This window comes from Melospiza georgiana, chromosome 11 (assembly GCF_028018845.1).
Source record: "Melospiza georgiana isolate bMelGeo1 chromosome 11, bMelGeo1.pri, whole genome shotgun sequence".
Classification (NCBI taxonomy): domain Eukaryota; kingdom Metazoa; phylum Chordata; class Aves; order Passeriformes; family Passerellidae; genus Melospiza; species Melospiza georgiana.
Window position 1 is genome coordinate 10,951,899 of NC_080440.1, and position 121,896 is coordinate 11,073,794.

General features: G+C 53.5%; 1 protein-coding gene across 1 annotated transcript; it reads right to left on the reverse strand.

Annotated features, from left to right (window-relative positions):
* Positions 1-10,089: 10,089 nt before the first annotated feature.
* Positions 10,090-121,491, reverse strand: PLXNA1 (plexin A1). Its single transcript, XM_058031725.1, has 32 exons — positions 121,374-121,491; positions 106,428-107,774; positions 100,212-100,394; positions 72,493-72,633; positions 70,426-70,526; positions 69,434-69,557; positions 67,186-67,339; positions 66,416-66,515; positions 57,631-57,745; positions 52,937-53,137; positions 44,836-44,932; positions 44,348-44,538; positions 40,073-40,224; positions 39,665-39,785; positions 39,193-39,329; positions 38,352-38,519; positions 37,386-37,479; positions 36,666-36,905; positions 36,365-36,508; positions 35,464-35,698; positions 33,958-34,100; positions 31,230-31,486; positions 27,410-27,476; positions 22,698-22,844; positions 21,743-21,902; positions 21,082-21,185; positions 20,565-20,661; positions 19,724-19,914; positions 18,868-19,037; positions 16,974-17,186; positions 13,907-14,057; positions 10,090-10,522 (listed from the first exon to the last, which is right to left on the reverse strand). The coding sequence occupies exons 2-32, from the start codon at positions 107,628-107,630 to the stop codon at positions 10,427-10,429; spliced, it is 5,697 nt and encodes a 1,898-aa protein (XP_057887708.1). The 5' UTR covers positions 107,631-107,774; positions 121,374-121,491; the 3' UTR covers positions 10,090-10,426.
* Positions 121,492-121,896: the final 405 nt, after the last annotated feature.

Below are 121,896 nucleotides of genomic sequence, written 5' to 3' on the forward strand. Positions count from 1 at the left end.
AGGGGGAAGTTGGAGATTACTGAGACCATGGAGTTAGATGTCCTTCCAAAACCAGCATGTGTGAGCAATCTGGTCTCCACGTCCCTCCTGAGCAGGACCAGTAGAAAGGAGATTGATTATACAGCAACAAGGAGGGAAAAACCTACTGAGTGAAGGAAGTGCTGTTGCACACTGCCATTGATGAGTGCAAACATACAGTTGTTCCTGAAAAAGGAGTTAGGGGAATACCACACCACAGCTGAGGATGAGGAGAGCACTGATGCATTGGGCAGGTCCAGCATGACATCTTGCATGATACTAAATCACATGAAGTGATTTGGGATGCCAGGCAACATGAAACACAGCCACACCAGCAGCCCTGGCTCTTTGGGAGTTCTTCTGCTCTGCCAAAGATCCTTCTTTTTAACTCCATCCCTGACTGTAACACTGACTCCCAACCAGTGTTGTCTTCCCATACATCCTGATATTAAAAATGACCACAGGTTCCTCCCCACAATGGTGTCCTGTCCTTCTCCCTTCATTCAAGGGACCTCACAAATCCTGGCCACTGTAACAACATAGTACTGGGGTTAACTACAAACACCTCCTCTCTCTAGCAGAAAAAACTTCTTTACCCTGACAGTGCTATTTTCATTGTTTGGTAGGAAAAATGGTAGGAACAGCACTCCAAGTTTTGTTTTCTCAGTTCAGTCCCTGCCCTTTATCCATCCCTTGCAAACTACACCACCTCTGGAAACAGCCTGCAGTGATCACCCAGAGAGGATCTGTAACCCCAAATGAGCAGCAAACTACAGGAAGGGCTGAACTTCTTGGCTCTGCCTCCATCCTACCTCTCCAACACTTATGTGATCCAGGAGCATTAATCCAAGAAATGTATCCATAAATCCTTCTCTCTGTCTCCTCCCTAACACAAACACAAGGGAGCCCACCTCTCTACATCATGTATTTCTAGCTGGCAATTCTGGAGCAGCATGCTCAGACGGCCAAACTGATAACACGTGTTGAGCCAGCCCACAGCACATGCAGTCCTTCCACTGCAGCAAGCCCCATTTTGGCCTGAAGCCCTGTCCCTTGCCAGGACACCAGCTGAGGGCCACCTTTCCACCAGGTGGGACACGTGCCCAACCTTCCCCTTCACAGCATGGGGAGTTTCCCCTGCTAAACCAGCACCCAGAGCTGGGAGCTGGTGCAGGGCGGTAAAATCATACAACCAGCCCTTCAGAAAATTAAAAATAATTATCTAGCCTATTAATTTACCCCTGTATTTCCCATCACAGTTAAACCCCTCTGGCCATCGTCTGGAGCTCGAGAAGACATCAGACCCCTCTTCCTTGCTTATTATTTACTCTCCACTCTCTGCTTTTCTTCTGCCCCAGTGACTCCACTGTTCACACATCCCTGCTCTGCCTTTAACCCCGTTTTCATTTAGGGTCTGATTAACTCTTGATGCTGAAGGTTTTCACCATCAAAAGGCTTTGTTTCCATGGTAACTCCTGGGGGGGGATTATTCAAACCAATGGGTCCAGCTAACACAGGGTCAGCAGGATGGAGGAAGCCCCAGGGATGCTCAAGTCCTGCTCCCCAGTGGTGACAGTGCCTCCTCCCACCACCAATTACTGCAGATGAGAGCAGAAATCCCGCTGCCCCCTTTAACTCTCTCTGTGTTAGCACTGGCTCACGGACATTTTTTTTCTTCCTTTTTTTTTTTTTTTGTGCCATGTGTCACTAATTTTACTCATTTTCTGAATTTGTCTAGAATAGTAAAAGATTTGATTAGAGTGTTCCCGGTTTTAATTGTAATTAGGACAGTCATTGTACGAGCTATAAAAGGAAATTGGGCTACTGCTGAGTGGAAGAGCCCCTGAGAGAATAGGAGCTGGGAAGGGAGAATTTCGTTCATAAAAAAAGGAAAAAAAAACCAGTTTGAGGAAGAAATAAAACTCCAGCTCAGGATAGTGTGACAGCCAAAGTAACCCAGGCATCTGGGACCATAATCAAAGCATATATCCTGGGGATTTCAGTGTTGGTTGTGAGTGATTCCCTCCCCACTGCAACCTTCTGTACAACCTTGGGCCAAGCAGCTCTGCCCTCATGCCTCAGTTTCCCCACAGGGACTCATCTGGGTGGTCTGTGAGCTATTGGCTGATTTTACAGTGTGCATTGTGATCCCCTGTGAAATGGGAGAGGAGACCATTGAAATAACCCACCCAGCTCCCATCCCTCAGCAGCAGACACCTTGCTGGAGGCTCCACAGATGCTGAGGGACAGCACCTGGAGAAAGGGGACAGGAGATGCCCCTGGCTGCCACCCAGGTTCCCAGGATGGACACTGGACATATCTGTTTTTTTCCAGCAGAGGGAGGGAAAGGCCCACTGAAGCCCATTGCAATGGGGTTACTGCACCCAGAAATAGCACATGCAGTGTCTTATCAGTCACCACTGAAAAGCACCCAGAGAAGCACAACTCCCCCCCACCCAGGGTTTGCCAGCCCAGGGTGACCTTCCAGGCCACCTGTGCCAGAAATGGGGTGGTGAGCCACCAAACCATTGAGGAGCACAGAAACAGGCAAGATGCCTGCAGCGATGCTTCTCAGCTGACTTCACTCTATGGAAAAATTGTTCCTGGGAGTCATGGCCAAGATTCCCAGTGGTCATGGTCTCCAGACTGGTCACTGCACCCACTGCCACCCCCTCTAAAAGGGGATCCTCTGGAAAGGGGCAGCTGGCAGTGCCCAGAGCCATGTCACCTGCCCTCTGCCCCATGGCCCTGCAGGGGGGCAGAGTGCTGAGCCTGAGCTGTCAATCTGGTGCAATAAAACTTGAGACAAATCAATTTTCCCCCTTCCCCCTGCTCTAATTCCACCAGGGGAGACAGCCTTTTTCCTGAAGCAATAATTTGCCTCAGTTAAAAAAAACCCCACACAGTGGTGCTCTGCTCACCGCACATTAATGTGTATCAGCCATCGCCTGCCACCTCCTAATGATCCCACCTCCCATCCGTGCCCAAAACTGTGGGCTTTTTACCACTACATTTAAAGCAAAGAACAAACATAAACCAGTTGCCTCCCAGCATGGCTGTGATTTTCATTAGTCCAGGCAGGGAGAGAAAGGGGTTGCTGCTCTGCTCAGCCCCTACTGCCTTCAAAATTTATGGATTTTCTTCTTTTTTTTTCCCTCTTCCTAGCAGCTCAGAAGAAACTTAATCATCACCTCTGAGGGGGAAGAAACCCCCCGTTGTATCCTTCAACTTGCAGGGTCACATGATGCTGCTCTGGTCTTTCCTATGCTATGTCTGAAGGCAGCACATGGCCTGGCATGTTAATGCTCCAGCTGGGTTTTAATTTCTATTCTATTATATTCTGTTCTATTAATGTACATTGTTATCAGTTTTATATATACATTTAGATTATAGACTATGGATTTTATACATATATATATCTCATGTGTGAGAAATAAAGCTTCTCTCCCATGGACAGTGGCTGCTTGAAGACCTGCCCATATTCCCCTGAAGATGTGGCAAATCCCTTTCCTGCAGGATTACAGAGCTCAGGGGGCAATGAGGGACAGCCCAATTAGCCCAGCTAATTGCTCCCTTCATTTGTGGGTCTCTGGGCCATGGGGCAGCAGCAGAAGAACCAGAACTGCCCAGGGTGATAGTGCAGAAGAGGAAGGGGAGGTGCAGGTGGCCACTGCTGGAATTTCAAGATAGTGGGCAAGGGAGCTGTTCCTGCTGACTTTTAGGCTAAACCTGAAGAGGATGAATCCATAGTAATTTGTAATGACTCTGAGTTTCTGAGCCCAGCAGTGGTGACACCAGAAGCAAACACACACTGGGGGACATCAGTGACAGGTCAAAGAGGTGTTGAATCCACAAGCCAAGCACTCATTTCTTCCTGCAGGAAAGCTCATGAAAGGCAGGAGGAGCCTTATTGATGACTGACCCTGGCACCAGCAGCTTGTGGCTGTCCCTGACTGTGCCTAGGGAGAGGAGTGCTGCAGGCTGTGGGTCCCCATGTCCCACATCCACCCCAGCTGAGGTGACACTGAGCAGGCAGTTCTGCAGGAGCAGAGCCACCATCTGCATGTCCTGGCCCTCACTGCATGTGTCAGACAAGCAAAGGATTATACAGAGACCCAAAGGCAGCACAGCATCATCTCCCAGGGCAGGAGGACAAGGAGGTGCCCGGGGAAAGAACAAAATCGTGGTGCTGGCGAGAGGATAGAGCCCGAGATGAGACCTTCAGACCCCACACAGGTGCCCTGGGATGTGCCACTCACCTGGAGCCCTGGTTTGATGAGATGTTGGCAGGGGGGTTTCCAAGAGCCCCAGGTCAGCCAGGGAGGCCACAGGAAGGGCTGCCTCCACCTCCAAAGCCAGCCAGCCCCAGCCACAGGAGGCTGCTGCAGATTTGCTGGATTAGCACCGTCCCAGGCGGCAGCGGTGTATGTTATTGCTGGAAGGTTCACATCTTATCATTTAATCAAATAAAGTGCATTTGTGGATTACACAATCATTTGCAGGCCATGATAATCTTTTTCTGGTTAGCTCTGCTCCGGGACTGAGGAGGCAAACAAAGACATTTGTAGCTGTCGTTGGAGGCCCTGGCTTCCTGCCAGAAGCTCTTACTCCTTGGGAAAACTGGTGCAATTTGTATTGAAGAACATCCTGGTGATGGTGAAATACTAGATATTTATTTATTTATTTACTTATTTATTAGGTCAACCAGGAGGTTTTCAAGTTTTTGTTCCCAATTTTTAAAATAAAAATCCTCCTTGCAAAGGGCTCAGAGTAAGGCACCAAGGTCTCTTCAGGGAGACACCCTCATCTCTATGCCTTGATAAAAGCAATGAAAGCTACTTTATATGGACTGACAATTTATTTAAAATACAATTTCTGAACCCACCACAGTGCTCACCTGTTTGATGCTCAGCTGCCACCTGCTCCCATGCGGCCATGAGGATGGTGTTTGGTGCAGCACAAAACTGGGGAAGATGAGGGTCTTTTTCCTGCTGCCCTCAATTAAATCCTCCCAGAAACCTGATCAAAATTTGGTTAAAATGTGATTTTCTTAAGTATTTTAAAAGCGGGTAAAAGAAAATTTTATTTTTTTAAGACAGGAAAACAAGAACAAAACAATCTTTGTTTTATTGACGCTATAGTGGATGTTTAATACCTGCCGATGATGTTCTTGCTGGAGAGAAGGAAAACTGCAAGAGAAAACATGAAAAACATCCAGTTTATACACACACTAAATGCAGAGAAAATATGTATTCAGCATCCACAGTACATCAGCCCTGCCAGCCCAATCTCTCAGAAGACTGGCCCCAGGGCAGGAAAAGGCTAAGGAAACAATAAAAAACAAAAAAGCAGCCTAATTTGTGTGGCCTTGGTCTGTGTGCTGGGCTCCTGCTGACCCCACACCCCAGGGATTCACACCCTCCTCTCTAGGAATGTCTCCCCACACCTGCCACACCACTGACCTCGCTGAGGAAGGCTCCCCTGTGAGGAGGGTGCTGAGGTGACCAGCTGCTGCCCTGGGCTTCCTCTCCTGGGGCTTCACTTTGGGACCCTGCAGAGAGTACAATGCAGTTTGGAGATACCCAGAGTTAGAGGGTGACACAGCTTTAAAGACAAGGATCAGGAGCTGGAAAAGATGAGGAGCTGGAAAAGAAGACGCCCCTGTAGCGTGCAGAGCCTGCAGAGACACGACTGCAGCATCACCTCACCACTGGGCACTTCCTCCCTGTTGTGTCCCACGGGAGGAAGGGCCAGGAGGTCTGAGGGGTAAAAGTGAAGCTGCCCCAGCCCTGGTTGGTTCCCATGGACCTTTGAGTGGTAGAAGAGTCAAGCAGGTATCTACCTTCCTGCGCTTGCAGCATGGCAGGTTCAGCTCCTCTGTGTCTGATCAGCAGCTCCGAGCAGTTTGAAAGGCGATGAGTAAAATCAAACTGTTTAAAGCAATTTAACATGAGCCACCCAGGAAAGGGGCTGATGGGGAAGCCACCTAAATTCCCCTGTGAGTGTCTGGAACTCCTTTGGTGGGTGTTAACAAGCACACACACCCACACATGCACTGCATTGCTGGCACATCATGATGCTATTTTGCATCACATCCCCCTGCACAGCCACAGATTTACCCTCTGCTCCCAAAGCTGCCTACTCCATGCACCCACATCACCCCCAAAAACACAGGCAAAACACCAGCTTTAGCAAAAATGTTTAATCTCTCCTTGATGCATGTGTTTATTTACAAGTACTAAATCTGAAGAACATTAAAATAGGAAATAGCAGGATATTTACACGATCAAAGGGCGCTTGACCAGCCATGCTGGCCTGTTGCTTCAAGTCTGAAACAATCACAGAAAAGGAATCAGGACTCCAGAGTATGATTCTTTTTTTTTCCCCATTTAATTTTCTAAAACTATCAGAATTCTCTGCCTCTTTCCAGACCCACCTTGGGTTTCCCCCTGCTTCCTTAAAGGACAGCTTGTTGTGCGCTTTGGTCGGGAGCGGGTGAGCCTGCGGGGTCCCCACCTGTCCCCCTGCTCCCTGTCCCCAGGCTGGGCCAGGGACAGCTCTGGGTGTGACATGGGGCTCCTGCTAGGGGGGACACTGCCGGGCTGGGCTGCACATTTTTTAACCCCAAACTGAAGGGAAAGGCAATGAGAGCAGGGAGGGACCCCCTTGCTTGCAGTGGTGGGGGATCAGCCTGCACGGTGCAGCTGCCTCTGGAAACGCAGGCTCACAACAAGGGGTGCTTCTCCATCTCACCCCATTCTGGGGCATGGGCTACACCAGCAGGAAGAGGAGTCTTGTGGATGCTTCCCAGCTTCTCCACACCTATTCCCCTTCCGAGGCAGGGTCTGACAGGGCTGTTCCGACCCCACCAGGCTGGTCAAGGACGGGTGGGCAGCTGCCTGGCACAATTAAGGACGCTGGGCATCATGCGAAAGGCAAAGGTAGCACCAAGAAGCGCCAGAGGCTGCGGGCAGCACTGCAGTGCCCACCCCACTGACCAGCATCCTCCCTGTCAGGGGCAGCAAGGGACCCCCAAGCAATGGGGAAGTGCTGGGGTACCCTTCAGTGGAGCAAACCACAGACACCCCAAAGCTCTCCAGGAGGAAGCCAACGGCAACTCATCCCAAGGATCACACTATGGGCAGTCAGCATCACCAGGGAGTTGGAAGAGCCAGGTCACAGCACAAGGGGAGCCCAGAAAGCAGAGCCACACCATGGCACTGCCAGCCTGCCCAGCATCACCTCCCCAGGAGCCTCTCTGCTGCCCAAATCCATCTCAGACCCACCATGGCCAAAAAACTCATCTGTCCCTCCAGGCTGGCTGAGGGAGCACCTACAGCATTGGTGCTGGGAAAGCTACAGGCTAACAGACCTCAGCAATTTACAGTGCCTCCAGTCCCCTGTGTCAAAAGGGAAACTTCCAGGGAGGTGTTCTTGGAAACACATCTCCATCCCCTCTCAACCACCACAAAACCCATGTGCTTGGCTGCCCCAACAGCAACCAAAGCTCCCCAAGACACTCTTACCAGTGCAACAGGCAGAGCCCTCTCCAGTCCTGGACAGAGACCCCAAGGGCATCACTCCCCTTCCAGCACACCGCAGCGATCACCGACGCATTGCCGCCATCCTCCGCGCCTTTTCCAGCACCTCCACCAGCACCACGCAGCCAGCAATGCCACAGGGAAGAAGTTTTGCACCAAAGGGAGCTGCAGGCACCCCTCCACCCCACCACAGCAGCAGTGGATCCTACAAAGGGACCCCCAGAGGGTTCTGTCCCATCAGAGCACCCAGAGAGATGCTGGCACCAGCAGTGGCCCCAGCACAGGGCACACAGCTGTCCTTTAAGGCTCTCCAAGTACCACATTTGAGATGTGAACCTCTAAAGTCTTTCTTTTTGCTGTTTCTTTTTTTTTTTTTTTTCTTTTGGACGAGAAAGTGGCAAAATAATTTCAAATTAAAAAAAATAGGTAACAGGTCTAAACAAACCTCTAATATTCAATACTCGCAGTTTCTTTGTTTTATGGGTTTTTTCTTCTGTTTCTTAAAAAGATCAACTCAGACTAAAATCTAGCACAGTCATGCAACAGCCCACAGCTCTCAGAAATCCAGCGACAGCTCAGGGTTCGTAGGTTTGGGAAACAATTATAAATTCTTTTTCAGTTTTGCTGTTGTGGTTGGATTCTTTTGTCATCTTTTTTTTTTCTTTTCTTTTTTTTAATCAGCATCTTCTCTCCTTTCCCTCCTTATTAAAACAAAACAAAACCAAACAAAATTACAACATAATGAGAGATGTGCAGGCTTCAAACAGTTGTTCTGCATGGTGAGAAAGGCTTGGAAGTTCCTTCCACACCATTTGGTATCCTTTTTTAAATTTTTTTTTTTTTTTTTGCAGTGGTTGTTTGTTTTGTTTAATCTGGCTGCGTAAATTCATCTCATTTTTATATCGGTTCAATTCTCCTTCAGTTAACTATACAGCACCCCACTGGGGCACGAGAATTAGATTGTAACCACATATATATATATACACACTTTTATTATTTTTTTTTTAATTAAAAACTTCATTATTTCTCCCTCTCCCCCCCTTAACTTGCAATTTAAGGGAATGGACAGAAATCAGCTGGGCTTCTCTCCACTTGGATTTCGACAGCCATCCGCTCCTGGCAGAGTGTGGCCCCATGTGCTGTGGCCTGGGCAGTGACAGGAGCTCTCAGTACAGAAAAGGAAAGGGTTTTGCTCTTTTTTTTTTTGGAAGTTTTTGGTCACCTGCTGCCCTTCAGGGCAGCATTCAGCACCTTTTCATCTCTGGAAAGCACAAACCCACGAGGAACTGACATTTCCAAGGGGGAAGCTGAGGGAGAGACCTCAGGTCCCCAGCAAAGCCCCATCAGGGCAGAGGCAGCGGAGGGGAGACGGGGTGACAGCAAGGAGAGAAAGGGGGAGAAAGAAGGAAAAGACAGAGAAAGAAAGGTCAGTCTTGGGTGGAAGGTCCTGCACACATTTGGGCTCCCCAGGTGGAAGAGCAGGTGACATCCCCATGGCAGCCAGAATCCCAGTCCCTGCATGGGCTGGGAGCCCAGTGGGGTTTGCCAGGGGGATCCCAGGCAGGAGTGCAGGGGAGCTGCCTCCCCTCTCACTGGGGATCTGCTCTCTTCCCCTGCATCAGCACAAAAAGATGATGGGCAAAAATAAATGCAAAGGGGCTTTGTTAAGGCGGCTCCAGTGCCAAAGAATCTGACACAAGAAGCCAGGCTGGCTCTCCATCAACCCTCCTGACAGCCCCCAAGGCCCCACAGCCATCCTCCACCCCGCATCATCCCAGGACAGGCAGGAGCAGGCAGCACTGCCCAGACCAGCCCACGGCCACCGAACCAGGAAAACAAGGACAAGCTCAACAAAACACCAACCATCCCTCAGCAATCACCCAGGAAAAGAAAAACCAGCCTTGGGATCTCCCTTCCTCTCTGATTTTGACCTCCAGAACCACTCAGCAGCATTAAAATAACAGCATCTATCCAGCTAACAAAACTCCCAACTTTTTTTTCTTCAATTTTTTTTTTCGCACTTAACAACATTCAAATAAAACATGGCACAGGACATATTTTAGAAATATCAAAGCTCCCTTTCCTGCCCACCCCTAAAGCCCCAACCCCAAATCTCCCCAGCATCAGTCCTTTAGCTTATCTCTTAAAATTGTTTTTGTTAGTTTGTTGCAAAAAATTCAGAATATTTTTTCCCCTCCCATTTTTTAATTTTTTTTCCCTTTAAATTAAAAATTTTGTTTGTCTCGTGTAAATTGTGCAAATATAGCAGTTAACACTAGTGGCAGAAGGCCAGAGAGAGAGAGAGAAGGGGGCAGAGACAGAAAAAGAGAGAGGAGGAGGAGGAGAGGGGGTGGACAGCTGGGGGGAAGGAAGGGAGAGCAAGTCAAGTACAGTAAAAATAGGAGCCCACCCACCCTCCCTTCACCAAAGTAACAACAACATCCAAACGCCTTCCTAGGAAGCCCCGCGGTCCCGACCCTCCTGTGCGGGCTCAGGGGCTCTGCCCGAGCCAGGAGCGCCCAGCAGGTCCGTGGGGCAGCCCAGCCCCTTCTCCTCTGCCCCCATGGCCTCTCTGCAAGGTCCCTGCTGCCTGCCGTGGGGCTGGGGCTCGCTCTGTGGCTCAGGGAGTTCCATGGACGCTGCTGCTGCTGCTGCTGCTGCCCTCGGGGTTCGTGGTTTGTTCCGCTAAGCGCGAGGTTTCTCTGGGTGGCCGTGGGGAGCTCCCGTGGGCCCGGCCGGTCCCAGCCCCAAAGTCTTGTGCCCACAGCTGCTGCTGGCCGGTCCTTCCTCCCTCCCTCCCTCTGTCCATCCGTCCGTCTGTCCGTCCTGCCGCCCCGCTGCCGGACGCTGGCGCCGCCGCCGCCTTCTCAGCTGCTTAAGGCCATTGTGTCGATCGCCTGCTCCAGCTTACTCCGCAGCCGCTGCCTCCGGGCCTGCTCGTCCTTCTCCAACGCAGCCAAAATCTGGGGAGAGAGGGGAGGAGAGACAGTGAGGAGGTGCCCTCCTATCCAAAGTGGCTCCTTGTGGCCTGCTGGCTCTTTGAGGGCATCAGGACACAGGGATGTGGCCCCATGGGAAGTGTTCTTGTGCCCCAACAGGGCCAAAGGAAGTGCAAGGTGAAAGACGCTACTGTGAGTGGTGCCATCCACAAATCGAGCCCATCAGGACCCCCAAAGGGTCTGCAGGGACACCGGGGACCTGCCTGACACTAACGAGGAGCCAACCTGCACATGGGAAATGAAGAAAACACAGTCAAACAGCGGGTAAACTCCAAATCCAAGCCAATGACACCTTCCCACCACATCTGTGACTCCAACAATCCTGGAACACCTCAGGGAAGCAGGGGTTGTGTTTCAGAGACCACAGTCAAACCATGAACTGGTTCCACATGCACAAAAACACCAAATCCACAAGGCCTCAGCTGCCACCAGTGTTAAAACCTGTCTCATTTCATCCCACTGGGGGACAGTGGGGTGCTGGAAGGGGACATCTGACAGATGCACCAGCAAAGCCTGGGAGCCCCCATTCCTGTTCAAGGGGTGCACCCACAGACACCTGAGAAGGACTTTCCTCCCCTGAAATCCTTTCTCTAAACAAGCTGCTGATAAGGATGACAGACTGCAGGCTGGAGGGACAGTCCCCAGCCGTGGGCTAGATGTCACCATGCCCCCAGGCCTGGGGAAGGACTAGTGTAGAGGATGAGACTCAGCGTAGGGAAAAGGGAGTAACAAAGTGCAAAACAAAGGGGCAATTGCCCTCCCAGCAGCCAGGAATCTCATCTCAGTAACATCACATCAGCAGAGCAGAAAAGCTGATTTGAAAAAACAAACCTGACAGAAATCTCATCTCCTCGGGTGAGCTAGTTGAGAGAGCAAATTTTTTGCAATTATATATCAAGGCATCCGTCAAAGGGGACTTGATTAACCATTTCATTGGCTGCATAATTGGAAACCAACTGTTGTATAATTAATAGACTTACTAGGAGGCAGGCAAAGTCCATCAGGAGCCCTACAGGTAACTTCTTAATGGGGAATCAGCTCCCTTTGATTAAGAGCTGCTGCAGCGCCGGCGAGTTGTTGAGAGGCAGGCAGAGCATGCTGAGGAGCATCCACCACTCTGCCACAACCAGCCTCTGGCCACCAGGAGACTGGATCTCCCCCAGGCTATTTTGGGGCAGAACCAGGCTGGCCTCTGTCTCCTGGGGCAGTAAGAGATGCCTGATGGGGAATCTCTCCCCAAAAGAGAAAGAAAAGCTACATCTGGGCACTGGTGTCAGCTCCCAATGAGGGGGAATATCACCAGCATCAGCTGGACACATCTGATTTACCTCCTCTGGCAGCAACATCTCAGGGAAGCAGCTGGACTGGGAAGAACTCATAGATTCTGCCACAAACCTGCTACTGGGAAACACTCCCCCCCATCCATCTCCACAGATGCTCTCAGCCCTCACTATACACACAGAGTAAAATACCTGTAGTGACACACAGAAATCAAAACCCCACATGCCTGAAAGGTGCCTGGGCTGGAACCAAATGAGATTGGTCAGAGAAGTGAAGGGAAGCCTATTCCCCCTACCTGCCTCCTCTGCCTCTCCCAACCAGACAGAGGTATATCCTGGAATGCTGAGGTGCCAAATGATTCCCAAACTGCCCATGCACTTATTTACTCTTATCTCAGCCTTATGGAAACAATGCAGTCAAAGGAAACCTGTGCTGAGTGTAGAGACACCCAGGTTTGTCACCTGCTGTAAGGAGCCAGGACCACTGATTACCAAGATGCAAGTACCCAAATGAAAATTAATTATGATTTTCATTCACAGCCAATGACAGCACATTATTGCACTGAACAACAGGAAAAATTATTCTCTCCCATTTTGCATCAAAGAGGGTGCAATCGGGCTGCATATAATTGTGCTTAATGATGAAAACAAACAAAGGGAACAGCTGCGATTTATTAATCCCATTACAAATAATAAAAGAAGTTCCTGAGAGCTGTGAACACACTTGTGATGCTCAGAGAGCAGGCAACAGCAAGACACTCAACAGATGTCAGGCTGCTGTTGGCAGGCAAGAAGAGGACCTGTGCCCCTAAAGAGCAGCTCATTGGTGCCATGGGTTCATCTCACATGGTCCCCTCCATGATCTTGCCCAGGACTTGGAGGATTTATTTAAGGATTGTGGGACTTTTAGCCTGGAGGAAGTGAGCAATGGATGATGGCTCAGGGATGATAGCTGGACCACAGCAAATCTGGATTGCTCCACTTTCACTCTCATGGTAGCCACAGAACTGTGTGCAAGCTGTAAAACCCCAAAAGCCCTTCATGGCCAGCCCACTTCCCAGAGCAATAGGGGCCTCTGGAATGTGTCATCCAAAATCATCCTAAGGGCTGGCATAGAGGTCCCACCAGCACAGTCATCAGTTTATGGCCATCAGCTGCATGATGACCACAGCATCTTCACAAGAACCAGGATCTCCTCTTCCCTCCTGTAAAGCACTGAGTTCCATAGGATATTGGCCACCATGATTCCAGAGCTGACCTTAAACCCAGGAGCCAGGTCTGCTGCAACTTGCCCATGGATTCTTTAAATTCCCACCTCAAAGAGGCAGTGGGAGAAGCCTCTTTGGATTGCTGCGTGGTACAACAGGCACCCCATTTCCTCTCCTGGCTCTGAGTGGGAAGATGTTCTGGCACTCTGTCACTTGAATTAGCCACCATTCAGATATAGTCATCAACTCCTTTATTGGGACAATAAAATCTGTACTATCCTGCTATGTGTATAGACCTATATTTTACTGTAGTTACGTATTTTATTGCTTTAATAAGATGTAGGCTGTGGATTTGAGCAGAGTTTTGAGAAATTAATTTGTATAAATTACAACAAAGGAGTTCTTAACCATCCTTACTGACAACCATAAAACAAGCACTGGAGAGACCACCACATCCTCTAAGATCCCTGGGGAGAGGAGCCAAACACCACATGTACAGTTCCACAGCACTGGTACCACCATGGTGCAGGGTTGGTGGCAGTGAATAGGGGAAGCACGCTGAGATAATGCTGGGAACTCTGCAGCCTCATGGAGCTCATGTGCCAAATGTGTAGAAAAATAGGTGTTTCCCACATTACTCACTACAGAAAATATGAGGAATGAGCACTGCCCACTCCAGCTCCTGGCTTCATGCCTCCCAAACCTTTCCTTCTCCAGCAGCCCAAGCACAGACATGGAACATGTTACTATTCCACATTTCACGGTTTGTTTTTCTATAGGAAAAAGCAGGGGACTGCAGAAACAAGGACAAAAGGACTCAAGTGGCAGCTCAGGCCTGCCTGTGCCTCACCACATCTTACCTCATCCTTGTACTTGGTGATGTAGGAGTAGATCTCGTGCAGGGCACTCATGCTGTTGAACTGGCTGAGGTGTAACCGTGACTGCTCCGCCAGGTACGCGCTCATGTCCTGGTCACTGATCGCTGGCATTTTAGCTATATCTGCATAATATCTGCAGGGAGGAAAACAGGGGTGGCTCAGAAACAGGGACAGGCACGAAGGGATGGGTCCCCACCACCATGGTCACAGAGAACTTGCCTGGAAAGGCAAGTGAAGAGCATCTTTCCTCCAAGCAGGGACATACAATCACCCATTTTAACACTGCTCATTAAGAGGTCTCTGAGGATTCCACAGAGCAGTCTGCACAGTTAAAAATGTGCTCCTGATGGAGCAGCACCCAGCTGAGTCCAATTCTGCTCGCCATGTTGGGAAGCCAAGCAATCTTGCTCTAAGGGATTTTCCACCCTCTCCTAAACTACACATTTTTTGTCCTTCCCATCCCATTGGCATGCTACATGCACCAGGACCCTCCACACCTGCAGTAGCACACAAGGTTTTGCTACTACTCTCCTAAGGTCACCATGTGCCTAAAGCCATCAATGCCCCTTTGCATTCAATTAAATACTTGGGTTGTGAACACATGACAAGGTGACATGCTGCCCCTGCAGCAATACACGTGCTGTGGCAGTGGAAAAACAGAATACCCAACAGGATGTTGATCACAACCTTGAGAGGACGAAGCTGCAGCATTCCCTTACAGCAGGAGTTACACCAAGCAGACACACCAGTGGACTGGCTGCTGAGGACTTTTTGGAAGCCAGGGTTGTGTCCATAGGCCTTGTTTTAAAAGCAACCCCACTCCCAGCAAATAAGCTCTTCCAGCATTTCCACCTGGAAATGCAGAGTGCCAGCCTCTCTCAGGTTTGCTCTGCTCCTCATGACTCCCCACTTGGTAAAGTTTCTGGTACAGTGATTAGCACCACTCAGCTGAACGCTGAGATGGAACACTGCTGAAGCACTTGGATAGGAGCAGATGGCAGCAAGACCACTTGAGAAGATGAATATGAGGATCCACTCCATCCCACTGCACTGAACTCAACTAGTGATAAACCACTTGGGTAGTTTTAACAAAGAGGCTCATTCATACCCAGAAAAAGATGCAAGGATGCTGCCAGGAGAGCAGCGGTCTGAGGTGAGGACCTCTGACTAAACCAGGCATCTCCTACACCCCCAGAGAGATCTCACATCCCAGAAGGACATCCCCTAAAGCAGCAGTTTCACACTCTAGGTGTTATCATGACGTATAGGGTGGGAAGAAACCATCATTTTTCAATACAAGTGTGCGTGGCCCACATGGACCAAGACTCCAGTCACACCATCCATTTCCAGAGGACACCTGTGACCCCAGCAGTAGTCCCTTTGGGTTTCCCCAGGTTTCCCTCTTCCTAAGCCTTTCCCTGTGGTATTCCTGCCTCAGATTGGCAGGATGCCCTTCTTTCAGCTGGTGCCTGAGCCACAGCAGCAGACAGACCTGCTGTTGGGACCGGCAGTCCCACTCAGCCACCCCCACACCACTCCCATCCCTCCTCTGCAAAGCTCTGTGACTATAACTGTGCCAAAAGCCAGAAGTGCTGATTATGCCACAAATCCCTGCAGCAGAGGAACAGTAGTAGACACAGTCACCCCCTGCACAGGACATCTCTGCCCCCTGCTCATCTGCCTCTGGGACCATACTGGAGGTAAGCAATGGCAGGAACATCTGTCACCACTGAGATCTCCCACCTCCTCCCCGGGGACGCAGAATGTCTAGACCAATGTTTAACTCAGAAATGGTTTGATACCTTTTTTCTTCCAGGCACATACACAGAGCTGAATATTTTTGTCATAGAGATGGCAAGGTCAGAGAAATTCACCTTATGAAGCTTGTGATGTTCCTGTGGGACCCCACTCCAAAGCCCCATCCAGCCCCGTGCAAAGAACTTCCCCCTATTACAATGCAGCTCATCTCTCAGCTCAGGCATCATATTTCAGGGGCACCTTTCCTTCTGATCCAAGCCCTGCCTTCCTCGAGGGAAGACACTTGTCTTTGTACTTGCCTGTGAAACAGCAAGCATGCTGATGGTGCAACAAAAATATCTGTGTACAAACAGTACCCAATGATGATTTAGGCTACAAAGTTCCACCCTTACAAACAAGAGAATATGACATTTACTGTTGTCTGGACATCCTTCATTTAGTTCATTCTGTATTTGGTCAAGATGCTGAAAAAGGGCTCTCAGTTAAGAAAAAAGCAGAATCTTTAGCCCAGTACATCATCACCAAGGAAAAGTTGCAACAGCAACCTGAAATCTGGCATTTTTTAAGTTTCACGAAGTTCCATTTCACAAGATGGCAACATTTTAACTGTAGCTCTACTTGGAGGGCTTTGGAGGACATCTCCTAGGTTTCTCTCCCAAAAGGATAAAGCTAAACACAGCATTATGCCTGAGTGCATCAATTTGCAATCAGTCTCATTCAAACCCTGAACCCTTAACACTACATTAATTCAGCAGGACAGAGGGACATCTCTCCTCAGCTAACAGGGAAGGTGGAAGCTGTTGGAAGGTGTCAGGGGACCTGCTCCCCTTCCTGCTCCTCAGCACAGAGACTGCAGCCTGAGCACTGGGAAATGATAATTTTCAAGCATTTCAGCAAAAACTGCATGTATTGTTGTGATACAAAAAAGCACTTCTCTAGTCCAAGGCTGAGTTCTCACTGCTCTTCAAAAGCAATCAAGCGAGGTGTTAGTAATTCCCTAGTACAAACCAAGTTTTTACAACAGAAAACATCAGGCAACCTAATAGTGGAGGTTGCTTTTAGCACCCCTTAAGCAAGTCATAAAAGGCTCTTTAAAACAATCATTGCAAATTCATTCCAGGAGACAATCATGAGAAAGCATCATCCCCCAAACAAGAGGACCACCTTGTGTGAGCATTAGGACAGTCCTGCTGCAGCCAGCTACCAAGAGGAGCCCTCCCAAAAACCCACAGCCTCACATTAATGAATAAGTCCCCCAGGAGAAGCAAGGAGCTTTGCCAAGTCTACTCACCTTTCTACCCAGCTCTTGTAGTTGGGGATGTCCTTGGCATACAGTAGTTTGTTGGAGGGAGAGTCCTTTCCTAGCTTGTGCTCAGAAGTTGAGCAGGAGTCCATGAATGTCTGAGCCACCACGGATAGGCAGGCATCAGTAATACTGTTCTTGTGAATGTCGAACACAAACTGGGGGTTCTTAATCACATTCACCCAAAAACGTAGAGGTAGACTGAGGGATGAAGGAAACAGGAGTCAGCACCTGAACCACACCCTGCAGGGCAGCTGGCACTTAGATGCACCTCCAGCTGTGGAGAAAGAGCTTCCCAAGACCCAGAATTGGGCGGGTTGATTTTCCCAGCATTCCAGGGATGCAAACACCCTGGGTAAAAGGCCATTCCCCCTGCCCACCCCAACAAGGCTGCATTTCTCCATGAAGAAATTCCTCAGCACTGCCACCATCCCCAAAGGCACAGCAGGGCAGTGCAGATCTGTGGTTTCTCCAAGGATCCACTCTCCCTGGAGAAACCTTGCTGAGCCCGTGGGTCAAACCAGGCACGGTCCCTTTCTCCTACATTAATAATCCATTTGAAGGCACTGTGTGGCATTTCACACATCTCCCGTGGCAGAGGAGGGAGTTAGCTGGACTCCTCAAGGGACTCATTAGCACATTTAACACCAGAGGAAAATTTAGGTGGCCTCAGATGCTGGAAATAAAGCTCTCAGCTGTAGAGACAGCAGGTCTCCTGGCGAGCCATCGACTGGTTGTTTGCTGCTTACTGACACCACATGCCACCCTCCATGGCTCCCCTTCCCAATCCTGCTGGTCCTCTCCTCTCCTAGGAGCACCTCAGAGCCTCCCCCACCAGAAATCCTCCTCACTCTGTCATACTCCAGCACCTACACTCAGTGAATGCTTTTATCTTAAAGAAAACACACTTTGTTCCCCAGGACTTTCCTAATGAGGGTACTGGGTGCATGTACATATTTCATTTGTGAAGGGAATGGCCTGGAGAAATTAGCTCCACATGTCGAATTAGCGCCCAGAGATAAGCACAGGCATTAGTATGCAAGAGCCTGTGTGCCCAGCCCCTGAAGAGTGGGGCTTTTTTCCTTCCTTGCCTTTCACTCCTTCTTTTAATATAGGAAGCTGAGTTATAAATCAGTTCCAAGCACTTCCACGCTCTCACATCTCCATTTAAAAATGTTTCTTTTCCTGCCCTGCTAATTGCAAACAGTTACTGAACTACACAAAAGCGATTTGGCTGCCATTTAACAAATGCCAGACACGGGGAACATACGTACCCGTCTCCAGTCACAGTAAAATCAGAGATGAAATCAGTGAGGCAGCAGAAATGAAAAATGCCAGAGGGGGCTGAGGAGAGCCAGCACCTGCCTGAGCCCCAGCACAGCACCCAGGAGTGTCACAGGAGTGTCACAGGCTGCCCTGCCCCAGCGTTCAGTGATCAGCAGAGCAGGGGCTGGCTCTGCAGGCAAGGGCAGGGAGGATGTGCACACACAGAGCTCTGCTGGCTTTGTTTGGGCACGGCTGAGTGACAGCCAGAGTGTGGAAACACCTTCAGGACAGCAGAGATGAGAATCGGGGCTGGCATCCCTGGAGGAGCCCGGAGGATGGAGAGGCCAAGGTGAGATGGGAACACAGCCCTGAGCACTGCAGCCATCAGGGGGAGCGTGGTGCTTGGGATCTGGGGAAGGGCTGAGGGAGAACTGCATTCCTGGGATTTTTTCTGCCAAGGAAGGCATGAAAGGGATTTACCCACACCCGAAATACAGAGATATGGGCCTCTCTTGTCCTGGATCATTTCCAGGTTCATATTTCTGCTCCCTGCGGGAGGCCTTGGAAGCTGTGATGTTCTTAGCCCACCACCCAGCCCACTGTCCTTCTCCATTACCAGTTACTCTTCCAGGTGTGCCTGACATCATAATCATTGATCTGATGCTTATCAGCTTGTTCATCCAGGAAATCAAACATGTATTTGATGGCGAGGGGCAGTGCACTCCCACGGTGAGCTGTGCTGAAGATGGTCTCAAACAGGTCATCCACAAACTTCTGCAGGGTGCCCTGGGGAGGAGAAAGAGAAAAGGGCTGCTCAGCAACACCCTGGGCCAGCAGAGAGGTGGGTCTTTAACTAATGGTCAGCCTCTAACCAATTTCACTTCTATTCCTACACCTGAAAGAGCAAGTGTAGGAATAGAAGACAGTACAATCTGTGTAACCCTGCTGGTTCTCAGTGGTTTATACTGGGAAACAGACACTGCAGTGATGAGGTATCTCCTTCACTGTATGATCTGGCATGCTAAAAGTATACAAAAAGAAACACCATACAAAACAAAAGAAGTGTTGTATGTGCTGAGGGAAGTGGAACATGCTGCAGTGCCAAATGCCTGGGTTAATCACCCTTCCCACACCACCAGTTCTGCAGTTTTACCCCAAACACCAGAGGCACCTACCCCAGGGCATGTCTACTTTGCAGACCAGCAGCTGCTCAAGGATACAGGGAATAGTAAAAACACCAAAAGGTGCAAAGAGCAAACAGGAAAATCTACTCAGGGAATATTCACTGTAGTTTCAACACACAAACCCTTCACCTCTAGCTCAGAAAAGAGACCAGGTGAGGACGTCTTCCTGTGCTAGAGCAGGAGGCTAACAGAAGAACAGTGCTTACCACTTTTGGACAACCCAAATCACTACCCATCCCCAGCCACATTTCCAAAGCCAGGCACCAGCTCTAGCTCTCTGGGCCATACCTTGGTGGCCAGCAGACGGGTCAGGTAGATCTCAGAGACCATCTTGCTGCCGCGGTCGCCCTCCCGCTGGTCCATGTGGTCGTGGTTTTTCACCAGGTGCCAGAGTTTGGTGCCGCTCTCCAGGTCGGGGGTGATCATGGGGGTCCGTGAGCGCAGGCTGTCGGGGCTGCTGGCTGTCCTCAGCATGCTCTCTGCAAGCACAGGGGATGCTCCCACCCTGCCACCTCTGCCTCACCAGCAGCCACAGCATCCCCCTTGCCTCCACAGGAGCTTTGGGACTCAGCCTCTGCAGCCAGCATGAACTGGGAGCTCTGCTGTGACCATCCTCACAGCCTGCTGGGCCACAGGCAGGCCTGGCTGATGCACAGGGGCGAGGACAACCATGGAGGGAATTCTGCAGAGCCTGTCCTGCTCCCAGCATGCAAGTGCCAGGATCACAGATGCTTCCTGATCACACTATTCCCTTCCAAACCAAGGCTGAAGTACACCTGCCAGTACATTCGTGGGAGTCTTCAACTCTGCTCTTTAAAGTGCTAAGTGCCTCTGTGCTTATTTTAATTAGATTTCAGGGGAATAAAAGGGAAAGGATCCCTTAGCAGCAGCCATCTAACATTTGCCTTTTTCCCCTGAGCCCAACACACTGCAAAGAAAGATGGCTCTGAGGGCACCTGCTCCCTCTCCAACACTAGAATAGGTAGCATTGTGCAGGAGGGCTGGGAGTTTGGAGGACTTTGTTCACATGAGTTACAGTTATAGTCACTTGCCCTGTGGCTTGGTCCACATGCCCAGCCCAGTGTCACCTCCCCAGCCAGCCCAGAGGAGGATGCCCATGTGCACTCACCATATCTGCTGAGGGATTTGGTGAAGGTGGAGGAGTTGGAGATGTTGTAGGCTGAGTTCTGCTTGGGCACCAGGGCTACCGAGGAGCCATCTGTCACCTGTGAGCAGAAATGGGCTGAGCAGGCTGCCACAGCAGAGAGGCACAGGGGAACAGCCCCAGCACAGGGAGAAACCAGCCCCAGGGGGATGCAGTGACACTGCCACCATCCCAGGGACATCATCTCCAGCAAAGGAGCCTGACATAGCTCTGTGACAGCTGGGGGAAGGGGAAGAACAGGAACACACCAGGAAGCTCAGCATGAAAATGGCAGAGTAAGGTCAGAGTGGGAAGCAGCCTCTATGAGCCATGGAAATACCCCATTTAACAGGACCACCAACATGAGGTGCAGGCAGGAAAGTGACTACAGACCTCCTGGAGAGCTGAGCCCAGGCCCTGACCAAGCTGAGGAGGGAGAAAAGATGCTCAAGCTCAAAGCAGCTGGTGACTGCTCCATGCTCTCCATCATGGACAGCCTTACCTGGTAGTGGGCCAGGGTGTTCAGCCTCTTCCAGTCATTGTCAATCTTTGTGGTGACATCCTCATCCTGCAGTATGATGCGGGCCATCCTGCCCTGCCGCCACTCTGCCCCCACGAGGGAGAAGGATTCAAGGATTCGTGGTTAGTGAATAATAGGAGCATAAAGATAAGGCAGGGTAGAACACAGTCCCAAGGCATCAAATTAAGAGGGCTCCCACGCCTCTCTGAGCCCCAGGGCTGATGGCTATCAATGTGTTGGACAAATCCAAGTACTCAGGGAAAGACAGCATCAGTTTGACCCTGGTGACTGCTACTTTTGCTACTCTCCACTCCCCTGTCCCACCTTTAAGAACAGGACTATTAACACTGCTCTCAAGTATTGCTGGCCTCCTTGGAAGTGTCTCAAGACACCTCAAGCCTGCAATTCAGGCCCCAGAAGACCAAAGGGGGCTGTCCTCCCCACCCCTTCCACTGGCAGGATCCACACCCTCATGTCAGGCTCCTCACACACAGTCAGTGTCACCAGCATGGCAAAGTGAACTGAACAAGCACAAATGTGCTTCTGTAGGATCTGTTGATCCTGTCCTGCACAGATTTATTGGCACTTCTGCCCTTAGTCACATCCCTGTTCCCCACAGGGCAGTGCTTGGGCTCTCTCTTACCCAGGTCCATGTCTCCAGCTTTGGGTCTCTGGGAATAGGGCACGCCCTTGTAGACAGCATCCAGCAGCTTCTCCTTCACCTGCGTGATGGTGTCGCAGTTCAGCACCTTGACAGGGATCTCTGGGGCATTCTCATTCTCAGGGTTCACACAGTTGAGGGTCTACACAGGGTCAGAAAGGGTCGAGTGAGAGGCTGTGACACACTGGCTGCAAAGGCAGGTCCAAGGACACAAGGCTACAGCTGTCTACAGGCCGTGTCTGCTCACCTCCTGAGCTGCTGTGGAGTTGTAGCCTCATGGCACATCCCTGCTCACCTTTCCCCACCTCTCCCTGCCACCCTCAAACCTCCAATTCCCAAAAGGGAAGCACAGCTTCAGTGAAGGAATCCATGCCCAGTGCACCAAAGCCTGTTGAGAACAAGAAATGCCCAGGCACACTCCACTCCCCTCCCAAACCATCCCTGTGGAGACTGAGCTGCAGGTGAAGAACCAGCTGCAGGCTCAGCCAGGGGAAGGGTCTGGCTTGTCATTTAGCTGGACATAGGACATGGCTCAGAAGAAAGAGGAGAAGTATCTCTCCATCTCCTGCAGTAACCTCAAAGCTCTAACTTTGATCCCCACCAAACATGAGCTCCATATAGCACAAGCTCAACACATCTCCCACCCAAACCTGCCATTGCCAGGGGTTTGCTTGGAAAGATATGGAGCAGGATTCAGTTCATGTTTGGCTTCCTTGGGCCCATGGCAAGAGCAAACCTTACCAAGGAAAGGCCCTGCTTCTGACCTTGTCTGAGATGGGCCCCACTCAGACAGGGTGAGAGGCACCCCAGGAATGCTGGAGAGAACAACAGACAAAATTCTGTCTGAAAGTATTTTGTGTGCCTCCAAGATCTTGTTAAATAGGACCTGGCAGTCCTGGCAAGCACCAGAACCACTGAGGCTTCTGCTTGCACTAACCAGCATTTTGTAGTCAATCTGCTGCCGGATGAGCTTGTCCTCACTGAGGGAGTAGCGAGCCTCTCCTGTGATGGCATCAATGGGTCCCTTCTCCATCTGCTGCTTGATGGCACAGTAGAGCATGAAGAGTGGTTCCCCAGCACATTCCTGTGGGACAAGGGGATGGAGGAGAGGAAAGAGAGGAGTTAGAAGGTGCAGGCACCGGTTTTGCCTTTCAAGAACCACCACCATGTCAGAAGTCTCCTGTGGCCCTGCAGCATCAATCCCTACACGTGGCATTACAAAAAGTCTTTATCCCTTGCTCGAGACTGCGAGGAGCGAGGTCCATGGTAAAATTCATCCTGTGAAGGAACTCACTGTCTCCTTCCAAACCCACTGGAAGTTGTTTTTCTATCAACCTCAGATACCCAGGGCTTCCAGACATTTCTGGGTGAATTCTGCTCATTCTGCAAGCCAAAGGTCAGCTAAAAGTGGTCAGTTCAAGTCTACTGAAGAGTAGGTTGAATCTGGGGACCTTGAGTATGGAATATAGCCTGTCTTTTGAGCTGCTCCAGACCGGAGGACTGGAAAAGGCACACTGCAGTGGGACAGCCTGGGGGCTCTTGCCCAGATACCACAATGCAGTTCTGACACCTGCCAGGAGCCCAGTCCCACATGAGAGAAGGTCAAAGGAGGTTTCTCCAAATGACAGCTGGGCACAGCCAGCCAGACCCACTGGAAAGGAAAAGCAAGGGAGCAACCCACAGACAGCCCTACCCTGAGTCTCTAGGTGATGGAGGGGATCAGGCAATGAGGTTTCCTCCATTTGCCACCTACACATGTCCACTGCCAAGGCCCTGTAGTCAGAGCCAGCTTTAGCTACCAGACAGAGCCACAGCAGCATCTATCTCATACATGTGAGGAAGGGAAAGGGAACCTGGACCAGACACTTCCCCCTAAAACATGCTGGATGCTGGATTCAGAAACACTAAGGGACCTGCCAAAGTTGGAATCACCAACCAGCCTGGGGCCAGGATTTGGCATAGCAGGACTGGGAGTGGACACCCGTTCATAACCCGGAGCCCAAACACGTCCCCTGAGCTGCATCCCAATGAGCCCTTGCAGATACAGGCATTAGCCCCAAGGCAGAAAAAAGGGAACAGAGAGGATGGAGAGAAGTCCCAGCAGATTTTACCCCCCTAGCCCTCATCCCTCCCTCCCGGCCGCCTCACAAATAAATTGTACTTTGGTGCAAAGTGCGGCTGCTCTCCCTGTCACCATATGCTGTTAGCATCTCGTTAGCATCTGTGGTAATTAAAGAGACAGCTGCTAACGAGCAGGAACAGGCATACATCATCCCCAGACCTTCCGACAACATGCCTGTCTTTGAAATTATGTTTCATTTGCAAACTTGGCTTCATTAAGTCAGCTTGGAAAAGTGAGAGACCCAAGTGGGTGCTAGGCTGCACATCACCGGCTGCCTGCAAGGCGAGGTTGGCTGCAGAGTGGTGAGAGCCCAGGGGTCCCAGGGCACCCCAAGCCTACCCCTCTGGTTCTGGTGGAAGGACTTAAATTCCCTTTTTTGGTTCCTTGTAAAAACTCCTTGTGAAATTCCCAAGTCTGTGGAAGTGGTATGGATGGAGGATGGCTTGGAGCAGGACTCCTGCTCCCATCTGCCATGGTTGCTACAGTCTCAGCCCACAGATTTCACCTCTCCAATAAGGCACAGCTGCTGCCCCCACATCTGCAGCTCTGCACCCACCTTTAGGAATTCACACCAAGAGAGGTGGGCTCAGTCTTTCCTACACTGGCTTCTCTGTCTGTTCCCAGTGTGGATCCTACCCTTAAAATGCAGCACCTCACTCCCAGCCACACTGTCCCCACTGGCTCTTGAACACCAGGGCCAAGGTGCAGCTGTGGGTCACAGCTCACTGGGACAATCCAGATGAGGATGGTTTAGGGATCATCTTTGACAGAGACCAACAAAATGAACAGGAATCAAAGAAACCAGTGCTGGGCAGTTCACCTGAGATGAAATCCATCAGGTGAAATACAGAAGGAGACCACTGAGATGTGGCCAGGTGGTCGCTCAGGTTGATGAAGGCAGCCTGTTCCCCAAATGTGACCGTGCCCACCCTGCCAGCCCTTATGCAGTTTGCTCACTGCTGGGGACCTGACTGAGGGGAGCTCTGGGAGCTCTCCATGTGAGCTGAGCTGGAGGAGGGCAGCTGCAGACACCCTGTGCATGCCCACGTTGATATGTTGGGAGCAGGCTGAGACAAGCCAGCTAATTCCCAGACTGTCTCACTGACTAGATCTAGCTCATCAGGCACCTAATATTGTGCATTTTTCAGCTCTTGTCTCAATTTATCCATCTCCCTTTCCCTGAGGTGTCTCATTAAGAGTCTGATAAATGCTACCACAGGGTCCTCCCAAAAGCGCCAGCCCTCGCTGGCTCCCCACGCTGCTGGCCCTGGGCATGAGGGGCTGTCCTGTGCCTGTCCCCATCCCTCACCCAGTGTATCTTGCTCTGCTCAGGGCAGGTTTGCTGAGAGCTGACCCAGTAGCTGGGCACATGGCTGCCTGCCTCATTTACACGCACAATTACTGCAGTTTGGGGCACTTTCCCTGCTGGCACACTGTCTGTTGTAATACTCTTCATCTACTCCACAGCCCTCTCCTGCTGTTGCTGCCACCTGCCATCCTCGCTGTCCAGAGACAGGTGAGAACAGCCCCGTGGGTCTCCTCTGGTGGGACCAACCCAGAAGAGGGCATGAGCACATCCTCAAGTCTCTTCCAGTTTATCTCAAGTGACTCAAGGAGTGGAGTTTCAGCCACTTCCCAAGGAGATGAATCCCAGTGTAACAAATTTCACAGCCAGCAAGTCCATCCAGGCACTCTGTGTATGTTTCTCCTGTAATGGTGCCCCTAGATCAGGTGCTGCTGCTGCTACCACCCAGAGACTGGAGGTGTTTTCCCATGTCTAAATCATGGTGTAGCCAAGGATTTTTTTATAAAGAGGCATTGCCCTGGTTCCACCATCCCCACACCTCTCACCTGCTACTCCTTATCCTCAGACCTGCTCCACAACTGGTAATGTGTCCAGAAGCCTCTCTGAAGGGGGTCAAGGACAGATGCAGGACATTGGTGGTGCATGAGCTAATCCAAAGTGGCTTCTGAACATGGCCCAGTCCAGCCAGGGACAGGTCAAGGATGTCAGGTCACACACAAAAACACAAAGTCCCCTAACTCTGCTGTGGGTGTTCATAGGCTGTGCAGTGCACTTTGCTCAGCCAAAGCATAACCCTGTTCACTTCAAGGAGCCTTGGAGGAGTTTATCCACAAGGAGAGCTACTCCTGCCTGTCCCACCAAGTTCACAGAGCCCAAAGAGCCTTCTGCCAGTGCTCTACTCAATCCCACTGGGCACTGCTGATGCCAAAGGGCCCTACTGGACAAAGCCTTGGCACAAAGGGGTAGTGGGAGGTTTGACATCTCCCTATGACCAGCACAGCTCTTCTCCTCTCCCACCCCTGGCAAGCAAGCTCCAGCATGCTAGATAGATTGTTATAGATACAGGCTATTCCTCGACAGAGGCAAACAGCCAAGAGCATGTAAGTGATATTATAAATCACCTCTCGTTGACGATCACTTGAGTTCTGCTGAGACTCCTGCTCGCTCTCATCTCTTGGCTGGAAATAGTTCAAACTCTCTTTATCTTAATGAGGGATGAAATCCCACAAAAACAGCAGTGTGCCACCCAGTCTCACTGCACCAACACCAGGCAGCATCCCAAGAAACAGCCCTGCTGCCTGACAAACCAGCAGCAGGATCGCAGGCATCGTTCACCCATCGGAGTCATCCCAAAGCTGCAGCAGGACTGAGCCTGGGGTCCATGCACTGGAGCTGCTGCTGTGTTATCTGCATGGAAACTGGTGCAGCTGTAGCAGGTGGAAGCACTGGTGCTGACGGAATAAATGTTCTCAATATGGGTAGATGCACCAGTGGTAAAAAAACAGCTTACACTGTGGCGTCCTCTTCTCCTACCCCGATGAAATTGGAAACAGGTGAATAAAAGCTAAAAGGCTCTGCAGCCTCATGCATGTGCAGTTCAGAGCTCTGTCCCTGGCTGTCAACAAGCTCCTCAAGGCATCCATCCCCACCAGGGCACCTTTGTCAGGGGAAGCAGCAGTAGAAGTGGAGATGCCTGCAGGAAACAATTCCCCTACCACAGAACCTCAGTGTTGGAGAGATGAAGGAAAAGCAGCAGCATTACATGAAGAGTGCAACTCATCAAATACAACTCAAAGAGGCAGAAACAGCCCTGATCACAGCCATGCCTGCAGAAGGATCAGCTCTCAGGGCTTTTTCCTCCTGAGTTACACAAGCAAAGGCAAGAAGAAAGGAATGGGGACCACTCCAAAACTCAGCTGAGTTGCTTCAGATTTATCTTTCCTCAGGGCACCATTGTTAAAATCTCAAACCCACTATGCATTAAGCAATCCCAATCTGGATTTCATTTCCCAATCTCAGCTATTTCCCAAAAAGGAGACCAGAATCACATCTTAGAAAACATGAATGGAAACAGAGATCTGGGAAGCAATCTCTGCTCTGGGAGGGAGCAGCAATGCTCAGGACCACGTCAGCCTGGGCTTTGGGTAGCACGCTGCCTGGCCCAGTGAGGCAGGAACCACCTCCCTGTCCACATGGGGCTGCCATCGCTTCCCAAACTCACCTTCAGAAACTTGTACAGCAGAAAAGTGAACCAATTTGTCAGCATCTTCTCTGCCACTGACTCCGTTCTGTAGGGAAGGTAGAGAGCAAAGCCATCAGCACAGAATATTAAAGGTCTCTGATCTCACCCATTGCCTCCTCACCCTCAGACTGTAGCTAAATTATTTTTGGCTTGAAAAGACTTCATCTGGGAAGGAGGCTCAAAGCAAGGGGCACGAGCAGGCAGCACAAGCTCTGCCGGAAAGCCTGCCCATCAGCAGCCCCCAGGAGAGAAAAGCAAATTGGTCTCCAGTGTATTTGGAGAACTGCAACAAGCTCAACCTTGTCCCACTGGGAGTCTCACCAGGGGATGGATGAGAAGCTTTCTGCTTCTCCCTGGTACCTTCTACTGCAGTGAACTTTGTTTCTTCTATGATGTCCCATTGGAAGCAGGCAGCTCTCTCCACAGGAGGATTGTATGAGGCACCAAAGCCAAGTACAATATCCCCAAACGTACCTCAAGCTCCCCAGACAACCTGAAAGAAGGGCTGAGGTTGCAAGGCAAAGACAGATGTAGCTGGAAGCCCCTTTCCCCACCTGGGAGCTGCTGTTGCCTTCTGTCCTGCAGTGCACTCAGCACTGCCATTGTCCTATGAAGGCCACCAGTACTGGTGACACGGGACTCCCCTGCAACCCCTGAGGCAGCCCTTGATCTCTAAAGCATCAAAGTCCAGGAGCCATAGTAGAGCAAGAGGACAATGACCACCACCAATCCAGTGGCACATGGCCTTGGTTAAAGCCACAACCAGATTTAGGTCTGGAAACTGACCCAAATATGGTTTTGATCAAACTTATCCTCACTACTAATTCAGCTGAAAACAAGGGGATTAAAGAAGGAGGGAGTAAGAGCAGTGGTTGGAAACTTAACCTGTTTTCCATGTACTTTTGGAACACAGACACTGTGCCAGGCATGGAATTTAACCCTTCCATGCCTGCATGGTGAGTTTAGGGTTGCTGTGTGTCTCCTTGGAGTGGAGTGGTGATGTAGGAGTTTGCATGTTTGCACTCACTTGCTCCAAAAGAAATTTAAAAATGGAGCTGTGCCTCTCAGCTTTTGGATATACAGCTAAAGGAGGCAGGCAAAGCTGCCTTGAGAAAACCTATATATTACCCCTAGTTTCCTACAGCACAGTTCACATCCAGATGGCAAAGCAGCATAACAGGGAAGGTCCAGGGAGTTGCCTGTGTCTGTTGGGGACCATGTACAAAAGGGAGAGCAGGATCCCTCAGGATGGGTGTGAAATGTGTGAATAGAATGAGGGACCTCGTGGTGCTGGTTCTGCAGCCAGGATGTGCCATACCAGCAGAGAGAGGGACACGGAGGCACAGAGGGAGCTGAGGGTGACACCAGACCCTGTGAACCCTGCAGCCCTACAGGTGCAGCTAACATGCCTGGCTCTTCACCACACCTTAGCTCTCTGCCATAAGATAAAAACTCCCTTAACATGTCCATTATTTTTAACATGGCCTTCACTCCTAAAATCTCCAGCTTATCCACCCATTAATTATCAGATCAGCCACCTGCAAATGCAGATGGCCCTGAAAGCACAGGCAATACTAATAACCTCAGGGACATTGCTGCATTCCTCTTGCCCCAGGGAAACAAATACAAATGGTTGACTCAAGAAACAAAATCCAGAAGGAACCAAAATGTTAGAGCCACCAGAAGGAGTCCCACTGCCCAATTCCATGCACTGCCATGCCCAGCAGATGGGCCAGGAGCAGTTCCCAAAGACCAGATGGCTGGGGCAGAAAATCCACTTTCCCAGAGTTTATTCAAGCTGACTCAGTGTCATATGGTCCCTTCCAAGGTTTTCTCTTGTGCTAATGGGGTTTAGCCCTTTTTGTCCTCCCTGGAATAGCACAGATCTCCTTAAACCATTTGAGAACAGCATTACTTGAGCCTTCAGGGAAGGGAAGGCTTCATGCCCCCACCAGGCAAGAATAATCCACCACATGGAACAAAAAAAAAGGGAGAAGGGACATGGAGAGAAAGCCAAGGGAGAAGTGGACTGCAGCTATTCAGCAGACATCCTCCCTGGCCCTAGAAAGGACCTGACAAGCCCATAATGCTTATCTGAAGTGCCACCACTCAGGCTCTGGAGGATGTTTGTCTTTATCCATGATAGAGCCAGATGCCACAGCAATGGGGGGATTATCCAACAACCAAATAAATAAGTAACAGCTCTCCCCAGTTAGATCAATGCTAATCCAGTTGCCCTGGGCAGTAAGCACACTCTCACACCCAAGGCTAATCAAACAGATAGAGAAGCACAGCTCTCTGCACCATGGCTTCAAGAACAGTCTCTTTGTTAAATATCACTCAGGGAAGCACAAGCAAGGTGCTGGCCAGGGGACTTATCCCTGTCCATACTGCAAAGGCCTTTGAGCCCTGAGGCTGGAGACTGGCAGTCTTTGGGCACTGGTGCAGGCTGGGCTCTGCCCCTGTGCTGCTGCCATGGCTCAGTCACTGCTGCTGCCAGCCTCCTCGTGATGCCTTTTATTTATATTTTATTGATTTACTTCAGGAGCTGGAAATGCATTCTAAATATTTCAGTGAAACCTGGTGTTCTGGAGGAACGATTGGAAGAGAAGGGCCTAAGAATGCAGTCAGGGGACAGGGATGGGGAACCTCCAAGACGTACCCCACTCCCAGACAGCCATCATCAGCACAACACACCCCCTCTGACACATGCTAATGAGCTGCTTTGAGACATTAAGGGCACCCTTGTAATGTAAATGAAGCAGAGAGAGTAAGAAAGCAACGAGATGGGCAACACAGATGTAACTGGGACCAGTCACATCTGGGTCTTCTCCAGGTGTTTCCCCAGGGCCAAGCCTACAAAACCTGACAGGTTTTGTCCAGTCTGGCCATGACACAAACATCAGTTTATCTTTGAAGGATGCCCTGGGTTTCTAGAGCCTTTCTGGTGACATGCCAGCCCTGTGCCTCTCAGCCATCCCTGCATCTCTGCCAAAGGCTGGTGGCACCAGGCTGCTGGGTGTCAGCATGGGGAGGCACCACATGGCGTGCAAAGGGAGAAGATGGCACCAAGGGCCTCGAGCTGAACCAGTGGAGCTTATTAATAGTTTTTGTTCAGGACTTGGTGTATCTTTCAATATTCATCAGCCCGTGATGAAGGAGAGCTCAGAGCTATCGTTAAATATTGATGGGGCAGGCAGACTCACGGCAGGGCTTGGCAGGCTGCCTCCTGCTTGCACTTCCCCCGGCCCAGAGAGACTCCCAGCTCGCAGAGATCTGAGTGACTTTCCCAGGAAAGCCCCCATGTGACTGGCAAGGCAGGTAAGCCCTGAGGAGACAGCAGGGAAGGGAGGACTCCTGCCTGCTGCCAGCCCATGGAGGCAGCCACACAGCCACCAGGCAAGGTAAGAGCTGCCCCACATGCCAAGTGATGTGGGGGACCACCTGGTCACCTTTCCTTCTCCAGGTGACCTACAGCAACCCACCACAGTGCCTGGCACCAGCATGCACCCTACCTGCACCAGCCTGGCAAGCACCTTGCTGTCTCCTTCCCAGACAGCATGAGCCCACACAGGCCAAACTGGAGTGAGAACATCCCCCGGGTGCTCCTGAGCTGGCTGGGGCCAGGTAGTCCCACATCCCTCTCATATTTGCACACAGACAAGCAAGGAAATGCTTGACCACAGACTCAGTGCTCTCACTGCCACAGCCAACACGAAAGCCATCACTGGTGGCATCCCCAAAGGACACCAGCTCATGGCACCGTCCCACAGCTCCAGCCTCTCAGGGCGACACTCACCTCCGCAAAAGCAGCTTGGGGTGGTTCTTGCTCTCCAAGTTCTTCTCAATGAGGTCGGACAGGAGCTGTTTCAGCACCCCTGTGGCATACTCCATCTCGCCCTGCAGCGCTGTCATGATGAGCGAGGCCACGTTGCCGCGGTCCCGCATGGAGAAGCTCCGCTGCGCCTCCAGAGTACGGATGAAGGTCAGCAAGAAGTGCTTCTTGTTCAGGAGCTGACCAAAGAGGGTCAAGGACTTCTCCACATTAGCCTGGACCTGCAAGGATAGAGCAAAGCTGAGAGACAGGAATGATAGGGATGATAGTGATGAGAAGGTGGCTGGACTGAACCACACCCTGAATTGACTCTCAATCCCACAAAATGAAATTATGAAAAAGGGTCAAGAAGCAGATGGACTAGGTCTATCCCTACTACCAAGCTTCCCCTTTGGTGATCAGTCTCAGTTCCTCCACAAGAGTTATCTAGTTTGTAAAATCCCAGCATCAGGTTAACACAGTCTCAGGGCATCAATGTTTATATATGTCTGTATAGACACACCCTACCACACAAAGACTCTCTCCTACTTGTGTGCAGACACGTAAACACATTTCCCTGCCATAAACAAACACTCCTTCTCTCCCAAGCACACACACAGATTATCATTTTCAATTTCAGCTAACAAGCAGCTCAATTCCCACCCAAGTCACTGCAACATGTGCTTTGGGTATTACACAGAAAGCAAATAAAGCCACAACCCCGACTTCCACCGACAGCAAACCCGCCTGGTTTGTGGGGATGGATTTCAGATAGGGAAATAATAGCAGAGATCTGTCTCTGTCCCACTGCAGACACACCCTAAAAAGTCCCTGTACTCATGAGACATTTGAAGTTGTGTTTCTGGCCATATTTGGCCATGTAGGACCCAGCAGGCTTGGATGCTTTCACACCTGCATTGCCATCAGCAGCCCAGCTCTGACCAGCCCTGACCACATTTGTTATCAGAAACAAACATTTTTACAAGACTCCATTTTCCCATTAGAAAAGATGGTTTCCTCTGAATAAAAGCCTTCCTGTGATAAAACATCAGTTTTTTTCTTTAATTCCCCCCCCCCCCATCTTCCTGATTGGGAGAATAAGCATTAAATTTCACTTCATGTCGGTATTTGGAGACAAAACAACTCTTTTCATTTCAAAACACCAACTCAAAATGAAGAACAGAGTTTTGACACATCAAATCATTTCACTTCAATCAAAACTTTGGATTGGTGCTTTTCAGTTCAGTGAAATTCCTCACAATTGTAACTTCCCTCTCCAAAATACTATTTCCCGCTTCCTGCTTCCCACCAAGTCCTTGTCGATTCCCAGTCCCCGTGTTCAACTTGCTGATCATTAGCAGAAATAAATGAACAATACCGAGTTAAATATTTAATCAGGCTTAAATTCTCATAAAGCAGCCAGCCTGCCCCACAAGCCTGCAGAGGAAGGGAGCTGGTACCGGTGCTCGCTGTGGATTAGCATGTGCGTGAGCAAGCTTCCTTCCGTCACTTGCAATAGCTAATGTTACACTCTGAGTAAAGAGACAAATAAAAGCAAACCTGATTAAATTATATGAAGCTTACACAACTCTAGTTGCTTTATTTAATCTCTTTTGGGGATTTTTTTTTCCCCTTTGAAAATTTAACCCCTTGCTTCCCAGGCCAGGCTGAACTGGTGTGCTCTCTCAGGCAGGATGTTTTGGGTTAGGAGCTGGAAATGGACAAAGTCCACCCAGCCTGCCACAGTAAATGCAAAATTCCTCCTCTGATATCCTTTTTGATACCCTTTCCACTTTCCCTCTTTAGGGAAATTCTTTAAGAGCAAGAGCAGAGGTGAGAGGAGAGCCAGGCATCTGCACAGACAGGAAGGGCTGTGCCCCAGGGAGACCTACACGCCTGCTTTGGCTCTGAGCATCCGGAAACCTGAGCTGCAAGGGGAAATCCATGGAAACAGGGTCCCCACCACCCTCCAGAGCTGGGATTAGGGGCTGGGGAAACAGAGCAGGCAGAGGGCCAGGGCCCACACCGTAGCCATGCTGGCGTACAACACCAGCACGTGCACTTGCAGTTGGTAAGAGCTTGTTGTGTTGTAATTAGTGACCATGCATCTTGCACCAGGGCCAATTACTTCTCCTAAATACATTGTGAAGCCCACGTCGACATTAATTACTGTGCTGGGTCAGCAGTGAGGGGAAGCGAAGGTCACCCCCCTCCTTCCTCTTGTAATCAAGAGTGGCCTCAGCAGCCCAGCACACGAGAGGCAATTGCTATGCAATTGCATGCACTAAATTATACAGAGGTGGGGAGGACAGGAGAAGAGAAGGAGCTGGTTTGGGGAGCAGAGGAAGGATGCCAAGGATGGGTTCTGCATGGGGAAATGGAGCCAAGCAAGCAGGCGATGTCAGACAACCCTGCTAAAAACAAGCGACCAGTCAGGCATCAAACAAACCCAATTGAATAAAGCAAGTGCTGTAGAAAATGACAGCAGCAATGATATTAATATAAATATTGATATTAATGTCAGAGAACGCAGTAACCATTTGGCAGCCAGTCCACATCCGCGCCGGCTGCCACGTGGAGAGATGCACCACGCCGGGCCAGCATCCAACCAAAGCATCTCTCCAGCCCGGGGGCACAGGGGCTCGTGCAGGGGACTCTGCAGGGGCACATCCCCAGTGTGAAACACTGCAGAGACAGACAGACAGACCCACACCTCCATCTCCTTCAGCACAGGGTGGTCCTCTATCCCCGGGAAGAGAACCCGCATGGCGTAGGTGCGGTAATCCAGAAAGGGGATGCCAGCCCCATCCAGGTCGTTGGTCAGCTCGTTGATGTCTGTCTGCAGCTCAGCAAAGGCTAGGGAGGGAAAAGCAGAATTAAACAACACATCCTGGAGTCTCAGCACACAGCGTTGGCACTCAGCCCCTCATCACACCCCCAGCACCCCACGGGTGGACCCTCCCCAAGGCATGAATATTCTCAGCATTCCTCTTCCTGGCAGGCTGTGATTGCTGTCCCCATCTCACAGATGGAGAAACTGAGCTGCAGAGTGTGGGGATGACATCTCCGGAATAAATGAAGTGGCAGATTTGGGAACAGAACTGCCAGGTCCCAGGGGGGTCAAATCCCCCCTGCCCAGCACTTGCAGCCTCCCAGGAATGCTGGGGGCAGGGAGGAACAGCAAGGTTTGAACAAAAACAGAGCTTCTTGGGGCAAATGTTAGCCTAAATCACAAGATTGCCCTAATTTCTTTTTGACCTAAATACTACTTGAGAGAAGAGCTTGAACACACCCACCCCAGAACCTCCTGATCCCAGCAGAGGCAGCTGTGACTCCCAGGGGAACATGATCCAGGGGGGTCCTGAACCTTTAATTGCACCTACAGGGAAAAGCTGATGGGAGAAGACTGCTGGAAATGCACCAGGGAAGGGGGTTGGGGTGGGGGGAGAAAACCCTCAGAAAAATCAAATTAACAGCACTTTAAAGGGAGCTGAAAGCCAGGCAGAGGACTGCAGGCTCGTCAGCCTGATGAGAAAAAACAAACCGTCAGCTTGAAAGGCGTGCTATCTTATCTGTAACTAGTGGGACTAGAAAAGAGAAAAGGCAGGGAAGAGATTGTGCCTTTTAATTAAAAGCAGATCCTTTTATCTGCCAGCTGTGGAAGACAAGACACCATCCCCTCCACCAGCTTCCTCCCCTCTCCCTGTCACCAGTGCCATCCACAGGCATGTGGAGGGATGGGGACTTAGGGGAGCAAAGGTTTGTCTTTCTTTCCCCTTTTTATTATCTTGTTTTCAGTGCCTGCTTCATTCACAGTGTCCGGGCTGCTTGTGGCTGTGGCTGGCAGGGTCGGGGCCTCTGGAGCCAGCTCGGGGGGATAATGGGCAATTAGCTTTTATCAGCAGTATCATACAAGGAATTCTGTCCAATTTCACAGCTTCTGTCTGTCACATAATGAGAGATCCACTGCCCACTCACAGGAAGCCTTCGCTACCCTGCTTGCTCTCTTTTCTCCCACTTGGAGAAACAGAGAAGAAATTCTTAACTGGAAAAATCCCCAAATCCCACCTAAAATGAGTTCACTTCCACTGACAAAGCAGCTCTGCCCATTCCCATTCCCTCTCTGAAAGGCAGTAAGGAAAGGGTATGAGCACACTGAGCCTCGGAGCAGCAAGAAACACCCAAAGAGCCCCATGCTGATGGCAAAGGCATCCCTCACCCTCCTTGCACTCCAGGGCCACCCGGGACTCCAGGTTGTCCATCTGCAGCTGGAGCCGTTTCAGGGTGCGGTCGGCATCCCGGGACTTGCGCTTGTAGGCGATGAGGACGATGATGATGATGAGGAGGAGCAGGCCGCCGCCGCCGCCGATGCCGATGATGGCGGGCAGGGTGAGCAGGCTGTCCGAGTAGATCTGCAGCGTCCCCGGCGAGAACTCGAACCCTCCAGCCTTGATCTGCACCACAGAAAGGCAAAAAACGGAGCTGCTGTCAGGGAATGTGTGCCACAGGGAGCCCTCCCTGCTGTGCCCACTGTGCTGGGAACTGGGGCACGACTCCCAGCCCAGGGCAAACGCAGGCATGGCAGGAGCAGTGCAAGACGCTTCAATGGCACGCAGCACACACGCTGCCAGTGCACGTGGAGCAGGCACCGAGTTTGATGTCTCATTCAGACAACATTACAGTAACAGATGGGATGTAAAGCGAGTTTCCCCACGGATGGGGAGCCTGGGGAGGACTGTGCTGGGTCCCTTTTAACATGGCAGAGTCCTGGAGTGTGATACAACCCCACAAACAAAGGAGCCTGCCTTGCAGCATGTGCCAGCACTGAGGGGGAGAGGTGGGAATCCCCCCTGCCTTGCATCCAGCGCCAGCCAGGGCACAGTAACACCCAGCTGAGTGTGGGGGAGGGTGACAAAGTATTTGCCCTTACCAAACATGTGATTAGGAAGAGGGATGCCTAGGGAGCAGGAAGATGACTCCTGTGGAACGCTCTTGCACATACACCTATTATCTGGTCCTCATTCAAGGACGAGCACACAGCAGGGCTGGTGCTGGCATAAAGACTGACATTCTGAGACACACGAGGCACAGGGAGCAAAGGCACCAGTGTCAGCACTTACTGTGACTTTGTGCTGGCCAGTGAGGTTGGGGGACTCGCAGAGGAGCTGCGTCTCAGACACCGTGAGGGTGCAGGGAGTGTCTCCGATCAGCACCGTGTAGTTGAGGCGGGAGTTCCCAGCAGCTGGTGGGAGCAGGTTCCTGCCCTTTGAGGGGACAAGGAATGAGACTGTCAGTTCTCATGCAATGGGGAATGTTTCAAGAAGCCCAACACAAGGCAAAATCTTTTCTCCAGAAGAGACAAAATGCCACCTCCACAGAGGGACATGTCCCTACCTCTGCCCCCAGGTGCAGACTCTTTACCTTGAGGATGAGGGGAGAGCTGGGCTTCAACTCCAGCATCCCTGTGGGGCTGAGTGGCTCAAAGACAGGGTCTGGGTAGTAGACGAAATTGGTGGTGTTGATGATCAGCAGGGCCTGGACGTTATCCATGACAAAGCCGATCTCATCCGGGCGGTCGCCGAGCTCGGGAGGGCTCCGCACAGGGTTGTCAATGGAGGGAGCGTAGCACACCATGGTGGTGTCATTGTAGACAGTGCAGTTCTGCAGGAGGCACAGAACCAGGTCAGACACACTCCCAACAAGGTGGGCAGGATCAGATCCCACAAGGATCTCCTGAAAGCAGTGGCTCTGGACACAGGGTTCAGATTTGGAATCTCTTGCTCTGTTCTATCAACAGGCATCACATCCCACCCCAGGGCAGAGACAGACTCCTGTCTGCAATGGATGTGCAAGGAATGGCAAGCTGCAGATGGGCTCTTTCTGTCAATATCCTATAGGTGTCCCACAAACCTCCCACCAGTTTTGAATGCTGAGATCTCAACCCTCTCCTGAAAGCACCTGGCTGGAGGCTCTGCAGAGAGATTGGTACCTCTCTTTGGGGCAGGAGCCTCTGCACCTCAGCCTCTCCAGACCATCATACCTGAAGGGCAAAGGTGCCTTTGCCCTTTCTGCCCTGCATTTCACACAGACAATATCCCTCCTCTTTGTGCTCTGCCCCCAGCCCCAGCCAGCACCACTTACATTCTCCCTTTCAGAGCTGCAGTACTTGGCCCGGATCCTGGGCTCTTTGATGGTGGCCAGGTTGGTGCCAGTCACAGTCAGCAATGTCCCACCACTAGAGACACGGAGACAGTGGGTTATGAAAGGCAGCTTGGCACTGGATCCCCAGTTCTAGGAAGGAAGCAGCCATCATCTCCAGCCAGATGCCCATCTGCCCCAGCCCAGGTGAGCCACCATGCCCCAGGTATCTCTTATCCCACCCATATGTTGCATGGCTGGCAGAACCTGGCATGCATCAATGTAAAATCATTTCAGCTGACCCAAGGGCCAAATAGAGATATAAAACCTGGTGATTAACACTGACATCCCACCCTGTGTGCAGGTTGAGGGTCTGAAGATGGCTCCCAAGCTAAAGTTAACTAAGCGTTCACAACAGGAAAGCATCCCAAGTACAAGCTCCTCTCTGCCACCCTTTCTCCACCACAGAGGCAGTGGGTGACAGGAGAGGCTGAACTCTGCCAGGCTTTTTCCATGATTTGGTGTTAAAAGCCCAGTGCTCCCAGAAACCTTGGCCATGCCTCTGGGGAGCTTGCTCCTCATCAACAGCCTGGGGAAGGTTTCCCTTGGCACTAGCTCTTAATGGATTCCTTCATCTCCTCTCCAGCCAATTCAAGCCTTTTAGGAAAATATGTAAACATTTCAAAAACTCCCCCGATGGGAAATATTTTAATTTTATTTGCCGCCACCAAATGTCAAGCTGAAATTAGGCAGATCCAAAGCACTCTCTGCTCTTGCCCCCTGCCAGGCTGAGCATTGTAGGCCAGGAGTTAGCAGGGCCCTGGTGCCAAGCCATTGCTCACACTCCTCTTGCCACATCTCTGGAGTGCAGCCTGGCAGTTATCACAGCACTGAGATGTGCCCATCAGGAGCGGGAAATCCGTACGGGAAACAGCCTCCCATTCATCCCACAAGCTCCTTGCAATTCACCTGTTGATGCTCCATTCAGGATCAATCTTCTGGATGGTGGGGTCCTCTGTGTAGTTGTACTTCACCTCTGGGTTGCTCAGCTCTGCTCGGTTGATGCTGATGAGGATGGGGGAGCCACCAGGGGCGTGCCCTGGGGGGGTCCTGCAGCGAATCTCACGGGCGCTTCTCCTGGGGCACAAACACACAACCTGTCAGTGCCAGGGCAGCCAGGGAGCCCCCTGCCCCAGCCCCTCTCCCCTTCTGAAACAGCTGCGGGGTGAAGAGAGAAAGGAGGGAATAAAAACTTCTCCTGGGGCACAAACACACAACCTGTCAGTGCCTGGGCAGGAGAGAGGCCAGGGCAGCCAGGGAGCCCCCTGCCCCAGCCCCTCTCCCCTTCTGAAACAGCTGGGGGGTGAAGAGAGAAAGGAGGGAAAAAAGAAAAAAAAAAAAACAAAAACCCAAGAAATGAAACAAAAGGCAGGCGGGAAAGACGGAGCAGCTCCTGAGCGTTCCCATCGTGCGGCGGCTGCAAACAGCAGCGATTAGGGCTGATAACCAGTAATTACCGCAGGAAAATATTTAAAGAGCCGCTCCATTATCATCCCTAATCTAAAAATTATCCACTTCATGCCTCAGGGCTTTGTGCTTTTAGAGAAAAATCTCTGTTCTTAGGGCTCTTCCTGCAGCCTCTGACACACAGAGGTTTCAAGAGGAGACACCTTTGGCCACCCAGGGGGTTTGGCTCCCATGGTCTCTCCTGCCTTCCTAGCCCAGGCCTCTGGCTGCTGCTCTGTCTGAGGGTCCCACTGCCTTTGAAGCTGCCTGTTGCCCACCCCCCACCACCCTGTGTGCCCCTCACCATGAAAAAGCACAGGGCCGTCCCCCGATGGTCACGGAGACGTTGCTGCCAGCGTTGAGGTGGGTGCCTTCAATGGCAATCCAGGTGCCACCAGAGAGAGGGCCCCGGGCTGGGACAACACGGGAGAAAGTGGGCATCTGTCAAAGGAAAAGGGCATCCCTGGAGTCAGACAGGCTGGAACAGAAATCCTTACCCCCAGGCAGCTTCAACCAGGTGACAGGACCACAGAGGAGAGGACCTGGGAGACACAGCAGTACTAAAGCCTGGCAGTGCCAGCAGGACAGTGGGGAGGCAGAGCAGTGGCAGCCTTGGAGAAATTCAATCATCATGACTCAATGCCTGACTAGAGAACCCTCCCCTCCCCCTCAGGAAAATGATGGTAAATTTTCCAACTCAGCCAGAAAACCACCTAAAACCACCCAGCATCACCTCCCTTTTGAGGTGACAGACCTGTCCCCAGCATTGGGCTTACCACAAAGGTGAAGGTCTTGGGGGATATGGCCCGGTAGCTGGGCGTGCAGTCCCGGATGCACACTTCTACCCGTGCCTCATGCACCTTGCTCTGGCTGGCATCTCCGATTTCACACACAATCCTAAGAGATGAGAGCAAGAAACTCTCAGTGTCCTGGCACCAAGACACTCCCTGTGCAAAGCAAAGGTCTCAGGTGCCAGCAGATCCATGAGAAACCAAGGTGGTGGCCCTCAGAGAAGCTTCCCCAAAGCCTTTGAGCCCTTCCCAGAGCAACCACAACCAGCAGGTATTTCTCTCCCAGTTCAGCTCTATGCCTTGTGCAGCCACAGGCAGCATTTTAACACCATCAGTGCTGTCCCAACCCTCCTGAGGTGACCTGGAGCACGCCCACCCCTCAGCAGCACTTACTGCTCGGCGCTGATGTACTCGCTCTCGATGGGGATGCACGCCACCTTGCCCACTCGCACACCCCAGCGAACATCCTCAAACTTCAGGCCCAGGTTCTCGCCAGTGATGGTCAGACGGGTCCCTCCTTGTCTGGGGCCAGTCTCAGGGAACAGCTAGGAGAGAGCAGGGTCTGTCAGCAGGATGCAGAGCCACAGGGACGCCTCACTGAGGCAGGCTGCAGCCCAGGCAGCTGCAGGATGTGTGTTACAAGCAGCAAGGAGCAGACAGGTGATGAGAAATGCCAGCACATGTGTGAGCTGCCCACAGAGCAGGAAAGACCTCCCCAGTGACAGCTGTATCCACAATATCCCCCCAGGAACAAACCAGGAGACATGAGAGATGTCCAAGCAGAGGGCTGGGATAGGGACACCCTCCTGCAGGCACAGCCATCTCCTGGGTCACAAGGACACAAGAGTTGAAGGAGACAGGGTAGCATCAGCTGAACCAGCAAGGAAGCCCCTGGATGTGCCTGGCTTTTGGCCAGGTCCCAGGTGCCCAGGGATGAGATTCCCATGTCCAAGATGTCCTCAAAGGAGAAAGCATCTCCAACAGGTCCCTGCAGAGGGGAAATGGCAGGCAGGGGGAAATGCTTTTCTCTTCCCCAGCAAACCCTTTGCTGAGGCCAGTTGGGAAGGGAGGGGACCTAAGCACAGCACCATGCCTCATTTCCCAGGATGATGCCCAATAAAGCAGACAGGTGTGGCCTGACAGACAGTGGCAGAATGAGGGATGAACAGAGGTGTGGGCCCTGTTCCAAGGTACATGGGGACTGCCTCTAACCAGGCAATTACAGGCAGCTTTACATCAGTGATTGCTGGCCCCGAGGTCAGCGCCCACCTGCAGCACTGACTGGGATGAATGGCAGAGCTGCATGCCCTGAGTGGGCCTGGAGACACAGCTGGGTCCCAGTGACACAAAGACACAGCAGAGGAGAAGGCAGCTGCAGGCAGCAGCAGAGGGAAAGGGGAATGCAGGCTGGGTCAGTCCAGGAAGAAATCCCAGCCTGACCCAGGGGAAGGGATGGTTCTATTGCAGGTGATGGCTGAGAGCAGCCTCTCCTCCCCTCTGGCACTGCCAGGCACCTTTGCCTGCACTAAGCCCAGCTCCTGGACAGGTTCAAGCCACGACCAAGCACGTGTAAGCTCTTTCCATACTTGGCAAAGCTGGGCAGCTGTAGCCCTGGGGCCTGAGCCAGATGGATCCTCCTCCTCCTTGGGAAGGGCTCATTCCTGAACATCATCTCCACAGCAAGGAAAAGCAGAGGAGCTGAGGGTGGGAAATTTGCAGCAGTGGATATTGTCCACATCATCAACCCTGAGGGACTGCATGGAGCCAGGGGCTGTTTCTGCACAGTCCCACTACAGCCATTGCCTCTGGGGTTAACTTCTGTCCCTGAGCTGGTGACCTTCAGCACACACAAATTCACACAGGAGCACCCAGTGCCCTTCCACACAGGTATCCTGCAGGACATGTCCCAGGCCAGCAGCAGAGCTAGGATTGGTGCTGAACCCTGGTTCATGCCAAGGCAGTCACAGCTCACTATTTTCACAGCAACAAAACCCTCAGGGGCTGTGGGGAACCACTGTTTGCCTAAACCTTGTTCAGCCCCTGCCCAAGTCTGGGATTGGAGCTCGTTCTAGCAGCTGCAGCCAGCAGCAGGTTGGGTCTTCCCCTCCAGAAAGCTCTGGTGGGAAGGCTGGCAGAAAAGGCTGTTTGTTTGGTGTTTCTAAATGAGTGTTAAAAGCTGCTCCTGCGTGTTCCAGCCTCCTCCTCCGCAGCAAAAGTGACAAGGGCCACGTGTTTGGGGAGGAAGGAGCCAAGGAACGAAATGACACTGCTGGCCAGCCAGCACAGGGAGGTCACAGCCAAACAAGGTGTGTGGGAGGGGGGAGCTGCCAAGGAGAGCAATAGCTGCTCAACCCCCCTCTTCCCCCTCCACCTCCAGACCCCTGGCCCCAACAAACAATGCTGCTTCTCTCCTAATTGGTTTCATAGGGTCCTTTTACATCAACAAGCAACCAGCTCCAGCGGGTACAAGCAGTTGGCTTGCTCTCAGCTCTGGTGGCCACAGCACAGCCAGGAGGTGCAGAGGCCAAGGGGAACCCCCTTCCCAAGGGAAAGAATGTCACTCTGAGGGTCACAGTGAGCACTAGGCAAGACACCACAGAAGTTTGGAAGGGGCTTGTCCCCACCACTGAACAATGGGCAAATGATTCAAGGGTGAAGGTCATCTCCCAGCCCAGCCCCACCACCGTGAGGACACCTGCACTCTGCTGAGCTGGCCAGGAAGGAGCCTCCACCTCCTCATGAAACCACTGTAGGAGACTCTTCTCCCCCATTGCCCTGTGCTGCCCTCTCTGCACTAGACTTTTCTCTGGACCACCTGCAAGCATGCCCACAGCCCAGGTGTGGGACTGGGGTAGTGGGAGGCAGCAGGCAGGCTACAGGAGCAGCATCACACCAACAACCACTGCACATCCACACTGCCTGCCACCTCCCAGGGCACTGACACAGAGCAGTGCCAAGGTCAAGCCTACCTGCTAAAAGATGTGTTCCTGCTACACCTGCAATTACTGTAAAATCTCATAATGATTCAGGGGGGGAGAGCTGTTACCATCAGCTCTGGACCAACTGCTGTGACCAATGCTGGGCACCATCAGCTGCTGGGAAGCTGCTGTGAGTGGTGTGTGTGTGTGTAAATGCCTGCAGCCCTGGTCACCTGAACACAAGAGGACCAGGGCACAGCCTACAGCAAGGCCTACAGCAAGACCTGCCCCACAGCATCCTCCACTCCCATCACCCCTAGGGGTCTGGATTTGGGGAGTTCAGCCTGAGCACAGTGGGAAGCTGACAGGGAGCCCTGCAGCTCTACACACAACTTCCATGTAGGGATGCAGGCTCTGAGGCTCAATCCCACTTTTTCAGGAATACATCCCTTCTCCTGCCAGCACTCCACCAGCCCCAGGCAACTCTGCAGGCAGTACTGCTTGCAGGCAGGGATGTGCCCAGCAGGGCTGTTCCCCTCTCTCTCCACATGGCTGCCACCCAGCACACTGCAGGGCCCATCCGTGTGAGAGGCAGGCAGCACTCTCATTTCCAGCCTCCATCAGATAAGGCACTGAAACCCAAACAGATCAGATCCTGTGCTAAGACTCCAGTAATTAACACCTTCGAGGCTCAGCCAGGCCTGGGTTAGCAGAAGGTATCCAGCTGAAATACCCACCAGTCCCTCCTTGTGAACCTGGATCCCAGCCCAACAGGCATGTGAATATTAATATACACAATCCTAAAAGCAAAGGTCATAAAAGCTGTCAGGGAAATGGGATGGTGATGATGAACTACCGGCCCCAGTGCACATGGCAACACAAGAAGCAACCTAGAGCTTCCCTGGATCCCTCAGTCACGTGCAGGAAGGGTTGGAATTTTGGGAACGAGCCAGAAAGCCCAGTGCACAGGGGTGGTGGAGAGAGGATTTTAGCCTTGGAAATGGAACTGGTGAAAAAAACCACTCAATTACTAAACACTGAATTGTGACCGTGTTCACAGAGGTCTTAGGATGAGGGAAGAGACGAGGATCTGACTCCATGTTTCAGAAGGCTTGATTTATTATTTTATGATATATATTATATTAAAACTATACTAAAAGAATAGAAGAAAGGATTTCATCAGAAGGCTAGTCAAGAATAGAAAAAAAAAAGAAAGAATAACAAAGGGTTGTGTCTTGAACAGAGAGTTAGAGCCAGCTGACTGCGATTGGCCATTAATTAGAAACAGCCCTATGAGACCAATCAAAGATCCACCAGTTGCATTCCCAGCAGCAGATAACCATTGTTTACATTTTGTTCCTGAGGCTTCTCAGCTTCTCAGGAGGAAAAATCCTAAGGAAAGGATTTTTCATAAAAGATGTTTGCGACACTGAGTAGATCTGGCTGCCGTGAGCTGCCCGGAGAGCCCCATCCCCATATCCCATGAGGGTCCCTCGGCACAGGGTGTCCCACAGACCTTGGTGATTTTGGGGCGGGCACAGGGTGTGGCACGTACCTTGGTGATTTTGGGGTGGGCACAGGGTGTGGCACGTACCTTGGTGATTTTGGGGTGGGCACAGGGTGTGGCACATACCTGGGTGATTTTGGGGTCTGCACAGCGTGTGGCACATACCTTGGTGATTTTGGGGTGGGCACAGGGCGTGGCACGTACCTGGGTGATTTTGGGGTGGGCACAGGGTGTGGCACGTACCTTGGTGATCTTGGGGTCGGTGCAGCGGCTGCCGCCGCTGCTGGCGTGCATCCAGCTGCTCTCGTAGGCCAGGCAGTGCTGGCGCAGTGAGCAGCGCCGCTCCGACACGCACCAGCCGCACTCGAAGCGCGGGTCGGCCTTGAGGCACAGCCCGCAGCTCTCCCGCAGCGCCGAGCACTTGTACAGGTGGGCTGCAAGGGACGGAGGAGGGCAGGGTCAGCACGGCCCCCCAGCCCATGGGAAAAGGTTTGGGGGAAAAAGGCTGCTGATCTTGGCTGTTCCCATCAGCTCCCAGTTGGACAACAGGAAGGAGCCACAGGAAGGAGCCAGCAACACACTGGACTCAACACCAAAGTAGAGTGCCTCCCAAAGCTCTTGGGGAAAGCCTCTTGTTTAAAAACCCACCAAACATGGTGCAAACTATGGTCCAGAGCCTGGAGGCTGAGGGGGCACTGGGCCAGGTCCCATCCCATCCCTCACTCACTCACCCTGGATGTTCTGGGGGTTGTCAATGACAAAGTTCCCATTCCAGACCACAGACAAGTTGACGGGCAGGTCACTGATGTCATTCCCTTCGTAGAAATACTGCAGGAGGAAACAGAAGGAGGCAGAGCCTGTTAATTATTGAGACAAATGTCCTGGTGGTGAGGGGCATAGAGAGACATACAGTCCCATTACATGGATATCTCCCATCAGGCAGAGGAGAAGGATGGGGTCCTGGCTGGGACTTGCTGGCTAGGGACAAACAGGTCTGACAGCCACTCATCAAAGCACCAGTCACAGCACATGAAACCAGTGGGCTGGACTGACAAAAAAAGATAAAGCAGCAAAAAGAGGGTTTGTAAATAGACCCAAAGCCCATCAACTCAAAGGTCTAAAGCTGCTGCTGCTGGAAGAGGAAGAAACAGATGGTGCCTCTGCAGCACAGATGTACTTCTCCCCACAAGGCTCCCAAGCCCTTCCCCATGTCCTCCCCAGCCCAGGGATGCTCAGTTGGATATGTGGGATTATGGTCATCACTAGTGAAGCTTGGGGAGGACAGGCTGGGCACATCACAGGAGTGGATTCAGTAGAGTCACCCCCAACAGCCATTGGGAGGATGTCCCTCACAGTCCTCTCCAGCCCCATCACCCCTAACAAAATGACAAAGCTGTGGCCACATGGCTGTGGGTGGGACAGAGCTGAGGACCACTCCAGTGCCACATTGGCCCTCAGAAAGAGGTCAAGAGAGAGCACACCACATCCCCAGATGCCCCAGCTCCACACTGTGCTTGGACATTGGCTGCTCTCCATTTCATGACTGGAACTACTACCCTGAGTTTCCAGGTAGGAAGGTGACACCAGGGAATTCTACCCCTCCAGCTTTAGGGGACCAAAACTCAGGCCCTTAGACCTGCTGCTGTCCAGACAAATCCACCTCCATTTCTCCTTCTGGCCTGGCCAGCACCTCCTCCCCACCCAGACCCCTCTGCCCTGCTTCAACAGCTGAGTCCCAGCCCCAGCAGCACCATCAGTATTCCCTGCAAAGCCCCTGCATGCAGCCAGAGAGGTTTAATCGATACAGAGGCAGGAAGGCATTTGGAACCATCCCTGACAGCTAATGACCTCCTTCGGCAAGAGATTCCCCGCTCCTCGCCTGAGAAAATGACAGGCGTGTCAGGAGAGATTAAATGAATGATTCATGGCTTGCTGGAGTTTGTTAGAGAGCAGTGGATGCACCAGCAGTGGTTCACCCACAGCCCTGCCACCACCTCCAGGCAGTGCCAGTGTCACCTTTCTCAGCCCCAGGCTGTACCAAGAGGAGGTGGCCCCAGCATCTCCCCCAGCTCTGCTGCCCCACACAGTGCCCCACCCTCTGCAGGGGCTCTGTTCCACTCGACCCCTCCACAAGGGGTGGCCCACGAAGGAGGCCAGCTGGAAAACGGCACTTCAGTCTTCTCACCTGACCATCAAAGCTGTGCTGAGTCTCCCCCAGACAGGCAGCATCACCAGCCAGCATCAGACATGGCACCAAAATGGGGCACAAGCCCAGAGTGAGACCTGGCTACAGCAACACGCCCCTCCCTCAGCACTACAGGGTGCCAATGAGAGCCAAGCCTGGTTCTCCATCACAGCTTTTTCTTGGTGATCCCTTGTCCATGAGCCATCCCACCCAAACGCAGGGCGGAGGACCCCAAAATGCAGCCCTCCCCAGGGAGGAAGGCTGCTGCTGGTCAGCTGCACACAGCAGTTGTCAGCCATAACACAGCCAGCTGCAAACCCAAGAGCTCCACCACCATCTCCTGTCTACAGGCAGAGCCCCATCACCCTCAACAGAACCCCCTGGACATGGCAGCTCTTGTTGTGTTTGCTCAGATAACTTTCACCACATCCCCACCAGGCACCATCCACCACCAGAGCCTCTCAGCAACATCCTTGTTACCAGGCCTCAGAAAATGAAGCCAGAACTTGGCTAGGAGTCCAGATCTGTTCACCTTGCCCTGTCCTACTCCCACCCAAGGATATCCTCAACAGAACCACAACAAGGAGCTGGCCAGACCCATAGCAGTGAGCAGAGCCCATTCCCTGGCAGCAGGAGGGAGCACATGCTGGGGAGGGTGGTGGCAGTGCTGGAGCAGAATTTAGCTGTGACGAGCCACGTGGCAGCGTAAGTGAAATTGGCATTTTCAATTTGTACTCTGACATGTCTCATTTGGGGCCCTGGCATCTCGGGAAGGCATCCAGCCTGCAGCTGTCCAAAACATTTATTTGCATCTCTCTGCCCCGGCTGCTTTTGGAAATTAGTTCTTCTGGGAGGTGGGTTGGAGGAAGAAGAATAGGGGGAGAGGGAGGGAGAACATTAACTCTTCATGCACCAGTCCTGAGACAGCAAGAGGCCAACTGCAGGAGAGACTGTCTCCCTCTGGGAAAGGGCACAGGACTGAGGATGCTGACTTTGCTGTGGCAGGGAGCTGGAGCAGACAGAGGGCAACAGCAGGAGCACAGGACTGTGTGAAGGGAATGGCAGACCAGGAGCTGCTGCCTCAGCTGGTGTTCAAAGCGTGGGATCACTAAGGGAACAAGGATATCAATGAACAATGTGTCATCTGCATGTCTGTCAGAGCCTCTAACCTGCCCTGCAGAGACAGCAGTGGGTCTGTGGCTTGGATGCTGCTCCTGGTCTCTGTGGAACACTGGAGCTGGAGTCAGGACTTGGCTGTGCACAGGCAGGAGCTGCAGCTGCAGGGGCTCCAGGCTTGGCCTCCTGGGACCTGGAGATCCATCAGATCTAATTTCCAAAACGTCTCATATTTCGAAAGGTGTTTCCAAAGGGCCTCCTCACACCAGCCCTTGCCATACTGTAAGCACAAAAGTGGCCTCTCCACCCACAGCCAGGGAGGCAGCAGCATCCAAGTGAAGCAGCAGCCACCTTCCAGCCCTGAAGGCCCCACAGCTGGTGGGGATCAGGCAGGGGGTGCTTACCAATCTGTCCATCCTATGGGAACCAAAAAGGAGCTCACAGACAGCCAACAGGTTCCATCACGCTGGCTCCTCCTCCTTGTTCAGAGCTAACATGGTGTTAAACACCCTTAAACACTTAACTGTTATTAACCTCCCAGTTAATCAATCCCAGTGGCTGGCAGCAGACTGGGATGAGCAGCAGCAGGGGAGTAGGCCGGGATGGGTGTGAGTGGGGGGATGCACCTACCCAGGCAGCCCTGCTGTCAGACCATCTTCCACTCCACAAAGGTGCACAGGACACCCAGCTGTGCCCAAAGGATGATTTGGCTTGGAAACTGCTATGAGGACAAGCTATGGGAAAGGGATGTTTGCTCTGGGAGCAAAATGCAACAGGCACAGCCTGAGAGCAAACCAACAGTGCCCAAAAGTGATGTGCTCTGATGCAGCACAGCCCACAGAAGGGGATGGGAGAAAAGATGTCAAGTGAGTCAGCAACTGAGATGAGAACTGCCTGGCCCCTTACCTAACCCAGCCAGTCTCCCTGTCCCTCCCTGAAGAGCTTCCAAGGCAAATGTGGAAGAGAGGACAGAGGATGTTTCAGCCTCATCCACCTGGATACTGATCTTCCCAGCAAGGTGTCCTTCTGCAGAGATGCAGTTCAGGCAAGAGAACTCCTCACTAAGCCTTTCTCAAGGCTCTTTACCCAAAACTTATTTCAGGCATCTTCCCAAATAACAACCACCAACCTCACGTTCTTTTCACATCTCTGATTCTCACATCCACCCTGCCCCCATGCAGGGAATGCCACCGGCCCTGCCAACAACAAGGGCTGTGGCTGTCACCTGCTGTGGAAGTCCCACTTTTGATTCTAGGAAGCCCACTGCTCACACACCCACCAGCTAGCAGCAACAGGCACTGAGAGCTCCCAGCTTCCCTTGGGATGAGAGATTCAGCACTGTGAGAAGGCACCTCCAGGGAGCCACACAGGAGACACAGCTGCAGCTAGCAGGAAACACCCCAAATCTGTGGGCAGATTGCACTGAGATGCACTTTGGGATGCTGCTGCAAGTGCCATGCCAACTGGACGGCACCAGCCCTTGCCATGCCAGGGGAGGCAGGGCAGCCCCAGAGCCATCACACCCTTCCCATAGGGCATCCATCCCACTGCAGCCACAGCCTGCCCAACCCATCCCCGGGGAAGGCAGCACAGGGGCTGCTCCTCTGCAGGCAAACCCACACATCCAAATTTCCTGTGCAGCCCCCCTCACTCCCACATGCACCATCCCCCTGGGCTGCATTTCTGGAGGAGAGCTCGGGCTGCAGCTGTGTCCTATTTTTCTGTAGTTGATGACCTCAACTCCTTCCCCGCACTACGGGGACGGCAGTAATGTACATCGCGTCTCGCCAGGGCTCAACTGCAATTCATCATTATTTTATCTGCTGGAATTTAATTGGATCCTATCAAACTCTCCTGATACTCCCTTTTCACTTTAAACACTGCTGCAGGAAAGATAAATGTAGGCACCGCTAGGATGGAGAGCGCGGCTTTGTTGGCGAACGGAGCTGGGGCTGTGGGCTCCAATCCTGCTTCCCTCTCCATGGCTGGTTAATTAGAGATACATATAGTGGAGGTGTGCAGTGCTCAGAACAGGGCATGTGTGTATGATTTATGTTCCTCTATAAATATACCCTGGGCCGAGTAAAACACCGCCATCCGCACAACGGCACAACTTGACAGGAACGCTCAGCCTCTGGTTCTGCATCTCCTTTTTCTCTTTTCGCATGGATCTCCTTCTTTCTACCCCTAACACACACAAGCTCCTTCACCTGGATTCCTCTTGCCTCAAATCCAGCATGGTGTGACAACCTGAGACCCTGGGAATACGCCAGAACAACGCCCAGGTTCTACAGCAACCAAAAACTACCCAGAAAACGTAAATCTGAGAGGTCTTACCTCACTCCCCAGCACCCACACTGGGGTACCACACATGGGCCCACCCTGCCGGCCCAGCTTGCTCTGCATCCACACCACTGTGTCCCAGCAATAATTCTCACTCCAGGGTGAATATCCCAACCTGAGCTGAGCCAGAGGGCAGGAACCTCCGCAGCAGAAACTGTGGGCAAGATGGGCTCTCCATGCCAAGGGCACTGGTGAGAAAGGAGCCAAAAGGGAGCCAGGGAGGTGGCACAGCTGCTCCTCACCACGTGGGGCTTTGGTTAAACAGAAAGGGAAATAACTGAGGCATGATGCTTAATTTAAAGTGCTGAGACAACAAGCTCATGAAAAGGAGATCAGGGGTTCTTCCTATTTATATATTTAAAGGGAAACAGCAGCTCTGGGGCTATTTCAGCCTTAAGAGGAACATTTTAGAGAGAAAAGCCAAAGCCTTGACAGTAAGAAACACCTGTAGCCATTTTGCAAAGGCCAAGGCTAAATCAGATCAAGTCCAATGTTACAGGCATTAGTGCAGATTTGGGACTGTGGCACTTTTCAACTGCAAAACTATTCCATTTCTGCAGCAATCAGGAGGATGAACTTTGTTGAGGGATGTCAAATGGGAAAGAATAGGCAGAGGCAAGGATATTTGGAGAATGAATCTCAGTGGCATCAACCTTATGCATTAAGACAGGTGACCATTTCTCCATTCTCTGCTGCAAAAAGAGACTGGAAAAGTCTGCCTCCAGAAGATTAAAAGCAATGAATTTGTAAAAATTAGTTTATTGGCAAAGATCTTCATTTTCTTAGTTAGGCTTGTCTTTCCTTTTTGCATCTTTACAATATATGTGGAAAACCATTAGGGTTGCTTTCTTCTGGAAGAGCAGAAAGAGACCAAAGTGAGGAGGCAGAAAATGTTCTTTCAGCTTGGTTTATGGCCTGGGATGCTGGGGAATACCAGAGCTGGTCTCCCTTGAGTTTGCCAAAGATCTATTGGGTGTTTCAAACGATGTTTATAGTCAACACTCAGCCCTTAATGAATGGACTGCTGAATATTTAACCAAGATGTCCTTTCTTCAGAGTGCTAACAAGTCATTGGAGTTTGACAAGCACTAAAACAAAAGACAAAGAGTTTTAAGGGGCTTGACTTATTATGCCTTTCATTCACCAGTGATTCAGGAATGCATCCCTTATTCCACAGAGTATTTAACCTCTTGTTTAGATCCCACTGAACTCCTGGAAACACTGTGGGCTTAAATGCCTTTTGGCATCCATCCTTCACTAGTTGGCTGGGAAGATGTCATCCTTTTCCTATTTCTCCACTTGCCAGTGCTCTCCACACCAAAATCCTAACCCAAAGGATGAAGTGCAATGGAAGAAGCATTGGGCCATGGCTGGGAGAGCCTGAAGCACTATCAAGCAGCCAGATGGACTGCAAAAAGGCATGAAGGAGACAAACACCACACAAGTGTGAATCTGAATCCCCCACACCATAATGCAGCCTGGCTCACTGCCCTCAAACATTAAAGCAGGCGAGCAGACCCTGAAAGCAAAGCAGCTTCTTTCAAGTCAAAACTCTGTTTTTCTCTTTGTGAATATACCCTGCACCCAAAAGCCACATCTCCTGCCCCAGAGTGCAGCCCATGGAGCTGCTGCTACCTGTTCCCCATGCACCTCACAACACCACACACATGCCCTTCTGACAATTTGTCCTGTTTTCACAGCATCCCTGACAATTTCCAGGTCAAACATCCACCACTGTCAGCCCAGGAAAATGTGCTGGTTACAGCTGTCCTATCCCTCTGGAGAAGGGCTGCAGAGGCCATGCAACCCTGGCAGCCACAGCATCCCTTGGGAAACACAGGGAATGCATTGTTCTTCACTCTCCCCCTGCTTGACAAGCTGAAGCATAGTGGGGAGAAATGAGTCCACACCGTTCAGAGCCTCTCTGCAAGCTCCACCTCTGTTATGTAAAGGCTCCCCTGTGGCTCAGGCACCTCTCCCCAGCACCCCCAGGAGCCATCAGGCTGCTGCTGTCAGCACTGTGCAGCCACAGCGCTTCCCCACAGGGAGCATCCTGCAGCACACGTGTCCCAGACTGCTCTGGAACAAACTCAGCCAAACCCCACACTACAGAGCTGGGCAGGAGGCAGCTCCAGGCAGGGGAGAGCTGGCAGGGGGCTGCACTGGCTGCACAGCATCCCCCAGAGCTGGACCAATGGCTCAGGATGCTCCTGTCCAAAGGCTCTGCAGCCCTGGGATTGCTGGAGGAGGGAGGGAGCCAGTGCTCATCTTCAGTGGTTTCTAAATGTCACTTGTGCCACCAAAGAGAGCAGGGATCAGCACTGGTGTTAGGCTGCAAATGAGCTTTCACAGTAGGAGAGATGAAAAACAAATTTTAAAAGGATTAAACAGGCAAGCAAAGGGAGGGGCTGGCTGCATCTGGATGAGGGCAGGTCGGTGTAGAGCACAGCAGGCAGCTGAGGAGCTGAGCAATGGCAGCTCCCAGTGGGGCTATTAGCACCCAGAGTGGCTTTGTGCATGGGCTAGTGCTCAGTGAGAGGCACACACACAGCTCATCCAGGGCTGCTAAACCCACTTAGGGGATAAGGTGCCTGGAGAGGGCAGAGATGCCTGCAGGAGAGAGCTGAAGTGACAGGGGGCAAGGACACAGAGGCAGGGAGCGATGCAGGGAGCATGGGATGGAGGGCAGGCAGGCAGGGGGAGGAGGCAGCTGCTGGTCAGATCAGGGATGGAGCCAGGGATGGACAGAGGCTGCAGAGGAGGAGGGGAAGCACTTGCAGGGCTGGCAGGCACAGATGCATGTGGAGGGCTCCAAGTGTGCAATGGGACACAGAGGTGTTACCTCTGTCCCGCCTGTAAAATGGGACAGCTTGGCGTCAGGGGAGCTCCAGCACATCCAGGCCCAGCTGGCTCCAGCCCAGGCAACTTTCTTCAGCTTTGCAAACCCAAGTGCTCCCTAAATCCTGGTGGCTTCAGCACTGATCCTATCTGGAACAACCCCAAGCAGCCTCCCAGTGCACCTGGGGGTAGTGTCAGGGAGCTCCCTCACACCCCACAAGCAACACAAACCCTGTACCTGCCACGAGAGAGCAAAACTGCCCGTGCAACGAGCTGGGGTGGGCCTGGGGCAGCAGGAAGGAGCAGCCCACAGGCAGGGCCCACAGCAGGGAGAGCTGCTGCCCACTCACCGAGGTGTTCTGGCACTGGATGCTGGTGCTGTTGAAGCGCAGGGCGGTGACGCGCGTGGTGCTGCCCGGGATGTGGAAGATGCACTCGTAGTTGCGCTGCCCCGACTGCGGCTGCGGCAGGTTCTTGGCCGTCAGCGTGATGGGCTTCACCACACCCACGGGGATGTAGATCTGCGTGGAAGGCAGGATCTGAGGGCAGTCCTGCAAGGGGAACAAGAAGCAGATGATGAGATGGGAACACTGTACAGACTCCCCCAGCACTGCTGTGACCCTCTCCTGGCTGGCAGGCTTGGCAATGCACTGCAAAAACACCACCCTGAGCACATGCTTGAGAAAATCCTCATGGTGCAGCAACCCCAAACTAGCATCCTACACCTGCTCTGCCCAAAACTTTGAAGACAGGAAAGAACAGCACAAAGGAACCTGGTGGCAGGGCAGTAGAGTGTTCTCTACAGCTCAGGTTGATTTAGGTGGGAGGTGGGGAGAGGATCCATCTCTGGAATCTGTAACCTGCCGCTGCAACAGCAACACGTGTTTGGGCCAACTGGTAACATCATGGACTTCAATGCCACCATTGCAGCCTGTAGGTTTCAGAGTCAATGCCCACTGGACTGTGCACTGTCAAGCTACCTGCTCAGCCCCCCTGCTTCCCTTACAGCCTCCATCCCCCCTCCTTCATTAGCAGAACGAAAAGCCTTTTCCCTCTTTGACACAGCAATGTGCTCCTGCAGTGTGGCAGAGAACCTGCTCTGCAGCAAATTTTGCTGCTGCTGCTTCTATTTGCACCAGCTCAAAGCAGTGTCACCCCACTCAGCCTGGCTGCAGGCTGCCCAGCACACAGTGACTCCAGCCAGGGGATGCTGCTGAGTCTGAGCTGGGGAGGAAATCAAGGAAAGCACCTCCCTGCTAGCCTCTGGGGAAGGAGACATTGGGAGGGCAAAGCTCTCCACTTTTAATAGCCACGGGCTCCCAGCTGCTCCAGGGGAGCTGGTGACTCTGGTGTGCAAAGCACAGGGGAGCAGGAGGGAGCAAAAATAAATGAGCTCAGGCAGCAAAACATCTCTGCAGCCCTGGCGGGTAACACTTTGCAACAACAGCCTGATGCAATCCCACACCGACTTTGCTGAGCCGGGCACAGGTCTCACACCTACAGCAGCTACTCCTGGGAGTGCTGCCTTGAAATAACATCAGAGGGAATAACGTGTGAGCTGCCTTAGAAACAGAAATGCAGAGGACACAGCCACTTTGCTCTCACAAAGCTCCCCGTGGCCACAGTGTGGCTGCAGGGGCAGCTCTGGCCCCAAGGCCACCAGCAGCCATGTGTGACCAAGGCTGCCCAGCTGCCTCCTGCCATCCTGCAGCCAGCCAGGCTGAGCCTTGCAAAGTGCCAGCCTTTATCTCTGCCAGTATGATTAATTAACTTTCAAACAATGCAGAGGAAAGAAAAAGAAATTGTTTCATTTAGCAAATCTTGACAGAAAAACCCAACCACTTTTACTCTTTGGGTTTTCTGTTCTTCACGAGTCTGTACTCCCCAAAAGCACGGTTTTCAAGGGGAGAAACTATTTATCTCCAAAACACACTAAACAAAATAAAAGCTGAGATGATCAGTAGTGTTAGCCCAGCCAGAGATGGCAACAGGGCTGGGGCAGTCTGGGGACACCGGGCACTGCTCTGCCACCTCCCTGCTCTGTATCACAGCTGCCACTCTGCAAAATGGGGCTTCAGTTCATCCCCACTTCCAGAACCAGCTCAACTCACAGTGGGGACACACCTCATGCCTGTTGCTATTTCCATGGAGTGTCCCCATGATTCCACGGTGGTTTTTCCCCACCAGTTCCCAGCTTGGAAGTGCTGTCAGAGGAAGCAGCCCCTGCCTGCTTGAACTCCCCCACACTGCAGGGGGACCCCATGGGTGGCACAAGCCTTCCCCACAGGGCACACTCATACTTGGCAAATATTAACTCCTGGCTCACTCCCCAACACTCCTATCTCCTCCTTTTTCAGCAATTATTGCTGCAGCCCCGCTGGGGTGGTGGGTAAGTCCCTGGCCCCAGGCTGGGCTCACCATGGCTGTGTGCAGGCATGCCCAGGGAGCACAGCAGGCACGGGTGTCCCTCTCCCCACCCAGGCAGGGGGGGCTCATTCTGCTCATTCCCAGTTGGAGCCCAATCCCCCCATGATGTCACAGGCCCCACATCTGCCAGCAGAAGTGTCTCATCCAGCAAAAATGTCAGCCTGTGCCCAAACAGGAAGCACCTGGTGCTGGTGGGCGCCCAGGGTGCCCGGAGGGGTGGGGGTACAAGGACAACTCATTTCCCCTATGAGCGAGTCCAACTGCTGACACAACTCGGTCTGGCACTGCCCAGGGCTTGCATCCCTTGGGAGCACTCTGCACAGCCCACAGAGCTCTGTGTCCTGCCAAGAACAGCCCCTGCCAGCAGAGCCCCAGGCCCCAGGAGGGGGCAGCTATGAAGGTATGGGATAAGCAGAAAGGCAAGGCCCCAGCTCACACAAACTCCCAAATCACACATCAGATTTTCTCCATTAAAACCATTTTTCTAGCTGGATGAGAGCATGACTTGGATGTCCAGGTTTGTCTGTAGAGGTGAGAGCTTTAGGATCACACTGCAAATGCTGCCATTTGGGTTTTCTCTGGCAGCTCCCAGCTCCAGAGGAGCTGTGTATCAGCAGAGAGGGGATGAAGGCAGTCTGGGACTGGGCCTGACCTCAGCTTTGAGGCTCCTTCACAAAGTCCTCAGCCATTCCCAGTGATGGGGAGGGAAGAACAAACACTGAAACTACCTAATTGAACAAACACACCTGTTCCCCACAGCCCAGGAGCCTTTCACCCTCCACAGCAGCTCTGCATCAGCAGGGGCTGTCTCAGAGGAGCAGCTTTATGGGATGAGAAATGAACAGCAGCCTGTGCTGCTTCAGCACCTCTTCCCAGCCCTGCATGCCCCCAGCAAAGCCACAGAGGAGGGCAATCTCCAGAGTTCAGGCTTTAGAGCTACCACAGCCAGGGGACAGGGACATCCTGCCTGCTGTCACCATTTCCAGGCACATTTATGTGAGAGGTGACTCCTACCCTTGCCCATTCCAGCCCTGCCACCCCCAGAAATCCAGACAAGCATTCCTGGCATGCCATGGACAGAGTGCCATGGATCACTCTGTTTTCCTACAAAACAACCACTTTCCTACCCAGGAAATTGTGGTGAACCACCCATGGGAAGGAGCAGAGACAGTTACCCTCTGTCCCTGCACTTCCTGACCAGTGCCCACCACACTCCAGCCAACACAGACAGACCAAATCCTGCTTAAAATAACCTTGCTGAGAGAGGATGGGGCTGGATGCCTACCATTACCTCGTCTGGTGGTGCCATGGGGCTGGCACTGAGCCCCCCCACCCACCACACCACCCTGCTGGGGACCAGGATGGCCAGGGATGGGGACAGGATGTCTCATCCCAGCCTGGTCACAGAGCCCACAGCTGCAGCTGCTCTGAGGGTGCCTCACCATCCCTGCTGGGAACTGCTGAGGCCACACCAATGTGCAAACAGGCTGAGCCAGGCCGTCCAAACCTCAAAGCAGGCACTGGTCCATTTCCCAGGGTGGCCAAAAGGTCTGCTGGGGGACAGCCTGCTCACACTGGGCAGTGACACAAGCTCCTGAGCAGGCAGCCTGTGGAGAGCTGCACACATCCCAAGGGCACCCCCACTGTGGGGAACAGCCAGAGGCTCTGGGGTTCACTGGCAGGAGGGGGGCAGATCCCATGGTGGGAATGGGCGGATGAGAACTGCTGAGTTCCAGAGCTCTGGACACCACGTGCTGCATTTGCAGAGGCAATGCCAGGGCTGGCTGGCTGGAGTGTGACCTCAGGGACACCTGAGACAGGCAGATTGCTCACTGGATTTCTTCACAGCACAAGCCAGGAGAAAACAGCTTTTTCCAGCTTTCTCAGGTTAGTAAATTCCCCTGGAGGCAACAGGACCCTTCCCAATGGGGCCATGTACAGTCAGTGGGAAACCCAGATAAGTTAATTGGAGCCCCCTTCCAGAACAGGGACAGAGTTTCCTTCCCACAACTCTCCCTTCAGGATCCAAATCAGCATTTACTGTAGAGCCAGCAGTGCCTTGCCAGACTCCATTCCCAAGCCAAGGAGCCACCACAGGCTGGGGACAGCAGGATGTCCTGCAAACACCCTGCTGATGGCAGCTATCCCCAGTGGGTGGCACGGATGCTGCACAGGATGAGCCCCCACAAAAGAACATGTTCCTTAGCAGAGCAGCTGAGATGAAGAAGGCATGAGGTGCAGCAAAACAGTTTGTTTTACAGATTTCAACCTTCCCCTCTCCAAAAACAAGTTGTTCTGCAATGACAGTTCGAGCTTGCTCCCTTCACAAACATCAAAGGAAAATGCTTTAGCATCTCTGCCTTTGTTTTTCCTTTCATTCAGCCTAAAGTGCTCCGGGCTTCAGCCGACTTCCCAAGCTGCATCTCCTCAGCCACACAGCCTCTCCCCACCAGCATTTCCCTTTCCTCCCTCATTGCTCCTCAGGTAGTCCCAGCACCCCAGGAGAAGCAGTGGGAATGGTTTCTGAAGGAGTTTGCCTTCTTCTAACCCCTTCCCCAGAGGGCAGGGGACCCTGCCAGGACCAGAACAGGCGAGGGGAGCAGTTTCACACTCTTACCTCAGAGAGCTTGACACGGCCCTCCAGGAAGGAGCAGTCAGCAGCGTTGTGGGTGCAGATGTGGCGGTACTTGCACCAGTGGCAGGGGAAGGAGCCGTTCACGCAGGACAGGCACCTGCAGAGGGACAGAAATGGGCACTGTTAGGGAGCATCAAGGCAGAGTGCACAGGGACATCTCTTGGGATGCTTCAGCAGGACAGCATCCCCAGGTGATCTTGTACCTCGGGGTGGAAAGGATCCCTTATCCATGGGGCACTGGGCAAGCACTGGGAGGGAGAATCCTGCACAACCTGAGCCCCCAGGCTTTGCCCATGGCAGGGTGGGGGAATATGATCCTTCAGGCACTGCAGGATTTGTGTCCCAGCTGAAGAGGCCACGTTCCCTCTTCCTCTTGGCAGGCTGACCCTGACCACCCCAGTGCAGCAGGGGCTGAGCTCCAGACTTTGGGAGCTTTATTTGGGTTCACTGAAAGGCGATTTTAGCAAGAGGCAGCAGAACAAGGGCTCTGCACCACGGGGGAACAGGGGAGAAAGGGCCAGATTAATGCATGCTCATTGAGAGGAAAATTATAACTGGCGAAAGGTTGGGTCAGATTAACATTTCAGGACTGTAGGGCCTTTCAGGCACTCACAATAGGTTGTGTGTGACCCCCTCCCTCAGCCCCCTCAGCCCTCCCCAGCCACGCCTGCGCTGTGCCGGTGCCTTCCACCCCTCCTCAGCCTCAGACACTTCCATCTCCCCCACAGCCTCCTTTCAGGGCTCTTTGTGCACAGGGATCACTCCTGCTCCTCTCTCCCAACAGCACCTCAACAACCTCTTAGCAATGAAACCAGCCCGAGATCTGATGGCTCTCCCCAAAGCAGGAGGGGACACACAGAGTCCCACAGCCATTCACAGGCGTGGCACCTCAACCCCCTCCCAGGCATCCCTGTTTGCATCCCACAGCTGGAGGGAGGCTTTTAGGGGTTCCCCCCTGTGAGGAGGGAAGGGGCTGAGCCCTCCCTGCCATGCTGTTTTTGGGGGCAGAGCAGACAGGTCCCACATTTAGTACAGGAGCCTGCACAGGGTGGGTCTGCACCAGGCATGTCTGTGCAGCCCAAGCTGTTCTCTCAAAGGAGGAGATGGGAGAGCTGCTGAGGCATAGGCTAAAAGGCAGTAAAAATAATCAGTCTGGCTTTAAAAAAAAAAAAAAAAAAAAAAAAAAAAAAAAAAAAAAAGAAGAAAAGAAAAAAGCAGCAGCACTAGTTTTCACCCTAGAAGGCTCATACCTGCTCCTCACTGATCCGAGCATCAAAAGGATCAGGCCCAAAGCAATTATATTTAAACAAAGACAGGCTCTTTCCCTGAACACAGCTCTGGCAGGAGGCAGGCAGCCCTGCCCAGCCCAATCCTCCTCCTGAACAGCTACCTCTCTGCCTCAGCCCCTGGGAAACGACAGGAAAACACAGCATCACCCTGTGAGGCAGCAGAAAGACAATCCTCCTGGAGAAGATATCCTTGGTGGCAGAGCCTGGCACGCCAGATCCCTCACCTTCCAGCAGAATTGTCGCTCTGGAGGTGTGGGGACCCGAGGGGGCCACAGGGTGAGGGCAGCCCAGGGTGCAAAGACACACCCAAGGCTTTGCAGGAGCAGGTCCCCCTGCCTGCCCTGGGGTTTCACACACCATTACATATACAGCAAGAGCTTCCCAAATCCGTGCACACACACTAAGGAAATATTTAATTAAGCTGCTTGCAAAGGGGGCTGGAAGTCATTTCCATGTTTCGCTCACATTTTCACTTCCAAATGAACAGCCCTTTTAGCTTTACCCACAAATATGCTAATTGAGATGCTCCTTATGCAAATATATGCAATTTTATTTCAGCTGCAGAGATTCAACTTAAAAGCAGAGCCCCAGCCTCCTATCTCTGGCTGCTTTGATGGAGGGAGGTGCAGAGGGTGGGGGAAATAGGGAACACAAACAAAGGCAAAGGACAGTCCTGCCCTCCTGCTGAGGGCTCAGGCAGGACCAGTGGGCAGATAAATCCAGGATATGGAGGGGCAGGACAGGGAACACACAGATTAATCCTCATGGGAATAGCTCAGCCCCAGAGAGGTCACATAAGAGACAAGCACAAGCAGCCACAAGCTAACCATCAAGCTGCAGCACAACCTCCCATCAATCACCCCCACCATCCTCCAAGGAAGAGATTTTCCAGTCACCAGGTCCTGCAAAAAGACTCTCCAGTCCTTTCTACCACCTCACAAGGCATCTCAAAGCACCTGGGTGAGTTCCTGATGCAGCCTTTCCCTGGGCACCCCAGCCCCAACAGCTGCAGCTCCACTTGCAGTTCTTCAGGGCAAAAGCCAAATCTTGGCTATTTCAAGACCCTCCTCATCTTAGGGTCTCCTTTGCCATTTAATTATTGCAGGTCCCGGCTGGTCTCCCCTTGTGAAAGGATCTCAGGTTATCCTCCATGTACACACTGAGGTGCATGGCTCCCCCTTCCTAATTTGGCCCTCCCAGTTGCTTCTGACTTAACTGAGCCATTCCTAAAGCCCCATCCTCAGGGATGGCTTCCACACTCTCCCTTCTGCCATAAGGACACCAAATGCCACAGTGAGAGCACTCCCCACACACACACACCTTGCTCTGCAGCACTTCTGCTGCATTTAGAGCAGGTCCAGGGCAGAGGGGTGAGTAAGTCAGCACTGGGTGCCAGTAACACGATGAACCCTGCTCACAGCCCTGCCTCGGCCCTGCTGACCACCACAGCACCCTGCAGGGCTGCCCAAAGGCCCAAAGGAGCTGAGGCAGGGCTCCCTGGCTGTGGGTCAGGCTGGGCAGCAGGGCTGGGCTGCCCAGGTGTCCCTGTGCCATGCTGTGCTCCTGGCACGGGCACAGGCTGCTGGCAGCACGGTGCCATCTGCGCCGTCTCTCTCCTTCCCACGGTCAGGCACTCTTCCCTCATCACTTCTTGCCTAAGAGGCTTTCATCACTCCTGGTAATTAGAGGGAGGCTCTCCTTCATGTGTTGAAGTGTTCCGCCTCCCCAGAGCGTGCCAGCAGAGCGAGGAGCCCAGCGAGGCTCTGGGTGGGGGTGCAGCACTGATGGGGACCCACAGCTTGTTCCCCATCTGCCCCCTCTCCAGCCCTGCCACGCCCCAGGGAGATGAAGCCCAGGAAAGGCAGGGAAAGGCGGCCAGACCCACTGGCAGTGCCCTCCTTGACCCCGATGACCTCGTGAGAGAGCATGGCACCAACCTCAGAGCAGCATTTCAGGGTCGCTCTGTGCCAAGGGCCCCATCCCAAAACAAGCCCAGGCTCACTGCTGGCCTGAAAGCCCTCCCAGCCTGGGCAGGCAGCAAAGCAGCTCTGCTCAACTTTGAGTGCCCCAGGGTCAAAGCCAGAGCCTCTCCACAGCCCCCACGCTTGCCCACATCTCACCCCACAGCTGGGCCAAAAACTCCCCTCCACTTCCACAATGATCCCAAACTTGGTAATGCCATGCTAGGGAAAGGGCTGCAGAGAAGCAGAGGTGCAGACAGGGCAGAAGGACAGCAAAGAGCAGGGCAGGTACAGAGCCAAAAGCATCACTGCAGGATGAGCCCAGACCCAGGGGTAGCTTCAGGGACTGACTCCCCCCTGAGTGTGCAGGCACCTTCAGTAACCATGGAGAGTTCCAGCTGTCTCCACACATGACCCAAAGCAAAGCTGATGGGAAGTGTGCAGAGCCAGCAGTGCTGGATCCACACTCCTCACTCACTCACTCACTCTCCTTGCTGCACTGCCAGCCACAGGCATGCCACCATGCCATGTGCCCAGAGGAGCCCAGGGCTCTTCATCACACTGAACAGCAGGGGCACAAAACAAAAGCAGCATCCAGAGGAGTGAGATAAGGCTGAACAGCAAACAGGAGCAGGACAGGAGGTGTGAGCTCTGCAGGCACACACACCAAGGCTATTTCCATGGCACAGCATGTCCCTGAAGGAAGGAAGGACATGGAGTGAAGGGCGGGGAGGAGGAACAGGGGGAAGTTGAATGGCACCAAGAGCAGAGCAGGGGAGGTCCATTAAGAAGGGAAATGATAAACACAGTGTTGATGAAAACAGCATCTGTACAGGCACAGCACAGCCGCCTGCGAGCCCCCTGACTGTTCCTCAGATCTCCTCTTGGCAGGAGGATGCATCCTCAGTGAATACTCAGCTCCAGCACAGCCTGCATCTGGAGCAGCAGCTGTCAGGGCTCAGGGGCTGAACTCAGTGCTTTGGGCTTTATATCCATCTCTCCACCCTAGGGAGAAAGGGAAATCGTGAGGAGCAGTGGAAGCAGGGGCTCAGTGTCCCCCCAGCCCTACACATACCCACAGGCAGATTCCTCCCTGGTGCCCAAGAAAGGCATGGGGGGCAGTCAGCTCTGGCCCCCCTCCATCCCTGCTCATCTCAATCCATTTCTACCCTTCCTTTCACACCAACCCAATTCTTTTCCACCCCTGCCAGCTTTTGCCAAGGTCCTTACTCACAGGGTGGTCCAGGGCATCCACCATCACACTGGAGGATGCAGAATCATGCCCTGGGTTTTAAGAGAATTCTCTTGAAAGACACTCAGCTGCCTCCCCTTACTGAAGCCTAAGACCAGGCTGTACCAGCCCTCCTCATTCACAACATAATTGATGTAAACCAGGTTATCCTGAGCTGTCTCTGGGGCCTTCCTACAGGATTTTCCACCTGCCCCAGCTCAGGAACACACAGGGATCTGTTACCACCACACCACTCAGCCACAAAAACTCAGATACACTCACTCAACTGCTTGCAGCCATCTGTCCATGCCTCTGAAAAGAAAGCATCTATAAGCATCTGGGAACAAGCAGCAATGGGCCAACAGAGAAGCAGCCACTCCATGTGTGGGCAGAAAGAAAGGCTGCAGAGAGGAGCCCAAGGATGCCTTGGCCACCAGAACAGCCCAGCCCTGCCTTACCAGCACAACCCTGCTGCTCCCAGCCCTTGGGACATGCATTAAAATCCCATTTACTTAATGGAGGCTTACAGGGAAAGCCTGACCTGTGGGACAGAGACACAGCAGAGTCACATCTCTCCAGCCTGGAGGAGTTAGAGCCATTTGGCATGTCTGCCCTTGCCCTAGCACCAGAGAAATTCAGCACCCTGCAGCTGATGGTACATGGGTGTCACAGCTGTCACTACACTGAGGCACAACCACAAGGCTGGGTAGCACCATGGCCACCTCCTGGACTGGAGACAAGTTTCCAGGATGCTTGGAGTCCCTCTTGGAATCAGACTTGCTGATATGATTTTCCCCCTTTCCCTGTGCCACACCTGGATTTTTGCTTCCACGTTGCAGTGGCAGGACATGCTGGTGATGAGCTGAGCACGTTGGTGCTTGAAAAACCAGCAGCTCTGCAAAACCTGCCCACAGAACTGAAGGAAGCACCAAAGGCTCTCATCTTCTTCCCCATCCCACTCCACTTGCCAACTCCCTTCCCACAGCCACACACTCCAAAAAGCCAAACCACAACAGGATTTATGAAACAGAGTTTCCAGAGGAGAAATCCAGCAAGGAAACATGGAAACAGCGGGAAGAAATAAATACATCTTGCTATTCCCTGGAATTGCTCACCAGCTCTCTGTGAGGATTCCCTACTCCCCCAGCTCACCAGCAAGCTCTGCCAGAGGCAGGCAGGGAGCCTGGTGTTACATCTTTATCTTAAAAGGGGACTCATTTCCCCACAAACGCTTTGAAGAAGGCGTTTAACTCTGACAAAGACGGCCTCAACATCTGCCTGTGCACGCGCTGGACGCGGTGATTCACTGCAGGATCAAAGGTGCTGAGCGCCTTCAAATGCTGCACTTGATCAGGGTCCCATGGGAAACCCCACAGGAACCCACCCAGCCCTGCCACGGGGGTTTCCAGCTCATCCTCCAGTGCAGGAGCCAGAGCCTGTCCCCAGGAGCTGCAGACAAGCTGGGCACAGCCCTGCTCTCTACTCCCCCAGCCACCCACATCCCCCTTTGCAAGGGCCCCATTTCCCTGCATCAAACCCTTGGTTTCCACTCCCCTGTTCAATCCCACAGCTCAGCCAGAAGCATCCCCTGCCCAATGCCCAAACCTTTAGGAACAGGATGCCCAAAAGACACCACTGCCTGAAAATACACGCCAGAGCCCTTCAGGAGCCCTGAGTACATACAGCTGGGACCTCCAGAAGCTTCCCAGGTAACTCCTGGAAAGGAATGAAGCCCCAGAGAGGATGTAAATTCCTGATCAGGGCTCCCAGGGACCCTGCACAAAGTATGCCAGGAGCCAGTGATGCTGGTCTGTGATGGGAATAGTTCCATCACTCAGGCATAGAGCCCTGCATCAACAGATGGGACAGCTTTGGAGCTCTACCTGGAAGGCACCCCCTCTGCTCAGAACATCACAGCCAACCAACCCCCTCTGTAGTCTCCTGTAGAAGTGACCAGATGCACCTTCCCTTCTGCAACCCCTCCCTTGACCAGGCAGGCTCCAGCAGACCTTGAAAATGCACGGGAAGAAGACCTGCCAAGGTGGTGGGAAACAAGAGAGCCAGGATGCTCACACAGCAGCAGGACCAGCCCCACAGCCCACGTTTTGCTGATGCCTTTCCAGATGTCTGCTGAAAATAAGAAGGGTCAGACTCTCCCTGGTGCACATGGAGGAGCTGCATTGGCTGCCCCTGGAGCTACCCCAGCTGAATTCAGCAAAGAGCTGCCTCACTAGCCTCCCATCTCTCCACAACCATCTGAAAAATCTCACTCCAACACTTTGTCCTCACCTGAGAAATGATTTGACATGCAGAACTCTGCCTTCCAACCTAAGCAAAGCCATCCAAATATAAAAAGAAAACAACACACAGTGATCAGAGATCTCCACAGGAAAAACATCAGCCTCGTGGAAAAGCACATTGTTCCTAATACAGAATTTATCAGGCTGACGTATAGATTTTCCTGCACAAAATATGAAACCTGGATCTGAAAGGCTATTAACTCCAAAGAGATCCATTAAAGAAGCCTGTCTGCAAATGGTATTTAAAAGTATTGCATCATCCCAGGAGGTATTGTCATGCTCTTTGGCTATGATTCGACTGCAGGTCACATAGTTAAAACTACCTCCAAACCCTAAAACTCTTGATGTCAAAAAAATAATAATGTTCAGCAGCTTAGAACATGGACTTTTCTATCAGCTTCAACTGGAGCCATAAATATTAATGCATCCATAATTAGCCTTTTTAAATAATGCATCCAAAATTAAACATCAACGCAGTAATAAATCAGTCAGGCTCTTTGTTGTAGGTTTGTTTTGGGGGGGGTAGGGGTTTTTTCCCTTCCTGTGTCAGGCACATAAAATAAAATGCCAATTCCCTCATCACCTCTTCCCACCGGACCACTGATTGGACCAAATGTGATGCCATTTGTACTTAAAAGTCATCTTTCTTTCATTTACAAAAATAAAAGTCATATCTGCTTTTTGATTTGCAAAATACTGACATGCAGCCAGCCCGAGCCAAAGCTGAGCTAATGTTATTGAAACCACAGGATGTGAAGGGAGACAAAGCTCATCTCAGAGTCAAGGTGAGACAGAAAGTCAAGTTTGCAAAGTCTCTCCTCCCTCACTGCACAGCACTCCCAGGAGGAGCCCTGCTCCCTGTGCAAAGAGCAGGAGGGAAGGGATCCCTGTGAGGGAAGGGATCCCTGTGATGCAGAAACTGTGCAGGGCTCTCCTCTGACACATCCCTCCTGGAGCTCACTGTGGGTGGGTCCCCAGCCAGGGCACCTGCAGCTCACCTGCTCCTCCCTGATCAAAGTGGAAACTCTGAACAGGATTTGGAGGTGTGAACCTCAGCAGAGCCCACAAGCCAGGCTCAACACTTTGCAAAAAGACATCCAAAAGAGATCTCTTGGCATTTGCTTGTCTATAATTACTGATTAGCCAGAGCTCCACCATCCATGGCAAGCTTCTGGCAGGGAAATGAAATCTCTTGCATTCTTGAGCTCCAAATTCTTTGCCCAAACACACCCCAGCGTGAGCTCTGAGAGTCCTACAGCACAGCACAGCCATCCCCCACTGCTCAAGAGCACTGTCTGCAGCTCCTCAGCAGGAGCTGTGGTTTGAGACTTTAGACACCTTGCTTAGACAGCACATCAATAATCCACACCTCCTCTATTTTATCAAACGCATATCTCAAGCTGTCTAGAAACCCTTACAGGAGTAGATTTCACAGCAGCCTGACAAGAAAGCAAATTCACAATTACTTCCAGTTAGGAAATTCTTGGGTAAACGCCCCAGGACATGTGGCATGTTCCATCCCATGTTGCTGTAAGTTTCCAGCTCCCTCTCCAGCAGCCTGGGAAGCAGGTACCATGGCAGGAAAGTACAGGCTTCTCCTCTTGCATTGCCAAGCCACTCCTATTAACTGTTTCCAGGAATAACAAGACACTTGGAGTTTTCAGTCACATGGATTGATTTCTACAGTCTGCAGTGCAGTAAACTCGTTTTTTTCTTCCAAAGTTTTGCCAAACCCAAGCCCTGTTTTTATGTGAGGTTCTGTCCTGACGCTACATGTTCCTACACACCCAAACCAACTGTGGGTGCTCTGGTCACTGTCCCAGTCTGCACAGGCAAAAGGAGGAGGTTTCCCACTGTAAACAACACTGTATTCAACTGCCCTTTCCTCTTGCAACATCAGCACCCACAAAGCTGAAAACTCTCCCAGTCTCACACCATCCCACCAATCTGTTCCTGGAGCCCTCCCACAAAGTCCAGGCCACTTACGACTGATGGACGCTGCAGTTGTAGAAAACAAAATCCACAGAGGCAAATTTCTTCCCTGTCTCCTTGGATTTCAGGTAGAGCTTCACCACTCGCTTGTCCCCTGCAAGAGACCCAGGCAAAAAAAGACATCAGAAAGGACACAGTGCATGGCCCAGCATCCAGTGCAAGGCTTGTGATGGGCTGGAGGGAGCTGGGCATCACCACTCAGTCCAGTTAATTAACAAAATCCTCCAAGCGTGGCAATAAAAAGAGAGTGTTCATCCACCTCCATTCAGACATTTAAGGGGCCAAGTAGAGCTCTGAGCCCCTAGAGCTAAACACAACCTGCTGGCAGGGACACTGGTGCCTTAGGTTATACTGGGTGTGCTAAAGGAGTGTTTAATAGTTTTGGGGTCAGGAAAGTCCTAGACCCCATGGCCACATCTACCGAGGAATGGCTCACAGATGGAAATAGGGCCAGGGTGACCAGGAGGGGTCAGCAAGTAAAATCACAAAGTGGATTGGGTTGGAAGGGACCTTAAGGGATCAGCCAAGCCCAGTGCCTTAGGCTGCATCCAAGCAGCTGTGCCCATGGCTTGGAGGAGACTAAGGAATCAGCCTCCCATGAGCAGCAATTCCTTCTCCTCCTATATCCTGAGAATCCAAGTGGGGTTCAGAGTCCAACACTGGGATGACTGTCACGGGAGGATTGTCCTCCTCCACCTCTGCCTGAGGGGTAACACATGGGACATCTGTCTCAGGCTTCCTTGCACGCTGGGGCAGAAGCTCACCGCGGCCCCTGGTGATGGGGATGACATCCTTGGCAGAGGGAGAGCTGCAGTAGATCTTCCCATCCTCAATGCGGCTCTCGGACTCGGTGAAGTCTTCAAAGGAGCAGTTCACTCCTGCTGACAGGTCTGGGACGTTCCAGGCCTGCAGGACCAGCTAGGGAGGAGAGGCAAGAGCATCAACACAGAGAACTGGGAGAATGAGCTCCTCTGTGTCTGCTATGTGTAAGTCTAGCCAACAGGAAAGACCAGGGGGTGCAATTCCTCCTCTGCCAGCCACACATGGCTAGGAGACCTGCTCTGGGCTTTTGAAAGGGAGCCCCATCCATGCCCCTCCCTGCTCAAGGAAGGAGCACAGGTTTAAATGGGTTAAGAGCTGGAATGACTCACAGCCTCTGTCCTCTGCCCTTGACACACCAGAAGCCACTATGCCTCAGCTCTTTAGAGAGAACAAGAACAGCATTGGGGCTGAAGTATGTTGCACAGAAAGGCAGAAAGGCACCCACTCCAGCAGAGGCGAGGAGGGGAAGAATCCACCTCTTCCTTCACAAAGTCATCCCCAGGGTCAGCAGTTCTCACTTTACAAAACGCTTGCCTTATTTCTAATTTGAATTTTTCACAGCTTCCAGCCATTAGTTCTTGTTATGCTTTTCCTTGATAGATTAAAAAGCCCTTTAGTCCCTGATATTTGCTCCTTGTAAAGGCACTTATACTCTGTAATCAAGTCACCTCTTAATCTTCTTTTTGATAAGCTAAGCAGATTGAGCTCTGGAAGTCTCTCACTGCAAGGCATTTTCTCCAGCCTTCAACTCATTTACATGATGTTTACGGGAGTTTTTCAGTCCCTCCCTTTGAAAGCTGCACTCCAGCCCAAACAGAGTATCTCCATGTCATCCACCCCAGACCTCTGTGCAGCATCCTGCCATCAGCATGGAGATAATTGATAATTACCCCAGGAGTGAGAACACTGCCCAGCTCCTGGCTCCATCCCAGGAGCATCAAGAGTCCACAGTGAGGGCTCAGCCCCAGCACCACTTTCCAGGACACCAGGTGAACCTCCATCCATGGCTAACTTTGGACTGGGCAATACCAAACCCCAATTTCTCTGCTAAACAGCCCCACTCAAACCCAACTGCTCTGAAGGAACTTCACCCACACCACCCCCAGTGCCAGCACCCCAGCAGGTCCCATCTGCAGCCATATCGCGTTTATCTCCACATTACCAAAGAATATTTACCCCTGCACAAGTGCTTTCCAAATTCTTTCCATCCAGTTACAATTCCCCTCTGATGAGAACTTTTTGAGATCTGTCACACAGCCAGTTCTTAATCCACTTAACACGTGCTTTATCAATATTGTATAATGCTAATTTTTAATAAGAACGTTGTGTTGTACCAAGTCAAAAGCCTTGTAGGAGCCTAAAGACATCACATCCCCACAGTCCCTCTTCTAATTCAAGTCATAAATTCACCAAAGAGCAAAATGGGGTTTGTCAGACACAAACCCACGTTGACTGGCATAAATTATATTCTCATCCTTAAATCATTATCAGGTGTATTCTGAACCTGCTCTTTTTCTTCTTCTAATTCTGAAGTAAAACAAAACAGTCTCTGACTATTTGGTCCTGAGAGAAAAAATGAGCACCTTTTCTGTTCTGGGGCTTTTCTCAACATTCTCAACATATTTATTACAAAGTGATATTATTACACATACATCCTCAGGCCACAGAACTCCTTGGCCAACTTCTTTAGGATTCCTGAGTGCCAGATATCTAGACCTTGCAGTTTATTACTAGTATATGCTGTTTCTTTTTCTCTTCACGGTGCTAATGGCCTGAAAAATACTTCAGGGAAGCGCCTCATCCTTTCTGCCTGCACAGAGAGAGAGCAGCAAGTTGAGCATCAAAGTCTCATCCCAAAATATCTACTGCAGGCTGGAGTCAGAGACAGGCTATTGAACTGGAGCTAGATCACTGGCCTATGAACAGCATTTCTGATGGTCATGCTTTATTATGGAGAAATATTTATTGCTCAGTTATGTCATTTCTGAGTAATCATCACCTGCTTTACTATCCCCATCAATATGGAGCCAACGGCCTGCCCTCATCAGCGCCTTGCACTTTGTTCTGCTTTGCCTCAGACCTCTCTTCCCCTTTTTTTCCCATTCACCGTACAGTCATCAGTTATTTTTAATTGCCTGCACAGGGCGAGGAGGGGGCAGGGAGGAGGCTGAGGGAGCGGAGGTGCCTTACCGGGACCTCGGACATGGTGACGGAGATGTTCCTGGGCTGCACGGTGAGCTGCACGCACTGTGGCAGCTCCGAGGCGAAGCGCTGCGGCTCGTCCGCCCGCTCGCACCGGTCCTTGCGGGAGCAGCTGCGGGGAGGAAAGCACTGTGGTCAGGAGGAGAATCCCCCGGGCTCCTGCAGGGCCTTGGGCTGGCAGCACGGCAAGCTCCTGCTACTAAAGTGATTTCAGCTTTTATTATAAGAAAAAGAAAGGACTAAAGCAAGGGGACCCATGGGCCGAGCAGGAGCGTTCCTGTCAAGGGTGCTGCAGCGCTGGTGCTGGGGCTTCTTTTCAGCAGCGATGTCCCAGATGGAGAGGCACACATTCAGCGGGTCAGAAGCCCCTTTTTGTCTGTTTTTTGTCCCTTTGGACTGGTTTCCTTTTTGATCCTTCATTTGCATGAAGGTTTAAGGTGCTTGATTGGCCCATTACAGTTCTGTCCAGGCTGGCTCGTTACACTTGGGGGGTGCTGCACTTTACTGAGGTGTGTTATGGTATATTGAGTACCATATTTCTTATAACTACACTTTTAAACCCTTTTACAATATAATAACGAGACTAACAGTACATGTTTAACGATCTCTCAACTATTTTACAACAGTTTTTAACCTATTTTTAACACTTTGGCATGGAAATGATGGCCAAGTAGGGACATCGGAGGACTGAGGCCCGTACCAGAGCTCTGCTCTCCCCAGAGAATTCAGGAGTATTTTATATTCAGTTCTTTTATTGGCACAAGAATGTTAAATCCAGGAGCCCATGGGCAGCAGCTTCACCATGCACAGCCTGGGCACCACAGGAGGGGATGACTGATCCCTTGGACCATTCCATCACTCAGCATTTTGGGGCCAAAGTCCAGGAGGGATGCCCCCAAGGAGACCAGCAGTGGGGATGGACACATTTTGTCAGCTGTAGGTGACTGGCAGAGCTGCAGGGACAATCCTGCTGTACTCACATGTTGTGCAGGACACACCAGCCACAGTGGGGGTCCCGGGAGCCCAGGCACAGCTCACAGCTCTCGTACTGCTCACAGCTCTCCACCGGCACACGCGTCACCTGCGGGGAGCAGGCACGAGTGAAGGGGCTCAGGCTGCTCTGCCCACCTTGACACGGCATAGACAGCCAGCACAGGCTCACCCTGGCCTCTTAGTGGGAAGGCATCACCCACCACCCTCACCATCACCCTCTCCTCTCCCAGGCCCAGGCAGCACATCCCACCCCAGAGAGACTTCTACTCCAAAAAAGTTCCTTTCATTGCTGCCCCTTAACAGTATTTGAGAGGGGGCTGGGCCAACTCAGCTCCACATGGGCTCCCAGTGCCAGCCAGGCACCCCATGGCTGCTGCAGCCCTGCTCTGAAAGGGTTACCAGTCCTTTATTAATTGCTCCTCCAGATTTGATTAAAATCCCCTCATTCTCCAAGCCCTTCGAGCTCTGTTACAACTGTTCATTTAATTACTTTCCACCAGCAGTCTGATAACACCCAGCGTACCAGGGAAGAGAGTGGGCTTTATTAAGGAGAGGGGAGGAGAAGAGGGAGGACAGGGAGGGGGTGCAGGAAGGGGGCTCCTGCTTGCCAGCCAAAGGAATCTGCAGCACCAAGCAGCTGCCCGTGCCTACTGTGCCTGTGCCTCAGTTTCCCCACCACTCCCATGGGGCAGCACTCGCTCATTAATTAAAATTTGCAAACTTCTCTACTGAAGGCTAAACCTGGGGTGTTCTCCCTCCAAACAGCACAGCAGAGCAAAGGCCCAGCATGATGTCTGCAGGGCTGGCATTCATTGGCCAACCAGTCCCCCCTGAGTGTGAGGACACCTGTACTGTCCCCATTTGTTTGTCCCTGACATTGCTTTAGGCAGGTGGTGACAGAGGGTACCCCCCCTACACAGACAAGGTCAGGTCCCAGAAATTGTGGTGGTCCCCGGAGGAGATCCCCAGTACAGGTCAGTGCAACTGCCCCCTTGGCATCCACTTCTCCAGCTGAGCAAGCTCTGGGACAGAAACAGCCAGGGATGGAAATACAGCCCAGGACAGCTCCATGGAAGAGCCCAAATGCAGGTTCTGCCCACCTAGAAAGCTGCATGTTTCCTGCAGCAGAGCAGAAACCAGAAACAGCCACTGGGAGGAGGGGGAGAAGAACTCTGCTGTCCCCTCAGGACTGTCTAGACAAACCTACATTCCTGCTCCATCTCCTTTCCCCTCCCAAGCCCTCGGGCTGGTGGCCAGGAGACTGAGAGGCTCCCAGCTCTGCTTGCAGTCCCAGTCACACACACACAGCCCTGGCTGGACTGAGGAGCAGAGCTGCTGGGAGACACAGGCACAGCACAGCCCAGCAGGGCCACCCTGTGTCACCCACCAGACCCAGAGAGTGTCACCACCATGACAGGAACCCACTTCACTCCCTCCAATTCAGCCCAAGGGTGGATGAACTCACAGCAGCAGCCCTCCCACAGGTCATGGGGACACTAAGACAACCAAAACTTCCTATCAGGTACCCATCTGGTGCCAGGATGGCAGCACCAAATCCAGATTTGGTCTGTACCTCCAGTTGGCTCAGCACAAGCACAGCCAGGGACCAAGGGGTGAACACCAGCAGCCTGGGGGTGTACCAGCCTTATGTCCCCTCTGCTCTGTCATGCAAAAGCAGCTGCTCCAGAGGACAAAAAGTTGTTTGGAGCAAGAAGCTCCCACTGACCTGCAAAACCCTTGCTTGGGGGGGGAGCGGCCAAAACAGGGAGGAGGTTTATGGCCAGCCACTCACAGCAAGGAAGGGTCAGGAAGCCCTTGGTCCCCAGGGACCATGGGAATTTCAAGCAGCTGCTGCTAACAATTAAAGCCTCAGGACAGTGTTTCTGCAGGGAGGAGCTGCCCCAGGGTCCCTAGGCAGCTCCAATCCCAGGAAGCAAAGGGCAGCACCCCCCAGAGATCTGCCCAAAGGCTTCCCAGCACTCAGGACTGCAGAGTAGGGCTGCAGGGTGGGCTGCCAAGCCAGGAGAGCAGAGGATGCTGACCCCTCCCCTTACCTGTTTCTCAGTCATGGCATAGATGTGCTGGCGGTCAGGGCTCAGCACCAGGTCTCGCAGGATGGAGCTGCCTTCGTGGGCCACCACGTTCTCATACTGCACAGCTTGGTGCTTCCTCTCGGCTGGCAAATCCACCAGGATCTGTGGGGAGAGCAAGGGGGGATGATCATGATCCCTCACACACCTCAGCCCCCCCAGGACAGGGGATACAGAATGTGCCCCATTAGGGACACCAGCCCTCCATGCCACACCCATGGGGTGACTCCACAGCCCCTGCAGCACAGCAAAGTATCAGATGCTCTGCAAGCATTCCATCCCTTTCCAGAAAACCAAACTGCAATGCCTCCCTTGCCTTACTACATTTGTCTGGTGCATCTGCACCACATTCATGCTGATGGCATTCATCTCCCTCCGGGGTGGGGGAGGACACATCCCTGAATCTCACATTTCACACCACTGTGTGCTGCTGCTCAGCCCCAAAACCCCTCCAAGCTGCAGCATGGAGCAGATGAGTCCCCAGCTTGCAGCAAAGCATCAAACCCCACCTTGCCCCAGTGGTGCTGAGAGCAGCTGAGCTCACACAGCCTGAGCCCTGCCAGGCAGGGACACTGCACACAGGCTCAGCTCCCAGCTGCCCATCCATCACAGGAAACACTTGGACTCGTCACCGGGAAAGTCAAGAGGGTCTCAAGGAAGTTGGAGGTCAACAGAGGTTCAGAGAGAGCCTTTGTTCCCTGAGCAGGAGCATGGTGAAGGCTTTAATCTCCTTGTGGCTCACAATTACATTAAAGCCCTTCCTAAGCATGCCGGTTCCTGCTGTCCCGGTGATCAGCTGCAGGCACACACCACACAGGGCTAAACTCAGCTCTGCCACTGGCACACCCTGACTGGCACCTCCACCAGCCAGAAGCACTTTGTGCTCATGCCATTACTTGTGATACCCCCAGATTTGGGCATGGGACAGCCCCAAGGGGGACAGAGCCAGAGAAATGCTCAGGGGATGGGATGGGATGGGATGGGATGGGGATGGGGATGGGAGCCACATCAGCCGTACATTCTACAAAAATCCCAGCAGTAGACAGTGAAGCACCATGCCCAGCAAGACGGAGCAAACTCTACCTGTGATTATCTCCATGCTGCTGCTGGCACACACAGAGACCTGGTCCAGCATCCCCATCTGCAGGACTCAGGATCCCCCCCATAGGAGAGGGGCAAACTGGCTGCTTGGAAGCACCCCCCCTCCCCAAATGCATCCCACAACCCTGCCCTGATTATCACACCCACTTCCACAGCCCAGCAGCACATCCATGACCAGCCCTTGTGCCCCCATTTCAGCAGCCTGGCCACCTCGCCTGCTCCTGCAGTAAATTGCTGCCAGCATTTGCACAGCTCCCAATCAGGAGGACAGGGGCTGGGAAAGCAGGATCCCGGTGTGCAGCTGATTAGCATGGAAATGTATGCGGCTCACAAACAAACCGGGGCCCGTTTAATTAGAGCGGCGCCTTTGATTCACTGCCAGCCTCCTGCATGCACCAGCCCCGGATTATTTTTAGGCAGTTTTACAAAACAAATGTATTTAATTAAGAAAGAGACCCCTGAGCAACCAGAGAGAGATGAGTCCTGCATAGCAGTGAGCAAAGGGGCTGCCCTCTCCCCAGGGATGTGACAACTGGGCTAGCAGGGCCAGGCTAACTCTTGAGAGCCAAAAACTCCCTGTGCCTCCTTCCACAGGACTGAAGAGCCTTCACCAAAACCCAAAATTGTCCTGGTATTCCCCCTACCTTTTCAGCATCCTTTGCTAGACCCTGCACAGACTCTGCTCCCCATCAGCCTCACACTTGGTACCACTGCATGCTGGGGAACCCAGGGGTGCTAAAGCGTTTCTGGCAGGGGTATCTTTCTGCCCAGGTGCAGGACCATGTTTGTTCTTACCCCAAACAGACCAGAAGAGGCCAAGCCCCAGACATCCACAGCACAGGGCCATGTGGCAGCCCTGCCCAGCAGTGTCCCTTGCTCTGTGGTACCCAGCATCACCCCCAGAGCACAACCCTGCCTCCCCACATCTCCTCACAAGTTGCTCCCCTACCAGCAATCCATTTCTCCCTACAAAGTCCTTCCCAAGCCAGCTCTCTGGAGGAGAGTTACCCCTTCCACTCCCCAGCAAGGCACCATGTCCCCACCCCACCATGGCAAGGTGACAAACACACCTTTCCAATCCTTTTATGGGCTGCAGTTGTGGCACACAATAATCGATACAGTTTCCCCCTGGTTCTAAAATAGATCTATGGCTGCGTGTGGCGCTGGCAGTAATTTTTAACTAGCGGGGTAATTTCCCCATTACATTATTGCACTGTGCAGTGCTGGGAAAGAGAGAGAGATGTATTAAAAAAACAACAGACATGAAGCACTTCCAGTTAATTTGAGGCTCCAGGAAGAACCTAAAAATACTCTCGGTAGTCAAACGGGGCTGGAACCCAGCCTGACACACGTCAGGATGTTCTGGTGGGGCCATGCACACACAAGAGCCCTTCTCTCTAGCACCTCTCCCCCTATTAAGGATAACCTGTAGGTGTGCTTGGGAATCAGGAAAATGAAATTTGGAAGAGTTGGTAACCAAGATGTTTTCTGGTTGGCCAAAGTGCAGGGCACAGAGGGAGACTGTGACTTAGCTCATGGTAGGAAAATGCATCCTAACACTCCTCTCCAGCATGAGGAGACCATAGAATCACAGAAAGGTTTGGGTGGAAGGAAGCTATAGTTCATCTAGCTCTAACACCTCTGTTCAACTCCCTGGTTCCATTATACCATATTGCTCAAAGCCCCATCCAACCTGGCTTGAACACTCCTGGGGATGGGGCACCCACAACTTCCATGAGCAACCTGTGTGAGCAGACAGACCCCAGACTCCCCCACTCCAAGCAGGACCCAACTGCCCAGAGCACCCACTCTGAGCAAAGGTGGAAATGCAGCATCAGGGCCCTTCCAGCAGGGTTAGCCCAACATGAACCTACCCATCATGGCCAGCAGGACAAGGATGGGCTCTTTGGACTACAAGCATGGTAGAGTAGCACAAGGAATGCACAAGGAATACAGAAGGAATGCACAAAGAGCCTCCCATCTCTCACAGACACTGGAAGGGGCCCCTTTCCTCCCCTTCCCTGCATCCAGGGTAGCTGGGAGCAGGGAAAGGGGGAGAGGATGCAGTTAAATCAGAGCAGACCCCCTCAGAAACACTCTCCTTCCTGCCCACCCTGGCTGCCTTCCCACCCAGGGGAAAAGACATTTACCATAAATAAATAAATAAATAAACATATTAACCTTTCTCCTCATCCTGACGCTGATATAATTACCCAATACTAATAATTACTCACACTAATTTCTTGCTCAGGATTCCTGCCCTCACTCCTGCCTGCCTCAGGCTGGCTTCAGGCAGCAGCTCAGTGGTGATGCCTCCTCCCAGGAGCTGCAGGAGCCCCAAGGGGCAGCCAGCTCCCGGGGCTGTACTGAGGCACAGCAGCAGGAGCGAGGGTCTTGAGGGGCTGCTGCCTTTTTTAGCACATAGGGAGGGCCAGAGGCATGAAATTATAAACTGCCTGCTTGGGTGAATCATCTCAAAGCAAGCCCAGGGGCTGCTCTGCCAGAAACCCATGGGCACAGCCTTCCCACTCAAACAATGAGCCCATCCCCATGGGGCCAGCACCCAGAATAAATTCACTCTAAGAGGGGTTTAAGAGCTGCACCACCAGAAGCTGAGAATCCGGTCAAAGGAAGGATGAGGGATAGGATGGGGGGCAATACCCCTACCCCTGGAGACCCTGGTGTAATGAGTGACTGCACACTGCACACCCCAGCTGGGCAAATCCTCTCCCAAGAGACCCAGAGATGGTTCCTGGGGTTGACTTTGTCTTGCCTGGAGAAAGGAGCTGCCATCCCATACAAGGCTTTGGGGGAGACAAGCCTGTTACCTTGCTAAGAAACAGCTCCTTCCATGGCAGCACACTTCTCCCCTAGGCGAGGTGCCCTTCAGGCTTGACCAGGTGAGGAGACACTTCCCCAGTGCCACAAACACTGCTGATCAGCCAACTGCCAGGAGAAACATCTCCCAACATCCTCACAGCACCAGGCAGAGAGGAGCCAGCTTTGGGAAGACAGGCAATGAGAGGAACGTGGGGCAGCAGCCATGACCTGGCACCCACCCAGCCCTGGCAGCAGGTCCAGAGGAGGACAGGGCTTTACAGCTCAGTCTGGGCCAGGGACACCAGGTGGAGAGGGAGGAAGCACAGCTGGAGAGGGAAGGCAGCTGCAGACATGCCAAGGCTGCTTTTGGATTTAACACATGCCAGCAGAGCTCTGTGCGGGGCCTGGGAGGTGTTTGGGTGGGCCACTGCTCCTCACAGCAGCAAACCCCACATTTTTGGGGGCCCACAGAGAAGGCCCCCAAGAGACCCAACCTCACAGGGGACACCCCTAAGCCCAGCAGCAGGAGGAGGGGGCTCTGCACTGCCCCACAGCCAGTGTTCCTGCAGGCTTTCACCCCAGCCTCACATCTGCCCACCCCCAGGCTCTCCAGGCTCCATCCTGGGTCCCCAGCGTTCCCCCAGCCCCCTCCCCGGGCAGGAGAAGTGCTCAGTCAGGCTTTGTACTCTTATCAGCGCGGGGCTGTGATTAATTCGCAGCGGCTGGCAGCAGCTACAAGAGGAGGGCGCTTCTGCCCGCCTGCCACACTTCAAAGGCAGGGACTTATCAGCCTGAAACACACTCGGCAGCCTTTTCACGGGGACCCTTTCCCGTTCCACGGGGCTCGCACGGCACTGACAGGCAAGGCAAAGAAAGGCTTATTTATGGGAGTGCATTTCAAAGCCTCCCCTCTTCCCTCTCAACGCACGCTGAGGGATGCACAGAGTTCCCCAGCCCCAGCGATCTCCACTGGGGACAGAGATTAAACAGGCAGGGATGAGACATGGCTGTGAGGAGAGGATGCTGGAAAGAGGGCCCTGCCCTACCTGTGCCCGTGTCCTGGTCACCTCCTGGCCTGTCACCTCACCAGTGAGCAGCTCTGCAGCACATGGCTGAGTTGGGAGGAGGAAGATGCTTTGTCATGGGTGGAGGGCAGAGTGCAGCCCCAGGAGTGAAACCTTCCCCTCCCAAGGCCACTGGGGCTCACAGCTCAGGCACCAAGGAAGCCCCAGACTTCCACACCCAAATCAGCAGGTGCCCATGTCCCCTCCCTGAGAGCAGGGCCCTGTGAACACCCCCAGCATTCCGCTTTGATTTTGGCACCATCCCCCGCAAAAGGCATAGGATAGGCCAAATATAACCAGGAGAGGAGTGGGTCCTGCAGAGCTGCCCCTGCAAGCCATGGGGCCACCTCCCAGAGGGAACAGAGGGCCTATGCAGCCTGGCCACACGGGGCAGAGGTGACAGCTGCTGCACAATGTCACACAACACCACGCTGACAAGCCTGCAGCAGGAAAAGGCACATCCCATGTCCAGCCAGGGGGGCTCCTGGGGAAAGGGATGGCCTTGGGGGGGGGTCAGCCTGCAAAGCCCCTCTTAGCACATGGCCTGGGTTCACCCCAAGGCAGTGAGAATGTGGGGACAGGCACACCAGCTGCCCCTCCACATGCCTTTCCCCAGGACAAGCAGCTGCCACACACACGCCCTTCTCCAGTTTCCAAAGGAAGGGAAAGGGTTTAAATTAAATTTCTGGATCAGCTGCTCCAAGGAGACACATTCTCTTTTTCCTTTCACCCAGAAAGGTGCAGCAAAAGGCAGGGACAGAAGCAGCTGCAGGGCCATGGCATCATCTATCCCATGGACACAGCCCTGGGACATGGGTACTGCTGGGGAAGGGGACCTATTTCAGGTCACCAAACTTTGATCTCCAGGGTAGTGAGGATTTGCCTCTGGCTTTGCTCAGACAACCAGGAAATGGCCATTAGGAGTGCCCCAACCTTGCTTTACCAGGGCTGACCCTTACAGTGCCCTAACCCTTACAGTGCCCTGTAAGGCAGGGCTGTGGGGATGCATCTCACAGGGCTTGTCCCAGGGCTGATGACAGGATGGGCCCCACAGAAACATCCCAGCTATGCAGGGCAGGCTGGCAGCCGACACCCCGGCTCCCCCAGCCCCCTGCCAGCCCCTTCCCTGCCATCCCAGCAGCTGCCTGCACAGGAATGCACCAGGATCAGACACACACCTCCTGCCAGACAGACAGGCAGCTGCTGGGATCTGGCAGAGCTGAGCTCTGTCCTCTCCACCTCCCCTGCAGGAGAAGGTTTCACTGATTGCTCACACAGGGCTGGGATGCTCCAGTCTCATCACTAACCTGCCTGATTCCATTCACTGAACCCACTCACTTGATGAAGAGGAGTACAAGCTAGGCTTTTGTCCTGGGCCCAACATCACCCTGAGTGGGAGAATGTTGGGACTTCAATCATATTGGTACAATAAAGCAAAAAACAAGGAGATACTTAATCTAAATCCATTCTCAAATGCTCAGCAACAAATCCAGCACCTCACCAGCACTGGCAGATGTGGCACAGGTTCACCAGCTGGTTTCAAAGCTCGTGTTACAGCCAATGTGTCATCCCCAGGCAGGATCCTGAGCTCTGCCACGTGGACTGGGGACAGACACACTCACTGCACCAGAATTGGGAACTGGTGAAGCTCTGGGGTTTGCCATAGGAAAGAGAAGAGAGAAGGAGGCAGGGCAGCAGCCCTGCCCAGCAGGCCCCCAAACACAGCAACACCTTCCCCAGAACTTCTCAACCGCCTTTTCATTTCATTTAAACTCATTTCCATCTTTCCCTCTTGTTCAGCCACCCACACAAGTGGTGCTCCACCATGCTAAGTGGGCTCAGCAGAGCCAGCTACACCAGCAGCAGCCCACACAGCACAGCACAGCACTGACCAGCCCCATGTACACCATCTGCAAACCCTCCCAAAACCTCTCCTGACCAGCTCTGCCAGCACTGCTCCATCAGCAGCATGGGAAGTGCAGCCCAACACACTGTCCCAGCAATTTTGACAGAATGAAGACAATGTCAAAAAAATCCTTCCCATCTCTCTGTACCAAAACTGAAGTGCTGGAAAGAGGGAGCAAGTGCCAGGATAATGCACAGGAGAAGCATCTCTGGCAGAGCCAAACCCGGGTGGGGAGGGACTGATGGATGGTGAAGTCACAATGAAGTGGCAGGAGGAATTACGTGTGATGGGTTAGGGCAGTTGCCCCACTTTCATCCCAAATAAAGCCCTGGGTCCCATCCGCATCCCTGCCACCCCACAGCAGCTCCAGCAGCCTTGAGCCATTGATTTCTCAGCTTTGCCCTTCAAAGCCCTCTTGGCTCAGAGCCCAGTGCATATTGTCTAGTCACTCAGGAGCAAAATATCTCCATTATTATTGCAATTATTTCCCAATCAGCATGGCTCAGGGCTGAGGCAGTCAGAGGGGGCCCCCAACAAGCGAATCAATGGGCAGGCACTGCCCTGGGGCTCCCAGGGACCAGGCAGGAGGCACTGGCAGCTGTTGAGTGGCACAAGGGAAGGGGGATGGGGACCCCAGGGACCCCTCCATGTGATGCTGTGACCTGGCAGGCTGGCAATCTTTGCTGACCCTCGGCCAAGCAACAGTGATGCAACTTCACCTCTGCACAGAGCTGCAGCACCACCAGCCCTGCAGGATCTGCATGCTGGGCTCTGCCTCGAGGCTAAAGAGAACTGACAGCAATTCCAGGGTGTCCCTGGGGAAGCACAGCAGCTGCCAGGACATCAGTTCCCTGGGGAGGGAGCCTCAGAGGGTCCCAGAACTGTGCCTCCAGCAACACAGTGCATGTGCCCATTCCAGCAAAAATATCCTGTGAAACCCCAGCAGCACATCCCACTGAAGAAATGTCCCTTGCAAGGGAGAGGAGCACAGGCAGGTAAGACAATCCTGATTTTTCTCAAGCCCTGGGAAGAAAGGAGGGAGCTCTGGAGGGAGGAAAGCCCAGTAACAGATGGAGAAGGAATTTTAGCCTTGCAAAATGGAAGGTGAGGGCAGGAAGAGCACAAAGCAAAATGCAACAGGGATCTCCTCTCTGCGTCCCACTGTTCTTCTCCATGCAAAAATAAAGCCCTGGGTGACAGCAGTGAAGGGCAGAGCACATCACAGAAACACTGGATTATTTTTCCTCCTGTTCATTAATTACTGTAGGCATCCCAGGAGTCCCAGCAGGCCCCAGGCATGAGAGGCATGAATGAAGCCATGGCAATGTGTCACCTCCAGCTCCCACAGGACTCAGGCTGCACGTGACCAGCCTGGGGCTGGTTAATACCTAAACCTCACAGAGAAGGCCCTGGGGAGAAAGCTCTCACCTGAAGGGCTCAATACTGAGTTTTCAAAACAAAAACCATCTCTTCCACTGCCAAGGCACTGGCTCCTCCACAGATCACATGGGGACCAGTCCAAACCCTGGGCTACTGGTGCTCCTTGACACACAGCCCATCACAGGGAGCAGAGCAGACCCAGAGCCACCAGCCCCAGGCTCTCCATAGCTTAGAATTTCCTATTTATTCTGCGAATCCAAATTATTTACCTCTTAATGATGCTGCTCAGCTCAACAGGGCAGCATAAACCCCCTTTCCTGAGCTTCCCTCAGTTTCTGCCCACATATGCAACCAGCCCAAGACAACCTCACCATGAATGCCAAAGGCCTGTCCCACCACCCTGACCATCCTGACCACTTGGGACACGGAGCAATGATCAGGCAAAGTCTCTGCCAGTGGCCAGGGGCTCAAAGCCTTGCTGCCTGACGGCAGGAATGTGGACCACCCCATTTCCAGGGGAAAAAAGGCAGGGAGGGGGTAACAGGCCTTCACCAGGGACATGTCAGGGAGGAAGCACCAGCTCCCAGGGCTGCAGCACAGCTGGAGATCAGCTGGATCCCTCCTCCCCTCTCGGCTCCAGGAAAATAGCTGCTTCCTTCCTGGTCCCTGAACAGCACAGCGGCAGAGAGGAGCTGCCTGAGCGCTAGGCAGGGCTTTGGCCTTGCAAACAGAGGGGCCAGGGGCAGGAAAAGCCCACAGAGTGGGGGCTGCAGAGGGGCAGACCCCAAGGGGGGATCTGTTTCAGGGTACTCCCCCGGTCAGCTGCCCTCCCAGCAGCCCCACACACAGATCCAGCCCCAGTCAAGCCCTGTTTCAGTGAGGCTGGATGGCTCATGTCTGGATTTACCCTTCCATCAGACTGCAGCACCTTCTGCACGCCCACCTCAGCCTCCCACTCATTCAGCTCCAACCACATAAGTGCACCAGCCACTATTTCCACGGCATGAGAGCCAAAAGCCATTTCCTGCAGCAAGGGCACTATAATAGGAACAAAATCCACTGCACATTCACCTCCACACAGGGAGAAGGACAACACCGATGGCACGGCGGGTTCGGCTTCACCCATTTAACACCAGCTTTGATCCCTTCCTGCCCATCAGTCCTCTTTTTACTGCAGCTCTGGGCTGTCCTGGTGTTTTATCTCCATGGACAAATCACACCAGGATGCCCGGGAGGAGCTGATAAGCAATAAACAATCAGGGTCTAAATATCGCAGGGCACAGTGACATTAAATATTAAGAGGCAGCACAGGCAGTAGCACTGGGCATGCAGAGTCTCTCAGAGATTCAATGACAAAATTATGCATTACCTGATGGATTCCATGAGAATGAAACCCATGCCATCAGGAGAAGACAGAAAGTTACAGCCACACTTTTTTTTTTATTTTTTCTGGTCAACAGTTCCACTATCAACATGCTATGATCAAAACTCCAGGTCCTGCCTTTCCTCATAGAACAGCCCCTGCTCCAAACACAAACACTTTCAAGATTAGAGAAGAAATCCTCCAACATTCCATGGCCAGTGATCCTGGTGATAACAGCCAGCTAAGCCTGGTTTCACACTGAGCACACCAGAGTGCCTGCAAATATTTTGCTTGAAATAGATTTAGACCCTCTCACTCACTCCAGCTTGAGCTCTCAATGCTAAATTCCATGATCTTCCTTTTTGCTCACGTTTTAAAATTTCATTCTCATACTCTAAACTTCTGGCCCTCCTACACCATTTCCAATGGCTACACTAGACCCTTCTATACATTTCCAAAAAGCCAAGGGAAAGCTATGGGGCCATGGCTCCCCAGCATGCAGAACCCAGAGCAAAGAAAACCACTTGTCTGCAGTGAGCTCCTTGTTCAAAACCAGGATGGAAATGAGACCCTTCAGTCTGTGCATCAGAGCAATTTCGAAGGAGAGATTGAGAAGATTTAAATATAGAGATTGCTTTCCCCGAGGATGCTGCTGAAGATATTTAAGAGCTCAGGTTTCACACAGCGTGGATTTCCTCTGGAACCACTGCAGAACTCCCTGCCCTGCTCCTGCAGGCAGCAATCCCTTCTGCAGGCTCCCAGGGAGCACAGGGTGCTGCTGGCCAACACAGAGCCCATCACTGACCACGGGGTGGGGTGGCCACATCTTACCCAGGGCGGCAAAATGGGGTGCAGAGGGGCTGGAGCCCACCCTGGGCTTTCCAGGTGTGATAGTACTCAGCCACAATGTGACCTCAGCTCTTGCAGGTCCATGCAATGGGAGATGAAGAGCCTGGCTGTCTCCTTAACAAGTTCCTCCTGGGAATGCAGGGCTGCTCCCTGAAAGCTTGGATTTTGCTAAGACCAGACCAAACCACATGCCACATTGAAAACTAAGTTCTCAGAAGATCTTCAAGGAACACCTACCACCCTCTCCACCATTCCCAGTGCTTACAGATGATGTCAAGTGGAGCTGCTTCCCACCAGCACTTGCCAGCACCTCGGCCATGGAGCATTCCCACACAGGAATGCAGCTGACACTTGGCAGCCTGGAGAGAGCTGGGCCAGGGTCAAGAATAGCTGGACCTTACCAGCCTAGTGCTGGAGGGAACAGAGATGGGGACAGGCAGAAGGATAAACAGCCTTATCCCAAGATGCAACCCTGGCAGACACCCATCACATGCCTGAATATCTGTAAAGGGAGGCCAAGGGGTGGGAAATGATGTTAATTAAAGTTTTAATTACTGTAACCAAACGAGTAGTATAATTACTTTATTCTCACAGAGACTTCAAACTGATTAAGGACCACGTGCACAATCTTCGGGTTGATGCGGTTTTTAATTAAATGTGCCATGGAAGATGGTGAGGGGTGGGCAGGACCATGGCTCAGCCCTTCCTGCACCTCCAGGGACCTCCTGTGAGCAGGGAGCCCAGGCTGGCAGAGGCACAGGGGTCAGCAGCAGCCAGTGCCAAAGGCAGCTGCTCTGGCAGAGACTGAAGCCGCGGGGTGCACGCTGGTGTCTTGCAGGAATAGCTCCTACACATCAGCCCTCAGCTTCACATTCCCCCAAAACATCTACCTTTACAAACACTTCCAAAACAGCCCCACTTGGGCACTGAAAATATTAATAAACTGGTGCTGCCAACTGGAGGGAATGATTAAAAAACAATTTTGCGAAGGTATCCTTTTCAAATAATAATAATACTAAAAGACAAAGCAGTAGAAATTAAATTCCCAGTCCCCTACCTCAAATAAATAGTATCAGAATTTGAAATGAGACATAATTACCCCGGCAAGGTTAAAGCCGCTAATGCACACGGAATACAGAATCACCATCCATCATAATCATATCTCATATCGCAGCCATTATTTATAATTAGGAGGCACAGTTTAAAAAACACATAAAGACGCCCATGCAATGCAGTAATTCTTCTGTTATTGCTCCTGGAGGGCCAATCCTGCTCCGATTTGTGGAGTCCAGGATCAAGCAAAAGTAATTCCCTAAAAGTCATTCCCAAAAAATCTCCTCTCATGGAAGGGGAACGCACTTCAGCCCTCCTCACAAGCCATGCTGGCAGCAGTAGGGCACATCCAGGTTCCTCCCAGCCATTTCAAACCCAAGTGAGCTCACAAAGCACCCAGACATGAATTTACAATTTTTTTTCCCCAAATGTCAGTGCAGGAAGAGTGGAGCTGAGCAGACAGCTCAGCCACAGCCTGGCTCAGCAAGGCAGGGACAGGCATGCCTGGTGAGCTCTGCCTGGGCTTTCTCCTCAGCTGGGCGGTTGGGGGTTTTTTACCTATTTTCAAAACCACAGAACGAGTTACAGCGAGAGCTGGGAAAGCCAAAAGCCAACCCCAGAGCTGCTGAAAGCTGCCCTCCTTTGAAGCGTGGGCTTTGCAGTCTGCCCCCGTGCCCCAGCGAAATATTAACAAGCTTCCGGTGAGGCAGGAGGAAATTACGCTTAATATATTCTGGGGAAGTCCGCAGACAGCAGAGCCTGAGCAGCAGAGCCTGGCTCCAGAGGGACCTGCCTCCAAATCCCCTCTCCTGCCAGCAAGGAGGAGCAGGCAGCCTGCAGCCCTGCAGGGACCTGCAGCAGCTCCTTCACACACAGGCGCTGAGCAAAGCCTGACACAGAAAAGCACAAAGCCCTGGCTCAGAAAAGCACAAACCCCAGGGCCATGGTGGGGTATGCAGCTGGTTCTGAGCCCCAGGAGTCTGGGAGAAGTGGATTTACACCCTTTGATGACAAAATAGAAAGCAGCAGTGCTTGGAGATGGTGTCCTGGGGACATAAAGCCATGATGGCAGAGGTGACAGCAAAAGCACAGGTATAAGACCCCAGGAATGAAAGATGCATGAGCATATGTGTGTAAATCTAAGGTACAGTGTGCTTGTGGATGGAAAAGCAAGGTGGGATAAGGACAGGGAAGAGCTGAGGCACAAATCTCAGGCTCAAGCAGCCCCAAGAAGGAGCTCAACCCTCAGCAAGCCAAAGCCAACTCGCCCCACCAGTCTCATGACTCTTACTCACAGCAGAGCTGCACTTTCTCAGAAGTTTCATTAAGCTGTAAAATAAGGAAAAAAAAAAAAAAAAGGAACAAAAAAAAAGCACCAGCTTGCAGATTCACGTACAAACACATATCCCCCCACAACCCAGGAAACACTCTTCAAATTAAAGTTGCCATAAAGAGAGCAAGGTCCCTTTACTGGGGGTGCTGTGCTCCTGCAGCACAAGAGGATAATAGGCACAAGGAGCAGTTGGAAGGACAGCACCACCAAAAAGAGGGGCTCTGTGCAGAGCAGCACTGCCACCATGAAATGGGGGGAATAAGCCTTTTTGGGGTTCAGACACTGTGCCCACCTGGCCATCAGCTCTGGGGCAGGTTGTCTTCTTGCATGGTGAGTACCAGCCTATGCACCTCATGGTGAGTGAGGATTAACCTGTAAGGCTGCACACAGGGGACCTAGGGCACCTCTTGGGCCTGCCCTGAGCATTTTCCAGCTCCTCCTCTATTTCAGACAGTCAGTGTAGCACCCAGCACACCAAGGACCTGCAGGCTTGCAGGAAAATCAGCACGTTTGGGAATGCCAGAGAGGGGATACTCCCCACAAGACTATAGAGGAGGAATACTGCAAAGTCAAAGGGGAGTGGGTCATCCCCCTGCAGTCAGTGCTTCCCCCAGCCCTGAAATGGTCACCAGCAGATCACCAGGCCTTGTCTGACGTCCTTCAGCCATTTCAGCCCCAACAGCACACACCAGAAGGACTTTTAACATCAGCAGAGGCTGAGTTTACCGCAAGCAAAAGAAACAGAGAGAGGAGGAGGTGCTTTGCAGGCTTGGGCAGAGGATCACTATTTGCCCGTCCAAGTGCTGAAAACTAATCCCCCTTTCCCCCTTTTTATCCCATTGAAAACTTGACAGAACCTCCTAGCGCTTTGCAGTTGAAATTGGCAGGTCTTAAATTAATTGACTGCAATTTTACACAACAACATGTTTAGCTGTGAGCTGGCCCGCAGCCCGCTTGGCTCGCCACCGCTCCCCAGACACTTTTCAAGCAACCTCCAAAACTTCATAACACATCGAAGGCAAGAGGAGCAGGCTGCCAACGTGACCCTCTCCCTGCCAAAAGCCAGCCCTGCCTCCCCTCGCCCCCACCCCGACCCCACTCGGTTCCTCCGGTGTTTTCCCCCACTCTCGTTAATGGCTTGTTAAATTATTCTTGTCATCTCCGAGGGTTTTTGCTCCTCCAAATGCTGAGGAGCACGGGGCGGGCTGGGTTACAGGCCCGCTGCTTTGCCATGGAAACGGCAGCCATGGGACCGATGCACGCAACAGGAGTGAGAAAAGTCAGGGTGGTTTTTTTTAATTTCAATCCACCCTGACGCATTCCTGTTCTCCTTCTGCTTAACACCCCAAAGGACAAAACCCAAAGTAAAAGATGGCGATGCCGTGGCAGGTTTGTGATGTCCTCATCCAGGACTGAGTACTTGGGGTAATGCAAAAATACACAACCCCAGTGTCCAGGAACAAGAAGAGCCTGCAACCCAGCCAAAAAAGCACCATGCTCCTCTCAGGAGAGGGTCTGGAGGGGCACCATGCCTCATGTGCAGCCTGCCTGCAACCAAGCCCCCAGAACTGAGGGCTGGTCCTGCCTCTCCAAGCCTTTCTGCTTGGTCCCATGAGACTGCTGCTGCTGCTGCCTCGGCCAAGCAGGCAGTGATGAGTCAGCCCCAGCTCCCAGCCCCAGAGTGATCCCATCCCCAGCGCTGGGCACCTTTCCAGGGCATGGCCACAGCAGGGAAGGCGCTCTCTGACCGCGCTGCTGGGCCCAGAGCTGCAGGAGGAGAGGGGAGGATTGCTCCGGCTCTGCCTTGGGTCGAGCAGCTGATGCTCTGCGAAAGCCAAACTGGGGGTGGGTTGTTTGTGTGATTTCATTGCTTGAACAAACAGAAACATCCTGTATGTGATTAAGAGCCTTTATGAAAAACACACCAGCGCTGAACCCCACAGCTGGGACCAAAGGTATGGCTGTGGCTGGAAGGCAGCACGCAGCGGGGTTCGGCTTCTCCGGGGTGAGCGGAGCTCCCTGGCAGCTTCACACAGCCACAGCACCCCAGGGATGCTCCAGAGCATGCACACAACCAGACATTCCCCCCAGTAGGAAATCACCTCCCCCATAACATTTTTGCCAGGCCAACTCCCCGAGCTCTAGGGAGCAAGAGGCACAGCAGGGTTACCGACAGCCCACAAGCCGCAGGCGATGGCTGCTCCGGGACAGGCAGCCAAGGCTCTAACATCGCTCTGAAGCGTTCATTCTTTCCCTTATCACCTTCTGCCCCAGGATATCAAAGTACTCCACACATTGCTCCTCCTTTTGGCTGCAGGCATCACCACCACCCACGGCTGGCACAGAGCAGAACTGGGAAATGCAGGCAGGAGAAGGGAACTGACCACAATCCATCACCACCTCCTTTCCCCCCGCCCCGCCCCAAAAAAGGGAGAACTCCAGCTCCTGCCAAAAAGCAGGACTTGCCTGGACTTGTGCAGCCATCACCTCCACAGCCCCTGCCCTCCACTCCAACAGAGCTGCCTCGAGGGAGCCACGCCAGGAAAACACATGCTTTTGTTTAAGGAGCACAGGCTGAGCAGGAAAAAAAAGGCACTTAAACGTTACACACTCACACACACACAAAAAAAAAAAAAAAAAAAAAAAAAAAGAAAAGAAAATTGAAGTTTTGTAGTTGTTTCTCTTTGGCAAGGTTCAAAATAGGGTAAGGCTTTTGTTTTGCTGGGAGGCTTTAAAAAAAAAAGTGTATTTTATGCAAACCATTCTTGAAACATTCTTGACATTTACTACCAGAAACTTTTCCTCCAATTAATTGCCTCTATACAACTATCATTTTCCTGATGAAAAACAACACCAGAAACTCGCAAGTTATTTAAAAAACGTTCACTCTCTCTGTTTCTCCCTGGTCTTGAGCATAAACAGAATTTGGGAGGTTAGAGGGGTCAAAAACAACAATTTTGACTCAACAATCTTGACCTGTGTGAGCTGCCACTCATGGCAGGGACACTGAGGGCAAGGCCTGGAGCTCAGTATATCCTGCAAAAATACCTCTGCTCCTCAGGTATGAGGTGTCACCTCTGGCTCAACTCAGAAATGCACAGTGGGCCAAGTCTCAGCTGAAAAATCATGTACTTGGAGATGTGGGCTGGGTTTCTAGCCAAGGCTTTCACAGTGGTGAGGGTGCTCACACAAGTGCCAAGCAGAGGTGAGTGGGATTCCTCCATGCCAGGAGGGAGGCATCAACAGCCCCCCAGGCAAATAAGGTCTTGGGGAGTGAAATAGAGATTACCAGAGCTGTTTGGATGCTCTTTATCACCCTCATTTCCAAGATAAAGCCTTGTCTCCTTTCAGCATCCCAGGTGAGCAGGCAGTGGGGAAGGACAACCTCAACTGCCTGAGGTCTGGAAGGACGAGGCGGCAGAAGGGAAGGCAAGTCATGATGCTGGACTCCATGAAGGGTGGGACACAGATGGGCTCCATCTCTGGGATAAGTGGCCAAAGAGCAGGGGTGCATGCTCAAGGCACACCAAGCAGCACACCCAGCAGGGAACACAGGTGCTGGGTGCCAACCCAGGCTGTGCCAGCCCTGCCACAGCCTCCAGCCAGAAATGCTGATGCTGCCATACAACTGAGTTACCACCATTTAAGCAGCACACCTGTGGATGGGCAGCAGCATCACATGGCATGCCCGTAGCCACCAAGGTGAACCACATTCTGAAGCTTGAGCAAGCACATTTACCCCTCCCCATTCCCTGCTCCTCCACCTCCATGCCAAAGGCAGCAATTTTTTGCCCTCTTTTTAAAATAAGAAGCCACTGGAGGAAGAAGCCACAGCTCGCACATCCTGCATCAAAGCTGACTCATCCCCCTGGGAGAGCCCAGCAATCTCATTCCCAGGTTATGTGCTCCAGCCACAGGCTCACACTTTCCCACCAGCAGATTCAAGGAGCGAAGGAGAGGCAGGAAGGAAACCCCCAGCTGAGACAGGGAGTGTTTGTCTCACCTACTGGAAACACATCTTTAATTTGGAGCCTTGAGTGTAAAACAAGATCCCTTGAGGCTCATAAACATACGAGGAAGAGAAGGAGACCAACACAGAGCAATCCCGGAGAATTGAGTTTGGGAAGTTCCCATCCCTCACACAGGGTGGGGATCAGCTGGCAGCACCATGCATGCAAGGTGCAGTTTTCAGGGGTTTGGGTCTTTTTAAAGGACTTTGCTTAGTTTTTAAAATAAACCATCACAAGCATCATCCTCCCCCAGGAAATCAGGGCTGGTGGCATTGAGCCCAACCTGACGCAGTGTTTCCATCCAGGGGGCAGAGACTGCTCCCCTCCCTCTGCCAAGGAAGCTGCCAGTACTCGATGCCTCCAAGGTCCCACATCCCAGCATCCTCACCAGGGATGCTGAGCATTCCTGCGTGGCTGTCACCAAGACACCCACTTTCCTTAACTAATTACAGATGCAGTCACCCTGGCCAAGACACAAACCTATTTCTGGAAACTTTCAAAGAAAAATAAATACATATGTAGAAAGAGAGAGACACACATGCGTGCACACATCAAACTGCATCATATTTTCCTGCATTAATTTTTTTCAGTTGCATTCTGCTCAACAACTACCAATTAATTTTTGACCACTGTTAACGGAAAGCAAAAAGTCAGGGGAACCAGAGAACATCCAGACACTGATCTATCCTCCAAGATCAGCAGGACTGCAAACTGCTCTGCAGACCTCAAGCTTGCCCACAAGCACCTCTGCTGAGCCCAAAATCCATCCTCAGAAGGATTTGCCTGTGCTTCAGTAAAAATTTAGTTTTAACTCCTGCTTGGGAGGAGCATCAGCAGTGACATGAGTTTGGTGGAGCTCAGGTTTCGATTGGGGTTGCTGCTGGGAGGATGCAAGAGGGACAGGCAGGACTGGAGGTGGGAAAAGCCCTGCTGTATACATAGAATACTGTGTCCTTCAAGGTGGGAAACACGACATGGGCTTCTCCAAAGAAGTGACATGGGCGTGTGTCCAGCTCCCTCCTCCCTGAGTCCACTGAAGAACACCACACCAAAATCTCATGTACATTTCACATTGTCCCTTCATCTGTCGCTAGTCCAGCTCCCACTCCTACAGCTCCATCATGCCCAGCAAGGACAAAAAGTTGTCCCTAAAAAGGCAAGGAAAGCCCTTACCTTGGGAACTGCCTGCCCATGGAGCAGCATTACCATCATTAAGCCTCCTGCTACAGCAGCACCAGGTTTGCTCTGTGGATGCTGGCACATAATTAAGATCTACCGGGCTCTGTCAATCAAGAGGAGAAAGAAACAGCAGGGAACTCTCTCCTGGGACACAGCAGAAGCCCACACATTGCAGGTGCCAGGATGCCCAAGGGATGCTGGTGGGATGGCACAAATCCAGTCCACCCCTGGAGCAAGCAGCCGGTGTCTCCACCCTCCAAACTGCCTCTTCTCACCTGCTTTTATGAACTGTAAACCCCCTAAAGCCAAGCCTCTGCTCTCCCAGTGCAGCATAATTCCTAATTCTTGTTCTCAAGGGAACAGCCTCTTAACAGCCCATGGGATACTGCAACCCAGGGTGGCCCTGGAGGGAAGAGCCAGCCCTGCATGGAAGATGGGGTGCCACAGGGTTTGAGGCTTCAATCTGGCCCACTAAGGAGATGGGGGGGCAAGGGGGCAAAAATCTTTCCAGGGCTCCAGACACAGGGAGGAAAAGTCCAAGGAAAGCAGAGGCTGCAGAGGACAAGTCCCCTCCTGCTCCAAAACATTCTCATCAACCCTTTCCTCCAGGCCAAACCACAGAGCTTGAACCCACCAGCTCCAGCTCCCACTGCAGCAGCACCAGGCAGCAGCATGGGAAAGCTGCACCACAAGAGCACACACAGCCTGGAGAGCAGCGGGACAACCCCCCTCTTTTACCCTGCAGCACCAACCTTTCCCAGCCCATTCCCAAGGAGGGAGTGCCCAGCAGGGTGGAGCAGCATCCCCACCACTCCAGAGCCACGCACAGCCACGCTAGCGCACAAATTGCTTCATTAAATGTCATCGCATTAAGCCAGTTTCATGAATTTAACATTGTCCCCGGACTATTGTTTGCCTGAAAATTAAATTATGGCAACATTTGTTGTTTCAACAAGTCTGTCTGTCAGGGACAGGGCTGGAGGAGGAGATGCAGGCACAGGCAGGGGATTCAACTTCAGCAGCCGGGCTCCTGTGGACATGTGTCTGCAGTGAAGATGGACAGCACAGCCTCAGCTTCCTTCATGGGGGTGGGAGAAGGGAAGAATCAAGCCCACATGTTGTTTCAACAACAGCCAACCATGCCAGATGTGGAGACATGAGCCAAGCTGCCTGGAAAGGGAAACTATTTCTGTTTTGGTGGAAATAAAGGCTCTGATCAGCCCCAGCAGCCACTGGCCAGCACAGAAAAGCATCACCCCATGTCTCTCAAGGCACCGTGGACCCTGGCTACCTCCACACAAGGAGCTCAGGTTGGCAGTCCAGGGCTTTTTGATCTTTCCAGATTACAAAGCTTTGCCGCATACAGGAACACTCTGAGAGATTTCTCATTTATTCTTCCTTTTCCCTAGAGCAGCTCCTCTCTGCAGTATCAGAAACAAAGGTGACAACCTTTCGCTTTGTAAAGAAAACCACCAAATGAAGCGGACTATAAATAGCACCCAAAACTGACCTGCATCCCCAGCCAAGGGGAATGAAATGAAGACAAGTGAACGAACAGCCTCAAGGTCAGAGAGACTTTTTTATTTCCCCTTCATTCAAGGACTGGTAATTTTTATCCATGCAGGAGAGCAATCCAAAATACATCATTAGGGTTGTAGCTAATAAAAACCGCACCAGCTTTTTTCAGCCTGGTGTTGTTTCCTTTGCCCATACAGGGATTATGGTGGGAGAGAGGTGATTTCCCAGCACCTGCCCTACCTGCAGAACCCCTCCTTGCATCCCAGGGCTGAGCACCCCGGCCATGCCAGATCTGTCCCAGCACAAAGCTACAAACGATGCTGCCCTCAAGAGCACAAAGCATGGACAAATTAAAGCACTATCACATTATCCTGCCTTTCTCTGCCAGACTGTAGGGATGCTCCCCACTACTTCAGCCCATTCTCCGTCTGCAGAGAGCTGGCTTGTCACACAGCACTGCCTCTCTTCCCTCTCTCCAGCTGCTAAATGGCATTAAAAGAACTAAGCATCCATTAAATAAAACTTTCCCACTTGCTTCCCATGTAGACAATTGCTCTCGCTGCCACGGGGAGGTTTCGTGCTGGCAGCTGGTCCATGGGTACACAAAGAGCAGGGAGGTGCCAGGATCAGCTCTGGTAGCACAGGTCATCCAGGGAAAGAACCAGAGAGAAACAGGGATGTTGTCCCAGGGGTCTGCACCCTCACCACCACACAGCACCCACCCCAGCTCCTCTATTCCTATTTCACCTCACAATGCCAACCCCATGGGGCACCTTTCTGCTGCCTTCCCCATCAGCACCAGCCTGCCATTAGCATCCTTTCTCCTGTTCCACTTCAGGAAAGCCTGTAATTAATTAACCAGGGCAGGGGACAAGAGACCAAACAGCAGCTCTTCCAAGCAGCCTGGGACTGACACCATCCCCACCTGGGCTTGGAGACAAACGACCACCCATGTATCAAAGTCTCAGAGATGGATTACAGGATCCAGCAGCCACTAAGGGGCAGCTGGAGTCCACATCCTGCATCCCCAAGTGCCATACCACACCTCCACCTTGCTCTCCGTCTATGATGGATTTTCCTCCCAGCCCAGAAGGGAAAAGCAGGGAGCTCAGCTCATGGGGATGTCTGACCTTCCCCACGGTCATGTCTCTACCTGAGGCAGGGCTGGAACACCAGAGACCCAGACAACACCGGAGCTGCCTGAGTTCCTGCAAAGCACACATCCTCCCTCCTCCAGCAGGCCAGGGGCTGAGGGCAAATTCCTCAGGCACCATTAAATCTGGGTTAATGGGCCTGCACAAAGGGGAAGCAGGACACCAGCACTGCCCCTTCACACCAGGCATACCGACAGTCCCTGCCTCCCAAACTGCTGCCTTCCAGATGAGCCAAGCCATCCTCCCTTGCTGCCTTTGGTGGGAGGTAGGGGCCATTCTCCCACCTGAAAAGCCAAAATTAGTCAGTGTTTATGAAAGTTAGCCAGTGAATAGGCACAATGGCTCCAACAGGAGGGATCCAACAGAGCTGGGCCCTCCCAGCTCATTTCCATTTTAATGGGGCGGCTTTTCCCCCTGCCCCTCCCTTTGGGGCCACCACAGAGGTCCCCAGCAGGAGGCACAGTCCAAAGCAAGAGTCGTGCTCCCGCTCTTCCCTGCAGAATAGAGGTCACAGACAGGGGCCACAGCCCTGCGTTCAGCAGCAGAGAGGTGCAGAAGAAAATGCTCAGCAGCTTCACGCTTCAGCAACCAGCGAGGAGGGAGAACCCACTGCTCACTGCTGGCATTGCATGCCCCCAGCCAGCCAACACACCCCTTTTCCTAATAACAGCACCCAATGACTGTGATTTATGGAGGCTCAGCATCCCCATCAATGACCCCAAAGATCGCTTTTGTGCCTTGTTCTCCCAGCACTGCAAAGCCATGGCCACCAATGTCTTACACAGCCCTGCAACAACATGGGCAGGAGCAGCGAGGCACACAGTCCCAAACCCCTCAGGCTCTTGCTTTTTCCTTTCCCAGCCTTATTTCCACAATACTTCCAGGGTGGCAGCCCCTGCCAGGGCACAGGATGGTCTGCAGGGACCAGCTGTGAAGGCAATGCTGCCACATTTGGCTGGCACTGATCTGCCAGCTCCTGAGCATACCCTGCAGGGCAGCACTGCCTTGTCCCAAGGGGCAGCCAAGCAGCGTTTTGCCCCCAAACCCCTTCACAGAGCAATTACAGAAGCCAGGTTTACACCTGGTAGCCCTTTGGAAGACACAGGATCTTTGGGATCCACCTCCATCCCCGAGCATCCTCCGGCTTTCACAACACGCTGCTGCCCAAAAGTCACCTTGCCTGACAGGGGTGAAGTGCAGCAGGCACCGTGCTGCCGTGGGGGCTGATGGATGGGGGCGAGGCTCAGGAGTGGGGGCGAGGCTCAGGATGGGGTGATGGATGGGGGCGAGGCTCAGGAGCGTGCTGATGGATGGGGGTGAGGCACATGAGGCACACGGCTGCCTGCGGGCGCCCGGCGCCAGGCCCGGGCGAGACGTGCACCGTCAGCGCTTTCAGCAGCGAAGGTTGGAGCAGTGCTGGCTGCTGCTGCTGCTGCCTCCTGGCTGGCCAGCAGCCAGAATCCCAGGCCTCACTCACCTGCTGGCTTTGCACTGAGAGCAGAGCAGATGGGGAGAAAGGAGAGAGAGCTGTGGCTTGTGAGTCAAAAAGCCTGGGGGTACAGAGGGTAAGGGAGCAGGCTTTGAGGGCAGTGAGTCCCCTGACATCTCCTTTCCCAAGGCTGTATGAGGATGCTGGAGCCTCCATTGGAGCACCAGGAGCCTGGCAGTGTTCATCCCCATCCATCCTGCACGAGGCAGGAGCAGGAGCCCCAGCGGCATTCCCCTCCAGGAGTCACCCCAGGACGAGGCTGGCAGCTGCCTGGAGCCACGGCCTCGCCGCCCCAGCAGATCCCAGAGGCCAGCGGTTCACGATGAATTTCTAATTGTTTCCTCCAACAATGAGACATCCTGTTCAGAGCCAGGCGGCTCAACAAAGCCCAGCGCCGGCAAGCGGGGCCCCTTCCTGCAGAGCAGCAGTGGGGTGATGCCGAGCGCTCCCTGCCATGAGCAAGGGGACAACGGGAACGCTCCGCCGCCCCCTCCCCACCACCCCATCCACTTAACACGCCTGCTCTCCAGCCTCTACCTTGATTAAAACAGCTTAACGACTCCAGCGAGAGCTCTCGAGGGGGCGGGGAGCCGCCAAGAGGTATTTGATGGATTCACTTTGGCAACCGTCGGCTACCTTGTCATGCCAATAAAATTATTGCCATTGATTGGGGAGAGGCGTGGGCGCATGCTCCGAGGAGCACGGCTCCCTCACGGGGCCCAGCACCGGGCCCACGGGGGCTGTAAGCGTGTGGGGAGGGGGCTCCAGAGCATGGGGTGGGGATGGAGCAGGAGAGGACACAGGGAAGAGGCAGGAGGAACAAAAGGCCCTTGTGCCGGGCAGCGAGCTGGGAAGAGGCAGCAGCACGGGCAGGAGAGCATTTCCAGAGGCTGCGCAGGGGTCGATGCCTGGGGGAATCCTCAAGGGTCACCGGCTGACACTGCCAGGGCCAGGGCAGGGTTCATGCCCCAAATGTGTCCTGTGTCCCCCCACACACACCCCAAAAGCAAAGCCAGCCAAGGCACAGGCAGTCAGTAGGGTCACGAGGCGGGCCAAGCCTTGCCGCGCACGCCGGGAGCCGGATTTCACGCGCGAGACACAAAGGGCCCCTTTTCAGCCAGAGCTGCTTCCCCTGAGCACCGAGGAGAGGGTGATGCCAAAGCATCTGTGGGGACAGGGATGGGCAGGGAGACTGACAGCTTCTTCCCCCAGCTCACGTGCGCCATGATCAGGTCATGCACCACACCCAGGACACCAACACATGGGGGCTTTTGTGATAGAAGGGAGCCAGTAGGCAACAGGGAAATCCCAAAAAGGCCCTGGGCAGCAACTCCCTCTCCCCATAGCACCTATTTTCTGTCCAGACACACCAAGGGTTGTGAACACACTGCAACATCCTTAATCCAAAGCTTTTAGAGAATTCAAGGGGGTGTTTCCATAGGCTGCAAAATCTGCTTCCCCAAAGCACCATCATCTCCCTGCCCACAGGACAGGGAGCTGCAGGGGAGCCCCTCAACCCTCTCCAGGCCACAAGAGGAGCACCATGTCCTGCTGTTAGGGATGGGGATAACCCACTTAGTGTGAAGAGTTTCTCATTAGTAGTATTATTAGTATTATTATTATCAAAGAAGTGAAATCAAAGCAGCCAGACACAGGCCCAGTTCAGCTGTGCTTTCTGTGGGAGAGAATAAACAAGCCGTGGCAAGCACAAGCCCCAGGGGGGAGCAGATTCCCAAGGGAGACACGATGCATTCATGCCCAAGGCCAGCCAGTTCCAGGACAGAACAGGGAGCTACAGGGATTGTAGTGGTGACAGGGGAGAGAGATAATCCTCAAAAATGAGAGCTCAGCTGGTTGAGAGGGATGTGCAATCCTGGCTACCCTGGCTGGGATGCACTGGCTGCACTGCCCTGTAACCACACCTGCCTTAGGGATGTCCAGTGCCTGGATGCCCCCAGGTGCTGGGTGTCTCCTGTAGGGCTGTGGCAGGAGGCATAGCTCACAGCCTCCCTGTTCTGCAACAGCTGTGGGCAGGGAGCCACCGGTGCTCTGAGAGAGGAGCTCAGCTCATCCCCCCAAAAATAACCAGAGAGCACCCAAAACTGGGTCAACCCACAAGGGCTACACTGAGCTCAGCAGAGCCCCAAGGCAGTGCCGTGTTTGCATAACGAGGAGCAGATGGTAGTGAAGGAGGGCAGCTGGGTCTGCACTGCACCTCCCAGAATGTCCCACTGCTCCAGCTCCCAGCACAGGGCAGTCACTGGGAGGGGGTTGCACCATCCTCAGCACACCCCCTTCAGTACCACCCTTCTTCCTTCCCTCCATACAACACTTCAAGCACACCCAAAATCAAGTCTTTGGCATCCCCAGCTCAAGAGCTGACACGGGTGCAGTGTCAAACGTGCCTTTCCAGCACATGACTGAGCACTCCCACTGCAATCACACACACAGCTTCCTATCTACCCAAAAAATACAAAAGACAACCTGGGAAAATTATAACTGCCCAATAAAAGCATTGCCAATTGAGGACAGGCGGCCTCCAGGAAAAACCCAAGCATTAGGACACGAGCTTCATTTCCCTTTCAAAAACATCCCCCAATATTCCTGCTGCTGCATGCTCACAGCTCACGTCCCCTGTCACTTCCCCATCCACAGCACTCCCAGACTGTGCAAGGCCAGGTCCCTGCCAGGTCAGGAGTACAGAGGAAGTGGTTCAGTGCCAGCTGCAGCAGTGCTGGAACCCCTCCCTGCATTGTTCACCTGGGCATGGCTGGAATTCCCCGAGTGCCCCAGTCCCATGACTGCTGGCACGGAGCACAGCGAGCACACGGGACCAAGGGCTTTCCAAGCCTGGCCTCTCCACATAACTTGGGATCAGCCAAAGATAACTGCCTGCCTGGTACTGCTGCAGGACAAGCTGAGACTGGACTGCCACAGGTTCTGCTGCTGCAACTCGCTCAGCATCCCAGGGGATATGACCTTCATCCCCTCGGTGCCTCCACCAGCCCACAGAGAGAGCTTTGCAAATCTGACATTGCCTGCAAGCTCCTTCCAGCCCCCCCAAAGTTGGGTCTCTCTGCAGCTGGTGGCAGCAGGTGCTGCCCAGCACCCTGCCCTCCCGACAGCAACTGTTGGTGGCAGGGCTGGGGACAGGCTGCAGGGCAGGCACGGGCTCGCGTGGCTTTTTGGGGGGACAAAGGGAGGCTCTGTCTGCACGCAACAGTCTGGACAAATGCTGGGCATGGGAGCTGCCATCCAAGGAAAAGCCAGACACAGCAGTGACTCTGGCCTGACCTTACCCCGGCCCAGATGGCGGGATCCGTGCCCCTCAGCAGAGCAGCATCCATTACAGGGGGTGGGGAGGGAGGCCCCCAGCTGTCAGTGCAGCCCTTCCTCTCCCAGAGGAGATGCCAGAGCTTCTGCAAAGGGCAGGGGGGACAGCAGGCTGCACCAAGCCTAGGGTGGGTGTTTGCCAAGGGGACAGTGGGAAGCACCAAGAGTTTAAAAGCAGAGGGATTGCAGCCACTGCTGAAGGTTGCACCCTCCCACACACATCCTCCCCTCTGCCTGCAGGAGCCACCTTGGCTACACTCTGCTGAACCCCTGCCAGGTATCGCATCCGCTGGCCGGGGACACGCTGGTGCCACTCAAAGACAGGTCAGCAGCCCCTGCTCAGCCTCCTGCCCTGCCTCCAGCCCTGGCAGCCAGGCAGCAGGATCAGGTAGCTGCTGAGGCAGCGCTTCGCCAGGCAGCCCCTGCCGCAGGAAGGAGGGCTGGGCTGCCCACCTCAAGGTCACTGCAGGGACAAGGAGAGCACCTCGTGGTGCAGGACTTGGAGCCTGCAAAGTGCTCCCAGGCTGCCATCAGAGAGCTCTGCAAAAACAGGGGATCTGGAGGCTCCAGGCAGGATAAGCCTATAAACCTACCCAGCATTCCAGCACTGAGACAGGACCAAGAGCCATCTCTTGAGTCTCATCAGCTCCACGTCCTCATGCCCTGCAGGGCCAGAGAGCCCCACCAGCTCTTTGGGGCACCAAGTTCAAAACTAGGAAAAACAAAGCTTGAGAAAGCCCTGAAGGGAGGGAGGACACTCAAAATACACCAAAATACAAATACATGACCTGCAGTTACGGCTGCAGCATGCAGCCCACACACCAACCAGGTACCCACACTAGTTGACCCCTTCCAAATGGCTCTGAAGGTGCAAAGACCAGGGAAAAACTGAAAAAAAAGCAGTTAGAAGAAAATCCAAACTGCCATCTAAAAACCAACCACCAACTCCTCTAGGTAACTGAGGAACGAGAGGTGTAACACTGTCCCTGTGGCTTTTTGAACCCTCCTCCCACATGCTCCTCCCTTCCCATCTCCATCTAAAAGCTCCCATCTGGAGCCCAGAGCAGGAGAAGCCTGCAGCAACCTGACACCAGTCCCTCTGGACCCCTCATTGATCCGGAAGGGAGGACGGGCTGCCTCTATCCCGACAGCCTTGCTGCCGCTGTGCACCCTCCAAGGACTGCAGAAAGACAAGCAGAACGTGTGGGGCTAGAGAGGACCCCTCCATCATGCCCCCCACCCCAACATGTGCTGCCCATGCCCCAAAAACGCTGCTAATAGTCAGAGGCACAGGCAGGTCTGTCAGGGGAACAGGGGCAGAGCGAGTAGGATATATGGGGGCTACACAACAGCATCCTCCTCCAGATTCCTGCCAGGGAAACCACCCTGCCTCCTGCAGGGCACCCTGGCTGCACAGGCCAGGAGATGTAGCAAAAATGCAGAATGCGGTGCCCAAAACAGAGTGCTGAAGCACCTTACAAGTCACAGAGAGATGATCCAAACCCCCCAGCCATGCTCTGGTCCGTAGCAGGGACCCTAGCAGGACCTCCACATGGCCTCTCCGTGGCTGAGGATGTGTTAATGGAAGCTATGTTTACACAGGGCATGTACAGCTGTAATTACAGGCATGATGTTATGATAACAGGAAATCCGTGCCCTGTGGAGATGCAGGCAGAGAAAGGCACGCATGGAGCTCTTTGCTAATTGCCACGAGCAGCCTTTTGTGCCCAGGCAGGGGGCAGGAAGTGAAGGCTCCCCCTCGCCAGCCTGGAGCCATCACACCCACCCTGCCCAGGTCAATGACAAGGCCAGATGGACAGAGGATCCAGATGGACAGAGGATCCCCATGGCAGCTCCAGGGCAAGCCCAACTGCCCTCGAGACGTGACAGGATGGGCTCTGAACAACCACCAGCGAGGACTCACCTTGCTTATGTCATAACCCTTCCAAAAGGGCAGAGGTTTTGTAAATTCAGTTGGCAGAGAGAAGCAAGGGGAAATTTCCCCTCATGGGCCCTTTGCACATTACCCCAAATATACCAGGTCACTCTATTATGGAGGCCCAGCCCAACCAGTACCCATGAAGGGCAAGGGCTCATCCCTCCCCATGAGCACCACTGAGGGCTTTCCTACCTTTTTGATCCTCCCGCTCCGTGTGCCCGCAAAGACAACAGTCTGTCCTCTGTAGTCATAGGCAGCCACTGAGGTCATGCCATCTTCCTTATCCACAAACAGAGGGGTCCCCTCGATGGTGACAGTCCCGCCCAGGGGCTGGTTAAAGTCCTGGCCACAGAAGTTGTCGTCGATCTGCAGCGGCTGTTGGAAGAAAGCAGAGGAGAGATGAGATTTTTGCCAATGCCTCAACACGTTGGACCTCACAGATGGCAATCAGCCATCTCCTACCTTCACCCCACAGCTACAGCACCACCTTTGGCAGCCTCCTACAGCAGCCATCCCATCTCACTAGCCAAGGGAAGCCATGGGTTGGCATTTCCCTAACATTGCCTACACACTGATGTAAGCCATTGGGACAGATGCACGGCATGCAGGCCCTCTGTACATTTGAACAGGCCCTGCAGACCAAGACCAAGGCTCTCTGTCCCCTGCATCCTACAGAGCAGCACTTTCAAACACAGCAGGAGCCAGTGGAGCATCCCTGCTCCCCCCTCCATCCCCATCTCAGACACGTGGGATGCCAGCACAAGCTCCCCAGCGCACACACATTCCTCTCCTCCTCAGCCCAGCACTAGCTTCAAAAAAAAAAAAAAAAATCAGCTTGGCAGCGAGGCAGGAGGGGCTGAATGCTGCACCCCAGCCTTCCCCCAAAGAAAAAACACTTCCCAGACAAGGCCATGCCAAGGCAAACAAGTCAGGGCTCCTGGAAGAGCTTCACTTCACATAGCAAAGCCTCCAGCAAACACCCTACCCACCTGCCAGCCCTGTTCCTCCTCCCGCAGGAACGTCTTTGGGAAATCCCCACATTTTTTCCATGCTGCCTTGCCCCAGACAAGGGCCTGGCTCAGCCAGCTGCCTCCTCAGTTCAGATCAAACCCACAGATCTGGGAGAAGCTTTTGCAAGCTTTCCCTCTGCCTGGGGAAAGGCAGAAGCAGGGCTGCACTGGCCTCTGTCCACTCTCAGGGTTGTGAGAGCATGGACTTCTTTCAAGGACAGTGTGATGATGGGCAAAGCAAAGACAAAGGGATGCCCCCTGTGAAAGCTGAGATGCAGGCAGGGGAGTGGGACCAGCACCAGATCCACAGCATTCACCCCTACCTCAAGCATCCTCACCTGACCTGCTGAGCAGAACAGACCCTGCCACAGCTGCCTGGCCTGGGGGGCACATGGGCCTCCCAGCGTTCCCACATGATTCAACAGCCTCACGTGGTCACACAGCACCAGCAAAATCCCCGCTCTGTCCCAGGCAGTGAAGGGCTTTGCCCAATCCCCAGGGGGGGCAGCAAGCCTGGATGCAGGAGGGTAAAGTGGCAAGGCAGGCACGGCTGACAGAGACAGCCTGCTCCGGTCACGGGATTCTTCCGCTTCACAAGGCTCCTTATATAATTTTGAATTTAAAGGGGAGAGAGGTTTTTTGGCAAGCAGCAGGCTCCAAATGCATGCCAGTCCCCAAGGGGTTTTAAATCCATACCGCATGTGCACAGAGCATATGGGAAAATGCCGAGCTCCCAAGCTCCACGTACGCAAGGGCAGTGCAGAGCTCTGCAATTCCCACTCATCTCTGCCTGGGAAGCCAGGATCAGCCCAGACTGGCTCCCACCAACAGGCACCCATGTGGAGGGGAGAAAACACAGCACTTTTCCATGCCCCAGCACAATACACTTGCAGCTTCAATGGCATCGGGCTCCCACAGCCATGGCAGGGCTGCTCGCCCTCCTCACCATGCCACCATTCCAGCTCCAGGGCCAGTGGTCTCAGTCCCTACTGCAGCAGGAATTCAGTGCTGTGTCAGCCTTCCAAAAGGGAAGGAGCAGTCACACTCAGCCCATCAGACACACTGGGGATGCCCCCTCAGTTACTCTAACTTCTGGTTTTGGGTGTTAATGTACAAAGATCAGCTCCCTTCCCCGCCTGACTGTTGCTCATGCTTCCCTGAACTAGGGGAACTCCTACAGCCAATCATGACAGACACGGGGATCCCCAAAACAGGAACATGGGCACTGCACGTCTCTGCAACCACAAAAAAAAAAGAGGGAAGGGAAATCACAAGCTCTCCACTCATCCTCTGAATGCCAGCCTTGCCCTCTCCTATCCACTGGCCAACACACACACTAAGCATCCTCCTCTGCATTACGAGAATAGGAATTTTAAAACAGCAGATCCTAGAAAATTATCTTCCTAATCACAGAGTGAGATGCGATCAGTGCTCCAGCTGACACAAAGCTCCCATCCAAATACCTGGGATTCCTCAGCTGCTTTGCTGGGGAAAAGATTCTGTCCCCCGCAGCCCAAATAAACCCCAGCACCTCCCACCCAGCCATCTGCAGCAGCAGAAGGGTTCAGGGCAATGCCACAAAGGTATTCAAGCCCCGGCACCCCTGGGTGCAGGTTCTGCTCTCTCTGAGCTCGATCTGCAGCTTCCCCAGCCCCGCGGCTGCTGAATATGCAAGAGGAGAGATGTTGATGGTGTTTACTGCTCTCTGCTTTGTCTCAACATACTCTCTGGGAAATGACAAATACAGCTGCGCTCTGGGACCGAGGAACTCCCGCCGCCGCCATGCCGACACCACCTCGATAAATAATTACGCCGACAATTAGCTCATTAACAGCAAACTGCCTCGTTAGGGAAGCGCGGGCGGCGCAGAGGTCGGGCCAAGGGCGGCAGTGCCGGGGCCGTGGAACCCACCGACAGAGCCCAGCCCTGGCAGATGCGGGCTGCGGGCAGAGCCCAGGCAGAGGGACGGAGGGCAGGATGGACAGAGGGACAGCTGTGCCCCAGCCGGTGCTGGGAGGGACAGACAGACACCACGGCACGTGGGGGACAGTGACCTTGCAGTGCATGAGCCTGCGGATGCTGAGATCCGCAGGAGGCATCGGGATCTGCCCGCTCTCACATTTGCATGGATTTTTGCAGGGACGCCAACCTTTAGTCTATTGCATGGGGGGTTGCAGTGTTTCCTTTGGGGGTTTGGGGTTTTTTAAAAATTATTTTTATCTTTTGTTTCTATTTCCATGCTTTCCTTTGGCACCCCTCTCAGTTGCCCCTGGCTCAGACACCCCAGGGCAGATATCTGCACAGCACAGCAGTCTTCTCTCTCCCAGCACTATTTTTTCCTCCCCAAAACAGGGTCAGGAAATTCGGATTTCCTGGGGAAAGGGACCTGAAGGAGGGGGAAGGCAGGCCCACAGCGAGCAGGAGCGGGTGTCTCCTGATATGCCTTGTCTCATTGCCTCTCTTCAAGCCCACTTACGAAAGCAATGAGGGAGCAGACAGCACGACAAGGCTCGCATCACTCAGCATTATTAATTAGCCAGTAATTCGCCAGTTAACACCATTATAGGCTCACCCCCTTCCCCCTGTGCACCTCCAGGGGCTGTGATGGAGGATGTGGAGGGATGCACAGAGCCAGGGAGGAGGTTACAGGAGGCTGGTACAAAGTGCCAGGCTGGGATGCCAGGCTTTTTGTGCATTAATCGCTGCTCAGGAATAATCCGAGTGTGGTACAGTTTGTTACCACCTGCATTTCTCTGGCTGCCCCGGAAAGGATTTGGCTTATCCTGGCCCACTTTCAGCCAGTTTGTCACCAGCCATTGTCCTGTGCCAGCAAGCTGGGCAGCAAGCCTTACTGAGGAGTCAAAACTCATTTTCTCCCTGGGATAGCCCAGGGAAAGCTGATGCCACATCCCACTGGCTCCAGGCACTGGCTCTGCCCACACTGCCAGCCCAGGAGCCAAGGGCTCCAGGAACTCTAAATAACTGCCTGCTGCAACATCTGCACTCCAGCTGCAGCCCAGTGCCCCTTCCCAGCCCTGCTACACCAGCCCTTGCTCCCCCCAGTTTGGGGATAGGAGCACTGGGCAGATGTGCTGAGCACATCTGGCCCCAGGCACAAAGACCCCCCCAGCCCTGTGCTGCACAGGGGAAGGAAAGAGCCAGGCTACACAACACCAAACCCCTCTCAGTGAAACACTGGGAGCAGCAAAGCCTCTGGAGAGGTTCAGGGGCAGTTTAGGCAGTGGGGCTGGCACAGGGAAATGGCCTGGGTGCTTCCACAAGGTGCCTCTGCTGCATTTGGAAGTCCATGCTCAGGTCTTGGGTCTCACACCAGTGTGAGGAGTCTTCCTACAGAGCCAGTTCCTTCCCCTTCTCACTTCCAGATCACAGCATCCCAGAAAAAGGGAGAGAGAAATGGGAAGCAGGAATTCACTCCACTCACCAGCACTAAAGAGGAATCACTAACATCTCCTGAGCTATCTGCCAAGCCTGGTTGCCTCTCCTCCCAGCTCCAGCACCAGCTCTAGAGAATTCAGCACTGGTGATGAGTGAGTATCCATTGGCCCTGCACTGCTTGAGGTCTGAGAGTGCAGTGCTGACAAAACCTCCTCCAGCATGGGCCAGCCTCAGCCCCTTATTGCCACGAAGGAGCACAGCAAGAGAGCTCCTTGCCCATTTCCATATGGATGGGGTGTAAATCCCAAGCAGCTACTGACTTGAGCAATTACATTTTGCCTCCTTATAAATTAAAAAAAACAGCATATCCTTTATTTTCTGGCCAGTCCTCACCTCCAAGACTGCCATGACCCACCCTAGAGGTGGCTTTATTTTATTAGGGGCACAGAAATTCCTGCCAGAGGGAGGCTACATACTTCCAGTGGTCTAGTTTGGCCTGTGCACAACACAGCAAGGAGCTGAGGGCTTGATTTATGATCCAGTCACATCCTGCCCCACTCTGCCTGGCAGCTGGAGAAGGACTGGGACAGAAAACACCACCTGGAGGAGGGTGTCACTCCCCAGCCCAACTCACACAAAAGCAGGAGCCTCCCCATCACAGCACACATCCTTCCACCCCACAAGAGCCATATCTGCAGGACCCAGAGAGTACCGGAGATCCACTTACTCCCAGGCAGCAATCCTGGGACCATCCCTGGAGTGCAGGGGGGCAGAGCAGGCTCCCCAAACCGGGGGATGTGGGGCACTGGAGAGGTGAGCTGGGAGCACGGGAGGCAGCACTGAGCAGTGAGCACAGAGCAGCTCCACGGCAGAGCCAGCAGCTGCACGGCCCAACAGGCAGCCGTGTAACGATTTCATCATTTTCCAACAAAATTGAATTAGTTCAAAGCCAAAATCTGATTTGTGAGCCCAGCGCTCTTGACAGCAAACCCTTTACTTTGTCAGGCAGCTGTTAGCTGTCTCCTTCAGAGTGCAGTGAGGACGGTGGGAGAGAGGGCAGGGCTGCTCTCAGGGACGCCCCTGCCCACCTGCCTGCACCCAGAGCTCTGCCTGAGCACGCCTGGGGGCTTGCTGATGGGTGCTGAACACCAACAAGCCGCACCTGGGGGAGGTGGGTGATAGCAGGTGGGTCAGGACCCCCACCAGACCCTCCCAAACACTCACACCAGCAGCCCGAGCCTGCCTCCGCCCCGTATCTGACCCTGCTTGGGGACTATCCAACCTGTGACCTCTCCATCACCAGGAGATGTAGCCTACAGAAACTACCAGTTGTTTGTAACATTGCCCAGAAAAGAATGCAGTAACAGTAACAGTTCAATGAGAAAACAAACGCAAGAGCCAAGCTGGGAGGTCTCCTGCCCACCAGGACTCAGAGGTCCCACACTGAGCAGCTGACACCCAGGTGGGAGCCAGGCAGGAAAACACCTCTCTGGGGACAGAGGGAAGTGTTCTATCAGTTGGGAATCATTGTTCCAGGACAGCAGCACCCACCTCCTGCACCTATGCATGACAGTTTGCACTGGTCACTCCCAAAAGCCACCCCACTGACAGTGCCTTGTGCTCTCCCAGCACCCCATGGAGAGGATGTGGTCCCTCCGTGCTGAACATCTGACCAACTTCTGCTGGGACCACCAGCCTCCCCAGCTCCCTCCCAGGGTCTGTGCTCCCTGTCCTGCACTTCCTGCTGCTTCCAACACCTTCTGCTTGGCCACTGCCAAGCCCCAGGTGACAGAACACCCACAAATGCTCTCTGCAAGGGACTCCACAGCAGAGCTGCAGCAGATGCCCTGAGGCCTGAGCCTACCACCCTTCCAGCCCCAACTCACTGACACTGCCCATATCCACAGGGAAAACACAGCTCAGGTGAAATCACCGGGGAAGGTCCAGCTAGAGAACACCACCAGAAACAGTCTGGCTTGAGTAAAGACAGGTGGGAACTCACCGAGTTGATGCAGCCCAGCTCCTTATTCAAGAGCCAGGGCAGGGAGAGTTTCCCTTCCCCTCTGTAGCATGACTGGATACGCTCCTTGATCTTATCCTTGATCTTCTTCAACGTGAAGAGGCAGAGCACAGACTCCTTGGGAGGCTTAACCCTATTTTTCTGGCCCTGGGAGAAGATGGTGAAGAGGATATCCTCCTGCTCTGAGATGCCCAGGTACTTGGCCAAAGCCTTGCCAGGCTTGGTCAGGTAGGCGTCCTGGATCAGCCGGTACTCAATGCCGTCCTGCACGCAGCCAATGGGGAATTCCACATAGGAGTAGAACTTGGGGTCATCCACACAGAGGCGGACGATCTTGGAGGTGAAAAACTGCTCCCCAGTGGAGTCGGGAGAGGTCAGCTGGGTGTCCAGCTGCAGGGTCAGGTAGTAAACAAACTGCTCGCTGCTGAAGCTGTAGATGTAGTAGATGTCAAAGGTGGGGAACTTGGAGAGTGTATCCGAGGGAATTTTGAGCTGCGAGGAGACAAACTCATCCTGGTAGACGAAGCCAAACATCTCCGCGTTCTCCTCGTTGGCCATCAGCTTGCGGCTGGACAGGGTGGGGAAGTACTCCGACTTCCCGTCAATGGGCGTCCCAATGAAGAGCTTGTTCTGCCCGTTGAGCACCTCGATGATGACGCCGGACATGGTGCCCGACTCGTTGACGCTGGAGAGGTAGTGCTCCTTGCGGTGGTGGGGCTCGCCCAGCTTGAAGAGGTCGTCCAGCCGCAGGAACTGGCAAATCCCCTGGGAGGCACTGCCGCAGGCGATCAGCCGATTCCCCGAGTAGTCCACCAGCAGCAGTTTGTTGACGTTGTTGGTCGTGACCAGCCCGTGCGGGCAGGACTGGACGCTGGGCGGAGGGTAACACTTCTCATTGTCCTCCACGGGCCCCGTCACGTGGGTCCTCAGGAGCGTGAGGTTATTGGAGAGCTTGTAGATCCGATTGACAGCCCCCACGTAGACCTCCCCAGTTTTGTTATGGACCACCAAGTGTGTCAAGCTCCAGTCTGTAACCGGGAAAGTCCTAAAGGGAGATTTGGGGCTGCCTGCCGCCAGCGGTAGCCAGGTGCTCCCCAAGAGCAGCAAGGTCCAAATGTGGATGGACAAGTGGTGCTTGAGCCAAAGGAGCCACATTGCAGCAGCCTCACATCCAGCCAAGGCCATGCCCAAACCCAGCCACAAAATAAATAGAAACAAACCCAAACTAAAGGGATGGGGGAGGGAGGAGGAGCTAATGGGAAACACTCTCCTCTGCTTCCTCCGCGCTCCGCATTCAGGGCATCGTGGGCGTGGCCAGTCCAGTCAACCCTAGAGGGAGAAAGACAAGAAAAGTGGGGTTAGGAGGCTTTCCTGCAGTCTCAAGCATGTTCCACCCCACCCAGGAGACTCTGCTGCTTCACATTTTTCTAGCAGGCAGAAGAGACCCTGACCTGCTGCCCCAATCCCACTCTGTGGCAGTGCTGGGAATGGATGCAAAATTCCAGCTAGCAGCAAGCACAGCCCAAGCCCCTACACAGAGGGGGATCTCAAAAGCACCTTTTAAAGGAGTTGAGAGAGCCCAGAGCCCTGGCATGTTGCCCACTATCCTGCCACCTGCCTGCCAGGAGGGGCATGGGCAGGAGGGGTTGGAGGGAGCACAGGGGCATGGCAAGGACAAGCCTGTCCTTCTGGCATTTCTATGCATTAAAAACACACATCCAGACATGAGACAGTTGGTTTGAGAGGCTCCAGAGGGACAAGGGGCACACACAGGGGGGATGGAATGCTCTGCCTGCTGCTGTGCCACAGCTGGGGCTCACCAACAGGGAGCAGCCAAGCAATGGGGAGCCGCCAAACATCCCACACCAGGGTGACCTCTGCATCCCAGCAGCAGGGAGGAGATGGCCACAGGAAACCAGTGCACAGTTCTGCTCTCTGTGTCAGTTCAGCAGCCCCTCCATGATACCCCATCCCTGTCTTCTCCATCCACCCCCCCCACACAGGCACAAGCACCCCTAGACTAACCTGGGGTTGTGTAAACCCCCCTGCAGCACACAGCCCACCCCACCATCACAATCCATCACAATCCATCCCAATCCATCCACCCCAGGTGGAACCAAGGCCCATGGCTGGGGCACCAGCTCAGTTTCCCAGCCAGTGCAGATAAGCCACTCCAGAAGGGAGGGAGGAGAAGGAGAGCCTCTCCCTCTCTCCTTATCACCCATCTCTGACTCAGCCCAGGACAACCTCCCAGAGGATCCCCGGCAGGGAGTGGCACAGGTAGGAAATATGGCCCGCGGTGACTGGCAGCTCTGCAGATCCCAGCCAGGGCAGGGCAGGGCAGGGTGTCAGAGGGCAGCCAGCTGCCATATCAGCAGGGCTGAACGCTGCCCCACCCTCAGCATCCTGCCCTTGGCAGGGCTGTGGGACCCACCAGCCAGGCCTCATGCAAGCCTTGGGGGGCTGCATCATCACTGAGCCCTACGGCTACCCAAACATTCCGAAGAGCATCCTTCACTTCTGCTGCTCCCCTCTCAAGCCACAGAGCCAGAGAAACTTTTTTTCCCCTTCTCCAACTCCTAGCATACACAAGACTGCCCTCTCCTCTTGCCTTTCAGGGCAAGCTCAGCCCTGGCCACCCCTGCAGCCCTGCCAGCTCTCCTGAGCCCCAGATACGTTGGGCAAAGCTTCTGCACCACTTCCACACCCTCTCTGCAGATCTGCCTCTGCCCACAATGCTCCTCACCCTGCTGTCTTCCACTTCCCAACACACCCACCTCCAAGGCAACAGTCTCAAGGGACATTGGGACAACGGCACATGAGCAGCACTGGGACCAAGCCCAGATGCCACAAAGCTCCATGGGTGTGGAGACAACCAAAGCACCACCCTGGAAATCATCCCCATGGTCCTAATCACCCATTCCTACCACCTTTTCCAACACTGGAAACCTCCCAGTAAAGAATAGGTAACAAAACTGTCAGGGCAAGGGCACTCCCAGAAGACACACACGCTGCTCGGAATCTTCCTTTTTCTGAGCTTGCTGGTAAGAGAATAAAGAGAAGCACCCCATATCAGAGCTCATTAGCCCCAAACCACATTGATGTGGGACCGAGTGGCACCGTGAGCACAAACCCACTGGTTAGCCCAGAAAGCCACAGCCCAGCAGCTGCAGGCATTGGGGTTTCCTGAAGGAAACCAGAGAGTGGTTTCCCACCCACTGGCACAGCTGTCACCAAGGCACTGCTCCCACGAGGCTGAGCCCCTCAGGAACAGCACAGTGGCTGCCTGGCAAGGAGACCAGCACCAAATTCATGTGTCAGTGACGTGCCAAGGAGAGAAGGAACAGGGAAGATGGGGAAGGTGACAGTGGGAGATCGGTGCAGCGTGGGGATGCCAACCAGAGCATCTCCTGCCAGGATGAGCACGACAGGGAACTTGCTTTCTTGGTGCATTTCTATGATTCACTGCTTCTATTTCAGGAAGTGGGTGAGAGAACTAGAGGTCGAGCTGCTGCCACAAACCAGGGCTAGAAAGCCCAACAGGAGATTCCCAAATTAACGTAGGGAGCTGCAAATCAGAAGTTGGAACGAGAGCAAAGTGAGGCAGAGCTGGGGCAAGCTGAGAGATGACACTCTGCAGAGCTCCTCAGAGATTTCTGCTCCTAAATATAATGCAGCAGCAACATCTCGTCCTAGTGACCTGACACCAGTGGTGGCTTTGTCCAGTAAAAACCATCAGTAACGATTAATAAAAATAAAACAGCACAAATAGTTGGTTTGTCTGCTTTTTTTGTGATTCAGTGATATGGGTTCCTGAACTTTGAACTAAAGCAGGGCTCAAGCCCACCATGGTGCAGGCAGCCCTGCACTGCTCCCTGCCCGTGGAGCAGCAGCCAAAGGGCATTTCCCTGCTGTCACACAGCCTCCAAGGGCCACAGAGAGGTCACAGGGCAGCTAAGGCAGGGCAGCTCCTCCCCTGGCACCCTCCTTAAACCACAGGGCACCCAAACCCCTGGGGCTGCATTCAAGTAGCACCCCGCCCTGGGGTCACCCAGTCCAGGGCCACCAGATGACTGTCACCACCAGGAAGCAAGACCTGCACCACAAACACATCCAGAGCAGTCCAAAGGCATGGAAAACCCTGGGCAGATATCCTGGCGCCAAGCCCTGCCCTGAAACAGGCAGCAATAAAATAATTCACCCCAGCCCTGCTGCATGCATGCCAGCTGGGAGAGCAGCACCACAAATGCAGCTGGCAGTGCTGCTGGGCAGCAAGTGATGCAGCACAGACTGAGCATCCCCAGGGCTCCCCCCACAGAGGGGCCACACCACAGGCCAGACAGCACCACAGGCTTGTGTTTTGATTTCCATGTGCACACACAAACACATAATATATGTATATACACACACATGTATTTATAGAAGGAAAGCAGCCTTCAGAAACAAAGCCAGCACAACAGCCAAATCCTCCCCAGTCCCCTTCATCCCCCCTGGAAAGGACATTTGCTCACAGTTTCACCTCAAAGTGGCCACAGTGAGATGGGTGCAGCCACTGCAAAACTCAGATGGGGGTCACCCACCTCAGCAGGGCCAGCACCCACAGATCCCAGCCTCTCCCAATGAGCCCTTCAGCAGCCCCAGGGATGCCAGTGCCCTCCTTCCTGGCTGCTGGAGAGCTGGCAAGGGGCAGCAGCACTCATCCCCCCAGGCTGAGAGCTCCCTGCTCCTGCAATGTGCCCAAAAACCTGTGCTTGGGACGGGAGATCACACTTTGGGAAAACAATCACCACTTTTGATAGCACAAAGCAGGAGTACTGGGATGGAAAAACTAACCTTAAAAGGCAAAGACTGGACAGAGAGTTAAGGACCACCTCTCCACTCATCCAGGCAGCAAGTCCAAGAGTCAGCACCAGCCTGCAGAGCAGCAGCCCTCGGGGGAGCACCCACAGACAGGGTTTAAACATGCAGACAAGCACAGAGGTGCAGATCTGGCACTCACAGACCCGCCTGCCATCCCTGCTTTTCCATCAACACGACCCCAGCAAGTTCTCTCCCAGCAAAACACCCCAAGAGCTTTATAGCCTTGCACTTTAGCAAGGGAGGTTGGAGGAGAGAAGGTGTGGGATTGAAAACCCCCACATAACCCACCCACAAAAGGGGAAATGGTATCTAAAGGGCCTTTACCTGTAATCCCTCCGAGCCACTGGCTGCTCTCAGCAATGAGAAACAGCCAAGCAGGGACCAGCTACAAGCTGCCAGTAATTAGCAAAGGGGAGAGAGGGGAGATTATCCAGGGGAGAAAAAAAGCCTTCAGGCCACAGGAGAGGCAGTCTCACCCCAGAGTTGCTGTATTTTTAGGTTCATCTGGCTGGGAAAAGCCTTGCAATGAGGAAAGCCTGGTGGTGGTACAAATTGGAGCTGCACTACACATGCGATTGCTGCAACAGGGCTAAACTTTAACTCCTTCTTTCACTGCATGCAGTCATTGAAAACTATTTGGTTAGAGTCCCTCCCTAGCCAGTGAGTTAAATCATTAAAAACCTTATCCCTGGCTCAAACCACACCCTGATGAAATCAATAGCAGGCTCTGAAGCTGCCCCAATCTCCATTACTATCACCCAATCAAGAATATCTTCAGTTTCTTCCCAGGTTCCTGCCATCCCTCCCAGGCAGGGGCTGAGGACTCCATCCTGCCATCCACCCCAGCTTCCACTCCTGCCCTGCAAGGATCTTCTGGGCAAAGAATTCAGCCTCTTTTGTTCTGAGAAACATGACAAGGAGAAGCAGCCATCCACTGCCCAAAGGCTCATGAAGCTTGACCCTCAGCAAAAAGGAGCATAAAAGAACAAGCAGTGAGGAAATTAAATAGCATTTCTCAAGTGCACAATTCCCCTTCTCTGGTCCTCTGCAAGAAGTCATGTCACGCCAAGAACAGCTTGAACTCCAGAGCAGCTCTGGAGCCACTACGTGCACTCACCACTCACCACTGCAGGCTGCTCTGCAGAGAGCCCTTCCAAAAAGGGCTCACAAGCATTTCCGAGCTGGAAACCCAGGCTTCCACAACCACAGCGTCCCAAGGCAAGGAGGCACATGAGGACAGCCTCAGCAGCCCTTCCAGGAAAGCAGGCATGGACAGAGACCTTACACATTTCCCAAATCCGTACACCAGGAGTGAGAGCTGGTGGCTGTCCTTTGCCTTATTCCCACAACTCACCTGGGTATCACAGTCCATACAGGGCCCTGCAAGGGCTGCTGAGGGGTTTTCTGTTTGCAGCCCACGTGCTGGATCTGGGCTTCCCAGGAGAAAGTGCCCCCCACCTTCCCTTGTGCTCCCTGCAGCCGAGAGAGGAGCACACAGACCTGGACCAGTGCACAGCCCGTGGGCATCATCCACACAGGACACAGCCTGCTGCTTCCCATCCTCCTTCAGGAAGTCTGTCCATCAGTTCCTCCAACCCCTCTGTGCCTCTCATCATCCCCAGACCCCAACCCAAGGCACCAGCACACCAGCCATGGGACTGTGGCTTCCTACTATCAACACCCAGGTCAGTTCAAGGCTTCAAAGACCAGCCTGATGTAAATTTTGTCACCTCAATCAGGACCAATTAGTAACATCTTGCCCACATCTTAAGAGCAGAGCAATGTAGTACAGACCAAATTCCCTGAAGGCCACCTCCCCCTTTGGCTTTGGCCCACACACTCTCAGACTCTGATTCTCACAACCCATCAGCCCACTGCCCCACATAAATGTCCCAAAAACCAGCCCTGCTGGCAGAGGTCACCTTGGTCCAGCTGGACCTGCAGAGACCCAGAAGGTCACTCACAAGCAAGGTCTCTAAACAGCAGGGAAGTCCAACAAGAGATCCTCTGGCCATCAGCATCCTTCCCCTGTCTGATCTCATTCCCTGGGGAATAACACATCACTCATCATGTCTCACTCCCCAGCCTGCTGCTCCACACCCCTCACTGGGCCAGGGCAGCCACAAACACAAGTCATGATCTTACCCTCCCCAGATCAATGCCCCTCTTCCAACCCAGCTCTCCAAGCTGCATTTTCACCTCTCTGTCATAAGCACTTTCCCCAAATCCCAGAGGGAATCTGGAGAGATCCCTCTTGCAATGGAGCACTGCCACCCGAGCATTCCTGGTTGCTGGATCCCCTCTACTCCAGCAAAGTGAGCTCATTCTGGGGTTGGTTTAATCCCAGCTAAGCTGAAACTCCCATGGTTCTGCCTGGCCCCTTGCTGACACCAGCACTTGTGCTGTCCTGTGGCAAGCCAGGCACGACTGCCATCACATTAGTTCTGATTAAAACAACCACAAAACTTCTCCAAATCAGTTTTCCCAAGCCACGTGTTCTTCTCCTTCCCCTACCATCCTTCCATCCTTCCCCCTCTGCTGTTTCAGTTATGCTGCCCCAAGAACCACAGCTGGAAACAGTTCAGGTCCTGGCTCTGCTTCCCCTGCAGAGTTTCCAGCTCAGCATAGCCCCATGTTGTATTTTCCCAAGGTGAAGTGAGACATCCAGAGAGAGAGAGCAGAGCCTCATCTGGCAATGGGACAGGCAGAGAAAGGAAAACCCCCAAAGTCCCCCCACAGCAACACCACCACAGGGAAATTGTTCTGAGAGTCCAAAAGAAGCCTCATTCACAGCACCACGGGCAAAGAGCATCTGATATTAACAGGGAGGTGCCACAGCAGTGGCTGTACCTGCACTCTGCTTTCCTATGGGCAGTGCCAGCACAGCACACCCCACCCCAATTTCCCACAGCAAGGGGGTCTCACCCACCAGACCTGGCAGAGCACACTCCAAAGCGTGGGTGCAGCCATGAGCTGCTGGCTGGGAGGGAGAGCAGAGCAAGGCTTCTCCTCCTCCTGCAGAACCCAGCTGCAGCCCCAGGCCACGTTAGACACGGGCACCACCTTGCTCTATGGCCTGATGCCATGCATGAGGAGCTGAGATTCCAACAGGCATCAGCATCATGGACCGGCTCCTTCCATGCAGAGCCGAGAGGAGGCGGCTGCTCGCCTGTGCTGGGAGGGCTGCCCGAGCACCTCTGCCAAAAACCCACTCTGTGCTAATGAAAGTGGCTGGATGGCAGCTCCAGCAAGCGCCACCACCCCCACAGAAGGCCAGGGAGCCATACAAGGCACAGCCAGTGGGCCAAGAGGTCCTGCTGTGCTGGGAGCTGACACCTCCCCGGCACTGTGGCATCCCTCTCCGTGCAGAGCGGGACCTCTCCCGCATGTGCCAGCGCCCCAGGGCACCTCGGCTGATCAGGAACAGCAGCAGCAGCCCTGGAGGCCGGGGCCGCTGGCAGCGTCATGGGGCTCGGCAGCGGCTCTCCTTCGGAAACGGCGCTGCTTCCCTGCCTTCCTCCTCCCCCATTTCTTCCCGATGACATCAGCCTGAAAAACAGGTTCTTGACTTCAGCAGGGCTCATCGGGCCGATTCTGGTCCCGGCAGAGAGGGAGAGCCCCCCCTTGACTCCAGAGAGGAAGCAGCCACGCAGGAGCCGGACACGGAGATAAGCAGCAGCGGGCAGGCAGGGACCCTGCCAGCATGCCAACACTTGTAGGAATAAAAACCATGGAGAAGGAGATGAGGGTGGAGGGAATGCAACACTGGGGAACAGATATAAATGTTTTACAGAGGCCATGGCAGCTGGAAGCTGGGGCTCACACCCCGGCTCTGACACTGCTCTGCCGCAGGGCAGCCAGATCTACCCAGTGCAAAAGTCAAATCCCAGGGCAGGGCAGACTCCCATCGAGCTCCAGCTCGCAGAGCCCAACAGCAAGCCCTCGGGCTGGCCAAAATCACAATGCAGTACTTAACACCATCCAGCAAAGCCTTCCGAGGGCCACAAAGCTGGACACGGACCAGCAGGGAACACACAATCCTGCGAAACATCCTGCCCACCAGCCAAGCTCCAAGATTATTTTTAAACTCCTCCTAAAATATTTTTGGGTTTTCCTCTTCCCCTGTTGAAACTAACAGTCCGCACAGGAAGAGCGAAGCAGCCGCCCGTACACAAAGCCCGGCCGCATGCACAAAGCAAACAACTTGGTGCCATTACAATCACCTGCGATGTTATCGGCAGCTCTGACGGGGTCGGCGCTGGCAGGAGGAAATGTGGTTTTCACATCGTGCCACTTGAAACGAGTGTGACCGTCCTTCCTCCCCCCTGCCCCCCGGCAGCCATGCCAACACCCTGGTAAAGAGGGGGAACAGCCCGTGGACGTGGGGCTACACACACAGGAAATTTCTCCCCCTAACACAGGAATTTATGTCTTCTCTTGCCAGGAATTTACTTCTGTGAGAGAGACTGAATATTTTGACAAACAGTTGTTTAACTAAACGCATAAAGTAAAGGATTCACAGGGCTCCTACAATGACACCAAGACTTGCCTGGATGGGGAGGTGAATCTGCAAAGGAACATGCCCCCAACATCGAAGCATCCAAGCTTCCCAATAATTTTGGGAAACCATCCCCGCTCCCAACCCTTCACATGCCAGACTGCATCTCTGCTCCTCCAAACTCCCAAGAAAACATGAAGAGTCACTCAACATTTATCAGTTCAAAACACATGTGCAATTAGCAGGATTTTTTTTTCCTCCCTCCAGTATAATTATACATGTTTTAATGCAATTACCACCCCTGTATTTTGTACATTAAACAGTAGGCAACCCAAGGAAGAGAGACGCTTTTATTTTTCTTGGCTTTGCCTTCCTGAAAATAACACTATGTTGCAAAATAACTCCGGAAGACGGGCTTATCTTCACCAGAAAAAGAGGGAGAGAAGAAAACAAAAAAAAACGGGAAGAGGGAAGGAGAAATCTCACAAACAAAAAGCGGGGATTGCAGTGTCCCTCCACGCTACCCTCACCCTCCAGTCCCCACACAAACCTGTACCTGGAAACCGCCCCTGATTCCACAGACAGGACTCAGAAGCAGCCTCAGCCCTTCGCCATCGCCGACAGAAAGGAAAACTGGACCAAGAGAAGGACAGAAAGGAAAACTGAACCAAGAGAATGGTCCTGGTTACTCAAGCTGGGGTCATTAGCCGGATTAAAGCGCCGAGCTCCGGCCAGCAGCACGGAGAGCAAAGTGCAGCTAAACTGCCCAAATTGGATTAGCAGCGCTCCCAGGCCTCTGTGCCAACTTGGCTGGCAGATCGAGGGATGCTCAGGATGAGGAGGTGGGCAGCCAGCCCCAGGGCTGATCTGCAGGCTGCCGGTGGGGAGAGGAGGGATGAGGAGGAGATGGTCCCTGCACAGCAGGTCCCCAGAGCCACACAGCCAGTCTCTGGCACCCCTGGCATGTTCTCACCTTGGGCACTTTCTCCCGCAAAATCCCTCACAATCTCAGCTCAAGGAGCAAAGAGGATATGGCACCCTGGCTTGCACCAGGCCCTGAGCTGAACCCAGCAATAAAATTCTCCTCTGTGCTTCAGGCAGCTCACGAGGGTCTCTGGCCCCAGGCACAGACCAGCACAGCTGGGCACAGGCCAGGGCTGCATTTGGCTCTCATTACACCGAGACACCATGGGGACAGAGCAATCACCCAAAATAGTCCATCTTGCACCATGCAAGGCAACTTCAGAAGAGAAAGGAGCAAAAGTGTTTATGGAATGTGAGCCTGATGACCTGGATGTGGAGTTTTCTTCCAGACTCGAACATCTTGACACACCAGCAACAAAGAGGAGGCGTTCCAAGCCTTGGCTAAAGGGAAAATAAACTTTGAGATGTTTTTCATTCAGGTTTTTAAATGGTGGCTTCCACCTGGAACAACGGCTGGAGGCAGCCACAGAGGGCTCAGGGAAGCAAGGCAAACAAGGACACCTTCCTGTGTCTGGCTATGCTCTGACAAACCCATGGGAAGGTGTGGGCTTGGACACAGCACATGGCAAGTGCAGGGCAGAAGAGCCAGGACTGCCCATGCCTGGCACTGAAACCACCAAAACTTATTTATTATCTGCAGCTTTTCTCCTCCATGAGGCACAAAGTGTTTGCTCAAACGTGACCTCCGAGCATAGCAGGCAGACCATGTTGGGGTATCTACACCCCAGGCTGCACCCTGGGGAAGGCTAAGAGGGCATGGATGAGGCTGTGGGTCAGGGATGGTGTCAGAGCACACATATTCTCACCAAGTACCATTTATCTGTAGTGGGATGTTCCCCAGAGCACAGCATGGAACACTTCCCAGGTACAGCCAGAGAAGAAGCTGGTTGTCTCCAATCTAAAGCCAAACCAGCCACCTCACCAGTGGATGGTGGCAAACCCTTGCTCCTCCTCATTTTGCATGAAGCCATGGCACTCAGCACCTTGCTGGGAAAAGGGGCCCCAACCCAAACTCAGGAAAGTTAAGGAGTCATGGTACATGCTGTATGAAGGTCCACATCACTCATAATTCCCAGCCTTTGGGCCTTCCTCTACACACACAGTACATCACCAAGCCATTCACTGGTCAAACCCTGGCTAGGAACCCTCTAATCACTAGTTTTTTCCACATAGCAAACAAACTTGAAGGAGACATTAATGGACCAGAGACGACAACAATCTAAGTTCTCAATACGTGCATTCCACCAGTTCAGATCAATGAAAAATTCAAGCTTGCAGGCAGTGAGGATGGCACTATGGGCATTGGGGCAACCCATGCCCACCCTCCTGTCGCTGCACAGAGACATGGCACCACCTCTGCTGTCCTGACTCTTCCAAGGCTCCCCTTCCATTGACCAGAGGTGCCAAAAACCATCACTGACTCCTCACTGGGGACACCAATGACCAAGGCACCAGAACACCCTAACAGAAAGGCAATTACAACAAAGCCCAGCGGGACTCAGCAGCAGCCCGGCAGGGTGACGCTCCCCGGTTCGAGGAGCCGCTGTGCCAGCCCGGTCTGCGCTGCTCGGGAGCTGCCGGCTCAGGGCTGGCTCCGGCTCCCTCGCGGCGCTGAGTGCTGCAGCCGGCAACAAAGGCCCTGACCCACACTCAGCACACAGAATAAACACACCCGAGCTCCCCTCATTAACTCCGATCCCAGGGCCAGATCCTTCGCTTTGTTCGGCAGAAGTGAAACGCAGCGAAGGCGCGGCAATCACCGGCCCGGCGTGACACGGGCACGCAGGGAGCAGGGCCGGGAGCGGGGCCGGGAGCGGGGCCGGGAGCGGGGCCGGGAGCGGGGCCGGGAGCGGGGCCGGGAGCGGGGCCGGGAGCGGGGCCGGGAGCGGGGCCGGGAGCGGGGCAGGGGCAGCCCCGGCCCCGCCGTGGAGGAGGGGAGGCGGCGCTGCCAGCACGCAGCAGCAGCGCCGCTTTATCGCCCTTCCCATCCCGGCTGCGCTAAGCCCGCTGAAGCACGCTCACCGCCCGGGAGCCGCCGGCACGGCCCCGGCCCCGTCTGCAGCGCAGTTCCGAGCAGTTTGTTTATCTCTGCCTCGCTCGGGGAAAGGGCTTTGTGTGACGGAGCACAAGCGCTCTGCTCCGCGGCTCCGTGCGCCAAGGCAGATGCCTGCGCTCTGCTCCAAATCTGATGCTTCTATTAAAAAAAAAAAAAAAAAAAAAAAAAAAAGAGCCAAGAGGGGAAAAACTCTCCCCGGCGCTGCTATTACCGTGCTAAACAAAAGCAATGTCGCCAAAACTTTAATCTTCAGGGTAGCAGCTGCAGAAAGCCCAGGCACCCAGTGGAGCAGGAGCCAGGCAGCCCCCGGCGCTGCCTCCCCGCAGCCCCCCGAGAGCAGCGAGCGCATCCAGGCTTGTCTCTCGGAGAGCCACGGGCGGATGGGGAGCACCAGATCACACGCATGATCGGGGATTTTGAATCCAAACTTCCTTACCAGCCTTCCTCACAGCCCCGTGTCGCCACACCGCTGCCGGCACCGGCATCCACTGGCACCAGCAGATCGCTCGGCGGCGAGCGGGAAGAAGAAAAAAACCTTCCCTCCTTGCAGCCACTTAAGAAATTATCCATGCATCCTCCCAGAGGCATCTGCCCCACTGCTTTTCCTTGGCTTCTCCACCTTTCCGCCCTGTTCGGTCACCAGTGTCTTAAGAGAGAGACATCGAGTCACTCATTTTACCCACTGAGTATATACAAAAGACCCTGGGATTGTTCAGGAAGCAATTAGCCGCTGTTCAGAGGAAAATGGTGTTTTCAAATGGATAACCTTTGATGTAGTCAATAGCCTCAGCTCCTCTCTTTTTTTTCCCCTTTCTTTTTAATTCTTGCAGCCGCACACGAAAGAAAATAAAAAATAAAAAATTTAAAAAATAAATCCAGCAAAAGGCTGATAATTCCCCCCGACACAGCTCTCGCTCAGCAAAAAAGGATTTTCTCGCAAGCTGGAGGAAAAGCAGCTTCGGGAGGCGGCTCATCTGCCCAACTTTTCTCCCCTCCGTGTCCCGGAGCATACGAGAAGGATCATGAATATTCATCCCCCCCCGTTAGCAGGTTCTGCTTTTGTTTTGTCCTCCCCAAGCAGAAGCCAGGGGGGAGCTAACAAGTGAGGTTAATGCCTGTCTTTTCTCTCCCATCCGTCTCCTCTTTAACCAGTGACCTTCATGTTAAGCCCTGTTTACACACCAGCCCCCCTCCCCTGGCTCCCCCTACCCCGGCGCTCGGCCAGAGGCAGAAGGAAGAATTTTCCCCCAAGGAAGACGAGGGAGGAGAAGGCGATTGCGGGATTCCGGGATTTATTTCAGCATGCCACAGAGATTTTGCAAATCCCTCCCCGATCGCACGCCGGAGCTGCCGCGTGTGTTCGCCGGGCTAAGGGAAGGGGCTAAGGGACCCCGCAGCCGGCTTTATCCGCCGCCTTCCCCGTTCACACCGGCGGCGGGAGGCGCGCACCGGCGCAGCCCCGCACAGGTACCGCAGCCTCCCACGCCTCGCTCGGAGCTGCCCGGCGCTGCGCTGCCAAACTACAGCGCGATCACAATAGTACCGATCGCAGCGAGGGAACGGCAGCCATCTCACCCCATCCCATCCCATCCCATCCCGCAGGGCGCCCACGGCACCTCCCCGCCGGCTGGGGAGCGGGGAGCGCGGAGGGAACGGCGGCGCTGTGGGCTCCAGGACGAGCCCAGCCCGGATGCCGCGCACCGCGCCCCGGCGGGATGCGGGATGCGAAGCGGCGAGAATACGTGAATGGATACGGGATAGCACAATGCGGGGATGGCAGCGGGGACACGGGGCAGGGCGGACACAGCGGTGACAGCGAGGATGGATGCGGGGCAGCGCGATGCGGGGATGGCAGCGGGGACGCAGGGCAGGGCAGATCCGTGATCCAAGGCGGCCAGCACGGAAGGGCTGAGCCCGGCTCACGTTCCCAGCGGTGCCGGACCCGGCGGGGCTGGGGCAGCGAACGCCGCCGAGAGCCGGGGCGGGAGGGTGCAGCGGAGAGGGAGGGAGGGAGGGGAGGAGGGAGGCGGCCGAGCCCCGCCGCTACACCGGCTAGGGAGGCACCGCTGGCACCGGCTCCCCGCGGGAGCGCCCCAGCCCGAGCAGCTCCGCGATGGGAGGCGGCCCCCAGCCCGTCCAGCCCGTACCTGCCCGCTCCCCGGCACACAGCGCCCCGAGACCCGCGCGGGGCGTGCGGCGGATAAAGAAAGAGGCTCGGTCCCGGCTCGGTTCTGTCCCCCCGCGGGAGGCGGCTCCCGGAGCCGCGGGGCGCAATGCGGGCTGGTCCCGGCGGCAGCAGCGCGGCGCCGGCCCTGCCCGGCCCAGCCCAGCCCTGCCCGGCCGCCGCGGCCCCTCCGCGCCCCCCGACGGGGCCGCCGTGCCCTGCCCGGGCCAGCCCCGCGCCGTCGCCGCGGTGCCAATAAAGCCAAATATTTTAGGGGAGCCATAAAGCCAAATCCGCGTTATTTTTAGCGAACCGACCGATCGCGCTCATCGCGCCGCGCCCGAAAGTTGCAGCCGGGTTACTCACGGCTCCGGTCCCCGCTCGCCTCCGCCGTGCCAGCCATAATTGCATTCCACACCAAGCCGCCCGCCGGGCCGCCGCCGCCTTCTCCGCCGCCGCTGCCTCCTTCTCCTCCGTCCCCTCCTCCTCCTCCTCCTCCTCCGCGCCCGCCTCCCCCCGCCGCCGCCGCCGCCCGGGGCTCCGCGCCCGCCTCGCTCTCGCCGCCGCCGCTGCCCCGCATGAATGGGACGGGGCGCGGGGCCCCGACGGAACGCCGCCCGCCGCGCGCGCCCCCGCCGCGCGCACGCGCGCACGCCCCGCACCGGCGGCGCGAGGGAAGAGCCCGGGGAGGCGGGCGCGCGCGCGGGGCCGCCTGCAGGGGGCGCCAGAGGCGGGGAGGGGGCGGGGCCTGGCGGGGTGGGCGGGGAGATGTGGGTGGGGCCGCCCCGCCCCTCCCGCCCTTAAAGGGGCGATGCCGCGGGAGGGGCCCCGCTGAAAGCAGTCACGGAGAGCGGGGCGAAGATGGGACCGCACCCACCCGAGTGTCCGC

What these genes read in the sequence shown, in the direction of transcription:
- PLXNA1 (XM_058031725.1), bottom strand. Translation starts at nt 107,630, where the DNA reads ATGGCCTTGGCTGGATGTGAGGCTGCTGCAATGTGGCTCCTTTGGCTC. An exon ending in GGAGCGGGAGGATCAAAAAG is followed by an intron (nt 72,634 to 100,211) that starts GTAGGAAAGCCC and finishes CTCTCCCCACAG; the next exon opens with ATCCTGGTGGATTTGCCAGC. An exon ending in CCCAAGCTGCTTTTGCGGAG is followed by an intron (nt 27,477 to 31,229) that starts GTGAGTGTCGCC and finishes CCTTCCCTACAG; the next exon opens with AACGGAGTCAGTGGCAGAGA.